This window comes from Micrasema longulum, unplaced genomic scaffold (assembly GCF_059751315.1).
Source record: "Micrasema longulum isolate JH-2025_06_02 unplaced genomic scaffold, ASM5975131v1 h1tg000838l, whole genome shotgun sequence".
NCBI lineage: Eukaryota > Metazoa > Arthropoda > Insecta > Trichoptera > Brachycentridae > Micrasema > Micrasema longulum.
The window spans coordinates 1-144,179 of record NW_028278030.1 but is presented as its reverse complement, the minus strand read 5'-3'; the positions used below and the strand labels follow the sequence as shown (position 1 = coordinate 144,179).

The 144,179-nt window shown below is 34.9% G+C and overlaps 4 protein-coding genes across 10 annotated transcripts; 3 read left to right on the top strand and 1 right to left on the bottom strand.

Annotated features, from left to right (window-relative positions):
• Nucleotides 1-17,976: 17,976 nt before the first annotated feature.
• LOC148278706 (ATP-dependent DNA helicase DDX31-like) lies at nucleotides 17,977-55,350 on the top strand. 2 transcript variants are annotated; one of them, XM_088230991.1, is made up of 13 exons: nucleotides 17,977-18,160; nucleotides 18,244-18,908; nucleotides 20,347-20,515; nucleotides 22,259-22,416; nucleotides 23,314-23,376; nucleotides 23,715-23,979; nucleotides 24,111-24,489; nucleotides 24,579-25,534; nucleotides 48,522-48,610; nucleotides 50,737-50,838; nucleotides 51,874-52,040; nucleotides 53,836-53,992; nucleotides 55,078-55,350. In XM_088230991.1, exons 1-13 carry the CDS (start codon nucleotides 18,110-18,112, stop codon nucleotides 55,232-55,234), a joined length of 3,378 nt encoding a protein of 1,125 aa, XP_088087117.1. In that variant the 5' UTR covers nucleotides 17,977-18,109; the 3' UTR covers nucleotides 55,235-55,350. The 2 variants fall into 2 exon arrangements, with proteins under 2 accessions (XP_088087117.1, XP_088087118.1); XM_088230992.1 differs by having other exon boundaries at nucleotides 18,011-18,160; nucleotides 18,247-18,908.
• Nucleotides 55,351-68,441: 13,091 nt separating this feature from the next.
• LOC148278705 (uncharacterized) lies at nucleotides 68,442-114,891 on the top strand. Of its 6 annotated transcripts, none has more exons than XM_088230988.1 (19): nucleotides 68,442-68,651; nucleotides 78,149-78,346; nucleotides 83,587-83,735; nucleotides 84,716-84,860; nucleotides 87,170-87,302; nucleotides 89,575-89,687; nucleotides 91,693-91,809; nucleotides 93,575-93,702; nucleotides 94,963-95,239; nucleotides 95,865-96,691; nucleotides 96,773-100,889; nucleotides 101,706-101,853; nucleotides 103,606-103,779; nucleotides 106,183-106,298; nucleotides 107,679-107,798; nucleotides 108,966-109,178; nucleotides 111,327-111,484; nucleotides 112,556-112,641; nucleotides 114,293-114,891. In XM_088230988.1, the coding sequence occupies exons 2-19, from the start codon at nucleotides 78,206-78,208 to the stop codon at nucleotides 114,469-114,471; spliced, it is 7,341 nt and encodes a 2,446-aa protein (XP_088087114.1). In that variant the 5' UTR covers nucleotides 68,442-68,651; nucleotides 78,149-78,205; the 3' UTR covers nucleotides 114,472-114,891. The 6 variants fall into 6 exon arrangements, with proteins under 6 accessions (XP_088087114.1, XP_088087115.1, XP_088087116.1 ...); XM_088230989.1 differs by having other exon boundaries at nucleotides 95,862-96,691; nucleotides 111,339-111,484; XM_088230990.1 differs by having other exon boundaries at nucleotides 95,862-96,691; nucleotides 114,311-114,891.
• A 9,467-nt stretch (nucleotides 114,892-124,358) lies between these two features.
• LOC148278704 (uncharacterized) lies at nucleotides 124,359-141,122 on the bottom strand. Its single transcript, XM_088230993.1, has 7 exons — nucleotides 140,985-141,122; nucleotides 132,958-133,107; nucleotides 131,009-131,103; nucleotides 128,430-128,495; nucleotides 128,175-128,302; nucleotides 127,991-128,092; nucleotides 124,359-125,288 (listed from the first exon to the last, which is right to left on the bottom strand). Exons 2-7 carry the CDS (start codon nucleotides 133,090-133,092, stop codon nucleotides 124,894-124,896), a joined length of 921 nt encoding a protein of 306 aa, XP_088087119.1. The 5' UTR covers nucleotides 133,093-133,107; nucleotides 140,985-141,122; the 3' UTR covers nucleotides 124,359-124,893.
• A 1,998-nt stretch (nucleotides 141,123-143,120) lies between these two features.
• Nucleotides 143,121-144,175, top strand: LOC148278703 (uncharacterized; the record flags this gene model as incomplete). Its single annotated transcript, XM_088230995.1, has 1 exon — nucleotides 143,121-144,175. A coding segment is annotated over exon 1 (918 nt), but the record flags the coding sequence as incomplete, so codon positions are not given.
• Nucleotides 144,176-144,179: the final 4 nt, after the last annotated feature.

The following is a 144,179-nucleotide window of genomic DNA, read 5'->3' as shown; positions in this document are numbered from 1 at the left end:
AGGGATTATTTACCACAGTCTTTTAGGAGTTAATTTGTAGATGTTTTTTTTACATGCGACCACACTTTGCTTCATACCTACAACAACAAAAAAAATTGTGTATCAAAACATTGGAGACTAGAAGAATCGGGTTGTGGTCCCGTGGCTAGTGCCCCAGACTCGCGGATCAAAGGTTCGTGGTTCAAATCACACTTTGCCCCAACTTGATAACCATTTTCTAATAGTGAGTTATTTACAATTCGTTGAAAACGGGCCTCAAAATAAAATATTTGGGTAAATAATAAAAACGTTAATATTTCTTTAAATAAAAAAAATTATAAATGTGTGGCGAAGGGTTGCGAATGATGAAATCAAGCGAGAGTGTAAATCTGAGTCGGGTTTAATCTATAAGGTTAATAAAGGTTCTCTGAGATGGTGTGGTCATGTAGAACGAATGGATGACGAAAGAATGATAAAACAGGTGTATACACGAAACTTCAGGGCCAGACCGCGAAACTTCAGAGGAACATTCCTCATGGTGAGCTTTAAAAAAGTCGTTTTTAAAAAAAAATTGTAATCTCAAAATGTACTAAATCCTTAATTTCTCTGACAAGCAGTCCCTCCACAAACTCCCAGAAATTAAAGATTTGCTCCATTTTGAGATCATATATTTTTATTTTTTTTAAAGGCAGAACCAAAAGGCATGTAGAACAAGATGTATGAATGTGGAAGAAGCTACGAATGTATGCCAGTAGCTCAATCACAAATAACTATCGACGTGCTAATTAGCGACGTGATAACCATTTCTCACCATGGTTGTTCGTCGTATTCGCGATCACAATGCATAATCTGTGAACACCTGATATTAAACGTCAAAATATTTACGTTTCGCGACGTATAATCCTGCTGCGTAATCACATATTTGAATTTCATTGGTGTAAATATGGAAAATATTTCAAAACTGCTAATTATATTTATTTATTTATTGTTTATCATGCTATGTATTGCATTTAACCGGCTGTTGGCAAGCCAAATGTCAAGGAAAGCAGTCGCCATAATAATTGTAATTTAATTTTCACTTTTTTGTATTAGATACTTCTTACTATTTTGCAAATGCAATATATTGTATAGTTTTACATAGTAAACGCTGATTTTTCGTCAATGGGCTGTATTTATTTACGAGGAAAACAAAAAACAAACCGACACGAGTGTTGACTTACAGATTACACACTCGTTGACTTATGACTGTGATAACTCTCCCATCCACCATCAAAGATGTTACTACATTATCTCTATTTAAATCACGTCTGAAGAAACATCTCCTTTCTCTTCCTTGATCTCTCCTCCTTTCCTCTTTCCTCTTTTTTCCTTTTTCCCATTGAGTAATAGTTTTGATTTAAGGTAATTTATTACGTTTATTTCTATTTTTATATATCTTTAGCTTTTTAATATTTATTTTCTATTGAATATGTTCTGTAACTTGAATTATAAAAATAAAACAATTATTTTATCGGTTGGTTGGAAGAAATTGCCATTTGGCAATAAGCCCGCCAATGTACAAATAACATTATGTACAAAAAGTTAAATAAAATAAATAACTTAAGCATGTTCATTATTGTTCATTGTGATCGTTCAAATGCCTAGCATGTTTTTAAGGACGTCGATAGTTATTTGTGATGGATCTACAGGATAGACGTGTGTGGCGGTCCATTCTCTCTGCATCAGTAGTAGTAGTAAAACCTCGATAAGGAAGCTTGTGCGGCTTCGAAACCGGTCGGTAGTATAAAAAGTGGTTAAATAAATTATTTTAATTTTAATTTGAACCTTTAGCTATTGTTTTAGAACCACTCCACTGTCACTGTAATAAAGTGTATGAGTATAGTGCATTACCGGGGTATAGTGGGGATTATTGGCCACTCAGGGGTGGGCGTAACATGTTATTGTGTAAGGAACGCAATAAAGTGCATTAACATTATGACGCCCCTTGTGATTGTTTAGCGATGTAAGCTTTAACTAATAGATGGGGACACGCGGTCGTATGTTATTCCTTTATTACATCATTTATTGATTATTAATCGGTTCGACTTAAAAAATTCAAAATACATTAACTTCATTAATATTTAAAACCTTAACTTGACCAGGGCCTCGATAATGACGGTAACATAAAGACGTCGTACCTTCACCTTGATGGTATAGTTGAAGATAAATTTTCTCTAGCGATGGGTAGGTACATCGATATGAAACAAGCGTACGTCACGGTACACATATCTACGCTCTAAAATAACATAGCTTCAGTTTGACGTCATAGTTGAAGATAAAAGTCTCCCGACCGACTACAAAGGTACACTACCGATACCCGCACCATCAAGTTTTGATGTAAGTACATCGGTTTATACCGACGGGTCTAGAACCCCTCGATACGTTTATATACGCATTGAAAGTGTAAAAAATTAGGTTCCACTGAGCAATTTTTCCTTTAATTATGATTTATTAAAAAATTTAATCTTCTCGAGGTGGGCACTTTTTTTCTTAAAAAGCTATTAAAAATATGAAAGCGAAAGAAATAAATTTTGAAGTATAATTAAATTCCGACATAACTGTCACTTTAATAAAAAAAGCCTAGATGTGAAAATAATGTCGCTAGATTCTGTCCTATTAACAAATAAGAGTATCTTGGCGTTAGAAAGTTACCACTCTAAAATAATAATTTAGTCATAATATCATCTTTCCGAGTGTGTGTATCGAGACGTTAAAGGAGCCGGCTTGGTAGTCGATCGGTAGATACATACAGACGATCGTTAAGTGTACAATGTACAGTCTAGGTGATTTCCAAAAGTCATACAAAATTCATGTTCAAGCGAGCATTTTTTGCTTGAATAGGGATTTATTGGAGTTTATAATCGCTTTGAAGTGAGCACTTTTTATTACAGAACTCATTTAAACTATAAATAAGAACTATTTTAAATATTAATGACGTAAGGAACGCGGACTAATTGTTTGCGGTCATTCCATTGGCTTGTTCCGATCATATGATGTCGATATGACAAGTAGGTAGAACATACCGAGGTAAGATACAGATAGTACAGAAGTTAAGTATACCGTCTAATATTACCATAATATTTCAAATATCTGCCTTCTAATAATATACAAAATTATAAATCAAACCGCTTATACACGCGTTTGTGTAATATTCATGTAAAGAAGTGAATTTGAACAGGAATGTTGCGTCTCATAAAACGAAATAATACGGACCAAAATGGACACCATGTCATTGGAACAAAAGGCATAATAGTACTACACACGTGCGTTTCCAGAAACTATCTACTAGCCAGCGGGCCACATGGCGACGATATCTACCTACTGTCTACAAAAGCTTCTCTTCGGACATCTATCTCCCTTTGTTAACCATGGAGTTGAAACTGTGTTTGATTTATTTAGTTTTTTATTGCTTACTTCTTGGTATGAACACTTGACCAATTTACTACTATACTCTATTTTTTATAAATTTATTGATATTGTTTTAACTTTGCTGGAATTCCTCTCATCCATGCGCTTTGTAGCTGCACGATGATTGGTTATCTAGCTTTAATATATCAACTTTAAAATACCTTAATTTTGTAAACGGGGTCTAGAATTCCAATCGTCTATGCGCTTAGTAGCAGCAAGGCGTGTTGTAATCTTACTCCTTTTCACTATTCATATTATTATTATTTTGTAATACACTAAATTTATTGGTCAATTTTTAAAGTGTGTAAATGGGGGCTAAATTTCTATCTGTCTGTGCGCTCTGTAGCTGCAAGACGTCCTGTAATCTAGCTCCTATCTATTATAATTTTTGATTGATCTTAATTGAAAACGAGGAACTAGAATCCCAACCGTCCATGCGCTCTGTAGCTGCAAGACGTACTGGGATATTTATTAATTGTACAGCGCCCTTGAGGTGATTTTCACAAAAATGGCGCTTTATAAATTATCCAACTATATATATATATAAACCGTCTCGATATATACAGATGAAGATAGGGTTCATAATCGAGGCACTTAGGTGCTATTCTAAATCACTCTCGCGGCACGAGAAAACAATTTTTCTGGTAAATAAATATTATACACTGTATAATATTTACCGGTCTAAAGATACCCAGTAGAGGGTAAAAGCGCTTATTGGTCGAACAAATAAGTGAAAGTGTACCAAGTTTTTTTTTAATTGGTAACTTATATCTTTATATATATAATTCCTCTGTGCGTGTGATGTCACCTTACTCCTCCTAAACGACTGAACCGATTTACGTGCGGTTTTCAGAGAAATATAAATCTTCGTGCTGTGCATGTTCGTAGATATTAAAATTTTCATTTTAATATGAAATAAAAAAGTTAGGAGCATAAATGTTTTATTCGTCGATCTACCAATTAATCTTGCCAAACACAAGAGCAAAACTCTTTTTTGGCAAGTTCAACCTTAAGTGTTCCACTATTTTTACTGGATGTATTGTTTATTTATGCTAATAAAGGTTTTTATTAAAAAACCAACACTGTTTTAGTGGCGAAGAGATCTACTAAAAGCCGGAAGACACAAAATATTGAAATACGTCATTCATTTTTAATTTATCAAAAGTATTTAGAAACATCGATGATCTGTCTTTAAATCTTATCTTAATTACGTAATTTTAAAATAAATCCAAATTAATATTTACATAGAATTTTCGTTACAAAAATACACTTTAAATATAACATCTTAAAATTAAGGTATACCGTCAGTTGGAAAAAATGCCCACAAAACTTTAGCGTCTGAGCGTGTGTCATATCCTTTTTAATAATTTATAAGTTTTTCTTTATACATATAATTCCTCTGTACGTGTGATGTAACTGAACTCCCTCTAAACGGCTTCATCGATTTACGTGCGGTTTTCAGAGAAACGTAGATCTTTGCGCTGCGCGTACTCGTAGATATTGAAATCTTCAATCTAATATGTAAAAAAGAAGTTAGGAGCATAAATGTTTTATTCGTCGATCTACCAAGGTCGCATTCGGGGAGAATGCACATACAAAAAAATCGAAGGATGTTGTTTTTTGTGTATAAAAAAGTTTGTTTTTGAATGTTTACAAACAACATTCGCTTTTTATGGATCCCAAATAGATTCTTTCTTTACATTCATTATAATTTCTTCCCATTTATTTATTTTTATCGGATTTTCGGTAACACTAAAATAATATTAAATTCCATACATTTTTAAAATCGTATTCCTATATAAGTACACCCCTTTGTTGGTGAGACGACCGGAGTTTGACGTTTGCAAAAAGAATGCCATATTTATATAAATATTTATTTTATGTTTTGGAATTCAAATATAAACAAGTACCTACTTAAATTCAATACTTTTTGAATATCAACAATTTTTAGTTTTGGTACCTAGATGACAAGTATTTTTCCAAGATAATAGCAGGCAAGCCAACGTTCGGGCAGAACAACGTCTGTCGGGTCCGCTAGTGTAAATATAAGTTATTACATCATCTACAAAAAACATCAAAACTATTAACATATTACAACAGAGATGGAGGACATTTTAGAAAAGAGTCTAGGCCAACTTAGACACTGTGTAACATTTACCATTCTGCTCATATATTTATTTTATGTACAATAATTTTCATTTATTTTTATTTTATTTTATTCATATTTTTTCTCTTACAAACTATAACAAATAATAAAAATAATGTGACCTTACTAGGGTTACCCGTGCCGAGGATACTTAACAATATACTTTTTTTATTTAATATTTTTACATTTGAGAATAAACAAAGAAGACTAATAAACAGAGATAATTAACAATTCAATTAATTCATTAATTAATTAAATGAACATCTTTATTCCTTCAATTCCATCTGTTGATGTTTGTAAAGTAAAAGAGCTGAAACCTTTATTAGTGTGGGTGAGATTCGTTTATAATTATACCCATTGGAATTGCGTGTAAGCAAGTACTCGTACGTACTGCTTTTAATAAAGAGGGTTGCTGAGCAGGGGGTGTTTCGTGTTCCTCAAGCGAGCAACCAATAAAAGATTCATCCCTGGCAAGCCGACTGTGATAATTATCACGCTATAGACGGCTAATAGCTTCATTCGATTTCAATTACATACTCTGACACCTAACTCCGGCCTAACAGATGTTATTCTGGGCCCCACTTCGGGGCTTTGGGGCCTCGGGCCCCCTCGGGGGCCTGTCCCTGGGGCAAAGTACAGATTGATCGCTGATACGTATGTAGTCAAAGAAACCCTTAAAAAGGGGAAATCATATCAAAGCGATGATAGCAATATATAGATGTGTATGTTTTTAAAGTTTATTTAAAATATCTATATATTTAATGTATTCTTAATATTCACATATTTCAGCAAAGTACAGAAGTTAATGTGAAAGACTAGGTATTTACCCGGCGTATGACCTAACATGTGTGTTGCAGGGGCGAATCGTCTAAATAAGCGATTATGCACAGCTTAGCAATATATTTGACTTTCGATAATAATGTTTTATAGGAACCATATTTATTTAAAATCAACATCACTGTTTATATCTTTCTACAAAAAAATATGCACAAAGTTCGCCCAGCGCCCAGCCCGTTCTCAGTGAACGATGAAACTAATTGATTACCTCAGCATATTTCTCCATATAAAAAAGTGCACTTTATTTTACGTCTTGAACCTAGTGGATTTGTTTTAGTACTAAAACAAGCTTGCAGATTAAAATATTATTTAAAGATTCTCTATTTGGAAACTAGTATTTCGATATTTTTGCCGAAGGACTATTTTTCTATGATAGGACACCGTTGACATATTATGTATCACATAAGACATGTGGCGTTTGCAGTGATCGTTTTTGGCATTATTCATTTTAAAAGGAATCGGTTAGTGCTCAGTGTTGACATTCAAATCATTATGGAAATATCTCCTGAATAACATGGTGGTATTTTTTAATAAAATTTTGAACATACTTGTATCAAATTAGTATAGAATAAAGCTACGTATATCACGTGGTCAACAATAATTGTTGTTTGAGTTGATTTTAACAGAACCACTGAAATAAATCGCCATTTATAATTTTATTATTTACATAATATGTACTTGAATTTAGGTACAAATGAATGAACATTTTGTGTAGGTTACCGAAAAAATACATTACGGCTGGCCACTGGTGTGTTGAAGTATTATCTTATGATGGAGAGGGTTTAAAAGGTACTTCTTTGGTTTCTCTAAATGAGGGAGTGCGGATATTATCCATGGCTTTACCCCACTGAGTTCCTCCGGGGTATGCTTGGTTGCAACAGTTTGAAAACTAGAAGGCATGTGTATTTAACTACGATTTTTTTATTGTTGCGCGGTATTATATGACAACCTGAAACTATGCGGAGCATTAGCTTTTAGACAGCGTCAACACAACCGTGTGAGTTGAAGTACTCTTTTATGGTGGAGAAGGTTCAGAAGAAATTTCTTCAGTTTCTCTGCATGAAGGAGTGCGGATATTATCCATGGCTTTATCCCACTGAAGTCCTCCAGGGTATGCTCGGTTACAACAGTTTGAAGACTAGAGGAATGTGTATTTAACATCGCACTTATTTCGATTGTTGCGCGGTATTATTGGCAACCCTGAAATTATGCGGAGCATTAGCTTTTATGTTAGACAGCGTCAGCATTGACTGTTTCACATTCCAATATACAGGACCAACCTGCCGATGGTTATGCCTGTTGGAAGGGCTATCTCTATGTTGAACAATATCACTTTGGACATTGACATTTTTCACGTCTCTGAGGGAGTTTTTCGTTTCAAGATTCTCTTACTTTTTTAACATATTATTCTCTGGATATTATGTATACTTAGTGTTATTTTATATATACCCAATTTTACCTAATTATTTTAATTATTTAAATATGTATGAATTAAGATATTCCATTTTGTAATGTGCATATATATGAGTAAATAAAATTAAAAATTAAAATTGAAATAAAATTGAACATGGACTGTTTCACATTCCAATATACAGGACCAACCTGCCAATGATTATGCGTGTTGGCAGGACTATCTCTATGTCGAACAATGGAGTTATTATTATTGTTGTGTTTCTTATCCCATATAATATTAGTGATGATATACTCATATGTCTGTGTTAACTAATTGCTCGTCCCAACTCAAAACAGGACTTTTAGTCCCAGACGGAGTTCGCACTTATGTCTCAAATAATGTGTAATAAGTTGCCTTTAAGTAAATAAATAAATAAATTAAAATAAGTATTAAATTAAATACACGTTGAAATAAAAGGCATGAATTTAATGAGTAAATTTGTTTATTTTTAGCGCTTTTCGGATTTTCTTACTGTTTCCTTCCAAACTCATTGCCTGATGCCACATTGGGTATTATTCTAAGAGTAATGATAATAATAATGTTTGGATAATTTATATAGCGCCATTTTTGTGAAAATCACCTCACCTAATAGAAGCGCCTATACGAAGAAAAACTATTCTACAATTATTGAACGCAAACTTAGCTACAGATAACAGCAATACAACAGGCCGTAGGTACTCGGAAAGAGAATTGCGAGCGCTTACCGAAACCCCCAGATATCTGACCAATTTCCTGCTCACTTTTCTAATCCGTGCGGCGCGGCCTTAACCCCTCTTCTCTGGCCACCTCCCCTTCCATCGGATTACGTCTCCCCCGATCCATTACCCGGCGTACCTACCCAATCTCTTATGGCGGCTTTTGTGACAAATTTGCTTTTATCGCTTTCGTCACCGTTCCCATTTCAATGCGCGTCCGGAAACGGATGTGGAGATCTACAAAAGGGACGCGTGCGGAAGATCCTTTCGCTCGTGGGAAATCGTCAAATCGCCCGATCTACGCTAATTTGTTTGAAGCTGATACGATACGACCAACCCGATCGTTTGAAGTTTCGTTAGCCCAAAAATTTAGACAAATAAGTCACGTAACCAATTCGTAAGGTAAATGCCTTTCGAGCTTTCGTGTGTGTCGTGTGTGATTAAAAACGATTCAGGACACCAATTAAACCAACATGCAAAACCCACTATACACCTTCACCATAGTTGTTGCACAAAAATACTAAACCAACACGACATGCATTTTGATAAGCACATGCAAAGATCAGAACAAACGTGCGCTGATTAGATTAGGAAAAAAAATTATGTTGTTTGAGAAATAGTTTTTTTAAAAAAGGTGATCGCGCCACTTGCCCATTAGCAGATGCACGCTCGAATAGCTGGTTCGCGGGATGCGTTATCCTTTATTTACTTTGCTACAGAACCCTAAATACAATGACTGCAATCATCTACCTTATTCTGGGTTCTGGAACCTTTATTGTCTGGAACTTTTGTGGCGTGGCAGTCAGGATCAGATCCGATCTTGTTGTCGGGAAGGAGGTGCACTTGTCGAATTACACAACACAGTGGATTGAATGGTTATTGATTGCAATATTTGCGATCGCGGTGAGAGTATAAAAATCACAGGTACACACGCCCAGTTCAGTTGTTATTATGACGCCGGAACAATATCTGTACCCACGGCAGGCAAATGCAACATCTTAACCAGGGCTTCGTAGCACAGTGATTCAGAATACGATATTACGAGCTACTTAGGGTAAAACACCCAATAACTTGGAAATGGAAAATTGTAAGTGTTTAGGGAAGCGTATTAGTCATCGAGCTCCCGCAGTAAATTTTAAGTCGATTCGTTGAAATTTTGACCGTTAATTACCTACCTAATCCCATGCGATAACAAAATCGGTTCATTTGCATCGTTTCGCCGCTAACCGCCACACTTCTTTACGCTGTTCCTTTGAGTGCATTTGTGTTATATTCGTCCTTATTTTTGGTTCATCATGGCTTCTTCTTCTACAGGTAATATATATTTTTTTTAATTTGACAAACGTTATTAATTTAACTGACAAAAAAAAATTAAGCATCAAAAAATCATCACACATCACACATAATGCAAATAAAAGTTATCAAGTTTCATAGAATACTATATTTTTGATGTATTAACCCCAGTGTGGGTTTTTTCTCCTATATTAAACTTGCAGATTACACAAATTATTTGAAGATTCTTGATTTGGAAAACAGAATTTCAAACATTGTTTTTTATGGACTATTTTTCTTTGAGATGGTACTTTTGACATAAGACTATAATTACTTTCATGCGTCATATTGCAGGACAAATAGCACTCCACGCGGCCGTTTTTAGCACCAGTAATTAATAGAACAATGCGTCCAGTTGACATTTCACTTGAATACCTAATATCGACAGAATTCACAGTGGTATTTTTTATTTATTTTTTATGATTTTTTTTTTTTTTTTTAAAAAGAAATATTTGCGTTCTTATAATTTACGTAAATATTTAATTTTGAGGGCCATTTTCAACGAGTTGTAAATAACTCACTATTAGAAAATGGGAATCAAGTTAGGGTAGAGTGGGATTCGAACCACAGACCTTTGATCCGTGAGTCCGAGACACTAGCCACGGGACCACAACCCGATTCAAATTAAAGTAATGGATAATATATCTATATAATATAATATATCACGAAGTTACATTGTTTGAGTTGATTTCATGGATGAGAGTTGTTGTATCAGACAGAACCACAGAAAAATATCAATGTATTGTATATATTACTTACATTATATTATGTACCTCCCATGTAGGTACAAATATAGATTATATTTTTTATAGCTTACCTCTAAATAAAATCACCATTCGCCACTGGTGTATATATATATATATATACATATATGTGTATGTGTGTGTGTATATGTATCAAAATGCGTATACGAGTAAGTTTATATTTTATTAGTCTGTGCTCTCTATTAATTTGTTAACTATTATCATATATTAGAATGTAATTGCCTAGCTTAGAACAGGGTATGTACCCTTGTTAGCTGGGCAAAGTGAAAGTAAAATTGTATTTTTGATAAAAGGTGTAAATAAATAAATAATTTGTGTCGTGTTGCTAAAAAAAATTACTTTGTATTTTACTGACATAGAACCGTGTGCACAACAATAAATATAAATAAGTTATTAAATTAACGTTTTTTTTGCCATGTATTATCCCGGTAAATGTGTTTGATCAGGTGACCACTAATGGCGTTTATATTTCCGATTTTGTATGCTTAGTATTAAAAGATTACTCTGTAATAAAAAAGAGTACCTAACTACTTAATTCTCCTATACCAATTCACCCCTCAGCAGTATTAAGTTTTAGATAAAAGCGCGTTCATAAATAATAAATATATCGCCATTGATTACTTTTTGATGCCAAATGTTTTAAATTATCTACACACATATAAAAATAATAATAATCATGGTTTATTAACAAAAAATTACAATTTTTTCATCAACTAATACCCACTTAGGTGATAGATTTCTCTGAATTATGTCTAGTCTGCCTAATTAGGAACAAACTTTTTAAAGGCAGACATTTTTATGAAAAATAAACAATAACATGACAACCTACTAGTTAATTTATTATAGGTACAGTTGTACAATATCAGTTTAAACCATTTATTATTTGAGAATATTTTTAAGTCAATTTTCCGATTTTTTTTTACTTAAACCCAGTAACCATTTTTTTACAAATTTATTTAATTGAAACCGGGTCATAATTTTGCAATGTTCGGGTAACATATTAAATATTTTGGGGCCCAAAAACCTGAAATTTCTTTGCCCGAATTCAGAATTTGTGGTAGACCCCATGACGTACGGAAGAATTACAGAAGAAGATCGAAACGAACCAATGATTGACCACAACAATTTAGTCCGCGTTCCTTACGTCATTAAAATTGAAAATAATTCTCATTTATATGTTTAAGAGGCTTCTGTGATAAAAAGTGCTCACTTCAAAGCTTATATAAACTCTAATGAGTCCCAATTCAAGCAACAAAATGCTTGCTTGAACATGATTTTTATATAACTTTTGACATTTACCAAGACGGTATGCTTAACGATAGTCTATCTTTATCTACCGAGCGATTACAAAACCGGCTCTTTCAACGTCTCAATACGTACACTCCGGAAGATAGTAAAACAGACGGAAAAACTATTTTTATTTTTATTTATAAATCATACAACACAAAGTATTTTACAAGTATAATACGTTGAATTACATTCCCAGGAGTTACAACAACTCTATTCGGTACATAAATAATATTAACGTTTAAAAAATAACACATATTCAGAACAACAAAGAAACAAAGCAAGTTTAGCACCTTTATAACTAAATATAGCACAATATATACGCCAAAAACCTTTTCTTGCACAAACAGAATAAATATATAAAAAAACGAGTTTAAGAAAAAAAGTACTGAATCTACTAAGGGAGATAAGGTCATTAACATCACATGCTATGCAGATGATGCAGCCATAGTGATGATGAGAACATATCCATCTCAGTAAGTAAACATCTGGGTGCCTAAGAAATGTCGTATAGTACAATGAACACATGATTATTGGAAACATAATTCGGATATACAAAACATGTGTCAGACCGATCATGGTGTATACAATAGAGGCGAGGATAGATAGAGAGAAAATAAAAAATAAGAAAAACGAAGTAGAAAAACTAAATAGAAAAACTAAATAGAAAAACCAAATAATTAATTATTTTTTTGTAGTGGCAACTTTCTTGCGCCTAGATACTCTTATGTGTTAATTGGGCAGAATCGAGCGACATTATTTTTGCATCTAACCACTGGTTTCGGAAACTGACAGTTACGTCAGAATTTAATTCGACTTCAAAAGAAAAAAAGTGCCAACCCCAAAATGATTAAAAAATTAAGTAAATCGTAATAAAAGGGAAAATTGCTTGGTGGAAAATTTTTTGTCACTTTTAACGCGTAGATAAACGTACCGAGGGGTTCTAGACCCGTCGATACAAACAAACAACAAACAAATGTACTTACATCAAAACTTGATGGTGGGAGGATCGGTAGCGTATCTTAGTAATCGGTCGGAAGAATTTTATCTTCAACTATGACGTCATACTGAAGCAATGACATTTTAGTGTGAAGATATGTGTACCGTGACGTACGCTTCCCCTAGTTTCATACCGATGAAAGTACCCAAATCTTGAAGGTGGAGGGTCGGTAGAGTATCTTTATAATCGCCAGAGAGAATTTATCCGTAACTATACCGTCAAGGTAAACGTATGACGTCTTTATCTTCCAATCATAATCGAGGCCCAGGGGTGCTATTCTGAATCAAATTATATGCTTTACTAAGGATATTGCGCGAAATACTATCATATAATATAAAAATATGAAAATATGTCTGAGGTAAGAGATAATGAGGAACTTCAGCCCTACGGGAAATGGGATACAAAAAATGTTTTCTTGCGCGGTAAAAATTAGAGCATTAAATTGTACGGTGAAAGTTGTAATAAATATTTTAATAAAAACGCACTACTTTGAATGACGTCGCTGGTTCATATGAACCATTTAATGATATAAGAGCATTGAAGGACATCCGGTTTGGTCACTGTTAACGAACCAATCGGAAGAACTGTCATAGAACAACCTCTGACGTCGCACGCGGAGTTATTTCAGAAAAACAAAACTTTAAAAATCATAGGCTTAGTCTAATATTCTATTAACAAATAAAAAAAAGACACTGAACTTCCTCATTGTACAGTGAACTTTGAAAAAAAAAAAGTTTCCCGTAAAATAATACTTAAAAGTACATATTTTGACCCTGACAGGTTTGGTTTAATAGATTTAATGGCCACCCTTAATTTATGGTGTTGATTGAATTATTTACGGTAGAATAAATTGAATAATTGGACATCTGACTGAATAAATAATTTGACCCGGGGCTACGCCATTCGATTTACGTATATTTTATTTCATTTTACATTGAATTAAGATTATCTGCTGACATTTCTCGGTGGAACTGTATTTTAATTATAAAAAGAGAAATACTTAATTAAGAGTTAAACTCAAAATATTGTTAATAAATCCACCTGGTCCATGAAGAAGTATAGAAATTTTTAAAAAAATAATTCAGGTGTTGCCTAGTATGTGGGTGAAATAATTCAATTACATGAATCTCACTCGCATAAATAAAGGTTTCAGTTCTTTAACTTCACAAACATCAACAGAGAAAAGAATTGAAGGAATCAAGATGTTCATTTAATTAATTAATTAATTGTATTGTTAATTATCTCTGTTTATTAGTCCTCTTTGTTTATTCTCAAATGTAAAAATATATTTTTTAAAGTATATTGTTAAGTGTCCTCGGCCATAATTTTTATTATTAGTTATAGTTTGTAAGAGAAAAAATATGAATAAAATAAAATAAAAATAAACAAAAATTATTGTACATAAAAAAATATATATATGAGCAGAATGGTCATCTTAGTCATCTTTGTTTATTCTCAAATATAAAAATATTAAAAAAAAAAAGTAAAGATAAAATTAAAAGTCAAAATTAAAAGTTAGAAGTTATTATAATCAATATAAAATGATGACTTTCTTAATCGGTTGTTGCTCTATATTTCAGTTGAAATCGTTGTACTTGTGTGTGTCATCAATCAATGGATTAAAACCCCCACAAATTCAAATTTCTTCCATCTGTTGATTTTAGTGAAATTATCTGATTAATATTGAATCAACTGCCCCACAAGTGTATAAGCTTATGTTATGTTTTTTGTTCTTTCATTGTGCGTTTTGTAAGATAAATAATATAGATGTACATAAATTAAATACGTAATGTTTAAAACTGTCTGAACATTTTGTTAATTATCTCTGTTTACTTAGTAAGTTTTCTTTGTTTATTCTCAAATGTATTTTTTTTTTAGCATATTGTTAAGTGTCCGCGGCACGGGTAACCTCAGTGAGATCACATTATTTTTATTATTAATTTTAGTTCATAATGGATTTTTTTTAATAAATAAATAATCTGACTGAATTATTGCACATACTGGCAACGCCTGCAAAAAACTATCCAAATTTTAACGTTTTCTTGGAGCAGATGGTTTTACTGTAATATTTTGAGTTTGTCCAAATGTTTGAAGACAAAACACTGCATTTTACGCCTTTTATTTGATTTTTATGACAGTTTCCTGTGTTTTCTATTTGTATATTAAACGCACCGATAAACTTTATTTAAAACTTTTGTTCATGAATTTCATAGAGTGTAAAAATAAATATAATGGCTATGGAAATTAACTGCTTTGATTAAATTAATTTTAGTATAATGTAATAATAATGAGGAAGTTCAGCCTTATGGAAAATTACGAATTACGGTTACAGCCTACGAACTTGATTCCGTTCCAGGCAGTCCAAATATTGCTATGAATAAATCGACTGAAGTCAATATCGTGCAAGTTGGTTTGGGTGACGCCGTCTACTTGTACTTTAGTTACATGGACGATAAAAGGAGCACGCTATTCCATTGTACATGCGGGATTGGACTTTGGCAGGTGTGGTGATAGGTAATGAGGTGTTTGTGACCTGCGAAGTACCTGGGGTTGCAAGAGCAGAAGGTCGGGGACTAGGTATTTGTGTGGGAGGGGACGGTTTGACTCAGAGCCTGATTTCCTCTCCAAATTTATGAGTTCCAGTTTTTTGGATTTTGGATTTTGGCTTTTTAGTTACGAATTCTGCAGGATCTGGAACAGTGTCCATTGTACCGCATGACGAGTCTGATTGAGATCCATCCGGTGAATCCAGAGGTTTATCACGCATTAAAAAAAAATTACATAAAAACCAAAAATATTTTGGCGACGCAAATAAAAAAAAATAATTGTTACCTGGTTTTTAGATTTCGGGACAGTCACCAAAAACAAACACAAACTACTATAAACACTTGATAATAAATAAACTAACATATTCACCACGGGTTTTCAAACCAAATTAGTCAGTTATCGTTAACGTTTAATGTAAAAACACAATATTTATTATTTAAGAAACAGAAAACGTCCGCCAACATTGTTTGTCATCGACAATTCTATAAATAAAGATAAAATACTACATGATTGTAAGTAGGTACAAAATCAAATGTATTCAAAATCGAAAAAAGTTTTAAGCAGAACAAATAAGTTTCCATTTACAAATGGCAAAAGGGACTATCTGTATTTTTTTTATTTTTTAACATTTTTAATAAATATTACAATATTACGCAATGAAAAAAAAACCTTCCTTATTGTTGAAAACCGGACAAAACAATAAAAAGTTTTAGTTTTTGGAATAAATCAAGGTCTTATTTCAGCTCTCCTTAAAATTTTTGGAAATACAAATGATCTTTTTTACAGGTAAATAAACAAACAAACAGTCATCTTGATCAAGGTTCGTAGGTTTTCACGGCCTTCAGAATACAGATAGTGTTTTTCTGGGTTATTATGCCGTGTTTGTGGGCTTTGTATTGCCGACGTTTCGGAGCACATTGCAGTGTCCATCTTCAGGGCAGGGAATGTGCCCCTGAATGACGCAATGGTACTTATAAGAGAGATTTTTAGTGAAGACATGTGCGCTTTATTTGAGTACTGCTTAACGAATGGATACTTTTCTTTTGAAAATGAAATTTTTAAACAGTTAGAAGGAGTGGCTATGGGCAATCCTTTATCGCCGGTTCTAGCAAACTTTTTCATGGAGACATTTGAAGAAACGGCCTTGGACACAGCTCCATATGCACCCAAAGTATGGCTTCGATACGTAGATGACGTATTTGTCATTTGGAATCATGGTGCAGAAAGATTAACAGTGTTTTTAGACCACCTAAATAATCTCCACCCGGCAATACAATTTACTATGGAAGTAGAGGAGGACAAAAGCCTATCTTTTCTAGACGTCAAATTAAGCAGAAAGGAAGATGGCAGACTGGGACATACGGTGTATAGAAAACCCACACATACAAACCGGTATCTCCATGCTACCTCACATCACCACCCATCTCAAAAATTAGGCATCATAAACACGCTGGCCAGAAGGGCAACACGTATTTGTGAAGAAAGTAACCTAGAAGAGGAATTGAATATACTGACAAAAGTATTAGAAAGTAATGGCTATAAAAAGAAGGATATAAAAAGAAGAATAATGTCGGTAACAAATCCAAAGAATATTTCCAAGATGGATGATGCTAATACGGATAAAAGAATAGCGTTCCTTCCCTATGTCAAAAATGTCACGGATAGAATTGCAAAAACGCTTAAGAAACGGGACATAAGGACAGTGTTCGGTACGACCTCAAAAGTAAGAAACTTACTAAAATCAGTAAAAGATCGGGACCCACTTGAAACAGATGGAGTATATAAATTAAATTGCAAAAGCTGTGAAACAGTCTACATAGGGCAGACTGCCAGAAACATAATGACAAGAATAAAAGAGCACAAGAGTGCATGCAAGTTGGGGTACCCGGATAAATCAGCTCTTGCAGAGCACTACATAGAAACAGGGCATAATTTCTCATTTGAGCCAAATGTCCTTGGAAAGCCCAAAAATCATCAAGCCCGTTTAATAAAGGAAGCCATAGAAATATACAAGCATCCTAATAACATAAACAGGGATGATGGGTTACGACTACGAACCTCATGGTACCCGGTGCTTCCAAAGCCCACGGTACAAACTCCACACACTTAACCACATACATTGCCCGACTGCGACACGGTACAAATTCCTCACAATTAAACACACTAAAAACTACACTCATACATTCAGCCCTGAAGATGGACACTGCAATGTGCTCCGAAACGTCGGCAATACAAAGCCCACAAACACGGCATAATAACCCAGAAAAACACTATCTGTAGTCATCTTGATTTTTACAGCATTCGAATAACGTAAGTTATTTTGATTTTATCGCCATATGAATTTTTAATCAAAAGACTGATAGTGGGAAGCGAAACACATGATTTTTTTCATACTCTTATTATTTTATATTTATTGTTTAGTTCATAGCGTAGTTATGTGTATTTTAGAATGCCCCACATTTAAAAGTGGGGTATTTTTCAAATATGGCAGGTATAAATGTCTTATGGTAACACTGAATACATTTTGACGCAGCAAACGAACGAATAAACATAACCTCTAAAGTAATATCAGCATGTGTCAGTGACATTTCTGAAATTAAAAACAAAAACACACATTTATCAATGGAATTGCAATTAAATATTTCAACCGCAACGAAAAAGACAAAGAATAAGGTTTGCTTAAAACATGTTTTTGTGTTGTTTAGTAGTATTTTGTGAATTAACTGTATTTTGATGCATTTCCACTTTGTTTACAGCAGCAGAATGTGAACAAAAACGATAATTTCTTAAAAAAACGGAAAGATGATGCGAATTCACAGTTTACATTTGTCAGTAAACCTTCTTTTGAGGGCAAGACGGTTGCCAGAAAACGGAAAATCGACCCGAACAAACCACAAAAAGTAAATTTCTCACTTCTGAACCGACAAAATGATTCAAAAACTTCCACTGCTGCGGCTAAAAAAGACTTCTCCCCCGTCAAAGAAAAAAAAAAAGATAAAACGAAGCATGTTGAGAAAACTGTCGATTTTACGGATGCATCCGATAGTTTTTCAATCAATATTGCGGGTGAAAAAAGTCACAATGATAAGAAAAAAGTTAAAGAAGATAAAGTGTTTCAAAAACGTGATAATTCGGAAAAGAAGCAGTGGAAAAATGATGCCGATAAACAGGAACCTAAAAAAAGAAGTGTTCATTCAAAAATTTCAGCCCTTTTTAAGAACAATCCGGAAATACCGAAAATCGGCCAAAGGCTCGTCAAGCCAATAAATGAGAAAGTGTTCTCCGGAAAGAGTTTTGAAAATTTGAATATTCACAGTTACAGTATTGCCAACTTGGAGAAGAATATGGGTCTAAAACAGCTGACCGTAGTGCAACAAAAAGCATCACCCGTTATCTTAGAGGGGCGGGATGTTTTAGTTAGGTGAGTACCTTTCATCCTTCGTTTTGCATTGAACATTCGTTCACATCACTTAGAGTCATAATACGCCACTGCCCAATAGAGTCGCTCGTGCGGACATAACCATTCTATGATCATCACACATTACACGTTTGTCATTAAACTAATAACCAAGCTAAAAATTTGGAACGCTTTTGTTCTATGCAATAGAGCTAAAGAGCTTCTCTTACGAGTTATTTCTCTAAGTTCGTCTTACACTAATATTTATAAATTTCAAACTATTTTTCTTCACTGTTCTGAGTAAAATAGAACCACAACCCTGGTGGCCGAGTGCTTTCGACTCGGTGGCTTTTCTCGGGTATAAATCCTGAATAAAGAAATCGAGTGGCGATAAGTTGCCTTCGTTATGTAGTGATTGGCGCGTATGCGTACCATGCTTGAAATTACAAGTTCGATTCATGTAGCTTAATGACAAATAACTGTTGACGTGCTAATAAGCGACGTAATAACAATTTCTAACCATCTTTGTTTATCGTATTCGCGATCACAATGGAATATCCGTTAACACCTAATACTAAATGTATAAATATTTACGTTTCGCGATATATAATCCTGCTGGCCAATCACATATTTGAATTTCACCGGTGTAAATATAGAAAATATTCCAAAACTGCTATTTTCATTTATTTATTTATTGTTTATCATGCTATTTATTGCATTTAGCCGGCGATTAGCAAGCCAAATGTCAAGAAAAGCAGTCGTCATAGTAATTGTAATTAAATTTTCACTTTTTTATATTTGATACTCCTTGCCATTTTGCGCATTCACATACGCACATAGGCACACATGAACACAAACATAGCACACACACAATTATGTAAACCCTCTTATTCTATATTATTATTATTAGAAATTATAATGGACTCAGTATGGATGTAGACATTTTTAACTGCACGTTGCATTTGTACAGAAAATTTCTTCATGGGGTCGATTATTTGGGATAGTTGCTGAATGTGCATCTTGAGTGGTTTATGCTATGTATATGTGCCGCATGTAATGTATATGTTTGTGTATGTTTTATATGTGCGTTCATGTGTGTGCGTGGATGACTCGTAGTGTACATTTGATATTTTTATTTATTTTAATTTATTACCTCCATGGAAAACGCAAATGTTAACAATTATTCTTTTCTCACTTGAAATTCTTATTTATTATTTTTTTGTGTCACATTTAATGTTTACATCTTTTACATAATTTATGAAAACTTAATTGGTTTTTTATGTTCTGTATGTTTTTTGAATAAAATAAAATAAAAAAATGTATTATTAAATTAACAATGGATTTTTTTAAATTGGCTCTAGTACTGTTAGCATATTTCTATTGATTGTTGTGTAATTGTCTAAAAATCCCTATTAATATAAATAGATAAATATCTGGAATCTGTGTTTTGTTTTATTAACAGATCGCAGACGGGTTCCGGAAAGACTCTGGCTTACGCATTACCCATTGTTGAAGCTCTGCAAGCACTTAGACCCAAACTAAAACGGCAAGATGGTGTTAAAGCCCTCGTGATTGTGCCGACTAGAGAACTTGCTCTTCAAACCTACGAGCTCTTCCTCAAACTTGTCAGGGTAAGATAAATTTAATTTATTGTGAAAAAAACATGTGGAAATCACCAGATGCCTCTAGAAAACCTGCCACCAGCTATCACTCTCATGTCGATCCTGCAATCTCTGAGTTTCTTCAAATACAGATGAAATTCGTTGAGTAACTAGGCATGTGCAATCGTACAATTGCAAAAATTATTACAAGATATATACCAGAAACTCATTACTGAAGTGGCTACATGCTCTAGGCAATAAACAATTACATTTTGGAGACGAATTTCAGTTCCCAATTTCAATCATAATATCTGTACCTCAGAGGCAGACAATGCAAATCCAGAATTTGATGAAATGACATTTAGATTTTTGCTCCAGTTTATGATCATGTCCATTGATTTTGAAGAAATGTAAGTCTTACAATGAAAGAATCAATGTATTAAGATACTGAAAATACAAATAAATGCTATAAATGATTATAATTCACCAAGAGAAAGTAGGTTCTTTAGGCTTTTGTTAAACATTTGACGTTTGGATTTGCATCCGTCTGCCTCTGAGGTACGGATATAAACAATTACTAATAAAATATCTCAGTAAGAACTTAATGCTTTACGTTAAAACTGTTAATTACAGAACACATTTTTTAATACTATAATACTAATATTTTTAAATATGATGATCTGTTAGCCTATGGCGACGTGTCATCATTATTCTGTTCACAAATCCAAAACCCTACTACAAAACAAAACAAAAAGCAAACCAAACTAACCATAGATAAAGCAAGTCAACTATAGAAATTTAAAGAACTAGTTTCAAATAGATTATTTTTGACATTCCACCTTACTGCCTCATCATCAGTGGTGCTACAGCCCGTTGTGGCCCCTGGCCTTCTCCAGAATTTGTCTCCATTCGTCCCAGCACCCCGCCTCTTCTCCAGTTCGTCAGGCCAATCGCTCTAATGTCACTTTCCACATTATCCAGCCCTCTTAATTTTGGCCTGCCTCTGCTTTGTCTGCCTTCCGAAGTGGTATAAAGAATCTCTTTTGGGGTGCGGTTATCATTCATTCTGTGCACATGGCCCAACCATTGTAATCTTCTTATTTTGATGAATTGTGCAATGTTAGGTTCGCCATACAGTGCCTCTAATTCATGATTAAACCGTCTCCTCCACATTCCGTTTTCGTTGACATCACCAATTATCTTCCTCAATATTTTTCTTTCAAATACTAACACCATATGCAATGACCGGTCTAAGGAGAGTTTTGTAAATAATGGTCTTAGTTTTTCTAGTGAGCAATTTGGATCCCAGATGTTTGAACAAACCATAATAATACCTTACTGCCTACTTATTTTTAAATCATGTTGCTCGTTGTTGATAAATATAAAAAAAAAATATTTTCCTTTTTTTATTTGAGGTGAAAAATAAGTATCATATTTTGATTCTCACCTCTCCGGCTATCCCTATGCAAAAAAATATGTCAATCGATAGCTCCGTTGAGAGGTGAAGGCAGCACAAACAAATAAACAAACACACTTTCTCGTATACATTAGTAGTATGGATTTACATGATACATTTAAGTTTATTTTATATTCTCTAAACAAAGTTTTCTTTTTTTCTTGTATACCTTTTTGATGTGTGAAATACCATATTATATTTTTAAAATGTAAAAGTTATTTGATCCGAGAACTTTGGAAAAATAAAAATAATTCATAATTATGAAACCTGTGGTTATTGATTTCTCTAAATCCATACAATGCTTAAATTATTTTCAGCCCTTCACGTGGATCGTGCCAGGATACCTGATCGGAGGAGAAAACAGGAAAGCGGAGAAGGCGAGAATCCGGAAAGGATTCAATATCCTTATTGGAACTCCAGGACGGATATGCGACCACATTAAACATACTGTTTCTTTAAAGTTGCATGAAACCAGGTTAGTCAAATATCTCAAGAGGTACATTTAAGCAAAACCTTTTCTAATGAATTATTATGGAATTCTTAGGAAATTTGTAGGATTACATGCTGAATAAAATACAGAATTTTATTATGAAGTGTAAGAGGTGATAACTGAATTGAACTGATCTAATCTACTTCATGTCTGAACTGAACTCTACTGAATTACTGAGAATAACACGTAAGAGTGCTACTGCTTTTATAGTAGTTGTACATTTTTACTTCTGAGTGGAGAATTGAGGTCATCATCCTCTATCCCCCTTACTGTCTAGGGTAGGTAATCAGTATTTTGGATGTTTAGATTATTTTGTCGTTTACGTACAAGAAATACATGATTCACCTTCTAAAGTTGAATATATATTCAAAGTATACATGATTTTACATTATTTATTTATACAATTTACATTGTTTGTATTCTTTTTTTATAAAGAATAATGTTCCCTCACTAGAGTGTCCCGTGCCGAGGGAAACATTTTACAAAATGTGAAACATGCCTTAAATTAGTTGTTTAACAAAGTTAACACAATAATAATTTTTAAAAAACGTAAGTAATCTAACTAACCTAATTGTCATAAACATAATAAACAATATAAACTAAAATAAATATAAAAAACATAACCAATTTATATTGACCAAATTTTATAAACAGTACACACATTTTACGTATTTAGCTTAATCAACTCATCGATCCGTGCGCAACCCACCTCCACTATCCATTTCTTAATAGCAATTTTATATTGTGAGTACTTACTAATTTTCCTATGTTTATCAAAAAAGCCTATTTTAATTGTCCTATGTTTATTAAAAAAGCCTATTTTTAGTGAAAAAAAATGTTTGTTATTTATTATCACTAAAATTAGATTTTTTTTCTTTAAAGGTGTTTAATCCTTGACGAGGCAGACCGACTTTTGGATATGGGATATGAAAAGGATGTTTCAAGGTATACTTCACTTTATTAATTACCATTAAATCCATCTTACCTGACCTAACCTAATTTATTCTTCTTGTAAAATTGTCTGCCAAATTCTGATCCTGTATTACGAAGTAAGGCAGAGAGAATTTTTCTCATATTATCCATTTTATAATAAAATTTATTGATTTCTCCTTATAATTTTTTAAATATCAGTTTTTTACTTATCGCAATGGTTACCGAGGAAGCTTACTCATAATTTTGTACTAATATAATATTTTTTTTAGTAAAAATTAGAGTTGTTTGTATTGGATAAATCTCTTGTTTCTTTCCAAACGATTTCCTGATTCAAAATTTATTTGTTTTAGCATTGTTCAGACACTGGAGAGCCACAAAAGAGCAGCTGGATATGATCCAATGGCCTTAGTCAGAGAGTCAGTTAAAAAATCGCACATCCACTTTGGAGAGGAAGAAAAAAGTCATAATCATGATGAAGAAACGGAAAAGAAACATGAAGCAGAAGACCAGGGGGAATCGAACAAACCAAACGAAGAACCATACAAACATGAGCTGTCTAATGTGATCCTATCGGATAAAAGACAAACTGTTCTTCTATCTGCAACTTTAACTAAAGTAAGTGGTTATAGAAATAATTAATTGGATATTAGTCTAATGCAGTCAACATGAACTACCTCATAAATAGTTATATATCCTGCTAATTTGAACTATAAGTTTTATTTTATTTGTAAAACTTCTTTTCTTAGGCTGTTGAGACATTGGCTGGACTAACAATGGAGAACCCAGTCTTCATAGACGCATCTGAGGGGCGAGCCACACTTATTGCAGATTCTTTAGCACAATCCAACCAACCGAAAGAAGAAACTGTTTCGCAAGAAGTTAGTGCTGAAGATGACTTTGAAATCGTTCCTCAAATAGATACTGATGATGACGTTAGTAAAAAGTCTGACACCGAAGTATCTGAAGCAGAAGAAGGTGATTCAAACAGTGACACGAGTGACGATGACGATAATGGAAGCTCTAGTAATAATGAAGATGACAGTAAAGAAAGTTCTGATGATTCAGATAATGATGATAGTGACGCTGGTAGTGAGGTTGATAAAAGTAAACTTCAAGTGCATAGAGGTATTTGAATTTATGTAAAAATTAATTTCATTTTTGTTTTTGATAATGAGAAAAGTAATAATATTAGTAATAAATATATTCTTTTTTAGGGCTTAAAGCTTTCACTGGATTCAACGCCAAAAAAGAAGACGCAAAATTAAATAAAAAGAAGAAAAAGAAAAAAGTTCAGAAAAATGATGAAAGCTCTGACGAAGAAACGGATACAAAACCAAAAGAAACAGCTAAAATATCTAAAAACAAACCAGCCAAGGATGAGAAAATAAAAAATACTGCAGCCGATGGTTCTGATTCAGATTCCGACTACGATTTTTTTGCAGTTGCTAAATGCCCTAAAAAGAAAATAATGGTCGAAGAAACAGAAACTGGAGAACCAGATTTGTCAATGGAAACTAATTTCATAACTGAAAGTGGAGACCACAGCAATCCTTTCCAAAACGCGATCCAAAGTGCCATAGCCCAAGACGAAATGATCATACCGTCTTCAGTTACCCAAATCTACATTGTAGCACCTATGAAACTGAGATTAGTAACACTAAGCGCCCTGATCATTGAAAGATGCGTTAAACCAGGCAGCGGGAAAATGTTAGTCTTCATGGGAACACAAGACTTGATAGACTATCATTGCGACATTCTCTCAAGGGTTCTTGCAGGAAAAATACCCAAGAAAATAACAATAGAATCAAAAAAATATAAAAAAAATGATAGAAGATCAAAAAATCATTCTGAAGATATCGATTTAGAAGCATCAAATAAAGATTCTGACGTCGAAGATGTGGAAATAGACGAAGAGAAAAAATCTAACACTAAAGTTAAAAAGCAAAAGAATGTTACATTAGAAGGAGATAAATTAGGAGGTGATGATGAAGAGTACTTTCAATATGAATACGATGGTATGGATTTAGAAGAATACGAAGCTAAGATGAGAGCTGAAAAGGCGTTTGTCAATGTGGAGTTCTTCCAACTACACGGTTCCATGGATCAAAAAGCGAGGACTGAGGTGTTCAAGACGTTCAGAGTGGCGACATCGGGGGTTCTTCTGTGTACGGTAAATATTTTTCATATTTTGATCTACTTCTAATTCTCCTTTACTCTAGTTTTCATAGTTGAAAAGGATATATATATATACTATTGATTTGTTTTATTCTGAATATGTGTTTTTAATTTAATGTTTTGCTTCAGTTTTTCTTATGATTCTTGTAACAGTTAAGGATTCTTACTTCTTCTTCTTCAGGCATTTTCTCTCTATTATAAATAGAGGCCTCTTCCAAACGTCTCCATTCCTTCCTATCACCCGCTTTCATCATCCATGTTTTACCGGCTATCGAGGCAATGTCACCGACCCAACTTTTCGGTGGCCTTCCAAAACTTCTTATGTTTGCCCATGGTCTCCACTTTATTATTCTGGGTGTCGAACTGCCATCGTTTTGCCTCGCCGAGTGGCCTGCCCACTGCCATTTTAATTTTGCTGCACGATCCATGATATCCACGACTTCGGTTCGGCGCCTTTTCTTTATTTCTTATTATGTCTCTCAGACATACATCGAGCATTTGTCTTTCCACGGATCGTTGCGTGCGGCTGGTTTGTTTATTTGGAAATTCTTGTAATAATTAACAGACTTGAGTAAAATACATATTCCTTCTGGTCTTCAAGCTGCAGTAACCAAGCACATCCCGGAGAAACTCAGGGGATAAAGCCATGGATAATACCCACACTCCCTCATGTAGAGAAACCGAAGAAATTTCTTCTGAACCCTCTCCACCATAAGAGAGTACTTTTTTTTTTTTTTAATTTATTTAAATTTTATTGATAAACCCTTACGGGTTACATACATTTAACAAAATGTTTTCACTTTTAAAATTCACATTCTACTGTTAATAATAATATTTTTAACATCTTTTGTAAAGGTTGCCTGAGTCTTTTGTTTAGTTTTGTCTGGTAGTTTATTGTATAATTTCAGTCCATGGTTTATAAGTCTCGATTGTCCTTTTCTCGTTTTAAAAGATTGTATATGATATTTTTCTGATATTCTCGTATTGTGTTCATGTTTACTACAATTTTTTTCAAGTTTTAATTCTTCATCTACAATTACATCAGTGGCTAATTTATGAATAAATTTTAAAGATTCTAGTTTAAAGAGTTCAGTTACGTTTAATTGTTTGGTTTGTTCAAAAAGTTCTTTAGTTGCTGTTAGATAGGGAAGGTCATACACTAACTTTAATATTTTATTTTGCTGTCTTTGTAGTCTGTTTATGTCATTTTGATATCCTGTTCCCCATAGTAGTTGCATATAACCTATTTTAGTTTTTACATATGCTTCATACATTAAATTTTTTTCCTTTATTGGAACAAAGTTTTTGATTTTAAAAAATAGACTCGATAAAGTTGCCACTTTGCTAATTAAATTGTTGATATGAATTGTCCATGTCAATTGTCTGTCTATTGTTAGTCCTAAGTATTTAACATGTTCAATTTCAGTTAGTCGTTCATTATTTGCATCTACTTTGTGACATTTTTTTTTTTATTCAAAATGGATAATATTGCATTTTTTTTCATTAAGTGTAAGTAAGTTTGTGTTTGTCCATTTAGTCAATATAGTAAGGTCTTCGTTTATGTCATTGTTTGTTAATACGTCTGTTTGATTTTTATAAAAAAGTCCAATGTCGTCGGCATACATAATAATTTTCCCTTTAAAATTATACAGTGATAAGTCATTAATATATAAAATATATAATAGTCGACCCAAAATAGATCCTTGTGGGACTCCAAAATTTACTGTTTGTATTTTACTTTTTTTTCATTTACAAAGGTATACTGCTTCCGATTATTTAAGTATGATTTTAATAGTTTGTATTCTTGAGATTTTACTCCTATATCATTTAATTTTTTTATCATGGTCTCAATGTGAACCGTATCAAAAGCTTTTTTAAAATCAAAACTTCAACTCACACGGTCCCCACATCGAGCCACGCTCAAGTCTACTTCGCACCATCGAGTTTTAAAGAATTCTCAGTACGCGTGTATTACCAAAAACCCTGACTATGGGCAAAAGATATGGAAATGACTAACATAATCCATATTTCACTAAAATTTTAACAAATTGTAATTAATTTCCATGAAAATAGGATCTTTTCAGTATCGCATTAAATAAAATCAAAAGTAAATCGTTGGTAATGAAATCGCCACGAAGTATACGAGGTGTGTTCAGAAAATAACTGGATTTTTTTTAGTTTCGCGGGTTTGGAGAGTCCGATTACCAATTATTTTTATTATGTTGGTATATATGCTCGTGAATATGCTAAATTTTTCAGCTGTATTAATTGTTTACTTTGTCTGTGGCAGCCGCTAAGGTTTGACGTGTTCGGCGTGCTCGGCGATCCAGAATGCCCCCACTGGGACGATCGAGCCTTAGTTTCGACGTCATATCCGTAAACTCGTGTTTCGTCACCTGTTGAACACGTTTCAGTAATTCTGCATCGTCGTTGACTTCATTTAGTGACGCCTGAGCAACTTCCATTCGCCGCTGTTTTTGTTCAAAATTCAAAAATTTTGCAACAAATTTTGCTGCCGCGCGTTTCATACCCAAAACCATAGAACTAAGAATAGTCCAGAAACCGCATACGCACATCAAACAGAAGGCGACTCAGCTGCTCATAAATGAGTAGGTTTACGTTTTGCCCCATTAGTTTCATTGTAGACGTCGCTCAGTACTCAACTCCTGATTTTAATTCAACTATGCCGTGTTGTGTCCTTTTAAAGTGTAGAAATACTGCTAGGATCTTAAAGAAACATGATGGCATCACATTTCATGCGTAATTAACCAACGAAAGTAGCAAATGAATTACTTAAAAATTGAATTATTTTTCCATCTGTCAGATTGTCGAAGAAACAAAATGGAAATTTCGTTAGTGTTGCCAGGGTAGATTTTTTTTTACCCTACTTTGCTCATTTAATAAAAAAACTAATGAAAATTAGACCTCGGATTAAACAACGCCGTGGGAGACATTTGAACGACATTATCTTTAAAACATCAAATATTATTTAGCATGATATAAAAATATCCGTTTTGTGTCAAATAATTTTTTTTTGACCCTTTATTTATCTAATCTGTTGTGTCAATCAATGTTTCCGCGTACACAATAAAATAAAATTTTAGAGAAATTAACAGATTGCCTTTTTTTACCTTACATTTGTGTTATGATTTTTTTTTTCCCATCAAGCAACATTACCCGGCGACAACGTACGCGCGCGTCGAAAGTGTGTCTACAGTCCGACGTATTCAAATATGATTCCACGCTCCTTCTGGACTATTCTTAATTCTATGCCCAAAACATTCGAAAAAATTTCATGGCATGAGCCAATCGATATGCCAACATCATCAGCGATCTTTCTGATTGTGATTCGGCGATCGTTCATAACCATTTCATTAATTTCTTCCGCGTTTTTATCGGTTGTTGATGTGCTGGGGCGTCCTGGCCGTTCATCATCTTAAACGTCTTCACGGCCATCTTGGAAACGCTTATACCACTCGTAAACTGTTGCTTTACTCATAGCAGACTCACCATAGGCATTTGTTAACATTTCACACACTTGATTTCATTTTTTACACAAATTTTTCAACAAACAAAAATCGCCGAGCTCATAAAAACACGTCTTACCTTAGCGGCTGCCACAGACAAAGTAAGCAATGAATAAAATATTTTGTACCAATAAATACATTAAGACTAATTTATCAATCATTGGTGGAGTCAATTATTAGGTACGGTATTACCAGTTGGGGCCTTTCTTGAAAACCAACATTCAAAAATTCAACCTTTACATAACTCGGCTCTTAAATTAATTGACAGATCAGCTAGATAGAAGGAAGAGGTACCCGAACTTATTAAAAAGCGAAGTGCCTGTCCGTAAATGCTATTCTATGGCTCAAAGTATGGCCAAAGAACACTTCATTATACAATTACTAAAATTTTAAATAATTTTTCTAAGCAGATCTTAAAAGAAAATGTTGACAAAACTTTTAAGAAAAAAATAATTAAATGGCTAATATGTAACAAATATATTTATATTGATTTTTAATTAATGTTAACAGTCATCTATTTATTTTTTTGCAAATAAATTTTGTGTAAAAAATACGTATGCTTTTGGTTCTTAATAATGTTTGTTACTTTTTAAATTTATATTTATTTTTTATTTATTTATTTTATTTATTTGGATAACCAACAGCTATAATTATATCATATTTATATAACAAAACAAATAACAAATAAGCCAATTACAGGTTTTCACAAGTAGCATCACAGTAAGTTAAAAAAGATTCTCGAACATAAAATGAATAGTAATTAAATGTAAATTTAAAAGAAAAGAAAAAAAATACTACGAGTTATTTTGAAAGCAAACGCCGCACGTTATTAAGATTATTTTCAAATAAATCTATGTTAAATGATTTATTTAGTACATTAAAATTATTAAAAGTTCGCCATAAATATGAATTTTGCCTATAATTAGATGAAACAAGAGGTATGTGAAGAAGAGGGCTATTTCTTAAAACTTTGGAAGGAACATTGATAGAAAGTTTGCATAGTGGTTCGGGACAGTCAATTGAACCAGAGGCAATTTTAAGTAAATAAATTATATCCGCTATTTCACGACGTTTTTGCAGAGGCAGTAGGTGATGTTTTTTACATATATGAATATACTGGTCAGATTTAAACTCAAGTTTCAACCGGAAACACATGAACTTTACGATTTTTTTTTGAATATTTTCAATGCGTGATATCTGCACATTGTACATAGGATTCCATATTTGTGATGCATATTCTAAATTGCTTCGCACTAATGTACAGTAAAGGATTTTAAGTGTCTTTGCCATAGTGAACGACGTAGAGCTACGCATAACAAAGCCAAGCGCACGCGATGACTTTTTTATGATGCTGTCAACATGGGCGTCAAAAAGTAATTTACTATCATGGAAGACACCTAGATCCTTTACACATAATGAGCGTTGGAGGTTTTGACCCTTAAGCACATAGTTAGTACGTAAAAATTTTACTTTGCGACTAAATGTAATAACTGAACACTTAGAAGGATTAAGGTCCAAGCAGTTGGAGTTGCAGTAATCCTCTAGACGGTCGAGGTCTGACTGCAGATCAAAGACGTCAGTTGGGGTCTTGATTGTTGCAAAAATTTTCATGTCGTCAGCAAAACAAAGCAAACGCGAAGAGGTAAAGCATTTATCAATGTCGTTAACAAAAATTATGAAGAGCAAAGGTCCCAGAAGAGACCCTTGAGGCACCCCGCTGGGGACCCGTACCCAACTAGAAATAAAATTATTAACCACTACCGCTTGCGACCTGTTGTCTATATAAGATGAAAACCATCTGAAGAGGTCACCTCTAATACCGATTTTAGTTAATTTTTTATATAATTTCTCTAACGTTTTTCTTTGTAAAGGAAAAATGAGAAACCTGCTGACAAGCCGGTTTCGCGTTTTAGTGGGTTTCATTATTTTTCCTTTTATATTATCTGTTCGTGTTTACCTTCTTAAATAAAAAAAAAAATATATATTCATTTCAACAGAAAGGGAATTCATTTTCGAGAAAGGAATATGGAAGTCTAGGCATTTACAGGGCTTATGACCTGTCATTGGCTGGTTTAAGTGGCCACTTTACACACTGTGTAATATTCACCATTCTGCCCATCTTTGAACATCCACATTTCCTCAACTCTTCCATCTGTTGACTTTTGTGAAGTAAAAGAGCTGAAACCCTTATCACGTGGGTGAGATTCATCCGGCTGAACCAAATCACTCAAAAATGTTTTCCCTCTCTGTTGAAATGAATTTAAATATGAATAACTCCCTAAGGAGGAAGTCCAGCCAGTCTGCGAGCATTTGGACATACTCAAACATTGTTGAAAAAAAATACAGCAGAAAATGTTGGCATATTTCAGGGGCATACTGTCATCGCTCTAATTTTCTTGCCTCCTCTTTCACAGTAGTAGCCGCTCGATTGTGGAATAATCTACCCACTAATGTTAGAGACGCCCCTTCTTTATTTACATTTAAGTCAAAATTGAAATGTCACTATCCAAATATTTAAATTGTTCCTTTATCCTTCTTCTTTCCTTCCCATCCCCTCTCCACTCTTCATAGTATAGTGTTATTTTTTTATATATATATTTATTTTTGTAATCTTTGCTTTTAATTTTTGGAGAAAATTGTAAGATTCAATATGTCTATGTATTTATAATTTTCTCAAACTGAACGGTTTGGGTAGGTAGGAAGAAATTGCCTTAAGGCAATATGCCCGCCCTTATATGTATATTTATTGCATATGTATATAAAGTGTCAAATAAATAAATGTTTACCGACGTAATAAAAAAATTGACAATCGGACTCTCCGAACCCGCGATTTTTTTAAATTATTGTTATTTTCTGAACACACCCCGTAAGCTGTTCTTTTTTCATTTGGATAATATACAGGCAAAACAAGGAGTTGATCGCGTGCCGGCCATAAACGCGGCTAAACTTAATAATCAATATAAATTAAACCTATAAATTAGTCAACTGCGTTTCGGCGCAGCGTGGCTCCATCTTCGGGGCATTTCTCCGCGGATTTATCGGGAATCGGGGCGGTGGCGTGCGGCCGATGGCGATGCTAAGTTCAGCCTTTGAACAAATTGCACCTACGAGGCAAATTATTCCATCAACGTCGGTTCTACAAATAAATGCAGGTGATCGGGTTGTGGTCCTGTGGCTAGTGTCTCGGACTCACGGACCAAAGGTCTGTTGTTCGAATCCCACTATACCCCAACTTGATTCCATTTTCTAATAGTGAGTTATTTACAACTCGTTGAAAATGGCCCTCAAAATTAAATATTTGGGTAAATCATAAGAACGCAAATATTTCTTTTTTTTAAAAAAAAAAAAAAAGAGTGGGCCGATGATGCATGAGGTTTTTTTTATTTTTTAAGACATCAAAGTGAAAGGGGTCTAAAAAGTTGTATTTTGGATCACATTGAACGTAAAAATTATTTGAAAAAATATTCCGTACTACTTTTGACCCTCAACCGAGGTTTGAAGTTTATCACTCTCTGAACATTTTGTTGTTTGTGGATTTTAATCTATAACTGAATACTCGTACATAATATTATATTTTTACTATTAAGGATCGCGGCGAAACGGACGAACGCAGAAGCGTCCTGCGTATATTGTATTACCATATCATTAGCAACTAATAAAGCAATAGTTGTCTATGTCACGCTCATAAGCGCGTCTGAGCGCGAGAGAGACAAAGATTCTTTTCATAATGCGTATGCCGTGCGATGTCATACCATGGGCTTATTTACGGATAATACACAATGCGTATGTGTTAGTATTTTTTTCTTTTTCAACTTAGTGGTCCATAAAACTCCCCCAAAGCATCGCATAATATCTTCGTGTGTATAAAACATACCTGCGTGATAAAAAACCATAAATGATTAGCGTTTTGTATTACATTAGCAATAATATCATATTTATTATATCTGTTCTAAGAACAACAATATAGAAATTATGTATTATACACGTCTTAACCCTTGCTTTCCTCGCATTAATTGATTTACTTGTGTTGCTATGTTCGTGAACCTAATGCAGGGCCTCTAGCACCCTGCAGGTTGCAAATGTTTGTTCGAAAAATATGCGTGCAGCCGAAGACGAACGACGAAACGAATTTAGATTGGGGCTATAGCACGTTGTCTGTGTTTAACAACAACAACAACCATCGTAGGCAGAGAGGATAGAACATACCACCCTATCTTTGCATACAGACCTCGCTTCCCGTACATTCATTTTATTTATTATTATATTACATACACAAAATTATAACAAAGTTGCTTTGGCTGCCTAACTAGGGTTATTTACCCCGTTCTAAGACAGTCGAAAAAATATAAAAACCGCAATCAATATATAGAGACAGTTATAAAGATAGAGGACAAAGTGAAAAACAAAGTAAAAAATGGAGTAAAACCATGGTAAAAAATGTAGTAAAAAAAACGAAGCAAAAGCATAGTAAAAACAAAATAATAAATGTAGTGAAAACATAGTAAAACATTAAAAATATATAAATATGCATATGAAAATATTTTAAAACTCAGTAAAATGCGAAATAAAAACAGAATACATAGTAAGAAACATATTTAAAGTCATAGTAAAAAATGAATGTGTGTATATAGCAAAAAGCATATTTAAAAAAACATTAAAAAATGTAAAAATTCATACATCTTCTCATGCACGCACGCCGATTATTCCTAATTTCGACATGTCCATCTTCAAGTATTTGATAGACTTGATCGTGCCATGTCTTTCTCGGTCTTCCTCGTTGTCTGCATCCGTCAACATTCGCATCGTGGATCCTTTTAGCCGTTCTTTCGCTGTCCATTCGCTCTACATGCCCAAACCAACGCAGCACCTCTTTCTTGATTCTGTTGATAACGCGTGTCTCAGCCTTACACAGTTCACGGATTTCGACATTTGTGCACCTATCATACATCGTTTTACCACACATTCGCCTGAGGGATCGCATTTCGATAGCATTTAACTTATTTTCATCATCATTTTTCCAATTCCATACTTCGCCCCCATACATTAGAGTTGGCACTAGAACTCCATTATGAACTGCTAGTTTAGCCTCCTGCGATAAACATTTGTTTCTCTAGGTAGATTTCAGTGCACCGTTCACCCTGTTCCTGGCACTCACCCTCCTTTGAATATCTTTCTCGGTCTTTCCATTCCTAGTAAACATACTTCCTAGATACACCACGTATTCTACTTGATTCAGAATATCTCCGTTCACACTGTCTGTGTTTAAAGCCCGTTTTATTTAAGTTGATTAAATTTACCTTTATAGACAGGTATATAAATAGTCATTGATTTTTACGATATGCAAAATATTTTCAAAAATAATGTAGTGAATGTTTTTTGTGTAAAGATTATTATATTAAATTGAACGTACCAGGGCCTCGATTATGATGAAAAGATAAAGACGTTATACCTTCACCCTGACGGTATAGTTAAATGTAAATTCCCTCTAGCGATTACAAAGATATACTACCGACCCCCCACCTTCAAGTTTTGGGTAGGTACATCGATATGAAACAAGGGGAAGCGTACGTCACGGTACACACATTATATCTACCCTCTTAAATGCCATAGCTTCAGTATGACGTCATAGTTGAAGATAAAAGTCTCCCGACCGACTACAAAGATATACTACCGATACCTCCACCATCAAGTTTTGATGTAAGATCGGTTTATACCGACGGTTCTAGAAATACGATTATCTACGCATTAAAAGTGTCAAAAATTTTGTTCCACCGAGAAAGTTTTCCTTTAATCATGATTCATGAAAGGTTTTAATTGTTTGAGGTTGGCAATTTTTTTTCTTAAAAGCCTATTGAAAATATGAGAGACAAATAAGTAAATTTTGAAGTCGAATTAAATTTCGACATAACTGTCAGTTTAATAAAACGAACACCTAGATGTGAAAATAATGTCGCAGGTTCTGTCCTATTAATATACAAGAGTATCTAGGCGTTAGAAAGTTACCACTGTAAGAAAACTATTTAGTTATTATATTTTTTCATCTGTTTTACTTTCTTTCTGAGAGAACGTATCGAGAGTTGGCCTTGTAATTTCTCAGTACTACCTCAGTAGATAAATGCAGACGATCGTTAAGCATATCGTTTTGGCAATGGTTAAAAGTCATAAAAATCATATTTAAGTGAGCTTTTTTGCTTGAATTGGGATTTATTGGAGCTTATAATTGCTTTGAAGTGGGCACTTTCTATCACAGAAGCCTATTTAAATAAAAATGAGAACTATTGTAAATGTTAATGACATAAGGAACGCGGACTCATTGTTTGCGGTCATTCATTGGCTTGTTTCGATCATATGATGTCGATATGACAAGTGGATAGAACAAACCGAGGTAAGATACAGATAGTACAGAAGTTAAGTATACCATCTCGATACGCTATCTTCATCTGTAGATAGCGTTCATAATCGAGGCACACGAGTGATATTCCAAACGCTCTCGCCGCCTTAGAAAATGCTTTTATTTATTATGCATAATACGCGAGATAAAAGTGTTTTTCTTTTTAGGCAAAACCTTTCTCGTTCGGCAGCGAGCAACTGTTCCGTGTATGTGGGCACCGCCAAGGATACTTATGTCCTCAGATGCGGTGTGCTGTATGTAGTGGGCAAGCTGTCCTTGTGTGAGCTACGCCCATCTCTTTACGCATCATTGGGAACATAAAAAACAGCAAAATATGCTTAAAAATATAAGTATTCACAGACAAATCTAGATGATGTTTAAAATTCTTAGGTTTTCACGTCCGTTCAGATGCACAAAAAGTTTTTCTGGATGCCGTATGTCGTTCGCTTATAACGGCCATGAAAACCTGGGAAGAATTTTCCAGAAAATCTAACAGCGGAATATGGAAATGGTGTCGTTAATAATTTATTTTATCCGTACTAAATACTTATCCAGCTACAAATATTTGTACTCCATCATAATAAATTATTACCTTAGGTGCGTTCTAAATTGTGAATTCATTTCACACTATGACGCGCCGTGTCCGAATAAAATGGCGCTCCCGCCACGATCTCGACGCATTCCGTTGTCAAATTGACCATAGATGATGCAATACCGCGTCTATGGGAAGAAATATTTAGGCTATTGTGTTAAAAATAATCCGGCCGGTGCATGAAGGATTCATTATTTAGGCACTTAAAAAATGTTATTCTGGATTACTTGTACAATGCAATTATTGAATTTTATTTCATTAAGAAATAAATACTTTTTCTAGTTCAGTGCCGAAATACGGCGTTTATTGGCAAAAAAATCATGTATATACTTGCAATACAAAATAAAACATGTTTGATATGTAAAATTTCAAAAAAATATTCCCTGTTGATTCACTAGATCTAAAAAGACCCGTTCTAAAGCTACTTTTATTATATATATACACTATAATTATTTATTATAATATTAACTTTTATACTCTTTATTTTTTTTCCTTAATCTCTCCTCCTTTCCTTTTTCCTCTTTCCTCTTTTTTCCTTTTTCCCATTGAGTAATAGTTTTGATTTAAGGTAATTTATAAACAAATACGTTTATTTCTATTTTTATATACTTTTAGCATTTTAATCTTTTTTTTCTATTGAATATGTTCTGTAACTTGAATTATAAAAATAAAACTTTTATTTTATTGGTTGGAAGAAATTGCCATTTGGCAATAAGCCCGCCAATGTACAAATAACATTATGTGCAAAAAGTTGAATAAATATACAATATCGTAAGAAAAATGAAGAAAATGCAAAAGTTAAATACTCAAAACATTTATGATGAAGTAAAAAAATTAAAAACAAGGATAAAAATAAAAAACTCATAAATAATATAAAATTAAAATCAGTAAATAATTAAAAAATAGGAAACTAACAATCTAAATCCCAAAAAATCTATGTAAAGAAAATTACAGAATATAAAAATAGAAATGTAAATATATTTTATTAATATATTTATTCATATTTTTTTCCATTATAAACTCTCATTTATCGCACCGAGAGTTTTCAATATTTTGGAAGAGCTCTCGAGGACAAAAATTATTTTCAAGAAAGGAGTTAAGGACTGGATTTTCCTTAGTGAGAGTGATTTGAGTAGGAAACTCCTTGATGATTTTCTCAATGCTTGAGTTTACTGTTTACCATTGATGTGCCATATATATGTTTTTTTTTAAATGTTTTTTATAATAATTTTTTATGTTTCTAATCCTATATTTGTGGTGATATACTCGTGTGTCTGTGTCATATAATTGCTCGTCCCATCTCAACACAGGACTTTTAGTCCCATGAAGTTGGACTTGCAGTCTCAAATAATGTGACCTCACTGGGGTTACCCGTGCCAACGACACTCAACAATATATTTTTTTAAATAATTTTACATTTGAGAATATAAAAAAAAAGACGAATAAGCAGAGATAATAAAAAAATGCCATTTTTAAACACTACGTATTTATGTTTATAATTGATTTATGTACATCTATATTATTTATTTTATTAAACTATTTAGTAAAACAGTTTAATTAGTCATTTTCTGTCCCATGGCTGCGACCGCAAATGCTCGTTCACCGAATTTAGTTCGTTGGTTGTGTATTAGCATGATAACTTTTCCTATCGCCGTAGATGTATCTGATCTTAACGCAAGACGTCTTGTCAACTAGTTATTCTGGTATTTTGAATTATGATACAATTTTTCTTGCTAGTTTCGAATCTGCTTTAAATTTACGTTATATATGAGGAGATATAGATAAAAGCTAACGTAGAAATCTCCACCAAAAACGGTAAATTAGTTATTGATGCCAAAATAAACTATACATAAAAACCTACCTACCTAAATAAAAGCGCAATTCAAAACAGTCTCTAAATCTTGCAAAAACTGATTTCAATTATACTACTTGACAACACTTTCATTGGTTTCATTTTATATTTTTTCGTTTGTCTCGTGGTAGTATTGTGGACTCACGGGCCAAAGGTCCGAGGTTCAAACCCACTCTACCACAACTCGATTTCCATTTTTCCAGCACAAGTTTTTTACGACTTTTAGGAAATGGTCTGAATTTTTTTAAAATTTGAGTAAAAAATAAGAACTCGAGTATTTCTCTTTTTAAAAAACAAAAATATTTGCTGTGTTACAGTTGATATTCCAACTAAATATAAAAAACATAGAATTAAAAATAGACCAGAAGGAGCGTAGAATCATGTTTGAATACATCGGACTGTGCCCGAATATCCCCCCACTATGCCCCACTTTTGCCGCGCGCATTCGTGATGTCGCCGCGTAATATTGCACGATGGGAAAAAATATAATCATAACACAAATGTTAAATTTTAAAAAAGCAATCTGTTAATTTATCTAAAATTTTATTGTGCACGCGGAAATATTGATTGACACAACAGAGTAGATAAGTAAAGAGTAATTGAATGAATGAACTTTAAACTTAAAATATAAAACAAATTTTATTTGACATAAAATAGATAATTTTATATCACGTTAAATAATATTTGATGTTTTAAAGATAATGTCGTTCAAATGTCCACCACGACGTTGTTTAATCCGAGGTCTAATTTTCATTAGTTCTTTCATTAGATGAGCAAAGTAGGATAAAAAAAATTACTACCCTGGCAACACTAACGGTATATCCATTTTGTTTTTTTCGACAATCTGACAGATGGAAAAATAATTCAATTTTTAAGTAATGCATTTGTTACTTACACGTGCATTTGCTAATTACGCGTGAAATGTGATTCCATCCTGTTTCTTTAAGATCCTAGCAGATTTTCTACACTTTAAAAGGACACAACACGGCATAGTTGAATTCAAATCGGGAGTTGCGTACTGAGCGACGTCTACAAAGAAACTAATGGGTCAAAACGTAAACCTACTCATTTATGAGTAGTTGAGTCGCCTTCTGTTTGATGCGCGTATGCGGTTTCTGGACTATTCATAATTCTATTAATTTTTTTTTTAATAAATAATATTAGGCCGCTGGATAATGGCACCTGGCGCCGCTTTCTTAGGAAACCAAAGCTTAACTTCCTTCTAGCTGTTTGACGCTTCTCTCGGTCTTCGGTCCATCGATCTGAAACCAGTGGTCCTCACGCGCTATAATCTGAGGACCGCTGTTGCACTCGCTGTCTGCGCAAACAATGAAACTATTCACAAAGCGGCGAGCCGACCTGGGCTGCACCACGTCAGAAGCTCAGAACCGTAGACTTATATGGGGTATATAACCTTATCCCAGATTCGTGGAAATGTGTTGGGATTGCCAGGCTGAAGAAGGTGTTGACTGCATTTTTAATCCATATTGGTCGTAGGGAGTCAGAGAAATTGTTGTCCGATGTAGAAGGACGTAAGCTGGTTTCTTGTTTTACTAGTAATGATTTAGGACTTAGGATATAGAGATTATGGTATTATTTATGTTTTCTCTGGATATTCATTTTTACTTTTAAGACTGAAGAAGCACACATTATGATAAAACTTTAATTACTTTTTAATATTATTATAAAATACATAATTTATTGCCTTAGAACGGGGAAGCTTTCCCTTACTAGGCAGTTTAGATGAACCAACAGCTAAAATAAAAATTATATATGTTTACTTTTACTACTTACTAAATTTGTTGTATAGATAATTACTTGTAAATTGCTGTAATAAATATGTAAAAAATAAATAAATAAATCAATCAATAAAATATCATGTACAGGCGGAGCGGAGCGTAGAATCACATTCGAATACATCGGACTGTGTCCAAAAACCGCATGCGTGAAGTCGCCGCATAATGTTGCCAGATCGCGAACAATATTATCATAAAACAAATTAAAGATTTAAATTTGTCGCAATAGAGAGGGAAAACATTTTTTTATAAAGGAATATGGAAGTCTAGGTATTTACAGGGCTTATGACCTGTCATTGGCTGGTTTGAGTGGCCACTTTACACACTGTGTAACATTCACCATTCTGCCTATGTTTGAACATCCACATTTCCTCAACTTTCCATCGGTTGACTTTTGTGAAGTAAATGAGCTGAAACCTTTATCATGTAGGTGAGATTCATAAAACTTCACAAAAGTCTCCTCCAGTCAAAATCCAGCCAGTCTCTAAGCATTTGGACATACTCAAAACATCATTGAGGTTTATTTGAGTTTTTTTTTGTTTTAAAGCTGATTTTATATAATTATGTTGATTTATATGTCAAGCATTGTATTGAAAAAATAAATTAATATACCAAATACGAATGATTTTTCGTGTGTCAATATAAATCAATCCTTAGACGTTACAACAAAGTTATGTTGCACTTTTGCTGACAACTGTCATTCTAATCAAGCTATATTTTAAAGACCATAGTAAGCTTGAAACAGTAGTTTTTCTTTTTTTAGTAAGATTTTCTTTAATTTGTGATCTTATCGCGTGAGGATGCCCCTTTGGTAGGCTCTGTGTGAATCTAGGCATTGTCGGCCCTGATCATGTGTACGTGTGTACGCTGAGCGTGTAAGAGGAGGCTATTTCGGGAGTCGAACCCGCGCCTTCGGCTCGCGCTGCGGGGGCGCTTTGTCGGCGCTGATCGCCATCGGAGGAATGCCAACACACAGGGACAAACTCGCGCACTAAAAATAATTATATTAAAGATTTTGATGTCCTCGTGGAACTCTCCCAACATCTCCCTTTTTTTATTAAAGAAGGTAAAAAACACGAACAGAAAATATAAAAGGAAAAATAATGAAACCCACTAAACCGCGAAACCGGCTTGTCAGCAGGTTTCTTATTTTTCCTTTACAAAGAAAAACGTTAGAGAAATTATATAAATTTAAAAAGTAATATAAACATTATTAAAAACTAAAAGCATACCCAATTTTCACACAAAATTTATTTAAAAAAATTAAATAGATGACATCAAATGATAATCAATATAAAGCTTTGTTACACATTAACTATTTAATTATTTTTTTCTTAAAAGCTTTGTCAACATTTTCTTTTAAAATCATCTTAGGAATCTTATTAAAAAAAATATTAATTGTTTAATAAAGTGTTCTTTGGCCATACTTGTTTACAAACCTCGGTACTGACAAGTTTTCACGTTGTGCTAGCCTTGTATTATGTCGATGTAAATGCCTTTTCTAGTAGTTACTGTCAAATCGGTATCTAGTAACAAATTTCATCCATAGAATAGCATTTACCTTCCTTTGTCCACTTCGAGACCTCTTGTTTCACCCCTTCGTCGTTTAGTATTTTTTTCCGCCCGTGTGAGTCTTCGGGAAGGTGAAAAGATGAAAATCTGAAGGCGCTAAGTTAGGGGAGTATGCAGGGTGGTTTAAAATGTCCCAACCAAACGAGTTCAAACGCGCCTTGGTGGCGTTGGCCTTAGCCGTGTGTGGGCGGGCGTTGTCGTGCAACAAACGCACCCCCTTTGTCAACATTCGCCTCCGTTAGTTTAGAATAAAAGCTCTTTTGGGCTTTTGCGGGGTCTCACAGTATCGTGCTGCCGTAATCATCTCCCCCTGAGGCAAAAAATCAATCCAAATTATCCCTTTTCGGTCCCAAAACACGGATGCCATATTTTTTTGGCTCAAATTGAAGGTCTTTCACTCCTTTGCTCCTCATAAATATTTGTTCTTCCTTCATTAAACCTACGACACCACTTAAATACGTTTGTTCGATTCATAGCACCTTCGCCATAAACAGTTTTGATCCGTGCAAAAATTTTAGTCGGAGTTTTTACTTCCGCGAAAAGGAACCTAATGACAGCGCAGCTCGCATTGGTGGGATTTCTTATTGACATCTTTCATAGAAACGAACACTACGAAGCAAATGTTGGTACTAACGAGGGTCGCCGGTGCTCGTTGTGTCCAGGAGACCCCCCACTACCAATAAGTGTTGCCAAATTTTTGAGAAAATTACTCACAGCACGAGAGTTAAACAGTACTCTTACATTCTGGATGTGCCTCGTATTTGCTAACTTTCCTCTTGCAGCTGACAAGAGTCCCCCGGGGCCCCGAATACAATGGGAAGTTAACAGAGTTATCTTCGACTGTCTATAAAGAAAACCCGATATTTGTATACGAAAATGAATAAATTTGCATGAACCTTTAAAGTATCTTCGTCGGTAACCTATAATTGCACATATTTAGAAGAAAAAATGGTATGCATATTCTGCTTTTCATACAGAAAACTTAATTTTACTTTGTAGATAAAATTGAAGAAAAGTGTTAACTTCCCATAGTAATCGGGGCCCAGAAAGATTTCAGCGGCCGAAAACTGGGTGCGATTTGGTTGTGGACGAACAAATAAGCTTAGACAAATTTTATTTTTAGCAAGTTATTTGTGCATTATTGATGAACAAAACAAGCTTCGAAATTTCCAAAAACATTAATAATTAGGGGGTATATTTATATCTTAAAGCTACCGCGCAACTCGCGAACTGCTTTCTTCTTACTGCGATTCTGGGTGAACGAGCCGGAGTTTTTTTATTTTCTTAGCGCCATTTTGTTGGTGAGAACTGCCTCTATATAATGATTCTAAATTGGCAATGACATGACAAGTGAATAATCATCGCGAATCAGGAGTGACAACACCGCTTGCTTCTTGAATGCTTGCCCTCGCTGAAGGAACACATCGACAGTACCGTTTAGTGAGATTTCGTTCACTGTTCTTGGGATCCTTGGCAGAGGGGAAAAGAATCCGATGTTAGTTTTATAATTTCCCACAGCAAAGACAGGATTGGTACGCAAGTTACGGCGAGGTACATTAAGGTTTATCTGAGCAAGGATACCATGGGCATCTATTGATATATAGATATCAATCTGTGCAAGAAAACCACCCAAAATCCTATTGAATTCTAAACTAAAGATATGAAAGTACTCTAGACGATCTAGATTTCTAGACTTCTTTAAGGTATTCTACATCCCTGTTGTAATTTGTAAATCTTAATAACTCCCGAAGGGGTGACATCCAGTCTTTTGTCTGCAAACATTTGGACAAACTCCAATATTGTAGCGATATATACTCGTATAATGCTATTCTAAATCGACTCCATGTTCTCGGCAATAACTATTCTGACGTTGCTGATATTTTTCACTTAAATTATAGCTTACATAAATTAACGCTATTTAATCATTTCAAAAATGATGAACGGTAATTTACATTTTTTAGATTATAGTGCTTTCTATGTTTACTTTTGTATGGGTACTATTATGTACCATATTTACGTATATACTTATTTTTTAAATTACTTTAATTGTCATTATTATTATTTATATTTTTTCATACAAAATAATTTTACTGTATTTAATATACTTATATTTTGTACCTTTAAAAGAAAAATATGCGTAAATTATTTTCCTATTAAAATTTTATTTGCGCACATTGTTAATTATTTATATATCTAAATATGTTTTTTTTATACAAAACTGCTGTGTTAAATATTTAGTATTTATGTAAAATAATACTTTTATATTTAATTTTTAAGTTTTTCACATTATATTGAAATGTTTATATTATTTTTAATATGTATCTTTTTAAGGTCAAAGGCACGGCGTGCCGTGTATGTTTATAAATAAATAAATATAAGTTATTATATCATTAAATAGGAGTCCTTAATTCGACTCTGCCGCTTCTCAATCGCCTCTTGGACCAGAAGCGAGGAATATAATACAATAATAGATACAACGTAGATTTGCTAAGGCCAGATTTGATGAACTATTTAACTGACTCTAAATGGAAGCATTTGAAATATTTAGAGACTAACATTCACAACATTTGTAAGGCTCTGCATTACGCACATAATGTGGGCATTGCATTTGTATCGCTTTCATCTATTTATTTATTTACATACCCTAGACCAAATGAGAGTTATCTCGCTAGAATGGCCATCTCGGAAACTAAAAGTAGGCGTAGGGTCTGCTGTGCAGATGATGAAACATCCATGTTTTTATTATTTTATTTTTTTTGTTTATTTATTTATTCATATTTTTCCCTTACAAACTATAATTAATAATAAAAATAATGTGACCTCACTGGGGTTTCCCGTGCCGAGGACACTTAACAATTTAGTTTTTTGAAATTACATTTGAGAATAAACAAAGAAGACTAACTTAAAAAACAAACATAATTAACAAATATTCAGACAGTTTTACAAAACACACAATGAAAATAACAAAAACCTAACATAACCTATACAGTTGTGGAGCAGTTGATTCAGTATTGGTATGGGCGAATGAGACAATCCATTTTACTTCTACCTAGCTCCACTATCCATTTTTTATAGCTTTTAAAACATTTTCTCATTACTAATTGCTTTAATAGATAGTGGAAGTAGGTTATAGATTTTAATTGAATAATACTCAAAATCCTTTTGTCCGAAAGTGGTATTAGTTTTTATTTGTTTAAGTTGTCTATGTGTTGAGGATCTAGTGATTATATTATTTGTATGTGATGTATTGTGGGGGTTATGTCCTTCATTTGAGTAAGAGTAGTTTTTTTTAATATTTAAGTGAGTATTATTTTAGCGTATAATTGTTTTGGTGTCATAAGTTGTGATTTATGGAATATTTCTTCCATAGATGTCTGTATCGGGACTCTGAGTATTTAAATAAACAAAAAAATAATAATTCAAAACATTCTTGTAAATATTGCGTTAAACACCGAAATTCTTCTTTTAAAGATTTTTAAATTACACGTATTTTTATATCTTTTTATATTTGTTATTTTGATTTATTTGACCCCAATAAATTAAGCATGGACTGTATATTTCAAATCACTTTGAAGTTTTGATCGCTAATCTATTTGTTCGTCGAAGCGTATCCTTTACTCGACATTCCTTATCGTTTTATTGGGTCTTTGATGAAGAAGTTTAGTGTTTTTTTTTAAATATACTATTAAAGGGGTAGTATTTAAATGATTGAATATATTTCAAACTAAGGGTGTCAAAAATACTGATTATGGCGTACTGAAATTCTATTGTCCTTAAAATATAGCTTGATTAAAATGACAGCTGTCAAACTAATTGTCACCAGTGATAGGAAATTACTGATCATGTACCGATCAAATCGATTTTATCAGTTTTTTCATGCAAACATAAGATTCTGTTTCCAAAAATTGATATGAAAACGCAAAAACAAGCCTATTATAGTGTGTTTAAGAATATTACCTAAAAAATTCTTAAGACATTATTTACTTTTTTTCATGAATAACAACAAATGAATTATTTTTTATTTGATCTATTTACGTTGATCAATTTGTCCCATCTCAAGAAATTTATTAGGAGCCTGGAATATCGTTTTGGCAACATTGAAAATGATTACGGCGCATCTTTGATCAATTTTAATATAGAATCGCTACAAAAAAGGCGCCTTACATGTGATTCAATTTTTCTTTTCAAAATTCTCAATAATATAGTTGATTCGCCGTATTTTTTTACAAAATATTGGTTTCCGTTGTCCTCTTCGCTATACTAGATGAATTCCATTTTTTATGTACCAACCTGTAAAAACAATTATACCTCGAATTCATTCATTAGACGTACTTGTAGAAATTATAACGGACTCAGTATTGATGTAGACATTTTTAACTGCACGTTGCATTTGTACAGAAAATTTCTTCATGGGGTCGATTATTTGGGATAGTTGCTGAATGTGCATCTTGAGTGGTTTATGCTATGTATATGTGCCGCATGCAATGTATATGTTTGTGTATGTTTTATATGTGCGTTCATGTGTGTGCGTGGATGGCTCGGAGTGTACATTCGGTATTTTTATTTATTACGTCCATGGAAAACGCAAATGTCAACAATTATTCTTTTCTCACTTAAAATTCATTTTTATATTTAATTTTTTTGTCACATTTAATGTTTATATCTTTTGCATAATTTATGAAAACTTAATTGGTCTTATTATGTATGACTGTATGTTTTCTGAATAAAATAAAATAAAAATAAAATCTAACGTTTTTGCAAAATGAAATAACCTTGTAAGAACATCGTTAATAATTAGGTTATTTTTTTTTTTTGTTTTATAGCTTATTTCATATATTTATGTTTATTTATATGTCAAGCATTGTATTAAAAAAAAATTGACATGCCAGATACGAATGATTTTTTTTGTGCCAATATAAATCACTCCTTAGACGTTATTACAAAGTTATGTCCTCACTTTTTTCTGACAACTGTCATTCTTATCGAGCTATGCAGGCGAAAGACTGAGGGCGAAAACAAATATTGAAAACGGCAACTTAAAAATACGAATATAATTTACAAGTTATTTAGAACGATTAGTATAATAATTTTTGAGCGAACACCTAACCTAACCTAAACAAATTTTTTTTCGCCCAATTTATTATTTAATTCAGACACTTGGAATTTTAGTTTTTTTTTATTTATTTACAATTTTAAAAAACCCGTTAGGGTTACATTAAAAATTTAATATTGTCATTTTATGTCTCGTCTAGTCTAGTTAGTTCAGTCATCATGTGCGTTTTCAGATTGATTTTAAATTTGTCTCCAGTAAAAGTTTTCAAATAGTAAGGTAGGTCGTTGTAGTGTTTAAGTCCATTATGTAGTATTTTTGACTGTCCTGTGTTTGTCTTTGCTTTTTCAATATGATAGTGTTTTTGTTGTCTGGTGTTATATTTATGTATGTCAGCATTTTTGACTAATATTATGTCGTCGTCTTGTATGTTTCCCAGTGTTATTTTGTGCACAATTTTTAAGGTCTCAATTTCTAGCTTAGAACTGTTTCCCACTATTAGTAACTCATATTACGAATTTTCTGTCATTCATAATTATCGCCAGTGAAGTTAATTTTTCGCAAACATAATTTAACGCCGCACGGTTTTAATTTTTTTATTAAATCATGCATTTTTTTTTGTACTCCCAGGAGTTACAACAAACTCATTTTGGGACAGAAAAATATTTTCATAAAGATATGGTAATAATAATAATATAGTTACAAGTAACAATATGTGCATAAAACCAAAATAAGATAGCAAGTTAAGTATATAATACAAAGAAATTAAAACAAAACATAATTAAAATTAATATTGTTTTATCAATATTCCTACAGAGATGAGGTAGAATTTTTTCAAATTCAGGATTATCGATATTCGAGCGTTTACAGGGCTTATGACCTGTCATTGGCTGGGTTGAGTGGCCACTTTACGTACAACATTCCCCATTCCGCTTATTAGCGAATATCGATACTTAACTTCAATATCAATACATAGATGGTGCTCCAACACGCTAGTGAATGCTTTTTCATTTAATAAGATATATACAAGAATCAAAAAATGATACCAGTATCGATATTCGCTAATAAGCGGAATGGGGAATGTTGTACGTAAAGTGGCCACTCAACCCAGCCAATGACAGGTCATAAGCCCTGTAAACGCTCGAATATCGATAATCCTGAATTTGAAAAAATTCTACCTCATCTCTGTAGGAATATTGATAAAACAATATATACCTACTTCCCCTCGGGAGAAATCCAGATTTGTGTATGTACAAAAATACACATACCAAAAAATAATGTTGTGTAATTAAAATTAATATTAAACATTTACATACAGTAAGAAAGAAATCTCTAAATATAAATATAAAGAAAAATATATAAATAATACGGGTATTAAAGTATCTCATTAACAGTCATCCATAAATGATTCATTCGCCCGGTCAATAAATCCCCCTATTAAATAATCAACAAACAAAAAAAAACATATTATCAGCCGTATGATTTTTGGAAGTTTCGTATTTCTGAAATTACTCCGCGTGCAACGTCTCAAGTTCCCTTCCGCTTCTTCTCGGTCAGTTCTGCCGATTGGTTCGTTGACGGAGAGTAAACCGGAAATCTTCCACGGCTCTTTTATCATTGTTTGAATTATATGAACTAGTGACGTCGTTCAAAGTAGTTCGTTTTACGAAACTGCAGACATTATTTATTTAACTTTAAAACATTTTTCGAATTAACTTTTTGACGTGCAATCCGCCCTGATCAACAGATGAAAAAAATTAAGGAATATAGATGTTCAAATATGGGTAGAATGGTAAATGTTACACAGTGTGTAAAGTAGGCACTGAAACCAGCCTTTGACAGGTCATAAGCCCTGTAGATGCCTATCTTGTCTCAAATTTTCTTCATCTCTATTGTAATATGTTAAATAAAATGATTTAAAAAAAACATTGAACTTCCTCATCAGGATTCGCGACGATGCTCTATTTAAATTTAAACGGTCAAAAACAAAGTTCTAAATTTAACCGAATCGTCGCGTATTTGGGGCGTGGCCAATGCAATGAACCGTTTTCGCTGGAATTAAAAATTTTATGCTCTAAAAATTTTTCATTGACCCTTATTAATTTTTAATTGTAAAAAAAAACCATCACAATTCCCTAGTAGTGCAAAACTGGCAGTGAAAAAATATAACATCCTTTTGATTCTAGTGATTGTTTTTTTCAGGATGTTGCAGCCCGAGGATTAGATCTCCCACACGTCGACTGTATCGTCCAGTACACGGGACCTATCAGCGCCACCGACTATGTGCATAGGTAAATAACTACTTATTTGAAAATACTGCATTATTAGTGTATCGGACAATGGGTAAGCTGCCTTTGTTGGTGTTCTTTCAAGACGAATATGCTATTTGTGTAAAAAAAACTCAGAAAAAAAGACAGTTTCACGCCTTTTTAAAAATCGGAACGGAGGCATTGATGGAAGACAAAGGTAGTGTAGCGTGTTTATGTATTGATTCCACGCTGTTTCTGCGTCTAATTCTCAAAATACTCAACAGTCACTATGGCTGCCCAAATTTGGATCCTGTGTTCAAACTAAAACAAGACGCTCGACGTTGAGACTACAGTCTCGGGCTGGAGAAAACCAGATAAAATCTGAACCCACCGAAGCATTTCCTGAGCAATGGAGTTGTTGATGCTTACACTAGTAAAAAATTGTAGTCAACATGGACATAATACGAGAATATCAGACAAATACCATATACAACTTTCTAAAACAAGACAAGGACAATCAAGACTAATGAACCAGGGACTGAAATTATATATTAAACTACCAGACAAAACTAAACAAAAGACTCAGACAAACTTTTCAAAAGACGCAAAAAATATTATCTTGAACAACAATGAAAAATGAATGAAAAATGTATATATTATTTTATGTAATATGAATGTAATAATCCGTAAGGGTTTATAAATAAATTTTCAAAAAAAAAAAAAAAAAAAAAAATATGCTGCCACAAGAGCTGGTCTCAAAAATGGCGAGATTAGTTTTGGAAAAGTTAAAAATCGCCAACAACTTCTTCTTGCGGTGCCTTATCAGGTCCTGCCGACGTTGGCGATCACTACAGCGAAAGCATCTCGGTCCTGCGCTACTCCGAGGCCAGGACAACTGCTTGTTGGATGTACTCGCCATAGTGATTCCTGGGAAAAGATGACCAGAGTGGTTTCCCGTTGCCTTCTCTGGTGGATTTTTCTGTCTGAGTTACCTTCCCTTAGCTGGTTGGTTCTGGTTTGGAGGCGCCAGAAACTCGCCTTTCATCCTCTCGTTATCTGCTGTGATCACATCGTTATGAGTGAGAACCATTGCCCGGGGTTCGCGACGTGGACGCTAGCGAGCTTACTTTCTTTAAAATACAGAATAAATATAGATTTATCGCCTAAAATTAAAAAAATAATAATATTGATAAAAATCACTTGTAAAAAAATAGTTGCGGTGGTCAAAGTTTATGGATCGAAGACACACATCATCATCATTCCCTTTCCGCACCTAATGGTGCATAGGGCACTGCGTCGGTACACCAATCGCAGCTTATCTTGATCATTTTTGTTACATGAAGGTAAGGTGATCAGTCTTACGCTTTAGGTACTAGTCCAGGTGCTATGAAATATTCTAGTGTAAAAACACCCTTTTAAATAATATTTCATATCAACCGTGTCGGAAATCGAACCCGAGACCTCTTGCATGGTAGGCAAATGCACTGACCATTACACAACGAGGCCGACCCGTGACACACGCACCTGCAATCATTTAACCTTAAATATGGAACGACGACTGATGAAGCAAATCATTATTTTTTATTGAATACAATATAAATGATATACAATAACTTCGTTCCTACTATGGAGACATGAATAACAAAGAAACGCGGCCTATAAAGAGACCACAGGGCGTGGTGACGTCAGTCAGCCCAGCGAGTCAGCTCAACCGAGTCAGCTCAACGCAGTCCCTCAGTTCTAGCGCGTAGGCCAAGTGCAGTCACTTGAAACCGTCATCGTCGGAACGCTCGTGTGTTCTGCCAATCTTCAACTGGAGTAAGAGCTTCAACCCACAACCCTCCACCTGCTAAATACTACATAGTAAAGTAAAATCGTTAAAATAGCGTGGCTGACAGAGGGTCCCCCTAGAACTCATATAACAGCTGCGGTCGGACGTGGGGTTTCTCCCTGTTCCTTTATTCTTGACACATTTGTCCGCGGTGTTATTTATCTATGCGGGCGTCCATTTTTCGCCATTGCTCTTGAAGATATTTCAATGTATTACAAAAGTCAATGAATGACTAGGTAAGAATCTTTGATGGGTTTTAAAAGTAGCGTCAGTGAAAGTCAAAAAGATACGTAGCATACAAATAATGTTTGAAAATACAGTACATTTTTTTATCCAGGGTAGGAAGAACTGCGCGAGCTGGTAATGTTGGAACAGCCATCATGATGCTTCTACCCAGCGAAGTTCTGTTCGTGAGACAACTCGAAGAAAGAAGAATCAGGTAAATAATGAATATGTGAACTTTTTCTCTAATTTAATTTTATAAATTTGTATTGATTTCTTCGTTTTTGTGAATCATATAAAATGCCCAACTTACTCGTGCTCGCTAGCCTACTTCTTCTCATTAATGGTTTACATGACGCTGAGCCTCACTGCTAACAGAAGGGCTTCACTTCAAAATTGATACATATTTCAAAAATATTTTCGATTAGATCCAGCTGATAATTACATCTTGACTCTAAAATGCTGCGCTTTTGCGTTAATGTATTGTTAGCTCTTTAATTTCTGATGCTTAGGGCCCAATGTCTTCTGGTGGTGCTTTACCTTTATCATACGCCTACGTTCTGATTCTCCTTTCTGCTTTTCCTCTTCTTCTTCTATAATCACCAATCTTCATATTCACTCCCGGGACTGTTTCGAAGACAAATAATCTTTACATCACTCATGCTTCAATTCTTGTCAAAAATTCTCACGTCTTTTCATTTTTGACTTCACAATACGGAGTGGGCGCTTCGTATATTTCTATCAAAAAATACCAAGGTTACAAATTTTACAATTGTTTATAGAACGTTATTTTTTTTCAAGTCAACCCAATCACCAAACCGCCACATCAGCATCGTCATAAGCTCGACCACCGTGGGTTGGCCTTGGCTGCATCCAGGAGTCTCTTGCCCTCCCTCACCAGTTTCCCACTTGCTACGTTTCCGTATCCGCGTTATCATGATACAGTCTATCCATCGCATTTTGGAACTTTCTGGCCTTCGTCATCCTTGTGGCACGGAAAGAGTTAGGCATTTTATTAGGTTTCTGTCGTCCGTTCTTAAATTATATGGCCAGCCTACCTCAAGCGCCCTACTTTGATGAAGCTGATCACATCGGGCTCTCCGTAGATGTTATAGCATACTGTGACGCTAACAGTTTTCTCTCACGGGGCAAAAAACAACTCTTAGAATCCTTCGATCTAACGCTGCAATGGCTTCCTCAATATTACTTATCGAAGTCGCTTCGGTCAATGCTATATTTGTTATTTTTTTAGGTTGCACCAAGAGGAAATGGAAGTGTGTCTCGCTGCTCTAGCTCCCCGGGAGAAGGGACTTCGCCCCGGGGGGCACCTGCCCGCACAGGCTGCCGCTGCCGACCTGCAGCAGACCTTCGAAGACCTCGTGGAGAAGGACAAGGAACTGTACATCAAAGGCTGCAAAGGTATAGAAATCCAAATTTTGCATACCTCATGATCTTATTTCATTTATCCTCTCGATTGTTTACATACATGCATAATACATATTTCAAATCCTTACTGTCTCGTCCAGATTTCCGGTTGTATTTCAGACTCAAATCAGTTTTCTTCATTCCGCCTAGCTCTGATACCAGCTCCTACCTTCGGGTACGTATCCTTGATACTTTCTCCTCCAATGCAGGATATCATGATCCTCCGTCTCATATGTGTAGACTGCATCACATACACTGCGAGAAACCTTAATATTATAGAAGAGACGCGTTTAGCATCTTCGGGAGGAAAGTTTTTCAATTATCGTTCCCCATGATCATTTTTTGTATCTACCTCTGCCATTTACTTTCGTTTTGTTCATATTTTTAAGTTTCTTTCTGAATATTTGTCTTTTATTAAATTTTTTGCACTTTTTAAAAATTCCTTATAAATTTTGTAACTCATATACTGTGGCCCGGTTATATTTTGTTTTTTTAAGCCAATCAACAGACTGTGAAAACCTTAATAGATAGGCATTAATGAAATATATAATATATTGAATTAACTTTACCTAAATAATCTTATAATATTTTTGAATGTACAACTGGTATAGTCATGGCATTGTCTAGGCAGACATGGCAAGTGTGTCATCTCAAGTCAATGGCTCAATCACAAATAACTATCGACGTGCTAATAAGCGACGTGATAACAATTTCTCACCGTGGTTGTTTATCGTATTTGCGATCACAATGCAACATCCGCGAACACCTAATATTAAATGTCGAAATGTTTACGTTCCGCGACGCATAATCCAGCTGCGCAATCACATATTTGAATTTCGCCGGTGTAAATATGGAAAATATTCCAAAACTGCTATTTTAAAAAATGATGTATTTGCTTTATTTGCATGCTATTTATTGCTTTATTTAATGATTTATTTGCATGCTATTAATTGCATTTAGCCGGCGGTTGGCAAGCCAAATGTCAAGAAAAGCAGTCGCCATAGTAATTGTAATTTAATTTTCACTTTTTTTCAGATTTTTAGTATCAGGCATAGAAGAAACATTCACATTCTATCATTCTTCACAATATTTTAAATAATCCAACGTTGCCTGTTTATCTGAGAGAGCTCATCCAACCTCTTTCTTGACACGGACTATCTCTTCGTTCTAGTAACGAGAGAACCCTTTTAATACCCTGTCATCGCTCTAATTTTCTTGCCTCCTCTTTCACAGTAGTAGCCGCTCGATTGTGGAATAATCTACCCACTAATGTTCTTTATTTACATTTAAGTCAAGATTAAAATGTCACTATCTAAATATTTAAATTGTTCCTTTATCCTTCTTCTTTCCTTCCCATCCCCTCTCCTCTCTTCATAGTAAGGTGTTCATTATTTTTTTAAATATTTTTATTTTGTTAATCTTTGTTTTTAATTTTTGTATAAAATTGTAAGATTCAATATGTCCATGTATTTATAATTTTCTCGAACTGAACGGTTTGAATAGGTAGGAATAAATTGCCTTAAGGCAATATGCCCGCCCTTATATGTATATATATTGTATATGTATATAAAGTGTCAAATAAATAAATTATTGTTTTTAGTTATATAATTTGTTGAAATTGGACATTGTCCGTAAATTTGTGAAAAAAAATAAAAAAATAAGTCGGCCTCGTAGTACAGTGGTTGTCGCATTCGCCTTCCATTCTTAAAGTCCCGGGCTCGATTCCTGGCAGGGTCGGCGTGAAGTATTGGTTTTCAATGGTGGTTTAACCCTGGAATAATTGTCGCAGCCTTCACGTCATGGCTGCGGTTCTACTCGACGTACCCTCGCGAGGCGCGGGCCGCCTTCGACCGGAACGCGCTCCACGTGGGGCACGCCGCGCGCGCGCTCGCCCTGCGCGACGCCCCCAAGAAAATCGCCAGAGCTGCGCCGAGGCCTACCAACAGGTGATTCCTCAAAAACCCTCCAAATTCTTTATCATAACAAAACAACGTTTTAGAACTCAAACCTCTTTTTTTTTGTTTCGTGTTTCAAGGAAGAATGTTTGCGTTCTTGCAATTTACCCAAATATAAATTTATTCAAAAATTCTTTGATTATTGAAAAATATTTACGAGTACATGAAAATAACATTTTCATATGTATAAACTTTTATGTATTTATTTGATATGTAATATATTTTCTTTACTAACTTTGTTTACTTTGTGGAAATCTGTTATCAGTTCTGAGTTTATACACTATATCTGTTTGTTTACTATAAATATGTATGTAGAACTGTTGATTTCCCAAAAAAAAAATAATTTCAGGTCCATTTTCAACAAGTTGTAAATACAACAATGTTTGATTGTACACAAATACATACCTAACATAATTGTAAGGTAAAAAAAAGCAATCTGTTAATTTCTCTAAAATTTTATTGAGCACGCGGAAACATTGATTGACACAACAGATTAGAAAAATAAAGGGTCATTTAATAAGAGTAATTGAATTTATGAACTTTGAACTTAAAATATATAACAAATTTTATTTGACACAAAACGGATATTTTTATATCATGCTAAATAATATTTGATGTTTTAAAGATTATGTCGTTCAAATGTCTCCCACGGCGTTGTTTAATCCGAGGTCTAATTTTCATTAGTTCTTTCATTAAATGAGCAAAGTAGGGTAAATAAAAAAATTACCCTGGCAACACTAACGAAATTTCCATTTTGTTTCTTCGACAATCTGACAGATGGAAAAATAATTCAATTTTAAAGTAATTCTTTTGCTACTTAAACATTAGTTTGTTAATTACACATGAAATGGGATGCCATCCTGTTTCTTTAAGATCCTTGCAGTATTTCTACACTTTAATAGGACACAACACGGCATAGTTGAATTACTACACGGCATACTGAGCGACGTCCACAAAGAAACTAATGGGGCAAAACGTAAACCAACTCATTTATGAGTAGTTGATTCGCCTTCTGTTTGATGTGCATATGCGGTTTCTGGACTATTGTTAATTCTATGATTTTACTATATTCCTAGGAAAGAGTCTGATCTGAAAAGAAGGGCTGAAAAGGCCCCAAAACTTCCCGGAAATAGAGCCCCTTCCAACAAGGCAGCCAATAGGGACAAGAGAATATTGATCGGAGAATTCCAAAGTGGGCTGGAACCTCCCAAGAAGAAATCCAAGAAATTATAAACATTCAAACCTATCCTAGTTTAAGAACTCCGAAATCTGGCATTTCCATCACATGTTTTGTTTTCATAATTGTAATTTGTGAATAATTTATGTAAATAAAATATTTTTTATTAAAATATATTGTATTTATTTCTATGACAACGTCCACGTTCGTGGTTGAAGTTCATTGTATTTTGTTATTTTTAAATAAAGACCCGCAAAATTTCAATCTACAAATTTGGAGTAATCTGTGACCAGCTTCCAGGGGCGAATGCTCCTTATAATCGATTACATGCAGCTTACCATATTTTTTTGACATCGTAAGTAATGTTTTATAAAACCGTAGTATTATTAGGAAAAAACACATCACCAAAAAAATATATTACTTTTCTTGGGTAAGTAAATTTATATATTCATTTATTCCACACAGCGACCGGTTGCGCCTCTATTGGCCAAAATGATTACTACTGGATTACACGAGATTACTCTGCTCACTTTAAAATCACCAATTCAAATACGTCTTTTACCTAAAAATTTAGAATCTCGTTCGAAAAATTACACTTGCGATTACAGTAAAATCTTGCAGCTTTCATTAATGCAATTAAGTCTTTCAATACTTTTTCATAATATTCTTTAAAATACATCAATTTGACTTACGACAGTCTAAGGGAGGTGACAATATACGCACTCGTTATGTGTGAGAAAGAGATAACGAATATATTTTGTATGTCGTAAGTAATTTAGCATACTTATGTTTCGGTGGTTTGAAAGTAAATTTGCTTTAAAATTATTAATATATTGATATTTTAATCGAAACGAATTGATATTTTAATCCATAATATAATATAAATCCTTTAGTGGGTTTTAAAAAAAACAAAGATTCGCTAATTGTTTTTTATTGTAATTCGTTTTTGTGCATACGATGACAGTTGAATATTGTAGGTTATTTTTAAGTATCCATTTAAACTTTTAAAATTTAGTTAGAGTTATGATAAAAACGTTACTAGTGTACAGTGTTAAGAATAAATAAATATGAAGAATTATAACTTATGTCGTTTTGTGAATAATAATGTGATATAAAAGTCGATGAAACAATGATTCTTAAAACGTAATTTATGTTTTGTTTGGTGAACTATCGTACTCGGTAAGGAATACTTTAAAATTATTTAATTATAATGATTTATTAAGAAATAGTGTTTTATTTCAAGACAAGTTACAATAGTCTGACTTAACCAAAGATGCACTGGTGCGCTAATGAATTGTTCAGTTTATTAATTACTTTTTCGAAGCTTAGCCGAAAACGCGAAATAGCTGCGCGGTGGGTCGTTGCTTGCTAACGGTGATGGCGGGGGTTCGAGTCCACAGGGGTTTCAATTTTTTTTTGCAATTATGTTTTTTTTAAATTGTATTTTTTAAATCAAATGTTTGTGCTACATTAGAAAATATTTTTACTGAAACTATTAGCCGCTGGAGCCATTTGTTAGGAATTATTTATTAAATATAAAATAGACTTGTTTTTTATATGCCATACTACCGCTATGGACATTTTATCAGAATTTTCATAGCTTACCAATTTAAAAACTCACTGCTCGCCACTGCCAGCTTCATCCTTTTTGTGAATCAAATGAAAATTACAAAAGTAGATTGTATAAAAGGCTAGTGTGACGGACTCACGGATCGGAGGTCCGAGGTTCGAACCCCACTCTACCCCAACTTGATTCCCGTTTTCTAACGGAGAGTTATTTACAACTCGTTAGAAATGCCCCCAAAATTGAAATATTTGGGTTAATAGTAAGAACGCACATTTTACTTTTAAAAAATATATGGAAAATGGTGTTAGAGAAAATATAAAAACATCATAAAATAAAATATAAAAACGTCGTAAATTAAAATATAAAGGCATCGTAAAATAATATATACAAAAAACATACTAAAATTACATTTAAAATCATCGTAAAAGAAAATATAATAACCTCATGAAAGAAAATTTGTTTTCCAAGTCCAGTCACCAAATTAAATCAAATTAGTAAGTTTTTTCCTACGATTGGTGCATTTGTAAAGAAAATGCGTGTTTTATAATACATACGTATGTCTACAGGTGGAGTTATTGGTAGATAATAAATAAACGATATTCTAAATACAGCGGCTCAGCTTTTTCGGCGGTTTTTGTCAGATTTCAAAACCTTGAAAAGTCGAACAAATAGAGATTTGAGCGTATACGAGTATACTCGCAGTAAAATAATCATTGACTAAATTTGGCGTATGCTTACTGGATTCTATCGCATTTAAATAAATATGTAATGGTGGCCTTTTTGATTTTTACGTAGTATTTGTATGTGCGCGCAGAATTTTAGTGAACAATTGTATCAAAATCAGGACGTGTTCTGAAATTCAGCATTCGTAAATTTTTCTGCTGTTCTTACGGGCCTTGATTCTACTGTTCTAGTCACATGCTCATTCCAGGCCTCGATTATGATGGGAAGATAAAGAGTCATTCCTTCATCTTGACGGTACAGTTGAAGATAAATTCTCTCTAGCGATTACTAAGATACACTACCGACCCCCCACTATCAAGTTTTGGGTAGGTGCGTCGATATGAAACAAGGGAAAGCGTACGTCACGGTACACATATCTACGCACTAAAATAACATAGCTTCAGTATGATGTCATAGTTGAAGATAAAATTCTCCCGACCGACTACAAAGATATTTTACCGATCCCCCACTATCAAGTTTTGATACAAGTACATCGGTTTATACCGACGGATCTAGAACCCCTCGATACGTTTATCTACGCATTTAAAGTGCCAAAATTTTTGCGCCACCGGGAAATTTTATTTAATTACGATTTATTAAAAAATTTAACTGTTCTGAGGTTGGCACTTTTTTTCTTAAAAGCCTATTAAAAACATGAGAGAGAAATAAGTAAATTTTGAAGTCGAATTAAATTCCGACATAACTGTCAGATTAAAAAATGAGCGCCTAAATGCAAAAAAATGTCACTAGATTCTGCCCTATTGACATATAAGAGTATCTAGGTGTTCGAAAGTTGCCACTGAAAAAAATAAATTTAGTTTTTATATTTTTTCCATTTGTTTTACTATCTTTCTGAGAGAACGCATCGAGAGTTGTTGTAATAGCTCAGTACTTCCTCGGTAGATAAATGTACACGATCGTTAAGCATATCGTTTTGGCAATGGTTAAAACTCATATTTAAGCGAGCTATTTTTGCTTGAATTGGGATTTATTTGAGTTTATAATTGCTCTGAAGTGGGCTCTTTCTATCACTGAAGCCTATTTAAAATATAAATGAGAACTATTTTAAATGTTAATGACGTAAGGAACGCGAACTATTTTTTGTGGTCTTTCATTGGTTTGTTTGTTGTCGATATGACAAGTAGGTAGAACATACCGAGGTAGATACAGATAGTACAGAAGTTAAGTATACCGTCTCGATATATACAGATGAAGATAGCGTTCATAATCGAAGCACAGAACCTTTTCTCTGCCGTCCCCACCTTATATCCTCGACTTCGCATATCCGCCGGATCTTTGTTTTTCGTATTTTGTCAGCAATGTTTCTGAGTGTCTTCGTTTCGCTGGTTCGAAGAAGGCTTTTGGTTCTGAAGTGTCGGCTCTGGATTTCTTCCGTGCCGTAAGTCATAATAAAACTTGCTTTGCTTTGATTCTCAAATACTTGCTCTTTCAGAAGATGTTTTTTGAACATCCGGATACTGCGTCTTAAATACAAAATAATACAATGAATATCAATTCGCCCTTATTTTACCGCGCCGTGAGGATTCTGACGACACGTGTAAAATGGGCCTATTAGTAAAAGCCAGTTCAACCCTTGGTGACGTATGCTCACGTTTATACATATATATTACAAAATCTAGTTAGGAGGTGTTACGTCATGGGTAGGGACCTGCCTGGAGTGGGGGTGGCTGAACCACCCCTTCCCTCTCAATCCCCCGACATTAGTATTAATGCATTCACGAAAAGACAGAAAAGCCAACGCCTCGGCAGCGTTTTAAACATTTTAAATGTGTACACCCAACCTAAACTAAACTATATTTTGTTAAAACTATTATTTAATTCATTTACTTGTATGATAATAATCATAGTCTACTGTAGAATCCTGTAGTAATCCTGTCCTGATCAGCCCCTTTATAATAATGGACAGAGGATTGAGAAAGTTGATAGCTTTAAATACTTGGGAGTTCACATAACTGAGGATGAAAGCATGCGCAAAGAGCTCGCAACCCGCCTAGGAATTGCTGGAGCAACTTTTAACATGATGCGTGCTGTCTGTAACTCTAGTCTATACTTGGTCAAAATGAATTGCCGATTATTCAACTCTTGTAAAATGCCAGTACTCCTATATGGGTGCGAATCTTGGCACCTTACCAAAGCTCAAAACACCAAACTTCTGAGTTTTGCGAGTAAGTGCTTGAGAAGAATATAGGTACAAGGTGGTTCGATTTTATAACTGACATTGAAGTCCGAGAACGGACGCAGAAGCTTCCTATAACGAGCGTCTTGAGGATATGGCGATGTACCTGGCTTGGACACGTGCTGCGCATGCCTCAGAAGAACCTTAACCCAAGTTGCCTCTTCTTTAAACCTGCGGGCTCACGCCGTCCTGGAAGGCCGTCGATGACGATCTTTCGACTTTATTCGGCGGAACTAAGGGATGCCGGATTGACGCGGGAGGAGGCGAGAGTGTTGACTGGCGATAGGGTCTCCTGGAAGCAACTGGTGATGTCCACATGCTCCACTTAGGAGCGGATGTGGAAAAGAAGAAGAAGAGACTGTATTATTTACAACACTGGTACTGCGGGCCAACTGTTTGTGACACCTGATTTTTATAATCCGAATCATTTCTATTAAACTTATATGTTATTCTTATTTATATATTATGTAGGTGCATATAATATGCATTTGTGTGTTCGTTTTGAATCAACGTTCGCGTATTGTCAATCCTTATTTTATTGTTGTCATTATTTCGTATTTACTGCATTTTGTGATTACCTACTGTATTGTATAGGACTCGTCCCACATTATTCATTCGATGTGTATCAGTTAAATTTAAAAAATAAAATGCTTTTTTTTTCTTCAGAATACGGTTTTGAAATTTAACATACTTAAAAAAAAAAAAAAAACAATTTATATCATTTCGTCATTTGAATTTTAACAAAAAGGTTTCTAACTTTTTACTAAGCTCTTTATTGTACCATTTTTAATACAATTTACAAGTTTTAAGCAAAAATATTATTTTCATACTTACGCACCCATACAAACGCACCCTCTCCCTCTTTCATTCCCACACGCACATGTATCCTCTCCCTCATTCATTCACGCATACACACATTCACATACACATGAATACAAACGTCACACAAATACAATTACTAAACTTCTTTTCTTATATATTATGTGTCATTATATTTACAGTGGATTTTTTTAATTGGCTTTAGTATTATTAAGATTTTTCTAATTATTTTGTTTATGTAATAGCTGTAAAAATCCCAAATAAAATGAAATAAAATAAAATAAAATAAAACACGATACACTGGAAACTGGAACCTTTTTTTTCGCGGGAAACACGTTCCACGCAGTACCGTGTCAAAAAAACGTGTGTAAAAAAATAAGGGAGGTCGGGGCTGGAATTTGAATTGGCGGCCTCCGTGGTGTAGTAGTCAAGACGCTTGACTCACGCATGGAAGGTTCCGGGTTCGATTCCCGGTGAAAACACAAAAAAATAAATTAAAATGTGATTTTTCTCAAGCCTGGGTGTTCCATGATATAATTCACCACTGTAATTGGGCCTCCTGGCCTGTTGCAGTTCAAACAAAAAAAAATTTACCGATTAAAAAATACATAATTATCATATCAAAATAAAGTGTAGTCACATGCAAACAATCTAAATACCCTTCTCTTCTCTACCCCTGCGAGAAGATTCAGAATTGCACCCTTAGTTGTGTCACTGTAAGCTGTGTCTCTGTACTCAATAAATGCATTATTGTTTAAAAAAATATTGATATTTCATTAAAATGCAGTTTACCCGAGAAATGTCAGCGAAGAAACTCAACCGGCATTTTTAAAAAACAAGTTTTTTTTATAAATTTCTCTTTGGTCGACGCGACGCTTCAGAGAGTTCGCGAATTAGTTGTGACGTCATAATGGCGACAGAGAGAAGCGAGAGGCGTCGGAGCAGGAGTAATGTTGACTTAATAATCCAGAGGCAGCCCTAAAAGATCTGTAAAGGACCTATTTGCATTCATAAATGAGACGCTTAATATTGTATGGATCCCACTTGTACATATTTCCTATGGTAGTAGCAAAAAAATTGCTTTCAGTATTTTGAGTTTGTCCAAATGGTTGTAGATAAAGGAATAGATTTCACCCCCGAGGCAGATTGAGATTAACACTTTGAGTACCGGCCGAATACACAATTTACCCTGTGCCCGGCCTATTTTTGTGAAATTTCATGCTTTGTGAAGGGTTTCTTAAACGTGTCATAATTATGAAAATACTTAATCAAATCAATTCTTACTTCTCATATTTATTTGAAACAATTTAATAAGTAATTTTTGTATGATAATTTCGCCAACATTGGCCTTTATGGAGAGCCACATTGCAATGTTCGCACATATACAGGGTCTCACTCATTTATTTGTGCTTTGTATCCCGGAGCCGTGTAAACACGTGATTATAATAACCACGCGTTGTGTCCCGGTGTGATAAGAGTGCTGTCTGACATTATAACGGCGGTAGACTCTGGTAATCTAGTGTTGTTGGCTCTTTTGGACATGAGTGCTGCATTTGATACTGTAGACCATAACATTTTGCTTGAACGTCTAGAAAAAACTTATGGTATCCGTGATCAGGCACATATGTGTCCAGTTCACATCTTAATGAAAAAGAATATGCAGTTGTGTTCCAGGGTAATAGCTCACCCAACTTTAAAGTGCCTACTGGAGTACCCCAAGGATCAGTACTGGGACCACTCCTCTATCTCCTGTACACCAAAGATATAGAGAATATTATCAAAGAATGTGGATTGTGGTCTCACTGCCATGCAGATGATACGCAGATTTATTTTTATTTTAAACCGAGCGAGAGAAATGTGCTTGTTGATTTGATTAATGGATGCATTGAGAAAATAGAAAACTGGATGGCTGAAAATAGACTAACACTCAATCCATCTAAAACGGAACAACTACGGATTGCTTCAGCCAGACGACAGAATTTGATCCAGGATACGGCACTACCCGATGTAAGGAGTACCGCTTTACCCACCGTTAAACTACTGGGAGTCATTCTTAATTCTGACCTTTCTCTTGACGCTCAAATTAGTAGAACGATAAGTTCATGCTTTTACCAGCTGAGACAGATTAAATGCAAACGCAAAAATTTGCCAGTTGATGCCGTGTTTTCACGTAGTTTACCAGCAGCGAAAAATTACTTATAAAAGTCACCAGATGTCAACAAAATTCGCTTTTTTGAACAGCTGGTAAACCACGTGAAAACACAGGACCGGGATACAACGCGTGGTTATATAATCACGTGCTTACACGGCTCCGGGATACAAAGTGTTAACAGATAACATTAGTTGGAGACCCCTGAAACATTATATATACAAGCAGTCATACTTGCTACCTAAATCGGTTCATGCTCATTCGGTTGTACATAGGAAGTAAGTACCACTGACTTTGCAACAATAACCGATGAACCGGAGATTTAGTCTGTTTGTATAATATATTCATATAAATGTATATTCATTTTTATTTTGTGTGCCCAACAATGTGTGCCTATGTAAGATTTACAAACCTAAAATGCATATCTTTTTTACTACTTTTCTTCTATACTTTACTCTTTTACTATAAATATTTTATTCTTTTTTACTATACATTACTTTTACTGAGTTTAACCATAACAATCAACTATTTTTTCTATATATAATATATCTTTGTCGGCCTCGTGGTGTAATGGTCAGCGCATTTGCCTACCATGCAAGAGGTCTCGGGGTTCGATTCCTGACATGGTTGATATGAAATATTATTTAAAAGGGTGTTTTTACACTAGAATATTTCATAGTTCCTGAAGCGTAAGACTGATTACCTTACCTTCATGTTACAAAAAATATCAAGATACGCTGCGATTGGTGTACCAATGCAGTGCCCTTTGCAACATTAGGAAGGGAAACGAAAAGAGAATGATGATGATATATTTTTGAATTTAACTTTATTTTTGTACAAATTGACTACGGCCGTTAGTTTTAGTAATAATAATAACAACAGAGACGGAGATCATTTCAGAGAAATATATTTGTGTACGAAAATGAGTATATTTGCATGAACATTTAAAGTACCTATATTCGTCAGTAATCTATAATTAAACATGTTTAGAAGAAAAAAATGTATGCATATTCTGCTGTTCATACAGAAAACCTTATTTTACTTTGTAGATAAAATTGAAGATAAATTTTAACTTCCCGTTGTAATCGAGGCCCAGGGACTATAAAATATGTAAGCATAAAAACGCTTTTTTAAAACAATATTATTCAATAACAACTCTGTCGGGAAACGAACTCGAGACCTCATGCTGGGTAGAAACTACTAATTTAAAAAAAAAAACATAATCCATCTCACGCAAAATGGCGTTCCTTACTCCGACTCTGCGTACCTAAATAAAAAAATATCAGCTCTTTTTGTTGAAATAAAACCTAAAGAAAATAAAAACATTCCAAGAGACATCAAAGCAATGCATTAAAAAGTACAGCTTTTAGGGGCGAAATGTATTCAAATTATATAATTAAAAGGAAAACAGGCTACAAAAGGTTTTCACTCGCCCGCCACTTTTCGCCGAAAAAAGCGTTTTTTTAAAACAGCCAATTAACACCCGAAAGTGTTGCCGTGTGAATAAAATAATAAAAAGAGCTCGGAAAAAACATCGCAGACAAATTTTTGGCGCGCAAGCCAATTACGCTGAAATTATTAAGCGAGCGCTGACAAAGGGGACGCGAAAATTGAGTGCATTCCAAAGAGACTCGTAGAAATTTTCCCCAGTTATGCTAATTCGCTAACGCCATTTTAAATAGACATTATTTCCATAATGGCCGAAATGCGACAAAGTGAGTGCACGAAACTCTGGATCGAAATTACTTTGGGTAGGTACTAGGTACCCAACCGCAAATACTAATTTTTACAATTTTTTTATTTATGATAAAATGTAGAAACGTATCATATTAAAAAAAAAAAAATTGAAATTTTGCTCGGCTTTCAGGGATCAATACGCTATTTCCAAGATAGGCTATTATTTACGAGTTGATCAATTTATTTATTTTAACGAAAGAACAGACAAATAAAACAAAAGCTTGCTACAAAACTTATATCTACATAAAGGATACACAATTTTACACACTATAGGTGAAACTTCTTACTTATTAATTGTTTTTTTCGAAATATTTTATTTTCACCGTTCTAAGTGTAAAAATAATTACGCCCATAATTAATTTATTAGATGTACCTGTTATTACAATAATTATCGTCAAGAAATAGACATCTTTAGTAGTGGCATTATTATTATTATGGATAACTTATACAGCGCCATTTTCGAAATATAATACCTCAAGGGCGCTTAACATAGTGATTCTAAAGTTAATCAATTTAATTGAAGCTTTTAAATTTGTAATTGCATTAAAACAACTTATTTTGTTATCACTTAAGCATAGCTCTCGTATTTAAAACAATGTAATTCAAGAATACAACTTTTGTATTAGTAGGTATGTAACTAATTTGCGATAGCTTAATTGTTAATATGTGCTAACTGTTTTTTGTTGAACATTTATGTTATCTAAAGAACAAATAAATACATTTTAAAAATCCATTGAGATCAACAAATCACAACAAAAATGGAAATAACCTTGAAGAAGGGAATGTTGAAATTTAAGCATTTACAGAGCTTATGACCTGTTTTAACGGCTGGTTTAAGTGGCCACTTTACACACTACACATTGTAATAAAACCAACTGTTCCAAGTTCCAAAAATTGGTTAATTGTTTTTGAGGCGTTGCTTTGTATGTGAAATAATTCAGTTTGATGAATCTCTTCACAAAAATAAAGGTTTCAACTCTTTAACTTCACCAAAACCAACAAATGAAAGTACTGAAGAAATATGGATGTTCAAACATGGGCAAAATGGTTAATGTTACACAGTGTGTAAAGTGGCCACTTAAATCAGACAATGACGGGTCATACGCTCTGTAAATGCCTAGACTTCCATATTCCCTTCTTTAAGGTATTCTCCATCCCTGTTGTAATTTGTTAATCTTAATGACTCCCGAGGGGGTGAAATCCAGTCTTTTGACTACAAACATTTGGACAAACTCATATATATTGTAGTAAATCCAGTGAGAATTTCCAATCCACGGCAATACGGCATGCATCAATCTCTCTGACTTCGGTATTATATTTATTTTTAATTTATTGAAATATATGTGCCTTCGAAGATCATTGACGTAAAATAAATAGACACGGTATTCCTATATATATCTACCTAATCCATCCATTTATACCTTAAAGCATAGGTCTTCAACCCGCGGCCCGCAGTGGCTTTCTTGGCGGCCCGGCAATAACCTAGCAAAAATAAATTTATTGATCTAAGTATAATATACATATGTTAAGAAATTAAAAAATAATAGTTGAGTCCTTATACTAACGCGCGTAATTCATGTTAATGTTGCTATCAAAATATTTTATTTGATATTTACATTACAAAGGTACACTGTACCTACATGTAAGCTACATTATTTCAGAGAAAATTGTACCTAAGTCAAAACCTTTTTTTGACGGTGAATTCTTAAAATAATGTATGGAGGCTGCAGCGGGAGTATTATGCCCATCGCAAAAGCAACTTTTTCAAAAGTATGTATGTCTGGCGTTACGGTTCCAAAAATGGTGGAATAACTGGCAGGCGATATCGAAGGAACATTGATGAAACGCGTGTCGCAATGTGTTCGGCGGTTTGCTCGAGTTTTATTCAAAGTAAATCTCCATTTCCAATTTTCCAAAAATCAGACATATTGCACTAAATATAACATCATTTTTGGAATCACATATTATCTATGCAAGCAATTGTTTTCTCGAATCAAAAACGTCAAGTCCAAGACAAGGACCGGAATTACCGATGGTCACCTGGAGAACGGTTTGAAAATTATTTCGACGACCACAGATATTGACAAATTAGTCAAAAGTAAACGATGTCAAACATCTCAATTATTGAATTTTATTGATGTCCTTTCCTGTTTCTGGCCTGGTAAAATTTAAAAATAAACGAGCTTGCTTAAATCCGGCATTGCCCGGTATCTTATTTTTTTTCTTAAATTTACACCCCCTCCCTACTGCACTCCCTCTCCTATATGTCCCAGTGGGGTGGGGTGGTATAAAAACTTACAAGTTTGATGATAATGGCAAAATAGGTCTTCAAAAAGGTTGAAGACCCCTGCCTTAAAGGACACCACGGGAGACACATTGAAATAATTTTTCAGGAAGCGAGATTTTGTGATTGTGCGATTTCTTAAACATCATAACTTTTTAAACAAATGAGAGAATTTCAACCCATAAAGTACTTTCAATGTAAAATAATAATAGTAAATATTAGAATAGCGTATCTGAGACTACTAATGTTTTCTGCACTAAAACAAGGTGGACATCAGATTTTTATTTCAACCATAAAAAGCAGTTTTACGCCAAAAGTGTAATAATTTCTGCGTTTTTAACTTCAAAACGGTAAAAAGTTGACTCCCTTGTTTTATCATCTAAGGTTGGTCCATAATTTTTTTAATGCGAAAGTGTGTTTATCCGTTTTTTGTTTCCTTCACGTCGCAACGGAGCGACATGTCGATTTTTTTTAATAAGAATAGCTGGAGAGCTAAGAAGTGAAATATGGTAATTTTTATCCCAGAAAAAAATATCTCCCCCTCGGGAAAATAATCGATCTAATTATAAAAACAGAATAACGATACTACGTCACCATGTACTAACGGGATAGTCGTATTTTTTATGTTTGGATGGACGGCAATCGATACAGGCTACTTTATATCACTAGAAAATATGTCATTCTACAGGGAAAATTTTCATTGTTAAACAACAAAACAAGTTAATTAACTAATTTATAATGCATTCTCCTTCATTATTTTACAAGAAATTAGACAATAATTCATAATATATTAAATATTTACCGTACCGAGGTGGCTAGAATGCTGACTTTCGTCTACTTGACATTCCATTTTGAAGGCTTGTAATCAAATAAAATAATACATGTAACGTAAAAGCAAACACAATATCTTGTAAAGCAAAAAAAATCTCTCGAATGACGAACCTTTACCATTGTGTTGCGCTTTTGGTCCTCATTTTTAAATTTAGAAAAAAATTAACAAAAATTTTGTTAACACCCAATATTTAAAGTTGTACCACGTTTTGAAAAACTACCTAAATATCACACCTCTTTTGCAAAAAGACAATTATTTATTGTACTGAAAACGCAATGAAGGGTGTATTATTATATTTCATATTTATTCATTGACCTACATTGTTTTATATTTACTTATCAATAATGACTTTAAAAAGCAAAAAAACTTTAATTGTCTCTTCTGTTGCTACGTGTTATTCAGTAACTTTTTCCTTTCCAGCAACGATACGTTTTAGTTTTTTTTTAACTAACTGAATGTTAATTAATTATTGTTTAAAAATATTTTTTTGGATTTCTGTTCAATTCTATTATAATTTTACTACATTTAATTACGTGAACCCTTAAAACATAATATAATGATATTTCGGCTTGAAGTAAAATGTTATTTTTATTTTATGAACGTTGATAAATAAATAAATAATTGTTACTTAGTATATATTTCAGTACCTACCTATTCAATCATCGTGCTATTCAAAATAACAATGTTATTGATTTATTTATTCACGGTGTAATTTTTTTATTTACATAAAAATTTTAAGACGTAAATTTACTTTATTAAAATGTCATAAAAACGTATTCGTAGATCACCTAAAGCAAATGTATTATAATATTATTACAAATAGCTAGCAAGACTGAAAAGCAAGAAGCAAGTTATTATACTTTCACAATAGATGTCGATTTGCTCGACATTTTTAGTTCTAAAACTCAACGCTAGATGCGAACAGTAGCATTTCAAAAGTGTTGGGAATTTTAACACTCCGCGCCACGTGAACGCGTCTTTGTGACGTCACAATATTGATCCTATGAACGATCGTCTGTCGTCTTTTAAAGACGCCATCTTGGCAAACTGTGAAAAAGTGGCCGAGGTGATAGTTAACATTAAAATCCGCGATCATCCTAGCTTGGATCGACTCAATTGGATTTATTCCTGTTTATTTATTGTACACCCTTTGGAACGGACCAAGGTAATTGATAATTTTTCGCGGACTTACCGTATTATAACCATAATTTTATCATTGTTATTACTGTGAATAACTGCCGATTATATTTCATAGTACCGTTATTTTGTCTAGAAATAGTTAATTTATCTCTGCTGGTGCTTACGATATAGTTTAATACATCGCGTAAATGATTACTGCGTTTTTATTCGCGATAAATGGTGGTGTGAATTGCATTTCTAGACAATATAAGAGTGTCAATTGAAGGGTTGGGCTAGTAGTCTCTTGGGGTCAGCATCCTCTGAATATAAGATATCTTTACTGCGCTTTTGACGATCTGTGGGTTCGGAATTGCATCGCTTAAGTTTTAAATTTCAAATAAACGCTGATTTGTGCTTCGCTTTTCCAAGAATTTGACGTGAGTGAACCTTTCATTTTCCTTCTTTGTTTATAGGACATCGGAATTTTTATTTTATCTTCTGTTTTTACAAGTTTCAGCCGCCTGCCGCATTTATATTGTTTTTAAAAAGTGATTCAGTGATTTCTAGCAGTTAAAAAACAATTTTTAAATGTGTGAATGTTCATTTTATCGAAAGGAAGTAGAGTTTTTTCGATCACCATTCCAAAATGGTATCGTTCTTTTTTTCTTCTCATGTCTCGCTTTTATCCATTATTTAGTCTGTTGGTAACAGTAAAACATAGAACATGTTTCAACAATGAACATTGTAAAATAAAATAAATAGCTTTAGAATGCAATATGTCTGCCTAATTATTCACGAAGCATTCTACGACCATTTTCTCGGACGATCGTGTATCTATTTTACCGATTAATGTTTTGTTCGTTGCTTACATAAGTTTAGTCTGCGGAAAACGATTCTTTCAACCTTAAAACATTCTAAAAGTGCTATAAAATTGCGAGTGTTTGCTCGATAGGCCGATTTTTTCACTTAACCTTCAATTTTTCGCGATAGGCCTAAATGTGTCATATTTTCTTCTTCTGTTCCTACAAAAAGTTATCAGTGCGTGTTTAAAATCGACATATAATCGTTTAAAGTGATAATCAGTGTGTGAAAATTAGAAAACAAATTCCTTTGGATTATTTCAATTGTGAATTTTTCACCAAGTGAAAGTATAAAAGTGGAAAAAAATGTAGAATGTCTCCAGTACAGTAGCAAGCTTAAATTCCATACAAAGGTTAGACTAAAAGAATCATGGATAACAAAACAAAACATGCGAAAGTATTTATTTAAATGTATTAACAATCAATGATTCATATTTGTAAACTAAAATGCTGCTTAACTACAGTTGTTCATGCTATTTTTTTTTGTTATCAAATAAAGCCATTTTATAAAATATATTACACAGATTCCCTCATAAGATAAATAATTGGTGAATTTCACTGTTTTTCTATTCTCCAAATTGTAATCAGTGTTGCCACACTCAAAATACTGAACCTTTTCTTGATAGGAACTGCTGACTGACGTAAATGAAGATTTTTTTTTGAGTGTGGTATAATTTATGAAGTGGCTTTTTTCGATTCACAAAATAGCCCACAGTATTTTGAAATTCACTCGGGAGGTCAATGAACTGTGTCTGTTTGCCTGTCTGTATCAATATTTGTAATTGGACGAAGGTCAGAGGCAGATAAGGAGAAATAATTTGTAGATCGAAAATGCTAGGATTTTTTCGCAAAGCAAAATATCTACAAAAGTAAAATTTTCAGGAGAAGTGTTTTTATATGATAAAAAATATCTACTAGGATTTTGAAAATAAAAATGTAAAAAGGGGCTAGAATTCTTATTGTCCATGCGCTCTGTAGCTGCAAGACGTTCTGTTATCTAGCTCATATATATATCATAATTGTAATATGCACTGGCTGCGTTTTCCACAGAGGGTCGAATACAAACTCTGTTGGCTTATGTATAAATCACTGCACAGCTCTGCTCCGGAATATCTAAGGGAACTATGCATTCCAAATGAACTAGCTGACAGGCATCTCACGTTTAGATCAGCTACGTCTACAGCGAGAGGAAAAGTTATTATAAAAGCAGGCCCTGTGGCATGGAATGCCCTCCCAGCAGAGGTGCGAGGCTGTGAAAGTAGTGTGATGTTTCGGAAAAAACTTAAAACCCACTTGTTCTCTAAATCATTCGAATGAATCCGTAGCATGTGACAACAAAATAAATTGTTTTAATTAAATTACAAATTTAAAAGCTTCAATTAAATTTAACAATAGAATCACTATGTAAAGCGCCCTTGAGGTATTATATTACGAAAATGGTGCTATATAAGTTATCCATAATAATTATCAAATCCAATTCGACTCACTGTAACTTCGCACACATCGTTTTACTAAAATTTTATTCCATACACATCTTTAACCACCGGTCCACCGAGAAAGCGGCTTCTTTTGCTATATAAAGCATCACATTTACATAGAATGCGTATAGGTGTTATCATTTGCACTGCAGAACCTACATCTAGAAATTTCTGAAAAGTTCATTCTAGCAATGTGTTTATTCAATCCGCAGTGCCCGGTAGGGGCTCTAGTAATAACCCTCGCTCGGTTTCGGCTAATTTTCACCAAGTCCAAAGCAAACTTTTAAAAGTACACCTTTATTAGTTCATTTGCATGATATACCGGGTATTTTTTGCCAGAGCATCATGTTCCGCTTCCAGACCCATCATTTAAGCTCATATTCATTGAAACTAATGCATATTATTAAATCAGGATCATCAAAAAACGTATATTCTATAGTCCTTAAAATATAACTTGATTAAAATGACAGCTGCCAAAATAATGTGACTTCTTCTTGCGGTGCCATGTCAGGTCCCCCCAACCTTGGCCATCACCACAGCGAAAGCATCTCGGTCCTGCGCTACTCTGTGACTAGTGATGGAAATTTACTGATCACTGACCACGTACCGTTTAAATCGATTTTATTAGTTTTTTTATGCAAACATGAAACTCTGTTTCCGAAAATTGATATAAAAATGCAAAAACAAGCCTACTATAGTGTTTTTAAGACAATTATTCACCAAAAAATAAGGCATTTATACTTTTTTTTTATGAACAACATTAAATGAATTAGTAAGAACGTCGTTAATAATTAGGTTTATTTTTAGTTTTAAAGCTGATTTTATATAATTAGGTTGATTTATATGTCAAGCATTGTATTAAAAAAATAAATTAACATGCCAGATAGTAATGATTTTTCTTGCGTCAATAATATACGGACGTTACTACAAAGTTATGTCGTCACTTTTGCTGACAACTGTCAATCTAATCGAGCTATATTTTAAGGACCATAGCTGAGAAATGATTTTCACGAATAATGTTATTCCTATGCAATTCTGCAGTCTTTGAACAATGGATCTGCAAATGGTGTCGCCATATGTTACGAGCATCCAGCTGAGACAACATTCTAGTTTTGTGCATAGTAAATAATCATATCTTTCAATTTTTGTTCTAAGTATACTTTTCAATTGTTTTGTTCAAATTACAAGTGCTAACTGCGTACTGCATTTGCAGACATTTCACCTTCATTTGTACTGTACCGCTTTATATTTCCTCGTGTTAGTGCGGGCAATGTCGAATGTGAATCCTTTTATTTATTCTCAGTTCACAAACGGTAAATGATATCACAATATAAATACAATTTATAACACTAAACATCTTTCACCAATTATATGTGAACACCAATAGTCACAAAAGAAAAATTAAAAATTATGTATAGACCAAAATTTTGTTTTCATCATATGTTATTAAAGCATTTATTAGAATTGCTGCAATTTATACAATCGAATATAATTTCACTAGATTATTAATAAAGTCTCGTAGTAGTAATAAGTTTTTTTTAAATATATATCAATAAATTATAGTAATAATAATCACAATAAAACAACATAAATAAAAAATAATGCGTACTCATAAGAGTTAAATAATTAGTGTATCCGTTTTATTATTGTTGTACGTGTTAGTTAGGGTGAGTATATATATTTAGGGTGTGTGAGGGTTTTAACCGGCTAAAGACTGAGATTTCCATATTCATTTCGCAAGGAAGTTCTCCTCCAAATCATTTTTTTTATGTTTCTCATTACATAAAGTCAAAAAACAATTCTTGCCTGCACTAATGGGGAGATATTTTCTTTAACAAACATTCCTAAAATTACCTCACAAAATATTACAGATGGGCCGATTAGCCGACTGGCCGACTAGTCAGTTGCAAAAAGGCCGACTAGTCGGCCAAGCCGATCATTGCTTTCGGTAGAGTTCGTGTGGCATCGGCAATTTTCGCGGCATATTTATTAGTTCGTATTAACGATGATAAGTCAAGTGCAGCTCGTGAACTGCACTCCTACTGTGCGTTACCGTTGATAAATCGCAACGATGACCCGTTTGAGTGGTGGAGCCGTAGCAGTTCTAGATACCCCGAAATGTCGCACCTCGCTTAAGTGTACCTTTGTTGTCTAGCCAGCTCCGTTTACAGTGAGAGACTGTTCTTCGAAGCTGGAAATATATATGAAACAAACAGAAATCGAATTCTGCCAGAAAGGGCAGAAACTCTAGTTTTTTTACATCAGAATTTGCCTTTAATTAAAAAAATATAAATAATTTAACTAGAGTAACATGCTCTTAACACATTTTGTTTGCCATTTTTTGTTAAATGATACTCACTGTGACATAACTGTGTGTAACATACTTTTATTTTTAGGTTAGAAACTAATAATTGACTCATTTGAATTGAATAAATATTTAATTTTAAATGATTTATGTTACAAAACCAAAACTGTGATTCTAACACAAACAATAAATAGGTTTCGTACGTTCTTGATTCAGAGTTGTAAATGCTCTCGTATAGAATTGATTTTTTTGTTAAAATTACACTAGTATTACATATATTCAATTATTGAATACCAAAGGAAGAGTTCCTATTCCTAGATTATATTAAAAAACTGTAAAGCTGAATCTATAATAAAAACTATTAATATAGGTTACGATTACATTTCAATCACCCTATTTTAAGCACAGAAATACAAATAAAGTAAACAGCCGACTAATGCCGACTACAAATATGGCCAGATAGTCGGCTTTCCCGACTAGTCGGTACATCTCTACAAAATATACATACTTCAAATATTAATGTTGCATTAATAAATCGAATGCATTGTTCGACTGGCCAAGATAATCATATTGATAGATGTGGTCAAATGTAATCCAATATCATGGCAGTTGCCTCCATGTCATTAAATTAATACGTGATGTTATCTTTGTACTGAAAACATTACCATATATTTAAACAACATTAACAAATAAATTTAAAAAATCTCCTTTTTTGGGTGATCTCGCTAAGGTTGGTTTCATTTCGGCTGCCGTCTCAGGAGCCAGAAATCTGTTGCAAATACACCACAGGCACCCAAATAACTTAATGAAAACGACGGGCTCAAATTAAACTTAATGTGGTTTCCGACAATATATACGTCAAAAATGTCTCTGAATGTATCTACTGCCGACTACAAGGTACAAATTACAAACGTATATTTTTTTCTACATAACACACAGTTTACCCTGAAGATGACTCCTGCAACGCCAGCCGAAACGTGGGAATGAACTCAGACCCAAAAAAGACTGCACATGTTTTAATTATCGTGGTCATTGTTAAACATTTTTTTTGCCAAATAACTGAAACGTACGCAGTAAAATAAAAGTGCATCTTTAAAATAAAAACATGTACATTGATTTTCCTGAATTTTGATTTTGATTGAAACAATTTTGGTATTAAATGTTTTATCTTTTAAGTCTATTGCTTGGTGCGCTCTATATTTTCACGTGTATTGAAGTACGCTGATACAGATTTGAAGGGTTTATTATATAACAAGTGTTTTGAGTTATGAATCAATGTAGCAGGCGACATTATGTACAGGTGCGCGCAGACCTGTCGTGTTGGAAAGATATGGAAAAGGTGAATGACACAATAGCATTGGTAATCAATTAATGAAGCACTTAAATATTAAATGCGTTTTTACACCTTTTAAAGTTTAGAAGTTCTCATTGCTTAGTCAACAAATCAAACTAATATATAATTGTCAAACAAGTCAAACTAATATATAATTGTCTCACACACTCTTTACGTCTCACTCTCGAGAATACGGGTATATTTGGGAGCGAAAGAGATAATTTTTATACGTCACACAGCAAAGTTTCTTGTACTTCTCCCTGACGCCCGTTAGCTGCGTTAGTAGCTTCCCGGCTTTCGTTAGGGGCGGTTCTTTTGCGCGCACTGAATTAATATTTTTTTCATGATTTTAGCAATTGGATTAAAAATATCATCACTTTTGACTTCAACTATAAATAATTGAAGCAATTGCCGATGAATATTACACTTTTACCATTTAAAATCTCTCTTTTTTTTGCATGTGTAGTGACTACACACCACCGTAACACGCGGAAGTTTTTAGTAAGGGAAAGTTTAAACATGTCCAGCAAAGTTAATAGCGCAGTTTAATAAAAAACATCTCTTATTTTTTTTAATTTGTTTATTTTTCCATACACATATTATTTACATAGAAATACAATTACAAAAATACACTTGAGAAAAATACATCTTAAAATGAAGCTATAACATGGATTGGAAAAAATGCCCACAAAGACTACAGCGTCTGAGTGTGGGCCATTCCTTTTTAAATTATTAAAAAGTGTATAGCACATATATATGGTATGACATGACCATGAAAAGAAAAATAAAAGAAAAACCAAATTAACATATGCTGAAATTACGAAAATATTATTTATTTGCAGTATGCATTTAATTTTAATTAATTTTATTTTTTATTTTTAAAGAAGGTGTATCTGCTCCTTCCATGCTATTCCAAGACCTCGAAAACCAACTTTAAACTGTACCATTTCCTTGGTCAAAAGATCGAAGGATCTTTGACCAATATGTAAGGAGTGCCTCTATGCGAACTTAGTTCTGCATCCTGGAACTGACAGTACACTATCAGATCTATTACTAATAGGATTTAAATTATTACTAAACAATTCCCTATTCAAGTAAACATATTTCATATGTTTTTTGTAAATTATTTTAATTATATTTTTCTGTGCAATTCCCTGATAACGATTTGGATATTTGGCAATGCGGATGACTGGAGTTCTACTGTATCTTAAAACTATCCAAAGTGCAGATTCATTTGGCATATTGACAAGTACTCCATCTATTTGATATGTGTTATGTAATATGATCACTCCTCCGTACGAATACTAGAATAATGCTGGAAATTGGTTCCCAATACAGCCGCTCAAGGCAACTATTAGTGATTCTGCCGAGCCACACCGGCACACTGTAGGACTGACCTTCGCATATAAATAATCTGTCCTATTGTTTGTCATGTACCAACTTGTGTCATCATTTTGTTTTGTTAATATTGTCGATATTATTATTTACTATTAATTTTACTGACTTCCTGTATGCATATCCACCAGACAATAATACGATCCATTTATAAACATGGCTAATTTCTGGTTTCGTGTTTTACAAACAATAAAGTTGCAATTATTAATTATTTACAGTTAAGTTTAATGCAACGTACGTCTAAATATGTCGTGTTTCGTTCATTGCACTTCTGATGACTACCCTCGGGCCATTAGTCGAGCTAACGATGTACCGGTTAGTGCATTTGCCTGCCACAGCTGAGGACAAAATTGATTCGAAATGTTTATTTTATTGTTCAATGCAAAATTTTGATCGTTAATCAACTGCGCATGTGTTTTATTTCAAGCGTAAAAGCGAGCAGTTACTTTTAGTGAACGCGTTATAATTATTGTAGTAATAATAACTATTTATCATCATAACAATTCCTTTAATGTACTACATTTTTGTGGTAAAATATTTTTTATTTATTTATATATATTTTACATTGAAAATTATTATAAAGGAAAGTAGAAAGACACAATGGTATACAGTAGACTTGGTGGGAGTGGAAGCGGGAGAGGTGTTTATAATTGAATTTGATTTAGTGATCGTTTGAAAGACGACAACTTGTTATCAAAGAAATCAAGACAGGTATGTTTGTTGGCAGACCTAAGAATTCTGGGCATAGGGGAAAAAACAATATTGTTGATAGATTGATAGATATTGTTGATAAATTACCTGGTCTATGAAGAAATATAGAAATTGAAAAAATAACATTTTCAGGCGTTGCCTAGTATGCAGGTGAAATAATTCAATTAGATGAATCTCACCTGCATAAATAAAGGTTTCAGCTCTTTAACTTCACAAACATCAACAGATGAAAGAATTGAAGGAATATAGATGTTCAAATATAGGCAGAATGGTGAATGTTGCACAGTGTGTAAAGTGGCCACTTAAACCAGACATTGACAGGTCATAAGCCCTGTAGATGCCTAGACTTCTATATTACCTTTTCTTAAATGTTCTTCATCTCTGTTGTAATATGTTAATATAAACAGCTCCCCAGGGAGTTGAATCCAGTCCTTGTCTACAAAAATTTGGACAAACTCAAAATATTGTTGTTAAAAACAGAGTTGTTTTATTTATTTTATTATAATGAATACGCACAAAGCTGGTGCTTAAAATATAAAATTTATTTTCATTTAACATTTATCAAGACACGATTCCCAACTCCGTGGAACCAAAGTCCTGTGTTTACTCGGGACGAATATATGCATAACACTTAAACAAATCAATATCACCATATAGAAGAGTACAGATTACCTAAAATGACAGTTTTAGTGACATCGACATATTACATTGTAAATACCATATACTTATCAGATCTGTTAGACATTTTAAATTTATCTCCTGCTTAACTTTTAATTTTATATTTTAATTCTGAATTTAATTTAAACATTTAAATTTCACTTTTAATTTCAACTCTTAAATTATACTTATTCATATGTACATCTACTACCTGCATCTAATTAATTATTGTCGGTTGTGAATTCTGACTAAGAAATATAAATGTTCATGGAAGCAGAGAGAGAGGGAGGAAAGTAGGGTTGGAGCTATACAATGTCTTCTCCCTTTTATTTTGTATTTTTACTTTATTATAATTTAATTATTTATACCCCTCTCCTCCTGCATTCATAATAAATTAGTGTGAAATCTGTATTGGTCTTTCTTAATTTGATTGTTCTCTTGTACCTTGTATTTATATAAAGACTATGATTTCCTTAATAAATAAATATTTATATTATACAGAACAAAAACACCGTTAAAAAATACATGGCATATTAATATACAAAAGAACAAGCAATAAAAAAACATTCCTATGGACAATACTTGCTTTTTATAAATAATAATAATTATATTCAACTTGTGGATTTATTTGAATCGTTGGTATTAACCTTAAACTTTAAAAGTCCAATATCTCGCAACTAGTAAAATGATACCCAACTTGCGCCAAAAACTGGTAATTAAATAAATATGTAATTAAGTTTCCGCCGTCAATACTGGTTGGTATATTGTATGGCGAGACTGACTGTCGTGTTTGTCTGTTGGCAGAAAGGGGTCTCGTTCTCTGGGTGTGTATTGGATCTCTAATGGTGTCAAGGTGGCAGCATGTCTGCACTGTCGGCGCCGGGCGGCGGAGGGACCACGTCAGCACCTGCGGCAGCGCCCGCGCAGCCCCCCAAGCCCGCCCCCTCTGGCAAGAGCAAGTTCCAGAAGTTGGACATCAATAATCTCTACTGTCACAGCAGGGTATGTGCCGCTTCTCTGTCTATTTAGGTGCTATCTTCTCACGAAATCAATCAATTCAAATACTTTGGTTTTTTACATCTTGTTATTTATTGGAGCATTGAATTGTATGGCGAAGTTTCTAGGAAATGTATGAATTTTTCTTTTAATGTTGTGGGAACCCGCATCAGACATTTAGCATGTTTTGATTTTTAATGAACAAATAATTAAACGATGTTTTGAGTATGTCCAAATGCTTGCAGACTGGCTGGATTTTCTCCCTAAAGAGTTGTTCATATTTAAATTTGTTGCGACAGAGAAGGTACCTGGTAAAAGAAGAAGTATAAAAAAAATGGAAAATTTTATTCAGGCGTTGCCTAGTAGGTGAATATGTTCAACCGGGTGAATCTCATCCACATGATAAAGGTTTCAGCTCTTTTACTTCACAAAAGTCAACAGACGGAAGAGTTGAGGAAATGTGGATGTTCAAATATAGGCGGAATGGTGAATGTTACACAGTGTGTAAAGTGGCCACTTAAACCAGCCAATGACAGGTCATAAGCCCTTTAAATGCCTAGACTCTCTGTTGCAACAAATTTGAACAAATATTTTTTTTTTTTTTACAATTTTAAAGTAATAATGGTAAAGTAATTTCCCGTTGCATTGAACTTCCTCATTGTAATAAGCTAAAATAGCCCCTTAAAAATAGTGTCCTCCGAATGATGATCCATATTCTTTGATAGGAATTGCCGACTGAAACATAACTGAAGATCGGAATCGTTTCTGACGGAGGGCAATCTATTTAAATATATTTTTTAAAATACTTGCGTTCTTATCATTTTATTATTATTATTATGGATAACTTATAAAGCGCCATTTTCGTAATATAATACCTCAAGGTCGCTTTACATAGTGATTCTAAATATAAATTAATTTAATTTAAGCTTTTAAATTTGTATTTTTTTTTTATTTTAATATTTTGTTATCACATGCTACGGATTCATTCAAATGATTTAGAGAACAAGTGGGTTTTAAGTTTTTTCCGAAATATCACTTCATTCTCACAGCCTCGCACCTCTGCTGGGGGAGCATTCCATGCCATAGAGCCTGCGACCGCAAATGTGCTTTCACTGAATTTAGTACGCTGTTTGCGTAGAGGTATAATTACTTTTTCTCTCACTGTAGACGTAGCTGATCTAAGCGTAAGACGCCTATCAGCCAGTTCACCTGGAATTCATAGTTCCCTCAGATATTCGGAAGCAGAGTTGTGCGGTGATTTATACATAAGCCAACGGAGTTTGTATTCCACCCTCTGCGGAAAACGTCGCCAGCGTAATTCCCGAAGTAGTGGAGTGATAGGATTCCGAAAATTAACCCAAATATTTCAATTTTGGGGGCTATTTTCACTAGACAAAAGGATAAAATAAGACTACCATTATTGAAAAGAGCTGAGTCGCAAAATTGTTTGATGTATAAGGGTTTAAAAATGTATGATGAGATGCCTGAATGTATGAAGAATGAAAAGTGTCTGAAAGAATTGAAAAATAAATGTTTAAGTTACTGTAAGGAAATGTAAATATATATAGATGATGTAAATGTACATAATAGTTTATATTAGTTTTAATACAAGCTAACTTAAGAAATAAATAAAAAAAATTAGAAACTCAGTATTATAACAACCATAATTATATATAACTCACTATTAGAATCGGGGAATCGAGTGGGGTTCAAACCTCAGATCTGAAGTCCTTGACACAAGTCACGGGACCACAACCCGGTTCAATATTAGAACACAAATGAATGATCTTAGATTTTATAACACAAATCAACAATATTAGATTTTATAAGAACTGTTCCTCTTAAATCAGCTATTTTACTTTCAGTAAATTTGACTGCGGTTGGGACATGGACGGAAGGGGAGAGACGAAGATGATAATTTTTCCTTTTTTTTCCATTTTCGTATCAAATTGAGTTAAGGCGCTGTGCTGTATCCGTACATCGGTTGAATTTATTCTTATTATTATTCATGCCCGGTCAAATTTTAACCTAATCGTAATGGTAAGGTTAAAAGTTCTCATAAAAATGACAATTTTATTTTTATTTATTGTAAACAACAGATATATTATATAAACTCAGAACCAATTACAGATTTCCACAAACTATTGTACAAAATTAGTAAAGTAAATAAAATACGTATATAGGAAAAGTTAGGATAATGTTAGGATAAGATCATTGTTCTTGTTTTATAATGTTTTGGCATTGGCTCTGTTGACCGGTCTCGCGTTTCATGCAGTATACAGGCACAAATACAAATTCGCAACAATACAGCAATACTCCACCATGGCGTGCCTTTTATAAAGTGATATTTTAAATATTTAGCTATTATATTGTACTAAATTATATACTCTGTGTTCAGGCTGATGAAGAATACAGTTCTGTGTGTGCAGAATCCTGAAAAGGGTACTTTTGAACTAATAAAACTCAGCGTCATCGAGTGAGGGTTATCACTAGAGCCCGCCCAGGGCACTGAAGATTGAACAAACACCTCGCTAGAATGAACCTTTCCGAAACTTCTAGATTTAGGTTCTGCAGTGCAGATGAGGAAACACCTATACACATTCTATGCGAACGTGGTGCTCTACATCAGGGGTGTTCAAACTTGAACTGCTGGCGATATTGTTAGACTACGATCGATCGACTCTGAGAGGCTGTCGTCTAGGCAGAGTGTATCGTGGCATAGAAATTAGTTTTCCGCACAATATGCACGGATATTTTTTCTCCAGACCGACTTAAAAAGCACCCCTGCTCTACATCATAAAAGGAGCCTCATCCTCGGGCACCACTGGTTAATCCTGAGGATGTTAAAGAGCTCGTCCCCTACCTAATAGCTCGATACTTTACGGACCTGGGTTCGGAGGTGGAGATTTGCCAAAATGTAAACTCTCGCCTTCCACACGGCAGCCAGGCTCGTTATAGACCCGGGCTTGGAGGGCGAGAACTATTCACGGGGACCCGTCCACAATAGATCTTCACAGGTCGCAGTGACGTCAGGAGCTCGCATAGCACTGACCCCCCGCCTCTAAGAATAAGAATGTATACGATATTTGTGTGGGTTTGTGCATTACGTTGCGTGTATGCTGTGTACGATTCGACGGTCGATATGTTTGGAAACACGCTTCATAATCAATGTTCCTTATAATATCATGAAAGTACGCCTTGCACTTATTTAACAATAAATAATTAAAAATATACTTATGCTTAAATATGTACTTACGGCAAATTATTTATTTATGACGGTGATCACCCTCCACCCAGATCACGGTCATTTATTCTCATTTCGCACTGCGTCACAACTCACCTCGTTTAAGGGTTGTACATTTCAATACCTCCGTTCAATATTTGAGTTCGTCATACGAACTCACCAGCACCGATGGAATGATGAACGTACGCTGAATTCAGGATTCATTTCATTAAAATGAATGCTTATTCATAAAACAAATTACACATTGACCCACTCTTTATTGGTGATAAAATTATCAGCCTATTATATTATCAGCACGCTGATTATATGCACAGAGTGTCGCTCTTATCAGATACAGTGGGTTGTACCATACAAAATTACTCCCAAATACAGTCAAATTTGGTCAACCGAGTGTCGCACCAGTGTTACATGCAATCCAGCAATAAAAACTAATTTCGCCATAACTTATTGTGAATGTAGATTATATTCAGTTTCCCATGTTCATTTTTGTTCAAATTGTTACCAATAAAAAGTTTAGTGTTGCAATTATTAGGTTGTGTTGGCAATTGAAATGAATGTGAAAAAAAATCATTCACAGTGGCCTGCGTTTAGTCTTCATACCGAGGTAATGATATATTTTACTAAACCTCGCATCTTTCCACGGGGGTATGCTGTATCACCCTATTATTGCGTAAAATCCTTACGCATACCAACATTCCAGATTCATGCAAAATCACCAAAATGAATTAATCGGGTTGTGGTCCCGTGGCTAGTGTTGCGGACTCACGGACCAGAGGCCCGAGGTTCAAACCCCACTCTACCCCAACTTGATATCTATTTTCTAATAGCGAGTTATTTACAATTCGTTGAAAATGGCCACCAAAATTGAAATATTTGTGTAAATTATAAGACGCCAATATTTCTTTTTTTCTTAAAAATAAAAAAATTGTAGGTTTTTTAAAACACGCAAATTATTTTATGTTTTTTTTGCACCGCAACAGGTCAGGAGACCCGATTACAGTGGTGAATTACAGCACAGAACACCCAAGGCTTAAAAAAAAAAAACATTTATTTTTTGTGTTCTACCGGGAATTGAATCCGGAGCCTTCTGTGCCTGAGTCAAGAGCCTTAACCACTTCAACCACGGGCAGCCAGTTTTAACTATGTCGGATGTTTTTACAGTTTTTTTTTTACACAGTACAAAAATTAAATAAAAATTACATTATTTTTTCAATGCCCAAAAGTAATACTATTCGGTGATAGCAAATAACCTTTGTTACGATCTTTTAAAGTTTTTCTTTGTCATGCTTTATCTATATATATAAAAGGCAATTTTCGAATGGTTGTCCTCGATGGACTGAATAACTACTGGACTGATTTACAGATAAATGTACTTCTTTATACTCTCTCTCTCTCTCTCATCTCTAAGATTTAAGTTAAATTTCAACTTCATCATTCCATTTCCGCACCTAATTGTGCATAGGGCTCTGCATTGCCACACCAATCGCAGCGTATCTTGATCATTTTCATTACATGTTCAGTCTTACGCTTCAGGTACCAGTCCAGGGATTATGAAATATTCTAGTATGAAAGCACCCTTTTAAATAAATATTTCGTATCAACCATGCCGACAATAGAACCCGAGACCCCTTGCATGGTAGGCAAACGCGCCTCTGGCGTAATCGTCGATTATTATTGACCTAATATTATGTAATGAAATTGTGTTTTACAGTTATGGAAACACATGTATTACTTATCTCTTCCGTGTGTGTACAATAAACATGGAGTGTGTCATAAGATTACCTTTTCACTTATGTTATCATTGCTAGTTACAAAGGTCATCATAATGCATAATTATTTACGTAATTGTGCCTTTATTTTTATCGTTTTATAGAATGAAACGGGCTATTTTTATATTATATTTTAAATATTTTTTTAATACATTTTGCTGTTGGTAGATTTTACTAAAAAAAATTTTTAATTGAAAGTAAAATAGAATTGAGTGTGTAATATTTTGTTCCAGGGTGAAAATTTGGAACCTTCGTCAGTAAAATCCCAATTATCTCGTAAACATGGCATGCAAAGCTTGGGAAAGGTCCCCTCCGCCCGTCGCCCACCAGCCAATCTGCCTTCCCTGAAGACCGAGTCAGGACAGGAAACCACCGCACCGAGGTCTGTACCACACGCTCGTTTGTCCGTTTATTTTCTCGCTCGATCCAATCCCCACATAACCTAGTATCGCACGCAACTACACTGGCTCACTAGCAGGCATAGAAGAAACATTCACATTCTATCACTTCTTCGCAATATCCCACTTAGCCTGTTTATTTGAGAGAGCTCTTCCGACCTCTTTCACAACACGGACTATCTCTTCGTTCTTGTAACGAGAGAACCCTTTTAATACCCTGTCATTGCTCTAATTTTCTTGCCTCCTTTTTCACAGCAGTAGCTGTTAAGTAAATAACAGCATTTATCGATACTATTCCTGGCCGATTACCTTTCATTCCCATCCTTCCTTTGACCCATCCTTATGGTACCTACCTAACATCAAGATAGAAGATATTCAAAATTAGAAGATTCAGATTTAGAACAAAAACCAAACAACATTTTTAGCTTCACATAAATTCGGATAAAAAGCGGTTGGATTCGTCGCGCGTTGTGGAAAACATTGTTACTTTTTTAGTTCATTTTGTCATCCAGTGCCAGAAATTGAAGGTAGGTATCCTTTCCATGTTCCTATCCTATGTTCCTATCCTTTCTCAAATATTTCCCAATCACAAAACTGAATGAAATTCGTTTTTTATTTACAGTCCTCCTTTTCATTAACAGTAGCCGCTCGATTGTGGAATTATCTACCCACTAATGTTAGAGATGCCCCCCTATTTACATTTAAGTCAAGATTAAAATGTCACTATCTAAATATTTAAATTGTTCCTTTATCCTTCTTTTTTCCTTCCCATCCCCTCTCATCTCTTCATAGTATAGTGTTAATTTTTTTATTTATTTTTATTTTGTTAATCTTTGTTTTTAATTTTTGTATAAAATTGTAAACGGGTATTACCGGCGCAACGATGATATACAAAATCAGTATCAGCGCATATTTGCCATCAATTATTGGAACCTGCTGAACATGTGTTTTTTTGCATCGGCAGTAGCAGCAGCCCAGCACAGGCGTCGGCAGCGCCCGCCAGCGCAGCGCCCCCAAGCGCCCCTGCCCCTCTACCGGGGCCCGCCCCCCCACCCGCGCCCGCTCCGCCCGCTCAGACATGCCCCCAGCCACCACAGAACAACTCAACGGTAAACATAATTCCTAGTTGGGTCTCGAGGTCTTGTACTATTTCCTATTTTTATAGTAGCCCAACATGAGCTGATTGTGATGATGATGATTTTGGGATATTGATTAAATAATTAACTGATGATTTTATGAACATACTTAATAAGCATATATGAATCAACCAATGAGCCCTTATAAATCATAACAGCATTCTTTCAGAAAGCCCCATACGGCCCCCTTGGCCGATATGTTAAATAAGAATGCCAGAGCAACGGTGGAATCCAAAACACTAGAACTTTCCGTGTTCTAAGTGCCATTTCAGTCCATCTACATTTATATTCACTACATAGTCAGCGATCATCATCATCGATGATGCATAGGGCACTGCATCGGTAAATCGCGGCGTATCTTGATAATTTTTGTTACATGAAGGTAAAATGATCAGTCTAACGTTTCGGGTACTGTGAAAATATTCTAGTGTAAAAACACCTTTTTTTAAATAAATATTTCACGTCAACCATCTCGGGAATCGAACCCGTGACCTCTTGCATGGTAGGCAAATGCACTGACCATATGTCGGCCTCGTGGTATAATCGGAGATAGACAATAAATGTCTTACTGTTGCTTTTTAAAAATTTCCTGTGATACCTAATAAATTGTACAGTTTAAAACCTTTGTAAAATGCCTTTTCAAACTGTATTTTTTTATATTTTAGTTGGTAATCTTATGTTTTCTATCTGCGACGCGCGTCACCACACTCGTTTGTTTATTTGAAGCCTTTCGTCATATTTCGTACGGTCCCAAACTCTTAAATTTTATTCATTTGTATAAAACTGCGCGGGACTAGGCAATCCATAGCATAAATTATTATGAAAATAAATCTTTGTTATCGGCGTTACACAATTTTATTATTTTATAAGAACAGTACCACAGTTTCGGGAGAGCACTCCTCCCATCGAAGAGTGGTATAAAACCAGTGAATGCCGATTTAATAAATAAACTATTGCCTGTTTATTCGTAAGGTTCAAACTACTCCAAATACTCATCTTTTCCATGGGTCCTCATATTAGCAAACAAACATGGCAACAATCTAGATCTTTTAAAGTCATCCTTATTCAAATTAAAATCTATGCTTTTTAAGCAATTTTTTTTCCGAACTGTAATTGTTCACTATCTGTAGTACTGTCTCCGGCGCTGTTTACCTTCATATAAAGGTATACATTTTGATACATTGCCTCTTGTCACTCCAAAATTTTTATTTTTTTGTCTTCTATTATTGTCATGTGTAGGGTTTTGGTTGTTTGGGGGTTTTTAGAGCTCCTACCTCAGTTAGAAATTGACAGAAGACACGAGGTCGCTGTTTAATGCGTATTTATTACATGGCGAATAAGATACAGCCTTTAGTTATGTAGCGCGAGCCTAGCGGCGATGATGGGTTGAAGAGACTGCACTTTGAACTACATGCAGGAACTGTATGACTGACTGTAGTTTACTGGACTGAACTGGGCGTTGACTGCGCCCTGTGGTCGCTTTATAGGCCACGTTCCTTTGTTCTTCATGTCTCCATGGTAGGGACGATGTTAAAGTACTGCGGGACTTTAATATCGTGTTTCACAGAATGTAATGAATTGGAATTCAATAGAAAACGCCGACTTGCTTCTCTTAGATATGACTAATTCAGGTGAAATTATTGAGCTCGTGTGTGTCATCGATCATGGACCGCACATGTATGCCACTGGAATCTTTGTTTCGTGTTTATTTACACAAGTGGTTTGTATTTTAATATGTATTGTCTTTTTTGGGTGATCTCATCCATGCAAGTCAAAACAAATCCGACCTGATCCGAACGATTCGCACCCCCTTTATATTTTATTATTATTATATATTGGATTTGGTAATGCCATGTCTTTTTCGGTCTCCTCTGTTTCTGCATCCACCATCATTCGCATCGTAAATCTTTTTGGCTGTCCATTCGCTCCACATGCCCAAACCAGCGCTGAGCCCTTTTTTTATTTTGTCGATAAAACTTATCACAGCCTTACGCGATGTACAGATCTCGACATCTATCGTGCATAGTTTTTTCGACAGCATTCGGCCTACTTTCATGGACATGTCCAAAGTCAAAATAATCATGAGAAGATGTATAAACGGAGAGAAAGCGAGATCTGTATGTGAAGACAGAATGATATGGCGTTCTATCCTCTCCCCTACCCTTTTTTTATACTTTGTTAAACGCATAAGCCGTTGAAATAATAAATGAATAGGTGTAATATTAGCAGAAAATATACCACCGGTAGCGTAATACAGTACTGATTGTCTGTGTCCCTTCCAGTCCCATCAGCATGCAGCTGGCTACCCGGGGGGCTGGGCCTCCCTCCCCCCGCACCGCACTGCCCAGTTCCAGCAGGAGTTCCCCTCGCTGGACGGAGCGCCGCCCGCGCACCAGCCCTCGCTGCGCCCGCAGAGTAAGTAACCAGCCGGAACTGCACCATATATAGGTTGCTGCAGTTTGCGTTCTCTATGTATTCATGTTTCAGTAAACCTTCTACAAAATTATTTTCTTCTTCCACTTGGCCTCGCTGTTCTTACACATTCCGTCACATTTCCGATGATGCGAGTCCTACTACTTCTAATCCGCCATGATGAGCCATCCTCTAGAGTTCTTTAGGAATCGTGTGTTAGAAATACTACATTGTAAATCGAGTCTAGCACAGAGACATGCATATTTTATAGGCCTGAAAATTTTTAATTCTTCTTTTACTGATAATATTTCATTGATCCCAAATTCTCAAAATTTTCCTTCTTTTAAAAAACACGCACTATCCTGGATTCAAACTAAAGATATTGACTCTTTTTTTCTATGAAGTTTTATTTCCTTTTTTAATTACTATAAAATAAAAAAGTACCTCATAATCTTTTCTTTTCTCTTTCTTTTTTACACAAAAATATTTTACCTGTTTATTTATTATAGGAGCAAAAATTCATAGACATTTCTTGTATACCCACGAACAGGCCATGCCTTTGTGGGATTTTTTTGTTTACTATTTTTACTGCCAATATGTATTTCACTGCTATGTAATTATCCTTTATTTTTTTAATACTCTGTTTTACTTCTTATGTATATTGTAAAAATAAAAATAAAAATTTAGTGATTAGATTTGGACTTTTTCCAGTAGCTTGATGTCTTTGGTAAAGTAGATCATGATTTTAAAAAGTTATAAAAAAATATGCTTTGTTTATTATTATGGACATATTATATAGCGCCATCCTTGTAATATAATACCTCAAGGGTGCTTTACAAAGTGACTATAAATCAATTATTTTTTTTTTTGTAAAAATAAATATTTGCGTTCTTATCATTGACCCAAATATTTAATTTTGAGGGCCATTTCAACGAGTTGTAAATAGCTCACTATAAGAAAATGGGAATCAAGTTAGGGTAGAGTGGGATTCGAACCACGGACCTTTGATCCGCAAGTCCGAGACACTAGCCACGGGACCACAACCCGACCCAATTTGTAATTTAAGAAAAACAATTTACTTTGTTATCACAAGCTACAGATTTTATCGAACGATTTAGAAAACAAATGGGGTTTAAGATTTTTCCCAAACATTACTTCACTCTCACAGCCTCGCACCTCTGTTGGGAGAGCGTTCCCCGAATTTAGTGCGCTGTTTACATAGAGGTATAATAACTTTTCCTCTCGACATAGATATAGCTGATCTAAGAGAATTGTACCAGCAGAGATTTACGAACAAAGAATTGATAATGTTCTCCTGTACTAAACACTTAAAACTCCGCCTGTTCGAGGATTACTGTGGCTTTGCATCATTTTGGAACAATTTAATAGTAATACATTCAAAATTCCTCTCAAACATAACCATAATACACGCTTCACATATAATGATGTTTTGGTAGTACCAAAAGTATGTAATAAGTATGGAAATAGAACTCTCAAATATTTAGTACCTAGCATTTTTAATTTAGTGCCGAAATAACTTAAATTTAACTCACATTGTAGCAAGAGCAAAATAAGAGAGTGGCTATTCGATCAAAAGTTTATATATGAATATTAGCTAATGTAAAAAAAAATAAGAAAAAAAAAACATTATTATTGCTAAATACATGTATATTCTGATCTTTCCGACTATTAATTATATCTGTTATTCATTGTCTTTATAAAGTAGATAATATTATATAAGATAATGTTAAATAAATATAATCTCCACCAACAAGCTACAGAAAGTGGCTTGGTGGGATTTTAGTTTTAGTAAAAATATGATAATTGAAATCTGTAAAAACATATAATTATATATATTTTTTTTTTTTAAAAGCGTAAGACGTCTGTCTGCTATTTCCTCTGGAATGCAGAGTTCCCTTAGATATTCCGGATCAGAGTTTTGCAGTGACTTATACAAAAGCCAACAGAGTTTGTATTCCACGCCCTGTGGAAAACGTAGCCAGTGTGATTCCCGAAGTAGCGGAGTGATACGACTGATCTTAGGGATTCCAAAAATAAGTCTCGCTGCAGCATTGAATACAGATTGTAGGTTAGCCATTTTTGTATAACGTACAACTGCAATTAGTGAGCATGATGATCCTAATTCTTTGATAGGAATTGCCGACTGATACACATCTGAAGCTATACTCGATCTGACCACCGTACCCGCCCACCCGCAGTGCCGCGTCGGCCCTCGACACTCGACTAATGTTCTCTCTCTCTCTCTCTCCTCTAGCGGAGGGCAGCTGGCTGGCGGGAGGGGGAGCGCGCCAGGGAGCCCCCGAAGGCCCCGCGCCCGCCACAGACCCCCGCGCCCCCTACAACAGAGCCCTACCCCTGCCTCCGTTTGTGAGTAGAGACCCAATTTTGAAATTTTGACAAGAACTGTTTTATTAATCTTTTATTGCATTATTATTTATATATTATACAGTCGAACTTGGTTATAACGTGGAAGATGGGACCGACTGAATTTGCTTGTTATAAGCATAACTCGTCATACCGGAGAAAGGTTTTTTTCTTAATCCAATCGCCATTGCATATTGTCATCAAGTAAACAAATACAAGCGTATAGTTTTTACAAATAATTAAATTAATAAAAGTATTAGAGAAAATTATAATACATGCTTGCAAACTACTACTTTCTAAATTTAAACTGTAGATAAATAAATATTCTTATTTTTCCACAGTATTTACACTGTGGATAAGTAGATTTTTCACCTATATATCTGTATCCAAACAACAAATGTTCAAAACAAGCCCAAAGAATTTACTTTCTCTAACTAATTTCTAATAATTTATAGCATTAATTTGTATTTTCAGTATCTTAATACATTGGTTCATTCATTATAAGGCTTACATTTCTTCAAAATCAATGGACATGATCATAAACTGGATACGAAAATCGAAATGTCGTTTCACCAAATTCTGGATTTGCATCCATCTGCCTCTGAGGTGCAGATATTATACACTGCTTCACAAATAATTACCACCTTTTCATGAATCGAGAGACACTTCCTCTTATTAGTTGACATGTCCATAATTCAAGGGTTAGTTTTTAACCGATCTGACTGCACCCGCTGGTATCTATGGTAAAACTGAAAAGTGTTGTAAAAATCCTAAAAAATAGGATGTCGTTCATAAATTTCAAAAGAAGTTGTAAATTTTAATGTGGAGCCGAGCCGAGCCAGACTTACTGAGTTTCTCACAAACCTTGGATTTTTTACACGCAATTTCAACCATGTGTGATATTTTTTAAATGTTGTCGGCGAAAATACCAATCAGGTACCCTCATAGTGTCATCTGATCCCGGTGCCCAGCGGCGTCGGTCCTAAGTCAGCCGCCCGTTTAGATTTTATTACTGGGGTTCTTATTTTAAAAATTAGGTTTCTAAAGGATTGAAGAGTTTTCGCTCAACTGTTGATAATATTTTTGTTCGGTATGTCCGAGAAGTGGCTCGTTTTAAAAGTGAGTAAATGTTTGGAAAAAACCATTAACTAAAAGTCGAGATCTCGCTATTTCCGTGATCGTTATAACCAAGTTGAACTGTATTAGACCAGCATTCATTCAGAAAGCCCCATACGGCCCCCTTGGCCGATATGTTAAATAAGAATGCCAGAGCAACGATGGAATCCAAAACACTAGAACTTTCCATGTTCCAAGTGCTATTTCAGTCCATCTACAATTTCTACATTTATGTTCATTGTATGAACATCAGAAATACTCGATACAACATCCCTAACCCACATTTTTACTTTTTACAAATGTATTTATTTATTTTATATAATATAATATTAATAACACATCATATAAAATCAAAAACATTAGCCGATAACTTTACCGTTTTCAAATCGATGATATGAAATGTCAGTAGAAAAACTCAATCTATTATCTCAGAGTAATAATTGGGAAATGTAACTTTTTTTAACTTCATTTTTTAAGCAATAAGGATTTTTGAAATACTGTCGAGAAATAAAAAGCAAGCAGCTTAAAGATGATGCGCTTAAATTTTAACCAAAGTTAGTTATTGTAGCACTTTAACTTTTCCTAAACAAATCTAGTCCATTATTGAGTCACTTATTGAGACTGCACGTTAAGACCAGCCTTATGCTGACCATGACACGAGGAGGCCGACTGTCTCTGATGTCTATCAGGTTATCCCTTTTCTGCCGTTCCTGCAGCGTTTTGAGAACAGTATATATATTTAAATTTGTATAATAAATTTGGCATTCCCGAGTGATTTGGCTTTCTATTCTCTTCACCTACCCCCACGGGGAAACGTCCCATTTTTTTCACTACACATATTTGATAGCACAAAGTATCGGTCGCGTGTTGTAACAGACTTTTCCTGTTTCAGATGTGCAAAGGTAGTACAGGTGCGGGCGGGCCCGGGGGGTACCCGCCCGTGTTTGGGGCCCCGGCGGGGGCGCCTCCCCCGTCCCGCCACCACCCCCCACCCAACAGGGGGCCACAGGTAACACTTTTATCTATTTTGTACATTTTACGGCCTGACTCAAAATCAGTCAGTGGGCGTTCGCAATAAATAATGCATGCAATCTTATTAAATTTCTGTTTGAAGCACTTACTTTGTGGTTATCATTTTATTATAATTCAAATAAAAACAGTTTGTCTTTAACCACTTCGAGCTTCAATGGTTTCGAAGCTACACCAGCTTCCTTATCAGGGTATAATTTACTAAATTTTTCCGCTTGTAATAGCTTCGAAACCAGTCAGTAATAAAATAAAACTCGAGTATTCTTAATATTTGCAGCACTAACTTCGTGAAAAAATAAATTGCCGGGCGATTTGTCTACCCCGTGGTGTAGTGGTTGTCGCGTGCGCCCCACAATGTTCGAGGTCCCGGGTTTTATTTCTGGCAAGGATGGCAAAAAATATTAGTTTATTACCGTAATATCTTCCTGTCTTAATATTATATCCAATATGATGATCCTTATTCTTTGATAGGAATTGCCGACTGATACACATCTGAAGCTATATTCGATCTGATTGGATAAATTAAACATTTGCAATGTGTATGAAGCTTTTATGAGGTAGTCCAGTGGTTTTTAAAAATGTTTGACGACGTGATGCCATCTGCGAGCTGTTTTGTATGTGATGTAAAATTATGAATAAAAACTTATCGTATAATTATATCACTAGAATTGTAAAAATCCACTCTAAATATAAATGATGTTTTTAACGTTATTCCCAATTTGTGAAAATACCCTATTATAGTCATTAAAATATAGCTTGATTAAAATAACAGCTGCCAAACTAATGCGACTAGTGATGGGGAAGTTCTGATCACTGACCATGAACCGATCAAATCGATTTTATCAGTTTTTTCATGCAAACATGAAAATGTTTACGACAATTGATATAAAAACGCAAAAACAAGCCTATTATAGTGTGTTTGAGACAATTATTCACCAAAAATAAGACATTTTATAATTTTTTTCATGAACAACAACAAATGAATTATTTTTTTATTCGATCGATTTACTTTGATCAATTTGTCCCATCTCTAACATATTTGCAAAATTTTATTTTATTTTATTAATTTTTCACGCCCTTAAGGCTTTTACATACATGAAAGTTGTATAAAATATGAGTAAATAAACAACATTAAATTTAAAAAATACAATATTAAGCAACAAAAGAGAACAGTGTTTAGAAGTAAAGTTGGTATAAACTGTGTTTAGAGGTTAAGTTGGTTTTAAAAAAATTATATTTTTAAATTTATTATTTTTAAATAAGCTAAAGAAATGCAGTTAAAGGTTTAAGCAGCTAGGTACATAATGTTATAAAATACAATATAAACAGAATATTCAGTTCTATTTGATATGGAACATATACATGCAACCTTGTAAGAACGTAGGTTTATTTTAGTTTTATTTAGTTTTAAAGCTGATTTTATATAATTATGTTCATTTACATGTCGAGCATTGTATTAAAAATATTATTTAACACGCTAGATACGAATGATTTTTCTTGTGTCAATATAAATCACTCCTTAGATGTAATTACTAATTTATTTTGTCACTTTTGCTGACAACTGTCATTCTAATCGAGCTATATTTTAAGGACTATAAAATTAATTTAAGAGAAAACATTTTTGTACCCAATATCTCGCAGCACTGAACTTCCTCATTATTTTGAATATATCTGATATTATGTATGCATAGGAATTAAACAGAATATTAAACAAAAAAAACATTTAAATAATATGTTTGTTGCAGCGTGTACGCGAAGTGCCCACCATAGACAAGCTCGTACAGCGCCCCATCATCAGGGAGGAGGAGCTCACGAGCATGGATGACATAGCCAAGGACGCCGGGTGGGCGACCCACGATGACATAGACTACAAGTACGAATCTGCCCATTACCTACTGTAGCATTCCTTCAGAAAGCCCCATACGGCCCCCTTGGCCGATATGTTAAATAAGAATGCCAGAGCAACGATGGAATCCAAAACACTAGAACTTTCCATGTTCCAAGTGCTATTTCAGTCCATCTACATTTCATTTCGTGTCCGAGGTCCCGAATTTGATATCTGTGATACTGCAATTAATTTGGAATAAGGAATATATAGGGCCTATGAGCTGTTAGTTTTTAATTATTGCTTTTTTTACTCTAAATAATGGTAAAGTAAAACCTCGTTTTTACATTCCTCAATTTTACATTTTCCCGTTTTTTACACCGAAATGTTGTGTCAAAAAAGTCAAAATTACGTCGTAATAATGGTGCCGCGCGCCACCGCGTGCGCCACGCAAATGAAGAATAAAAACAACTTATATAGGATAAATTATTGTCTTAACCTAAATTCAAAGCAGGTGCGGTGTAATTGACCTTTTTGTTTAAGTGTCTTCCTTTAGGATTAGTTTCAGTTTTCATTTGAACAAAAACGTCATATTGACTTGTACAAATCATGATACGCGGTTAACAAATGTTCAGGGACAATAACATTTAATATCAATAAATTGCGATGTTTAAAACATAACAATTGAAATATTTAATGTTATAAAAAAGATTGTTTAAAAAGTTGTCATCAAAGTGTGAAACAATTTTGCAGCGATCTATATGACACTTGTTTTTAGTGATGCCATAGAAAAAAAAGTTATACCATATAAATAAAATTTCCCAACATTTAAAGGAAAAAATATTGTACGTTATTTTATGCAGATTCATAGTAATTTTATTTTTGTTATTTTTTATTTACACATAAAAAAATTTTAACAGGCTGTTTTTAAATCAAATAAAAAAATAGATTTCATAATAATGTTTGAAAAAATACAAAATATATTTTTTTTTTGTGAAATTGAAAATAGGCGAAAAAATAATTACAATCCCCAATTATCACCGCTTTTACAACTTTTCTGGAAGTGTATGTACACTATAGTGAAGCAAATTAATTTTATTTTTATGTAATTCCTATTTTTTCCATACATTTTTCTTTTCCTCATTTTTCTTTTCCTCTTTTTAAGCGTTTTCCTCAGTTTTAAACTTTTTTTATTGCTCCCTTGAAAAACATAAAACGGGGATTCTACTGTATTTTTTTATGCTTAGTTAAAGGCGTAAGCTGGTGAAATAATAAAAGCTTAGAGTAACATTTGAACGTTGTCTCCAGCCAAAAGCTGGCCTTCTCCGACGAGGAGAAGCCCAAGGAGGGCGCGGCGCCACCGCCGGCCGCCGCCCCGGCAGCGGCCGCGCCCGCGCCCGCGCCCCCCCCTCCGGCGTCCCGCGGGCTGGAAGAGGAGGAGGTCTGGGCCCTGCGCCAGCGCCAGCACTCGAGCGAGGTGGCGGCGGCCGTGGAGCGCGCCCGCCAGCGCAAGCTGCAGGAGGAGCGGCGCTACCAGCAGCAGCTGCAGGAGGCGGCGCTGGCGGAGGAAAGCCAAGCCCCGCAGGTGTGTTCAAATAATGGTTTTGTTAACATTTGAAGATCTAACTCTGGAAAAGTATTCATCAAATTAAAATAAAATTAGTTTTGCCAACATATTGTCTTCTTCGAGGTTATGTAAGAGGAAACACAGTCTCGCTTTTCTGCATACAAATGTATTCCCATATTTTCTCCCATTTTTTTTTCGCCAAAAGCAATTTTGATGAATAGGTATTAGAACATTGTTATTCTGACACACTCTCGAAATGCGATTAAATGTAATGGTTAAATTGTGATTAATTATTATCATTATTAATGTATCCAATATGATGATCCTCATTCTTTGATAGGAATTGCCGTCTGATACACATCTGAAGCTATACTCGATCTGATTGGATAAATTAAACATTTACAATGCGTATTAGTGTCCTGAGAAGTGAAATCAAGCGTAGATTAATCTTCCCGCAGTTGATTAGAGCTTATGCCTACAATGCTCTAGGTCCCAGGTTCGATCCCCGGTAGACATTTTAAAGAGCAGGTTTTATCGATATTTAAATCTCTGGACTGGAATAGTAGCGTAAGACTGATCATCTTGCCATCATGTATCGAATGATCAAGATAGAGAGTTGAATATTTTGTTTAATTATCAGCAGGTTCCCCAAAATGCTGCCCCGACTGTCGAGTGGGAGCGCGGCAAGGAGCCCGAGAAACGAGAAGCGGAGAAGAGGGAGGCCGAGAGACCCCCCTCCCACGGGCCTCCGCTAGACCGGTCCGCCTCCCGGGACAGCGTGAGGAACGGGCCCGAGGCGGCGCCGCCCGCCGACTTCCGCAACTTCCGCGACCAGAAGGAGCGCGACCGCAGGGACCGCGACTACCCGCGCGACCGCGAGTTCTACCGCGAGGAGCGGGACCGCGACTGGGAGGGCGGGCGCGCCGAGCGGGACGGCCCCGGCTTCAACAAGTACTTCAATTCCAATCTCCCACCCAGATTTGCCAAGCAGCAGGGCAGGGGGGGTGGACAACAACAGCAACAACAGCAGCAACAGCAGCAACAGCAACAACAGCAGCATAGAGAGCAGGACAGAATGAACTTCAACAACTCTGAAAGAGCGGATTTCAATCGCTCCAACAGCAGCGGCTCCTTCAACCAGGAATCCAAACACAGGAATGATCAGGATAACAATAAGAGCGCCGTCCCATTCTCCCAGCAGTACGATCCTCGCTGGGCGTTTCCCAACATGAAGCCCATCCAAGGAGGGCCTCAGCGAGAAGGGAACAACTCCGACGGGCGCAAGAGGGGCGACGGGGAAGGGAAGGGGCTTCGGCGGATACGCACCGACTCCGAGATCGCCGCCAAGGACGTGGAGAAGGGGGACGACAGGAGGAGGGAGAGGCACACGCCCGACGAGGGGACTCAGGGGGGAAGACATCCGACCAGGAAGCTGTCCGCATCCAGCGGCGGAAGGCATCAGTCTAATAGGTAATTGTTTTTGAAATTTCCTTTTATTTTTGTCTCGTCGATTTGTCCCTTTCACATTTTAAATTGTATTTCTTCCTCCAGGGACTACGATGACAGAGGAGAAGATTACCGTTGGGAAAAGGACCACGAGAGACGAGGAAACAGTAGCTTCGACGAGAAGAAGCACGCTGAATACAATGACCACGGGCAGCAGAGGGACGGTAATCGGGAGGGCTCCTACGACTGGAGAGCTCCCGACAAGGACTACGGCGATAAGCAGTCCAGGAACTATAACCGAGACATCGACAGGCAGAGTTCCCGGGAATCTCAAAAGGAGTTTAGCGACGGAGCTAGAAAGAGCGACTACGATCGCAAGTCTTCGGACAGTTACGACCCTAAAAATGTCGGCGATAAGCAGTCTGACGGATTCGATCGAAAAAGTAACACGCAAGAGTTCAACGATCGGAAATCTGATTCCTACGAGAGGAAATCAGTCGAGAAGTACGATCGGCGAGACGAGCGACAAGACTCCAACAAGCAGCCCGAGAGGCCCGACTCGCGGAACTCCCGGCACTCGCGAGAATCAGCGCGGGACGCCTTCAAGCCCGAAGTGTTCTCGGAGAAGGAGTACACCGGCTCGTGGGCAGACGCCCCCTACGAGAGCTACGACAAGGATTCTTATGCCAAGAATAGTAAGTCGGGCTTCCCGGAGAAATCTCATTTTACGGAAAAGACTGAACCCGCTAAGAACGATTCTAATTATGGCGGTGGTTACAGAGACCACCGCTCCCCGAAAGATTATAAGTCTGACTCGGATGAAAGTAAACGGGGCAACTACGGCAAGCAGCAACACATTAAGAAGTCGCCCTCTAATCTACAGAAGTCCGACATGCAGTCCTCGCAGGAGAAAGGGGAGAGCGAGCAGACCGCTCCCAAGGCAGCTGATAGTAACCCCAGTCAGGCCCCAGCCAGGACCGAGAGCAGTCCGAAGGCTTGGGCGGACTCCGTTAGTCCTAGTACTATTGCCAATGAAAGTATTAAAAATCAAATAAATGATTCCAATAAGTCTGACGATAAGGATGTGGATAGGAGCAATGATTCTAAGTATCAAGAATCCGGGAAAGAAAGGGCGGAACGAAAGCTGAGCAGTTCGGGATCTGAAAAGAAGTCTTCCATGGGAAGCAGAAACCGGCTGGACTCGGGCGGAAGCCGGAGAGGCTTGGTGGTGTACAGGGGAGGAAACAACTGGCAAAGCCACCGAGGGGACTCCCGCAGGCGGGGCCCGGGTCGTGGCAGGTCGAACAGGGACTCCATGTACAGCGAGTCCGAGGTCAGCGGTGACGAGGCTCACCATCATCCCGAACAGAAAAGAGACAAGGAGAGGAGCGCCAGGAGCCCCAAGGGACAGATGAAGAAGTCCGAAAAGGATGAAAGGAACAGGAGCGTAGGGAACCAAAACTCCAATCAGAACGAAGGTCGACCATTTCCTAATGAGTCTTCCGGTGGTGGCCAGAGGAAAAGACACGATAGCAGAGGAGAGGGACGGGAAGCCTTCGCTCCGAGAGGTGAACCGTCTCGTCGGGGACGAGGGAGCTTCAGGGGACGGGGTTCCGTCCACATGGGCTACGGTCCCGGGCCCCCTAGCTCCAAAAGCCCCTTCGGTCATCCTCAGTCTGCGGACGCGTCAGATAATGATCCTTCCAAGGCTGACAACCTCAGCTCGGACGAGAAAAATAAGCTCAAGCAGCAAGCTCTCAGCGCCGGCATCATCGGCAGAGAGAGACGAGGTGTCCCTCCGCGGATGCAAGACAAGAATGGGAAAAGCAGGAACCGAACTGGCGGCAGTGGAGAGGAAGAGGCTTGGGAGACTACCTCGGAGCACTCGGAAGGCGGAACCAAGCAATCCAAACCAGGAAACAAGCAACAGAACAATAAGCAGGGAGATCAGCAAGCGAATGCCAAGTCCGTTAATGTTGACAAGAAACCCAATATGCAACCCCAGAATCGCAATGCCAACACTTCCACCAACCGGCAGAATTCCGCTGGAAGTATCACTAGAAACAATCAATCCAACAAGAAAGACATCGTGCCGTTCGGTTCATCCACCACCGGGGTCAATAGAGTGGAGGACGTCAAGTATAACGACACAAACGCTGTAGCGAATGCCATGAACGATCTGAAAATTTCAACCTCCAAGTCCAACAAGGACATTAAGAAATCCGATAAGGACGCACCCGAAGAACACGAGACCCTCGACGATGGATTCCAGGAAGTTAGAAGTAAGAAAAACGTTAAAGACTCGAGAGGACAGCCTCCGAAAGAGGACACCCTTCAACAGAACAGATCTCAGAAGCCCCAACAGGGCAAACCTTCGGAGGGTCAAAGAAATAATTCCTCGACTAGAAGCTCTAGCGAGAAGTCCGGCGGCAGCGGCAGCGGAAGAGTCAGCTCCGGTCCCCCGAATACTGCGAAGGTCAACGGTCCGCAGCACACTTCCGCCGAGCGCCAGATGGGACCACCGCAGAATTCCAACAAGCCCTCTCAGTTTGATCGCCAGCGGCAAATTGTCCTGCCGCCTCGTCTGGCGAAGCAAAGGGAACACAATCGTATTCAGAAGCAGATAGGCCAAGGATTCAATCCTCCCGGCCCTAACTCCGAACTGAATCCTATCCCGCCGTCTACCATCAGCGCCTGGGATAAACCCATCAACCAGGCGCTCCGAGGGAACGTAGATAATGAACAAATCGTAATGAACGCCGCTATCGGTAATATGGAATCCAACGACATCGGCATAACTGAGAACCACTCCGCCCAGTCTAGCCAGCGTAGCACCCCCAACAACTCCATCGCCATCGAACAGAAGGCGCCCGGCAGTCTGGTCAACATCGACAAGTCCAGTATACTGGACGGAACCACGACGCCCGTTCAGACCATCATCTTCGAGAACACTAATTACAAGTCCGCACCCGAAGCCCTGAAGCAGAAATTTGTGTCTTCTCCCGTCGGACAGCAGCAATCTCCCACTACTAACGGCGCCCCGACTAAACTTCAACAGTGCGTTACGCCCAAGACTATGGTGCCGTTGAACAACCAAGGATCTGATCTCGAAAGTCAAATACTCGCCTTTAGTACCGACACGCCGCAAGCTGTTCCGTTCATATCTGATTTAATCTCGGGGGACAACTCCCGACCCGTGCAGGACGCCTCTCTTCAACTACCCATTTCGTTTGTATCGAAAAATTCGGAAGATTCCTCCGATATGAAGCTCGATTTTGCTTTCGATTCTGAATTGAGCCAACTAACGGAGGATAAGGCGGCAAAAAGCCTAGTGCTGCCGCGATCCATCCACGCGATGAGCTCCCCCTCCCAGAACACCATATCCACAGCGACCGATCAAGAGCTCAATATGAAAATCGCCAGCGTGAAAAAAGTTTGGGATACCTCCATGCCGACTGTAATCGAGCACACGAACCAAGACGAATCCAACATGAACCAGCACAATCTCGCAACCCAGCACATGTCCGTGTCTTCCCCGCACAGTCTGTCTTCCCCGCACAGTCTGTCCTCCCAGCACAGCATGTCGGCTCACCACATGAACTCGCAGCACACTCTCGCCAACCAGCACAACCTATCGCAGCAGCTGGGCTCCCCGCACGCGATGTCGCAGCACGCGCACATGAGCGCCGGCTCCGGCGGTCAGTTCGCCGCGAGCTTCGAAGACCACCAGACCTCCGTCGACGTACAGTCGCAGGGTTTCTCCCCCGGCGGAAACAACGTCAACAGCCAGACGACCAACGTGTGCAAGGTGAAACCGACGCAGCAGGCTCTGCATTCCGTAAGCCAGGGCATGACGCAGAGTGCCCTGCAGAACATGCAGGCGACGCTCATCGGGCAGAACATGTCCCAGGCCATGGGCGGGGTCATGGGTCTGTCGCCGCCGCCCATGCAGCACGCGTACAACCACCTGAACTACCAGCCCAGCCAGTACGGGAGCATCTCCGCCATCCCGTCGCCGCCCACCGTGGTGTTCAACTCCTCGCAGCAGCTGCTCAACTCGTCGCAGCAGATGCCGTCGCAGGGGGGGCTGTACAACGCCTTCCAGATCGACCAGAGCCGCAGCCAATACGGGGGCTTCCCGGGCGGGCCCTACGGGGCGGGCTCGGCCCCCTACAACTACCAGCAGGACATGTTTCAGGGGCTGCAGGGCCAGTATAGAATGGTGAGTAATAATCATTTCTTTAAATATTTTAACTAGCAAATTAATTATTTTTATTACTATTGGTTATAGGTCCGCCTATATCTCGTGTACCGCTGTTTGTCCGAGTTCTTCCTTCAAAAAAGCATCCAAACGGTTTTTGCACTGGTTGACTAAAATGGAATTAACAATTAGGCTTGGAAATTTATTCCAGTCTGACACTACCCCGCTGGAAAGGAAGTTTATCTTGGGATTGAGGTGGAATTGGGGAAGATAGAGCTTCCAGTTATGACTCCGTAAATTGGTGTTGGGATATAATTGATACATCTCATGCGGGGGGCAGTCATAGTAATTATAAAATTTAAGAAATATTTTTTACAAACAAATAATCATGCTGTTTCTCTGTAGGCATAGACAAGAGAGGATAGAATGCCACATCACTCTGATTTTGCATACAGTCCTTGCATGACGATTATTCCGACTTTTGACATGTCCTTCTTCAACTGTTCAACTGTCTTCCTCAGTTTTAGCATCTATCGATAATCACTTCGTAAATCCTTTTAGCCATTCTTTTGCTGTCCATTCGCTCTACACGTCCAAACCGACGCTTGTCTCGGCCTCACACGATACGCAGACCCCGAAATTTGTGCACCAATCATACCACTCATTTGCCTGAGAGATCGCATTTCCATCACTGTGAACTGCTAATTTCGCCTCCTGCGATTCAATATTGATATCAGTGCACCGTTCACCCATCGCTCGCCCTCCTTTCAATATCTTTCTAGTTCATCTTGCTAATGTAACGAATCGATAGTAATTTGTGTTGTTGTTATTTTGCAGCAAGATCTGTTCCAAGCGGCCGGCAGCGCCGCCTTCGGGCAGTCGGGCCAACTCGGAACCAATCCCAGCACGGTGCTCATCTCCAGCTCCACCAACTCCCTCATGTCCGCCAGCGTGAAGCCCTCCACGCAGCAGATCGGGGCCATAGGTATAATCTTTATTTATTCTTCCCTAACTCTATGAGGCCAAGAGCCCAGTGTTGAGTTGGGATACAGCATAATGGAAAGTGCATATTATTAGCTCTTTCACTGCTAAGCATAGATAGAGTACGTTTGCTGGCACCCGTACGCGGCGGCATATTTTCAAGCGCTCACATTCACAGATGAGACTTGAATCAGTTAGTTATCTTACCAAATACTCGAATAATCTACGTCGAAAGTCATAGAAAATCTTCGCACGAAAATGTTTACGATTTAGTTTTATTTTTTAACAAAATTAATTTTTCAAGTACCTGTAAACATCACAAATATCTAAATTTATTTCAACAGAGAGGGAAAAATTTTTGAGAAGGGAATATGGAAGTCTAGGCATTTACAGGGCTTATGACCTGTCATTGGCTGGTTTAAGTGGCCACTTTACACACTGTGTAACATTCACCATTCTGCCTATGTTTGAACATCCACATTTCCTCAACTCTTCCATCTGTTGACTTTTGTGAAGTAAAAGAGCTGAAACCTTTATCACGTGGGTGAGATTCATCCGGCTGAACCAAATCACCTACTAGGCAACGCCTGAAAACAATTTTTAATTTTTATACTTCTTCTTTTACCAGGTAGTAATTATAATCAAACATTGTTGAATTGGAAATCCAGCCAGTCTGCAAGCATTTGGACATAATCAAACATTGTTGAATCACAAATATCACTCGTATGACAAAACGTTCTAACTATGTTTACCATTAAAAATGGCAAACTTTACGATGACAATGTCAGATTTGACACATTCACACCATATTGCCATATCTCAAAACTTAAGTATTGACCACGAACTTATCTACAGATTACAGGAATACGGTGGGCCATAGGGTACCCGGGTTGAGAATTGCGAGCGTTAACCGAAACCGTCCATTACACATTTGTTAAACTAAAAACCAAGCCAAATATTTTGAACACTAGGAAATTATTACTCTGAACATTTAATATTACACATACTGACTACCTATTCCTCGTTGCCAATGATTATTCATGGTTAAATTATCCAATGGATCCTTCCTAGTGTAAATTGATCTGAGGAAAACCATATTATGAGGCAAGAAAATCATGTTTTCAAGGCTCCACTTAAATGCCACAATCTCAAACTAGACGAAACCCGATTGCCAAAAATATTTTTATGTATCTTAAGTTTTTACGTGACATCACGACTTGTCATCGGTAGGTTATGGTGACAGGTGCCATTTAAAAGTATATCCTGTAGCCGTCAAAATACACTAAACGTGGAAATCTATCACAACACGTAACAACGTGCTATAATGAGGAGTTCAATTTTCAAAAAAGTTCAATTAAAAATTAACTACGTCACAAGTTCACTTGGATAAACCGATAATAGTGTTGTTATAGATTTCCGGTTTCCGGGAAGCCGACTCACCAATAAGCGGAACTCTCCAACGAGAACTTGTGATATCACGTGTGGAATAATTTCAAAATTACAAAAAGTGTTTTTTTAAAACATAGTTTGATGGTTTATAGACAAATAAAAAAAAAAACAAAAATCCACTGAACTTCTCATTTTCCCCCGGACTGGCTCCTGAAGTAAAGGACTGATCTAACAGATGATCGAAATACGCCGCATTCGGTTCACCAACGGAATGCCCTATGCACCACCGGGTTCAGATAGGGAAATGGATACAAAATGTAACATGCACATATTTATATTTATGACTAACTAATAGCGAATGCACCAGGAACAAAGGGCAGCACGTACCAGACGCAGCAGTACCTGGGGTACGGCAGTCCGCACGACGCGGCCGCGCCGCCGCCGTACGCCGCCGCCCTGCCCCCGCCCTCGCTGGTGCGCGCCGCGCCGCAGGCGCCCGCCGCGCCGCCGCCCCCCACCAACTACTACTCGCAGAACACGGGTGAGTGCGTCGGGAGAGAGTTCATCGATTATTGTAACACATGGGTGTGCTAGCCCTGCTTACGCATGTAGATGCTCATAGGATTACCTACATGGTATGGATTGCTAGCCGGGCAAAGATCACAGGGGAAAACGGTGTATAGAAGCGATTATACGCAGCTTACCATTATATTTGACTAACCATAATAATGTTTTACTGTAACTTTATTTACAGATAAATAAATTAATCCTTTTTTTTCATTTTAAATTATTTCCACCGTTGGTAATTTTATCCCAATATTAATATTAATATTAATAAAGCGTGCCCAGCGCCTGCGGTGAGCCAAGAAACTAGCTGATTATTCCAGCTTATTTTTTCATACAAATAAGTATACTATATTTTGATGTCTTAACCCCTGTGCGGGTTTTTTCTCCTAGATTAAACTTGCGGATTACACAAATTATTTGAAGATTCTTGATTTAGAAAACAGTATTTCAAACATTGTTTTCATGCGTCATATTGCAGGACATATGGCGCTCGACGCGGCCATTTTTAGCACTTTTAATTTCTAGAACAATTTGACCAGTTGACATTTCAATTGAATACCTAATATCGACTGAATTCATAGTGCTATTTTTAATTTTTGTGCTAATGTATTAAAGTAATGGATAATATAATATATCACGAAGTTACGTCGTTTGAGTTGATTTCATGGATGAGAGTTGTTGTATCACACAGAACCACAGAGAAAGTTATGTATTAAAGTAATGGATAATATAATATATCACGAAGTTACGTCGTTTGAGTTGATTTCATGGATGAGAGTTGTTGTATCACACAGAACCACAGAGAAATTTACAGATATATTACTTGCATTTTATTATGTATCTTCTATGTAGGTACAAATATATGATATTTTTTTTATAGGTTACCTGTAAATGATATCACCATTCACCACTGAATAATCAACTATATGAAAAAAATCTTTCCTTTCCAACCACTATCCATAAATAGTAAACTAGTCCCAGACAATAGAAAGGTTGTCTTATCTCCTGTCTCTTGTCCCGATATAAAAACATAGAGCTATAATATCTGTACCTTAAAACTGAAATGCTGGAAGTCAAATTTGTTGCAAAACTGTTTCAAATGTATCTCTTCAAGTAAAACACAATTTATTGGACTTTAAAATATGGACCAACAAAATACTGTGGGACTTCAATGTTTTTTTTGTTCTAACCGCCCAGCCCGCTCCCTAATTCCTCCCCGGACTTTAGTATAAAAAGTAATGTCGAATATTGAATGAAAAACAATGTATCTATAATACTTTATTTAGGCAAATACATTAAATTATGTGCCATTCATTGAAACATTGATTATTTATGAAAATAACAGGTAAATCAAAATTTGATGACATGATATTAATAGTGATAAAACAGTAATTGAAAGTACACAGTTTGTGAAAAAAAGCAATGTAAAATACAGTAGAACCCCCTTTTTACGATTTTCAAGGGAGCAAGAAAAAAAGTGTAAAACTGAGGAAAACGCTAAAGTGAGGAAATGAAAAATGTATGGAAAAAATAGGAATTGCATAAAAATAAAATTGATTTGCTAAAAACTTTGCATATACTTCCAGAAAAATTGCAAAAACGGTGATAAGTGGAAATTGACAATTTTTTTTTTTACCTATTTTCAATGATTTCACTAAAAATATTTTTATATTTTTTCAAACAATATTATGTAATCTGTTTTTTTATTTGATCTAAAAACAGCATGCCAAAATTATTTTTAAAAAACCAAGATAGAATTTGCATAAAATAACAAATTATTTTTTCCCCTAAATGTTGGGAAATTTTATTTATACCATACAACTTTTTTCTATAGCATCATTGTTTACCCGTTTTTATTCTTCATTCGCGTGGCACACGAATCTTATTACGAAATAATTTTAGCTTTTCTGACACAACAAATGAATTCCGAAAATTTTTAAGCGTAAAACCGGGGTCATGAAAAATGTAAAAAACGTTAATTTGTGGAAATATTTGTATGAAGAAAAATGGGTCCTGAACATTTCGGTGTAAAAAGCGGGAAAACCTAAAATCGAGGAACGTAAAAACGATGTTTTACTGTAATTAAATTAACGGCAAAAGAAATGACATAATATAATTTATGTTGTTAGAATTACTCTAGTCCATGCGCTTCGCAGCTGCAAAACTTTTAGTGTTGTTAATCTTTATATTTTATCTAAATTAAACTGTAAATGGGGTCTAGATTTTTACTCTCATACGCTCTGTAGCTGCAGGACATGTAAATTCTATTTGTAAACAATTTAAAAAAAAATTAAAAACACTTCTTGAAAAAGCTTGTTTATAAAATATTCAAAATGATTCGAGTTAAAAATAAATTAACTGTTGATTTTTTTTCCAGGCGGCCAGACGGGATTCTACCAGCAGCCCGGGAATGTGTCGGCCAGCTACGGCATCCAGTTTGGGCAGCCGAACCAGAGCCACAATAGTGCCAGCATACAGAGCTTCGGTTCCCAGGTAAAGCCGCTCCCGCCGCTTCTCCTATGCCGTGCACGCTCCTTAGATCCGTTTCTGATTCACTTAGGAAACGCTTGAGTCATAAGTGTGCTACAGTACGGTACCTCCACGCTCGGACCTCGCGCTCTGCCCCTTTCTCTGGGGGCTGAGCCTCTCCGGGAGTGGGGAACAAACTGAGATAGATAGAAATAAAAAAATTATGTGTTTTAATACGCGATTTAATAAGTCAGGTTGTGAAAGTGACAGGAAATATAGATCAGAGATCCAACGTTGGAATTCTGCTCTACCCCAAGGTTATTCCTATTTTCCAAAATTGTTCATTACAAATATAGTAGAACTCCAACTATCGGAACTCTGGCTATCCAAATCACTTTCAGAATTTAAAAAAAAAAAAAAAAGATGGAAACATACTGCAATTTGCAAAATAATGATTCTGTCTATGCGCGCTATTGTCCTTCCCTCTGCGCCTAACATATAAAAGTGTTGCGTTTTTATTTAATTAATTAAAGAATAGCTCTTTTTGTTTATTATCTTTTGTCAGCCTCGTGGTGTAATGGTCAGCGCATCTGCCTACCGTGCGAGAGCTCTCGGGTTCGATTCCCAACATAGTTGATATATTTTTTTTTTATTATTAATAAATTTCATAAAAAGTACATGTTAGAGTAAAATTGCTTTTTAAATAAAGCCAAACAAACTACATCTTGAAATTCCTGTTACAAAGAGCACATGCAGCGTGTGGTAAACTTCGTCACATCCGAAACTACGATGATCAGTATGAGCAAGAGACATATAGGCATATTTAAAAGAATAATTTAGAAGTGTTTCAAAATTTAAAAAAAAAAAAAAAAAAACTTCGCTTATTTCTGCAGTGGAGAAAGCAGGAGTGCAGAGCGCTGCGTTCTGCAGAACTAAGCAACCATTTTTTAAAATTTCATATGTCATCTTGATCATACCGATAGTTGTGATTTCAGATGTGACCCCCTGTCACACTGAAACCATATACACGTATATCCATACAATATATATATATTTTTTTATTTTTAGTATCATTACCAATCTAACTAGAGACAGAACCCATAAAACATTAAAAAAAAATTATAAATTCCACTAACACAATTAAAGTTCATATTTTGTATCTTCAAATTCAAAGAAAATTTTCTCGTAACGCATAAAATTATGAGAGCTTAAACAGAAAGAGAATCTTTTGTCCCCTATTTTAAGTATCTTTCATTATGAAATGTCATTAATGCCAACATTACTTTACGTGTTGGCAGTTATGACCTTAAGCGGCCATTCAATATATATTGATAAATGTTAGATGAAGAAAGCGGCTTATAACTTCACCGTAGAATTGAAGTAATGTTTGTGTCCTCGTCTCAGGTGCTGTCGTCGCCCTTCCAGATGGCAGCCGCCATACAGCAGCAGTATGGGCGTGCGCCACAGTATGCGGGCAAGCAGGAGCACCCCTCGCGGCCCCAGCAGCTCAAGAGCCCCCTCCAGGTAACGGACAAGCGCAGCCTTAGCAATTCTAATCCGAATTATAACACGCTAGTTTGCTAGTGAAAACTCTTGTTGGAAGCTCATTGCAATTTATTTTAGTAATTAAAGACGACCGCTCTCACAAATTTGGAATAACCAGTGATCGGTTTCATCGCTTTTGCGACATCTTTTAAGACTTGGTATATTTATTATAAAATTCAATATCAAAAAAAGTTAGGATAGTGAATTCAAAATTATGTAATGATATAAGAGTTTTTTAATTCATTTTCGAATAATCGTTATATAATATAATAAAGACATAAAAGATGAGTATTCAAACTCGGAAACTTACCTTCTTAATGAGAAAATGCTATGGGAAATTGGATATGAAAAATGTTTTCTTACATGCGGTAAAAATTAGACTAGAGGGGATATAGAAGTCTAGGCATTTACATGGCTTATGATCCATCATTGGCCAGTTTTTACACGCTGTGTAACATTCACCATTCCATCTATATAGATATAGGAATATTCCTATGTTAAAAAGCGGAAACCTTTATTGATGAGGGTGACATTCTGACCGAATTATTTCACCTACATTAGTAAAGCCTAGTGGCAAAATGGAAGAATCGAAGGAATGTACGAAACGGTGAATGTTACACAATGTGTAAAGTGGCCACTTAAACCAGCCAATGACAGGTCATAAGCTCTGGGATGCCTAAATTTCCATATTCTGTTATGTATTCGTTCTGTTTTAATATATTGATAACTCCCAAGGGGGTTGAATCCAGTTCTTATCTACAAAAATTTGGATAGACTCGAAATATTGTTGAAAAATGAAGTACTTTAAATGACGTCACAAGTTCTTCTAAATCAACCAATGATTGGGTGTTGTGATAGATTCCCGGTTTCTGGGAAGCCAACTCACCAATCGAGACAAATCACCAAACAGAACTAGTGTAAAAATTACACATGCGATGGTAATACGATACAAATATATTCTTTGGTTTAGTTTGATAGTGCATTAACAATTTATTTATTTTTTAATCCTCCGAACATCCATTATAATGGCTGTGCCCATAATGAGGCTCATTATGGGCACAGCCTAAAAACTCGTAATAAGTTCATAATTACAATTATTATGTAAAATGTAACTTAATTTGATGTGAATAAATTAATTGTCTCTAGGAGCACCAGAACAACGGAATGTTCTGCCAGCTGGGCGGGGCGGGGTTCGCGCAGCAGGCGTCAGGAGGGCACGGGGGGGCCCCGTCCCCCAAGGGGGCGCCGCCGCCGCCCGCGCCGCAGCCCCCCAAGGGGCCGACGCAGCCCTTCGCCAAGCCGCAGCAGCAGCACAGCCCCCCGCACCACAAGTACCAGCAATACCAGCACATACAGCAAGTACGGATTACAGACGTCGCGCTGTATACTAAATTACACTAAATTCTACTAATTACACAAGTTCTGCACTCCATACATGCTGATTCTTAAGTCCCTCGGTTGTAGTAATTACCCCACGATATTATCTGCGGTTGCAAAAATGTTCCTGGATCGCTTATAATGTTTATCACACTTACGTTCACTTACAGAAACTACATTTTTATTTGCAAGTTGAATATTACATTGAAAAAATAAAAAAATCCAACGAAATAGCACTTGACATACTACAACAGAGATGGAGAGCATTTTAGAAAAGGAAATATAGAAGTCTAGGCATTTACATACACTGTACACACTGTGTAACATTCACCGTTTTGCTTGTGTTTGAAATTCATATTTCTGGGCTATGTATAGCGTGTGAGCTCGCCAATATATGACAGTAAATTTTTTATTGTCTTTGAATTTCCTAGAGTTTTAACCATCGAAAAAAAAGAAGATTGCAAATAAAATCAACAGACAATGGAAATTTGATGTGTATTATTTTAATAGATTGTTTATAACAGAAAAATACATAGAGAAATATGCATTTTTATTTTTTGTAATAAAAACAGTCTAGTAAATTCGAATAAATAAAAATACGCTTTATATTAACAATATTAATTAAAATGCAAAAATAACATTGAATACTTGAAAAATAAATATTACTGAGTGTTACAAACATAATTTAAAAAACGGATAGCTATTAAAAGTAAAAACTATCTTTAGTTTAATTCTTATAGCGATAAATACATAAACATTATAAAACAGGAGTTTTACAAATACAAAAATAATATTGTAACTAGGCGGCTACCAACACGGTTAAATTTCGAAACACCACGCAATTTCTTATTTTGGCTACGTTATGTAAAATGAAAAAAATATTTAAATTAATAATTTCATCACGTCATGAAGTCGCCCCTGGGTAGCGCCTGCTAACGTCAATCAACAAAAACATCCTCGTTTTAATTACAATATTTCGGCTTTGCCATAAATCTCTTTTTTTAAATAATTTCTCACGTCACAAAGTCGCCCCTGGGTAGCGCCTGCTAACGTCAATCAACAAAAACATCCTCGTTTTTATAACAGTATTTCGGCTACGCCATGAATTTCTTATAAAAAATGTCAAAACGTCACAAAGCCACTCTCTGAGTGTCGCTACTGACATCATTTACAAAAACATAATTATTTGTGCTTTTTTCAGGTACGCAACATTTTTTTTAAATACACCTACCTAACCGATAAAATACTATTAGTAATTAAACCAAGGTGTGCTTTAAAGTTCCGTATGGCCAAATAATATTATTTATTATTAGAATATTATTGACATGTAGTTCAAGCATTGCTGCATTCACGTTGCTTTACTTCTGAGAGCTCAACTGCTATGTTTTTCTATGGTTATGTTAATGTCATCTGTCATGTATTGGCGAGCTCACAGGCTATACTTACGCCATATTTCTTTAATTCCTCTGTCTGTTGTGAAATAAAAGAGCTGAACTTTTATAATGTTTGTTAAACTTATAATAGAACATTTTTGTAATTTGTGGTAAATACAAATAATGTGTGTTTATTTTCCATTTCAAACTTAGGGAAAAATAAGTTCGCTATGAGGTAGTTCTGTGTTTTTTTAAATTAATATTCTATTAAACTAAGCCAAAACATTTTAAAGATATATTTGTCGCAAGATCTCTTCGATGAGTTCTGCCGATTGGTGAATTTACTTCCTGTAAACCAGAAATCTATCCACCCTAAATCTAACACCCATTCATCGGTTGATTCGGAAGAACTAGTGACGTCGTTCAATGTAGTTCGTTTTAATTAAAATCATTTTTGTTTTTTTTTTCATACATTTTTAAGAAACTTCGCTGTACAATTCAATGCTCTATTTTTACCAGGTATAAGAAAACATTTTTATAGGTAAAACCTTGTAAAATTATTGTTTTCAAATAATAATTAATTAAAGTTAGATGGTTTACCTATTTGAAAACATATCTTTCATAATCTACTTCAAGTAATTTAGTTCGGCCACACCCTTTGTAAACCTAAAAGTCCTATTACCTCAGAATGTCTTCTTCGGAGATATCAAAACAGTTGCTTCGGGCTAGCGATGTATGAAAATGTAATGGAATAAAGCACCTCTCGCAGGTGATCCAGCCCAACGGGCGCCAGGCGTCCCTCAACATGGCAATCAGCCGGGGAGGGCTCCAGCAGCAGCAGCGCTACCCGCCCCCCATCCAGCGCCCGCCCCCCCTGCCGCACCACCAGCCCCCGCCTGCCTACAACACCAGCAGGTAACCGCAGTTTCAACACACCATTTATTTTCCAAATATTGTTACGTAGGCCAAATGGGAAATTTGCTTAAAATATTTTAATGAGGAACTTTTCAGCCCCACGGGAAATCGAATACAATTAATGTTTTCTTGCGCATGGAAAAATTGAATAATTAAATTGTACGGCAAAGTTTCCTGAAAATGTGCAAAAAATATTTTAATAAATACGAACTACTTTAAACGACGTCACTAGTTCTTATGAATCAACCGATGATAAGAGAGTTATGGAAGATTTCTGGTTTGCTTGCCGTCGATAGACCAATGGGAAGAACTGATCGAGAATTAGCGGAAGAGAACCTCTGACGTCACACGCGGAGTTATCTCAGAAATACAAAACATTAAAAATCATAGTGCTGATAATATGATACAGTAAAACCTAATTTTTACATCCCTCAATTTTACGCTATCCCGCTTTTTACACCGAAATGTTCAGGACCCATCTTTCTTCATACATTCTTATACAAATATTCCCCCCAATTGACATTTTTTTACATTTTTCATCAACCCGGTTTTACGTTTAAAATTTTTCGGAATTCATTTGATGCGTCAAAAAAGCCTAAATTACGCCGTAATAATGGTACCGCGGTCCGCGCGCCACCGTGTGTGCCACGCGAATGAAGATAAATTATTGTCTTCAAAGCAGGTGCAGTGTAATTGACAATGTTGTTTAAGTGTCTTCCTTAAGCGTCAGTTTTAGTTTTCATTTGAACAAAAATGTTTTATTGACTTGTACAAATCATGGTACGCAGTTGACAAATGTTTAGGAACAATAAAGTTTTATTATCAATAAATTTCGATTTTTAAAATGTAACAATAAAAATATTTAAATTTATAAAAAAGATGGTTTAAAAAGTTGACATAAAACTGGTAAACAATTTTGCAGCAATCTATAAGGCAGTTGTTTTTAGTGATGCCATAGAAAACATTCCTCATTATGTTTTAATAAATTTTTAAAATATAACAAAACCATAATTTATTTATTGTAATCAAAATACGGTTCCACCAAAAAATTACAATATTTCAATTTTTCAGGGGCGGTGGTAATCGACACCCGGGAGGGGGCCCCCCGCACACGCGCCACGCGGGCGGTGGCTACTACCAGCAGAACCCTCCCAGAAGTAAGTACCATTACGCGCAAGTGTGCGACACTATTTCAATCGTAATTTTTTGACATTATTTTTGTTTAAAGCATTAACGTTAACTTTAACGATTGTTTATGTCCACCGGTTTCGAGACATGCCCGTCTCTTCTTCAGGACACTCACTATACAAGCGTGCAAATACTAAAATAGACTTTCACCGTATTATATTTACGGATTTAGTCCATTAAAAAAATGGAAAACACAAATCTTTATAATATATAAAGGTACAATTATTGAAATAAAATGCAAATACATAAATTACACCAAGAGTCAAAGGGGATGCAAACATGCTCTAAAATTGGGTTAATAATATCTAGTAGTATGTTGGAGAGTGGGTGGGGGTGAGGGTTTGGAATGGCGAGGGGCTAGGAGGTTAAAAGTCGCATGATTGGTTAATATTAAATGAAAAGGTAGACTACATTGCATGCCAATGATCTATTTTTTATTACCATGTATAAAGGTGAAAGTGTATGTAAATGAAGAGGCGGTTATGTCTCGATACCTGTAGACACAAGAAGTCGGTAAGTGGCTATTTACTGACATTAGTTAATATTTTTTGGGTTTTCTTCAATCTTCTCCCTGTTATGAATTTTATGAAACGAGTTACTTAGAAAATTACCTAAATGTTTATTTGTAAATGCCATTAACCCTCCATTGCCCAATTTTTCTGATTCTAACTAAAAATGTGTGCTTGTGTATGTTATCTACTGGGGAAAAAATGTGTCATTTTCATATTTTGGTATGTGGACAACATGCTACACGGGACATTAAAAGGTTTACAAACACAAGAATATAAGGAAAATTAAAAAGGACGTTTTTATGAACACCTTTTTATCTAATAATGAAATTTTCCCAAGCAATCATAACTTCAAATCATTCAAAAATCACTATTTGACCCTTTGCTAAATTACACTTTGGACTAAACACGCGTAACTAACTTACTTTTTGTTTAAATTGTTTAAACAATTTTACCCTGGTGGTGTTTTATATTAATAAATTATTAAGGCTAATGTTTTGAATCCATCAACAAGCCATCGAATTTTATAAAAATATTTAACCCTATTATAGCGTGGCATGCTCTCCCAGCAGAAGAGCGAAACTGTGAGAGTGAAGTGATGTTCATTTGAATGAATCCATAGGATGTGATAATAATGTCAATTGTTTTTACTTCAATTACAAATTTAAAAAGTTCCAATTAAATTTATTTATTTATTTAATCACTTTGTAAAGCACCCTTGAGGTATTGTATTACAAAAATGCCGCTGTATAAGTTATCCTTAATAATAATTATAATATTAACAGAATTTTATATTTAAATCCATGATGCATTTGTATTTTTTGATATCTGTCTGCGAGTCAAACAATCATTATAATAATACAGATTTTTTTTTTCTATTAAAGCACAATTCAGGATACTTACTCCCTCCGAATGATGATCCGTATTCTTTGATAGGAATTGCCGACTGAAACATAACTGAAGATCGGAAACGTTTCTGACTGAGGACTGTCCACTGATTATCTCGTCGAATATTAAAAAATACTTGCGCACGAAACTCGTACTAACCCGTAGCATGCGTATATTTTGCGCACTAACCCACTAACACTGTCCCTCAATAATCTGTTTATAGTAGTCCCTCTCCCGTCAGGCAACCAGCAGGCGGCCAGCACGGCCCCCAGCGAGCCCAAGGCGGCCACGCCCGGCCCGGGCAGCCCGGCGCCCGTCGCCGCGCCGCCCGCGCCCGACGCGGCGCCCCCGCCCGCGCCCGCCGCCGCGCCCCAGGACCCCGCCCCGGAGAAGAAGGAATGAGGCGAGCGCGACCCCGGGGATGCGACACGGCGCCGGGAGCGGTCTCCCGTGCGGGAAGGCGCGAGTGTGTAGTGCGTGTGACTTTGTGTAGTTGCGGATACGACTAGCGCGAGTGAGGACGCTTGAAACTGAAGCCCGGCTCGGTAGTATGATTTGCCTCACTTTGCTAGCGTCGTCACTCCCCCGAGGCGGGAACGGAGCGTAGTTCGGTGCAAGGCCGCGATGGTACGCATTCCACAACGTGTAATATTAGTGAGTGGACACTTGGACCCGCGCAGAGAAATCCGATTTGTAATTAACCTTTTTATTGCAAATTTTATCGATACGAGTCGTCTTTGAAACTTCTATAACAATTGTATTTATTTCCTGCCAAATAAAAATTACTCTGTATTATTATTCGTGTAAAAAAAAAAAAAACAACCGAGTATGTAATGGTTTATGTTCTCCTTATTACTATATATGTAATGGTTTATGTTCTCCTTATTACTATATATGTAATATTATGTAAGGAATTTGTGACGTGTTCAGATATATAGCGACATCATTCTTTTTCCATTGGTGCTTAATTTTCTTTTGAAGGCAATACTTTCTGATTAGTTTTAATGTTTAGATTTGTTTAGTTTTGTGTCTTTATATAATGTTGCCACAATCTGTTCATCAGCAGTAGCTATCAGAATACTATTTAAATTATTGCGAGCGTAAACACCGCAATTGTGAACACCGATGACTTGTATTTCGTGTTTATAATATATTTATTTATTCACTTTTGTGTTTATGCTCAAAAATCCATTTAACTTGTAAGTGCCCGATGTTAAAAAAAAAAGGTTGGTTCCTATTTCTGCGTTTGTTATCAAAATATTATTTGTAAATTTATATATTTGTTTTTTTTTTAAATGTACGAGAACAGAAACAGCCAAAAGGAAAGGAATAAAAATTACATAATTGTATTGAATATTATTTATGTATACTTTTGCTTGCGAATTTTCGGATTCTCTCTGCATGATTATTTTTACTGTGATCCTGATTTTTGTCGAAACAAAATGATTTTTTATACGTCAGTTTGTGGCTGAAGGAACTTATTCCTCGTTCTCTATATTTGTTCCACCCTAGCATCGGTCGACAGACTCATAGACTGTTGAAATTAGTTCTAAATGTAAGTCTACTTTGACCCGAGGTATGTAGCTATCCAAAAAGAAACATTAAAAAAGGGCTTTTGATAGGTATTAAATAAACATCGCTTTCAGTTACAATTAAATCTATTGTGATACTAAAAATAATTTATAATAAATACAACTTCATCTACGCTCAAAATTCTCGGTACGCAACGTATCACTTGACCGCGAATTGTCAGAGTGTAACATATTTTAAAAAATGCATTATTTAAAGTAATCATTAGATGAATTATCAATCATCACATATTTTATTTTATAATCGTTAACACTGAACGCAATAGTGAACATCCATTTTTTTTTCTCGTCTTTTAAGGCTGCTGAATTTTCGATGATTTTACTATTGCGGTCGGTTGTAGAAAACAAACGCCTGGCAACTCGTCAATACCGACAAAGTACTACAATTTCTCCGTTCAAATTATGCCTAAGTTAGATGTTATACGAAAAAATATGCGCAGTAAATTTTTACTAATTCTTGCAAGTCGACAATTTTGTATGTTTATATAAATTACTCTTCATTTTTTACATGCGTTTGTGTGTAATTTATGACAAAATATCACGTCAAACTCGTGTGCATGTGTAAAAATAAATAAATGATCTATTAATTAAAAAATAAAACAGGTGATCCTCGACTTTTTTTTACTTAATTTTTTCCTTCAATGTTTTCAAAGGTGGTCAAAATCTGCATTATATCCATCTAATGTGTCGCCACTCCCTCATCCGCACCCGGTGGCGCATAGGGCACTGCATTGGAACACCAAATGCATCGTATCTCGATTATCGCCTGCACGGAGGTAAGATGATCGATCTTACGCTTTGGAGCCAGTCAGGAACAGACAAATATTGCAGTGTAAAACTGTATTTAAAATGAGTATCTCACGCCGGGGGTCGATGCCTAAATATTGAATGCCCCGCCATATGAGAAATGTCGGCGAGGAAGTTCCAATGTTTTTTTAAAATTTTATTTGTCAATAGATAATTTTTTTTTTTTTTTTTCTGTTTTCATGTATTATATTATTACTGTTTTTCACACTAGAATATTTCATAGTCCCTGGACTGGCACCTGGAGCGTAGTAAGACTGATCATCTTACCTTCATGTAACAAAAATGATCAAGATATGCTGCGATTGCTGTACCAATGCAGTTCCCTATGCACCGTTAGGTGCGGAAAGGGAATGATGATGTTATTGCTGTGTAAGTTTTGTAATTATGAAATTACACCGCCCGTGACGTCTAGAGTCTGTGTTTTTTTGACAATTAACAGGAGAACACTGTACCGGGCAAAACACTAAATGCTGATAAACACGGCTACCCGGAAACCGAAAATCTACATACAATGCTACAATTGATTGGTTATTGTTCTATTTTTATACATTTTTGAGAAACTTCTGCATACTAATAAAAGCTCTAATTTTTACCGCGTATATGAAAACACTTTTTATATCCTATTTCCCATAGCACTAGCTTCCTCGCCATCTCTTAATATATATAATCTTGTGTTAAACAGTGTTATTATTGCAAACGATCTTCGATGACTATTAGTACTGAATTTAAAACACAAGCCGTGATCTGCTTGTAAAGCAGTTCTCGTGTAGTCAAATTGGATGAGAAATAACACATTGCGTTTAAGTAATGTTTTATTCAGAAATATAAGGTCAATAAGATGAGTGAAGATGTACGGTGACTGGTCTTCGCAAATTAGCCCTCGCCCTCCAAACGAGCCCGGGTATTTAAAGAACCCCGCTACTGTGTGGAGGCTGAGAGTTCTCATTTTGCCGAATCTCCCTTTCCGAGTTCAGTTGCATTAAGTATCGAGCTATTACAGAAAGGTACTCAAATATTTCTTACGTTAGATCTTAGGTGACTATTCAAATAATTCTGTTCCCCGATTGCTCTCTCACTGCTCGATTAGAGTAGTCGACAGGGGTCGGACAAATGTTCCACGCCAGGAAGATATAGAAATGTTGGAGCATTGATGGATGAAAGTAAGGTACCCATTTTTTCTCGTCTGCTTCGAAATCGGTCAGGGGTCCACCCCTCCAGTGCATTAATCAACTCTAGTATATGTATTGTGTTATTTTAAGTACGAGATGTAAAGAATTACACAAAAATGAGAATATGGCTTTTCTTTTTAAGTGCAATAATATGAGACTGCATCGATCCATTTATTTTTAAAGGAATAATTCTTGAAAGGGGCGCGCTGATGTTAGAGCATTTCTCTAGCGTACTCTGAATATGAAGGAAATATCACTTTTTTTACAATTATAAATAATATGGGTCTATGATATACTGTCAAGTAAAATATAACTAGTTACGTAAACCTTGAGGAAGAAGCTTGTTTGCTTTGAAACTGGTCGGTGGAAAAAAATAAAAAAATAATGGTTAAAAACAAAGTTGTTTTATTTATTTTATTATAATGAATAACCGCAAAGTTAGCGCTTCAAATTTAAAATATGTTTTGTTTATACTTATTAGTAACATTAGTTAAATTTATAATTAAAATTCCTGCAAAAACAGTTCATTGCGTTGGCCACGCCCTTAATACGATTTGGTTAAATTTTTACTTTTGTGAGCGTTTAAATTTGAATACAAATTTCTCACGAATCTTGATGTCATATTTGTCGAAGCCAAACGTGTGTTTTTGTGGAGACATTTTCAACCTATTTTATTTTTAAAATCATGAATGAAAACATTTTTATGAATCCATTTCACATATTTTTATCGGTATTTGTAGTATACAATATTTCTCTTTTATAAATCAAAATGCTTGTTATGAGACTGAATTAATTTGAAGTAGATAGAACGGTTTGTTCTGTGTCCAAACATTACAAGCGTTACGAATACAGTTCTGGGTGTTTTTCACTCTAGTGACGAGTCCGCCTCGTGTAGTGGTTGGCGCGTTCGCCTGCCATATTTGAGGTCATAGGCTCGAATCCGACAAGGTCGACTTGTGGATTTTTACGGCAATATTTCATAGTTGGAGCGTGTGTCCGCAGAGAGCCTCCGGGCATCTGTCAGCTTCTACGCATCCTGCCAAGTCAGGTTCGCATTCCTTAGTTCTGACGACGAGACCGAGGCTCCCGGGAGGCATCCGCAGTTTATGTCCCAGCCAACCGGATACGGAGGCGATAGGCTACACTTGATAACAGTTGTCGCCGGAGTTCTGCTTCCGTTCTCTTACTTCTACATTCTTCACAAAGACAAACCACCGCACACCCGAAATTCTTGTGAGACACCTATTCTCAAAACTCAGTATTTTGCTGTTTTAGGCTAGAGCCTAGAGTGAGGTGCCACGATTCGCATCCATGGAGGATATCGGGTATTATGCAGTGAAAAACCGCCTGCATCCTATTCTGCTATATTTTACTCAGGGCCACAAGGATGTGTCTATTTGATCAAATAGGCCCTTTTATTACGATAATCCTTATTTCTATCTTATTAATCAATTGGGCGGTATAAATGAGAATCAGGTTTGCAATCGCAGGCCAGGGCCATGGGTGGCGTGGAATACTCTCCCAGCAGAAGTCTTAAGAGAAGTTTCTGAACAAACTTCTCTTAAATCATTTGAATGAATCAGTAGCATGTGATGTCAAAATAAGCTGTTAAATTAAATTCAATATTGCTCACTTTTGTAAAGTGCTCTTGAGGTGTTGTATTACAAAAATGGCGCTTTATTAAAGTATGCATAATGGAGTATTTTGTCGGTGTCGGTAGGGTTGCCGTGCGTTAGTGACTCGTATTATTCTGGTAGCGGGGTAAGTGTGAGTGTGTGTGAAGACTGTCGTATCGCAGGCACCAATGATATTTCAAAATGTAGTGTTATAAGAGTGTTGTCCCCGACATACAGAAACGAGGGATAGGTCGGAAAGCAAAAAAAAAACTGTTTAGTATATTATTGCCTAATAAAATTTTACAAAGAATCATTCGACGTACCGTGTTTTATTTTTTTTAAATATATCATTTAACTGGAGGGGTTGAAGTTGGAGACCGCACTGCACTGTCCATGCTCATTGTTTTTAAGGAAATAAAAAATACCCGTTGCGAAAAGACTGTTTCTTTTTATGCTCGATGTGTACAGTAGAACTCTGTTTATCCGAACTCCAGTCAACCGGATCGTTCAGAAAATAAAAAGTAATGGACAAGTTATAACATACTTATAACTACAAATAAAAAAGGGCGCTGGCCGCCGGTGCGCTTCTTCATCAGAGCAATTAACTTTGCTAGACATGTTTAAGTAAGTTTTTAACATTAAAAATCACATGATTCCAATTCGATGTATTATTTCAAAAGCAATAAAAATAGTGACCTTTGATTCAATTATCCGGATAACATTAGCGCTAGAGCGCTCATTCATTCGGATAGTTGGGAGTTTTACTATAGTCTTTTTGCCTCTGGTTCTCCCAAAAACAGCGATCATGGACAGTGGCATTTTTGCTATTTACCCCTCCTATACGATATGGTGAAAACATTGTAAGTATGAAACAAATAACAGTTTTATTATTTACAATTATATTATTTTATTTACAGTTTATTTAATTTTTTTTTTTTTTTAGCTAACTAGTTTCGGATATGCAGTTATTATCCCATCATCGGCTGAAAATAGAAACTGGTTTATCTCCTGCATTTATTTTTTTACAGTAAAAGATTTACAAACACTACGATTCACATACAAAAGCAAAATAAAACTGGATCAGTTATTTTTTTATAACTGTCCGCAGCATGGAGTTAAGATAATCATAAAAAAAGAGAAAAATGAAGCAGCAAATTTATCAAAACTGAATACAGGTGGTCTGACAGGTAATCTGGCAGATAGCGGGCTCCTGCCGTCCTGGAAGACCGTCGATGGTCAACCTTTCGACATTATTCGGTGGAACTAAGGGATGCGGCGGAATTGATACGGGAGGAGGCGAGAGTGCTGGCTGGCGATGGGTCTCCTGGAGACGTCTGATGTCCGCATGTTCCACTTAGGAGCGGATGGGAAATAAGAAGTAGAAAACTGTTTTGAAATTATAACATTTTTTACTAAAAATTTACATATAAACAACAATTTTTTAGTCTCTGGTAACATTTCAATATATTTACTTAATTAATTATACCTAATATTATGTTCCTATTTTACACTGTATTTGCCAATGGGCTTTCAATTTGAATAGGTTAACACAGTTGTCCTTCAACAGACGACATCGTCTGGTTTCTGGCACAAGTTGGTATCTTCATTTTACTAGTTACGAGATATTGCACTTTTAATGTTAAAAGCTCATCCCAAATAAACTATTCAAATAAAACTGAAAGTTGAATATTACGAAATATTATTTTTTGTCAACAAATTCCAACAGGAATGGAGAACATTTTAGAGATGGGAATATGGGAAGTCTAGGCATTTATAGGGTTTGTGACCTGTCATCAGAAAAGTGGTATATATTTCGCCGCAAAATCAGCACTCAATTGGACAGCTAGGCTGTTTATTTAATTACGGCATTCAATTAAAGGCTAGCGGACGCTGAGCCAAAATGTTGAAAGCAATGATTAACGAAAGGCCTGAATGTCGCTTGGCCTCTTTAATTTTAATACAACAATAATAGTTTTATTTTTTAATTTATTTTGTTACAAGTTAAGTTAGATTAGGATAGGTTGGGTTAAGTTAAATAATTTAAAAATAAATTTTTTACTTAACTTAATCTAGATTATTCTATCTTATCAAGTTCTATTGATATATCTATTTTAAGTTAAGATAAAAAAAACTATTATTTTTATTTTTTAACTTAACCCACCTATCCTAACCTAACTTCACATAAAAATCCTAACTTAGGTTAGGATATGGAATAGCTAAACCAAAAGGCCGGCGGCGGCCAAAGGGCTAGCTTTCAACGAATGACCTAAGCCCATTCGATTGAATGCCGGTGTTTAGTTCATTAAACTGGCCGTCTAATTGAGTGGCTTGATTTGACAATTTGCAAGCTGTGAAACTTCAGAGGAACATTCCTCATGGCAAACTTTTTAAAATCCTACTAAATATCTTTCAAAAACTCTTTATGATAAGTATTGAATTAATATGGTTTGAAAATGGAGACGATCCTTAATGTCTCGACTAGCATCCCCTTCCACAAGCCCCCTAACCCTCCTCCTACCCAGCTGCTTCACTAGTTCACATCCGGTGCGTATCGCTTTGTTGGTCAAATAGTATACGTTTTTAATTCCATTTTTTTTTTATTAATTACAAAATGCTTTAAAATAATTACACCAGTCACTTGGCCTTTTATCGTTGATATACAATTAAGAGTAATAACTCTTAACTCTGTCAATCAATAAAATGGAGACAGAAAAGAAAATCAGTCATGTGTTAAAATGGATAAATAAATGAGGGCATTGGAAGCAAAGATAGCAAAGTCCAATTCGAGAAAATAACAAAAACTGCTACACTAATGCCAAAGAGAGTCCTTCATGTTAGAAATGTTATTTTCACTGAACTTAAACTTTAAGATACTAATAAATTAGCTTTAATAGCAACACGAATTCAAAAACTTTCTTAATATTTGTATGGCACAGCCAATTTTAAAATTTAAATCTCAAGCCTGTCATTGGTCGAATAAAAATGGCTGATAGATATGTCTGTTAGCTTCCAAACACTATTTTCAAACCATCTTTTAAGCTACATTTGCAACTCAACTCATGATTTGGTTTGGTTATGATGTCATTCTGAAGTTGATAAACTACAGAATGACATCATAACCAAAAAAAAAATATTTTTTCAAAGGTTGCTATCTTTGCTTCCAATGCCCCCAAATGATTTCCACATATTATAATATAACCAATAAAAAAATTGAACAGACTATACAAAATTTGTAGGGCGAGAACCCAAGTTTTGCCGACTCGCAACTTTGGAAGTCCATAAAAAAATAATTACCAACAAAATTAATTATTCTGTGTAACAACACACCCCTATAATAAGATGAGTGTATGACCTCTGTGGAGTTTTTTTTTTTTTTTTAAGTGGCCAAAAACAAGTCTAGTCCAGTTATGACTATCCCGCAAATTATAATATCTGAGTCACATGCACTACATCTTTACACCCATTTCCAGAACCAAATATTTATGTAGAGACATACATTTCAAAATTCAATCGCAGTACATATGTATAGTTATTTTAATTTTATTTTCAGGGTCGCCATTTAAAAAAATTAATAATAATTATGGCACTAGAGAGCTATTTTTGATATGATTCGTAACTCTTAAAAATGTATACCGAATAACAATTTCAACAAATGCGTTAGTTTAGCCCTAAAAAATACAACAATAATATTATTATGAAATAGGAGACTAATCTTAGTAAATTATTATTATTATAGAATTCTCAATTTCATCAAAGTTTTGAATAAATGAGAGAAATTCATAGCGCGTTGGAATAATAAAGCCCCTCAAAATTTCACAGAAATTATCACTTAGTCTTATATCGTTTGAGGACTGTTTTCACAAAGTGAAATATACAAAAGTGAAATTTACAAAAAGAAATATTTCAGTATCCTACTCGTCTTACTCGACACAGGTTTAAAAGTCCCACATCGTAATAATAAATAAATCAAATTAAATATATGATTAATTATAGAGAAATACAAGACGAGAGTTAGTAAATTCGCAAATTTGAAATAGCCAGTGGCTGGTTCATTTTATTTACATTAGTTTAATTTCTTAAATTTATTCAAAATTTTGAGAAAAACTGAGATTTTCATTTTAGCTAAGATGGGTCTCATTAATATTAAACGCTAAAGGAATGTCCCTTTGATTATTATTATTTAAAATACCAGATTAAATTTATACAACACACTCAAAATATGGTCTCCTATACATATTTACATACAAAATACATTAGACTAACTTAAAACAACTTTGATCGTTATGATTTAAAAATCATTTGAGAAATCCCTGTTTTTGAGCCGCAAATAACTGGATATGTCCAGTTATGACTATCCCGCAAATTATAATATCTGAGTTAGTCACATGCACTACATCTTTACACCCATTTCCAGAACCAAATATTTATATTGCTGTATTTTGCGGATGATACGGCGCATTGGACCATAAGATGCAACCCAAAATTTAGATAATAGATATTAATTTTTAGAAAAAAATGTCATGGACAATAAGACGCATCAGACCGTAATTTTTGTTTGAATTTTTAGAGTAAAAAAGTACAAAAATTGTACACATCATATAATTAAAGCCTGTTATAGGAAAACACAACCTTATTCTTTTAAAAAATAAGATATATATTTCAAGTCTTGCGTTCTATGTAGACATACGTGATATCATAGCCAATTGTTTTTCCAAAATTTGATCGCGTTAGCAGAAGGAACAGAAATGGCATCCGGAATGCTGAAGTGTTGATAAAAAGCCCTTTGTGTTAATTTAGTGAATCTTAATTTTTATTTTAATTTCAATTATATAATGAATTACTTAATTTAATCTTTGATACATTAGTTAGTTTGGACGTGTGCTTTTTGCTATTTGGTGGGTTTTTTACGGCCATAACCGCAAAAAAAAAACTTATTTTGCTCTTTATTACATGCATTCTCACTTCCAACTTCCCCGCTGTACCGCCTCAAAAACACGTAGCGAGAATTTAGATCAGTGCTGTTCAACTTGTCATGATGAGAGCAGCGCACTGCCATAGAGCAACCTCTCACAACAAAATATATAATTAATTTTGCAGAAAACTCTAAATATTATGACACAGTTTTATTATGGCAATAGTCGCATTTATTGCATTTTAGCTGGGGTATTCCTGGTATCCTCCTCGGAAACTCGGAAAGGTTAACCACAACAAAGTTAGAGCTTCAAATATGAATTTAATTAATCCGTGGGGTTATTTGGGTAAAATCATATTGAGCTGTTATTCATACAACTACATAAATGAATACTCAATATTTGAACAATGATCTTTTAAAATTAACTAACAATCTGTAATTGGCTTTATTTTTTCCATGCGTTGATTTATGTAAAGTAACAGAACTTATAATTATTACTTTCAATTATTTAATTTGAACTAATCTTCACAGAGAGCAGAATTGAACAAAATTAACATAACATAAGAATCGCAATAGACAAAATTCATTATAAAATTTGAGCAAAAACCTTGTAAAACAATATATTTTTGGGTATCTTTGATAATTTCTATAAATCATCAAACAGAATCCCTATTTTTCAAACAACTAGCCCCGTATTTCCAAAAAAATATATTTATCACATTGATTTGACATTAGACATCTTGATTCTTGGCACTGTTCATCGCGCACACACCGGCGGCGGGAACATCAACCATTTCCTCGTCATCACAACACTTACTTGTTCTTTCAACGTCGACAACCACTGTTTCTACATTACCTACATCAGAATCAGCGCTGCTGGGATAAGCGCCGTCTTCATTCTCCGTGGGTCTTTTTTGGCAGCATTTTTCCCCGGTTTTTTTTATTTTGGAAGGGTCGGTTGATTTCTTGGCGCCGGGTTTGCAGCAACTTTCGTCCTGCGTCTGGCTGCAGGTCCCCTCCTCCTGACTGGACTGCAGGAGTCTCTGCGTCTGCGCACGCGCCTCGCAGTTGTACAGATTATTGACTGAAGCCCCCATCCCCTGCAGCAGCGGGGGCGTGGAGCCCTCTAAAGAAGGAAAGAAAAATTACCAATGGAGAATAGTGACGATGCATTTTTCAGGTGCATGTCCAGGAATAAAAGGAATTTGCAGCTCTTGATAACAGACGGGGATATTTCTGTGACTTGGATCTCTAGAAGGGATTTCGTATTCTTCTTGCCACCATTTTGTAGAGGGTCGATGTCAATAAAAAAACATTGTATATTGAACTATTTTATACTCACAGACAAGTGTTGCGATGTTTTTGATTAATATTTGTTGTCAAAGACATCCAACAGTTCATTATAATGCCACGAAATGACTAAATAATTACTCTCCTGATTTATTAGGATTTATAGCATTGGCCCTTATAGATCCAAGCCACAAATTTACTGAAGGCAGCGGTGGTAACAGTTTACCCATCAGTTTCTCATAATTATCCAAAATCTAAGCACGAAATCTCTGATGTAATGGAAAACATTTGTCGGCATTTTAGTTTATGGTTTTTCTCCATACATTTATTCACTTTTATACATGCTACTTCTCGTACATACCGAACAAAAATACTATCAAAAGTTGAGCAAAAACTCTTAAATCGTTTGGAAACATAATTTTAAAAATAAGAACCTGCGTAATAAAAACTAAACGGGCCGCTAACTTAGGGCCGATGCCGCTGGGCATCGGGATCAGATGACGTTATGACATTGTGTAAGTGTCACAAGTAACACCTAACTGGTGTTTTCGCAGACAACATTGAACAATATCACACATGGTTAAAATTGTGTGTAAAAAACCAAGATTTGTGAACCCATTGGCTCAGCACCACATTACAATTTACAACTACTTTTGTAGTTTATGAATGACATCCTTATTTCGGGGGTATTTACAATGCTTTTCAGTTTTTTTTAATGTTTTATGGTCAATGCATAATACACATTACGAGGGGATGAAGTCAGATCAGTTAAAAACTAACACTAGAATTACAAACATGTCTACTAACAAGAGAAAGTGTCTCAATTCGTGAAAAAATGGCAATTATTTCTGAAATAGATGTGGCGTGAAAAATCTTGAGGTGTGTAAAAAATTTTCTTCCACTCACAAAAAATCTATGTAAATATTGTCGGCCTCGTGGTGTAATGGTCAGCGCGTTTGCCTACCATGCAAGAGGTCTCGGGTTCGATTCCCGACATGGTTGATAAGAAATATTTATTTAAAAGAGTGTTTTCACACTAGACTATTTCATGGCCCCTGGACTGGCACCTGAAGTGTAAGAGTGACCATCTTACCTTCATGCAACAAAAATGATCAAGATACGCTGTGATTGGTTACCAATGCAGTGCCCTATGCACCATTCGGTATGGAAAGGGCAAAATGATGATGAATTATTGTGTAAAATTAAAATATTTATTTATCTGCATTTTAAATTTAGAAAGTAGTATGTTTGTAAGCATTTATTATATTTTTTCTTGGTAGTTTTATTTATTTCATTATTTGTATGAACTATACGTATATCATGGTTATTACAAGTAAAAGTGATCATTTGCAAAAATGACGAAATTGAGATTATTGACTTTTTGGCATCGTATTAGCATAATGCTTGACTGGTAAAAATGCCAAGTCGATCCGACACTCTAAAAAGAATTTAATTTGTAAAATATGTGACTATTTGATAGAAGCTTACAGATTTTTGACAAGTAAAACTGACCAACACAAATAGTCACTTTTATTAGTAAATTTAAGATCCAAAGCATTGACCAAGTAACAGTTAGTCAATTTTACTTGTAGGTGATGTCACCAGTGAAGAGTTAGTTAGAGTTAGAAGGCAGTAATTGGTAAGTTAGTGTACGTTTTGAATTTGACAGATACGGTTTTTTTAATAAAAAGTTTAATAATAAAATTTATTCTTTAGATTATTACATAACACTTCTTAATTATTTGTTTATTTTAATTTATTCTGTATTTCTGTGTTTATTTAACCTTAATAAATATAAAAAAATTGATTATTGAAATAAAAAATCCCAAAAACTCAATTTATAGTTATAAAATAAAATAAAAGAAAATACTACTTCCCTCAATGAACGAAACAAAAATGATCATCTCAAATTTCATGACAAATTTTACAGATAAAATTGACCAAATTTTTCCATTTATTTTTTATATAAAAGTGATAATATTTTTTTAATATGTTTATACATTAAAGTTGGAAGTACCGTACATATAATGTAAAATTACCAACCGCCTACTTGAAAAATCTCATCTTTGAGAAGCAATTGAACTCTAGAAAAACACTAAAATGGCTCCCTTGAACATTATTGATTTTGTCACTTGGTCAATTTCTCTTGTATGCCCACGATATATGTATTTGTTTCTTGGTGACAATATGCAATGGCGATTGGATTTGAAAAATCTTTCGCCGGAATAACGAGCAAATTCAATCGGTCCCATCTCCCTTGTACCACCAAGTTTGACTGTATATAAATAAATTAGTGCAAACATGATGAAATTTGAAATGCCATCTGAGAGGACATTTGATGAAATTAGAGAAGCCAAAGTTCAAATTCAACTCGGCTAAACATTTTTTCGATGGCCGCAGATTTGAGGATGCGTGGAATCGTCTGCCTGAAGAAACAAGTACGGCGCCGTCTGCTAATACATGGCTACTGCTAGCTAAGCTTACCAGAAAGACGAGATACCTGCTCCAAATTTAACAAGTTTTAATTAAATGAAATACCTGGCTCTTCACATTCCGGTACGCACACAGTGACAACCTTGGCCTTCTCTCGTACACTTTCCAATTTATACTTTGTAGATATGTGTCCAAATAGATAGTACCCTGCAAACACAACGTTTCAAATAAAACTTAAAAGATAGCGTATAAAAGAAACGTATCTTATAAAAATACAATGTCTGTTTACCTATGGTGATTCCGAGTAAAATGGCCAGGAACAAGTAGCCGTTGAACAGCATAACGACCAACATAATCAGGTAGTTAAAACTGGTGTTTGTCGTGTACAAGAGAACTTGACGCGCGATTATTCCACACCTGGAAAAATAATCCGAATTAGTCACAGGGAAAAAGCACATCATTATTAGTTGTAACAAAGGAGTTTGAATAGCACTGACCCCCCCCCTTAAGAATAAGAATAAGTAGATAAATTAAATAACAATACCTGGTTCTTAGAATGCTGGGTTCAGCGGGGACACTTCTATTATCGTTACTGGTCCCTGGTCTCGATCTAAACATACAAAATATTTTTTAAATCAGTGGCAGTTATGGTATTACATTTTAGTGAGGCTGTAATATATTTTATTGATTACCTATTGGTAAGTACTGAATTTGCATTTTTTATACTGGCAACTCTTATAAGACTAAATATCCCGTTCATACCTACATCCTTCTTAATTCAAATTGTTAAGTGTCTCTCTGATAAATCCTTATCGTATCTTGCATCTGCATACTTCGGACAAAGTGCAATTAGTGTTTCAGAAACAGAATAAAATAAACATCTCACCATCTACACGATCCATGCAAATAGCAAAAGTGCTACATAAAGAAACAATTGGAAGAACTTGAAAGTGAGTAAACAATTTCAATACATATTACAACAGAGATGAAGAACATTTTAGAGAAGGTCGAGACGTCTGTATTTACATTTGGAGGCTCGTTCACTTTCCGCAGAACCGATATTGATGTACACCAAATTCAACCCAATGTACATTAAGGTAAAGGTGTTTTTCGCTTGCAGTACGTGCTGTCTGAAGGAGTGAAAATGTCGTGTGCATTGCTGTGCAAAAAAATGTACTGTGGACAAGGGAATAGGATTGTTTATATGTTGATTTATTAAAATGGATGTGTTGTATAAAATATATAAAAATGTGTGTTTGGGATTAATTTATGGAGTTTAGGGTTGTCTATTTTTTAAAAAAAAACACAGAGGCTAAAGATCTGAACCTCATTTTGAATATAAATTATGTTACTTGTGTGATGATACACAATATTTTTGAGAAAATTCTGATTTTAATTTCCTCGGTTGATTTATTTTTCCTGCTTTAAATTTTACTGTTTAAATTTATTTGTGTATGTCCTTTACTATCAATTTTCATTGTTTCATCATCATTTTCTTTCCGCATCCGAAGATCATTTTTGTTACATGAAGTTAAGATGATCAGTCTTACGGTTCAGGTGCCAGTCCAGGGACTATGAGATATTCTAGTGTAAAAACACTTTTTTCATTAAATATTTCATGTCAAACCCAAGACCTTTCGCACGGCAGGTAAACGCGCTGACCATTACAACACAAGCCCTTTTTATTATTTACCTAGCATATTCACCTGATATATTTATATATATTTATATGTGTTTGGATAATTTATAAAGCGCCATTTTTGTGAAAATCACCTAAATGGCGCTGTACAATAAATAAATATCCCAGCACGTATTGCAGCTACAGAGCGCATAGACAGTTGGGATTCTAGTTCCTTGTCTCTAATTATGATATGCAAAAATAATTATGATATGAAGGAACTAGATTACAGCACGTCTTGCAGCTAGCCCCTATTTACATTTTTATTTTTAATTTTATTTGGCAATGAAGTATAGAGTTTAAGTGATTTTTAAAAATCGATATAAAAAAAAACCAATTTAAAAAATAGAAGTTAGATTACAACAATACTTGCACCTACTGAGCGCATGGACGGTTGAAATTCTAGACCCCATTTACTAAATTTAGATATTTGATAGTTGATAACATTTACATAATATGATTTATATAATATGATAGCTAACATCACAAAAAGTCTTGCAGCTACAAAGCACATTGACGAGTGGAATTTCAGCAACATAAGAATGATTTTAAAAACATTACAATAAATAAAAAAATATAAAAAAACGGTGTAATAATATTTTATAACAATAGAGAAATATCTCATTGTTTTATTTACATTTTTAAAGTAATAAGGGTCTATGAAATACTGTCGAGTAAAAAAATTTTTTTTTTTAATTCTTATTAGTAGAATTTAGCAAATTCAAACACATAAAAAATATGTTTAAATTTGCAATTTTGAATTCCCGCAAAAACGGTCATTGCATTGGCCGCGCCCTTAATATGTCACTATTCATGTTCATTTTCAACTTTGTTCCAAACCGTTAAATTTTTTTTAGAACATCGTCACGAATCTCGAGGTCACAATTATCATTGCAAAACTTGTCGCGTTTTTCTAGTGACATGTTTTTTTATTAAAAAAAAAAAAGTTATTTATGAAAACATTTCTCCACAATATCCATATTGATTTTGAAAATACAATTAATTATTCTAAGTCCATTTCATATATTTTTATCGGAATTCGAAGTATGTGATATCTCCCGTTTTGTATATCTACAACATGAATGACAGTTATACAGAATACGCCCACATTTCACTGGGAATATTTTGATTAGGCAAATCGATAGAGCCATACTCTCGGGCAAGATATTTTTTATTATCTTTTATAATGACTAAAACATAATTTTCATGTGTGAAATAGAACGAAAATGTTGGCAGAGTTTAGCACTCAATGGCAACTCTAAAGAAAAATCCAGAAAAGGGAAATGAGAGAAAGATTAGTCCGCCTCGATGTGTACCGGTTAGTGGGTTTGCCTACTATGCCTAAGGTCACGGGTTCAATTCCCGACAAGGTCAATATAAAAAATAAAATAAAAAATCTAGTGTAGTGAGTGTGGGAATTTTAGAATGACATAAAATGTACTAGCCTTCTCAGTAGATTACTTCTGTCTGTAGAGCACACTCCCTGCATGGCTCTCCGTAGCCTGGAGTTATGATCCCTGCGTACTTTTGACTCCAGAACCTTAAACGAGATATTAGATTGTATAAGTTTAAACCGTGTATACTGGTGCTTAGTGAAACATATGTAACTGAAGAAATAACAAGTAATGAAGTGTAAAGTGTGAATGTAAAGTGGCCACTTAAACCAGCCATTGACAGGTCATAAGCCCTGTAGATGCCTAGACTTCTATATTACCTTCTCTTAAATGTTATTCATCTCTATTGAATTATGATAATGAAGTAATGTTTTCGGGATACACAACTGTCAGATGTGATTCGTTCATACAGCTACAGAAGGCGAAATGATCATAATCCAAACTAAAATTTCTTTCGAGATAATTTCAAATGTGGTTTATTTATTTATTTATATATACGCCCAGTGGGCATTTTTAATAGCATATTTATACATGCATAGAAAATGATTATAAAGGAAAGTAGAAAGACAATGGTATATAGTAGACTTGGTGGGAGTGGAAGCGGGAGAGAGGCGTTTATAATTGAATTTATAAACACCTCTCTCCTGCCTTTTTTGCTGCTTATAATTATTTTTGGAAACAGAGTTTCATGTTTGCATGAAAAAACTGATAAAATCGATTTGATCAGTGATCATTAATTTCCCACCACTAGTAACATTAGCTGTCATTTTAATCAAGCTATATTTTAAGGACTATAAGTATGGTGATATAATTCGGATGGGATTCCCATCCGAATTATACCACTATACTTAAGTGTGACTTTATGCCAAGTTTATGAGTAAGGCCCTATAATATGTTATTGTTATTATTTTTTCTAATTTACTGTTTTTTCCATGTTAATGAGGAAGTTCAGAGGATTTTTTATATTTTTTAATTTTTTAATAGACTATTAAGCTTAGCCAAAATTATTATATATTGTATTATAGCGCTATGATTTTATTAAGTTTTTGATTTCTGAATTTCCGAGGTTCTCTTCCGCTTATTCTCTGTCAGTTCTGCCGATTGGTCCGTTTACGGTAAGCAAACCGGATATCTTTCACACCTGTCTTATCATTGGTTGATTCATATAAACCAGTGACGTCGTTCAAAGTAGTTCATTTTTATTAAAATACACATTTATAAATTTTCGTACAATTTCAAGAAGCTTTGCTGTACAATTTAACGCTCTGATTTTTACTGCACGCAAGAAAACATTTTTTTGTTCTGTAAAAATTTGAACGGTTAGCAACAAAGTTGAAAATTAACATGAATCGTGACGTGTTAGGGGCGTGGCCAATGCAATGACCATTTTTGCGGGAATTCAAAATTACAAATTTAAAATTATTTTTTTTACTGGACAGTATTTCATAGACCCTTATTACTTTAAAAATGTTTTTTTTTTAAAGTGATATTTGGCTATCATCATGAAAATACTGGCAAAGTCCTCTTTAAGTACTGAATTTACATTTTCTATACTGGCAACTCATATAAGACTGTAAATATTCCTTTCCTTCCCAAATCCTTCCTATTTCAAACTCTTGTGCTTCTACCGTCCTGTGAGCAAGTCACATATGAAAAGTTGTCTCTCTGATACATCTTTATCATATCCTGCGTCAGCATATTTCGTACAAAGTGAAGTTAGTGTTGTATAAACAGGCTAAATTATACAGTTCATCATCATCTACACGATACCGGTATCCGTGCTGCAGCAATAGTGAAGTGCTCCATATAGGAAACAATCGGAAAAACTTTAAAAGTGAGTAACAATTTCCATACAGTCCACTAAACTAAAATCCCGCTGTTATCAGCGCTCAATGCCTGAGAGGTATTGAACTGACCAAACAGTCCTAACACAGATCCGAACATGATCCTATTACATATTGAATATAAAATGGGGGGAAATATATAAAAAGGCTAATTACCTTGAGTCCCTCGAAGCATACGGTGAGGCACGTGAAGACGAGGCACGTAACAACCATGGCCGTCGCATTCTGCACGGAGAGTCCCGCAAACAGCAGGTCCCCCAAGTTCACATCCCACCAGAAGGCGTCGTGCATCTTGCTTCAGCCCTCCTGCAAAACAACTTCATTATTTATTTAACACATAAAATGGTCGGACTCATCGTGCGGGCATCGAAACCATTTAAACATGCAGAGACATAAAAAACTTTTATAAAACATTTGTTCGTCCCCAGCATACTGTACTCCTGTTTGGTCACCTTACGATAATATTAGTATTCATAGACTAGAAAGGGTCCAACAAAAATTCTTTAACAAGTCGACAATATAACAATAGATTTACCGGGGCTGATATTTTTTATGACAATGTATGTAAATTTAAGTAAAAAATCATAGAAATATTAAGAGAAGTGGATATTTAATTAATTTTATTATTATACATTAAATAATGTATGTTTTTTATGACTTAGAGGCTAAGCAGGTTATTCCTTTTAAAAAAATAATCAAAAAATACACATACTTTTTCATTTCTTATCTATTACATTTAAGGTAATTTAAATTATTGTCTTTAGTGTAAACAATTGTCCAGTGTATGCATAAGTGTTCTACACTTAATATTAAGTATATACAAAGAAATTGTGAATATGTTTTTATACATACTGTTTGTTTACCTAATAAAATAAATTCATTAATTACAATGTCCCCGACAAATATATTAAGTTCTTTAAAACGAAGGCCATTTTCAGAAGTGTACAAGTTTGGATTTTGTCTAAGGAAAGAGACCATTGCAGAAGACTGCTGCGAGACATTGCATGGATTTATATACTATTAAGCGTGTTGTCCAGATGTTTTAAAAAAAATATATATTTATGTAATAATTTTTAATTTTAGTATTCTTTAATAATATGTATGCTTCCACTTTCCATTATGTTTTATTTATTTACAAACGCCCAGAGGGCTCTTACAATATTTAGGTTAGAAGTACATAAAGTATTATAGATAATTGACAGAAAGTAGAATCATAATTATTTCATGTTAATTACAAAATAATAAGAAAAAGAAAATGAGTAAATATGAACAGAAATTTAAAAAAAGAGAATTAAGGCGATAGACATTCGATGGATAGGATAGCTGATTTGACTGCAGCAGGAGTGGTGTGGAGCCAGCCAGAAGTCCGACAGCTCAGCATAATTATTAGCTGTTCTGTGGATGCTCACTAAGGGAGGGGAGAACGGTGGGTGAAGTTTGTCCTATTGTACTCACACTGGAACATGTGTCGGAGTCTGATGGTACTTGTGGGTACAGGAAAGTTTATCAGGGGCAGTAATTTTGGGCAATCTATTATGGTGCATATCACTTTGTGCATTAGAGTGAGGTCAGCAATTGTCCTTTTGGTGGAGAGCAATGGTAAAATGGAACTTGGATATCAAATTTTGGTAGCAAATTCTGTTGTATCTTGGCCTCGTAGTTAGGTACAAGTTATATTTTTTTTGTAATGTGTATTAATAAAAACTTTCTATATTAGCAACACTTAAGCTAATTTAATAGTTAATCTATTCTTAGGTGGACTCTCATGACTGAGGATCGTGACCAATATGCCGTATTCTCAAGACTGCGGTCCTCAACTTGTCTCGGCACCCCGCATTTCTGAGAGCCGCCTGTAACAGTTTTTATACGGTCCGACCAGCGCCGGGAGACCTCCCTCTATGCTGCCGGCCACGACAAGCGTCTCCAAACAAACTTCTTCTCTGCTTGCGGAGCGACCGAAATATCATCAGGTTCACCAGGGTGGGATTACTGTTTTAGTATAAATACATTTAATTTTATAATAAAGATGCCAGTCTCGAAGATGCCACCGGTTATTCCGAATTTGTGAAGTATCACTCGTCTTTTATTTTCATAATAATTTTTTTAATGTTTTGTGTTATTTTGAAATAATCTCCAACAGTGAGAGCATGAAAAGACGCATGCAAAACGGTTTAACGATATAACTAAAAAATACGTGTATAATTTATTGCTTTAACAATGATTTATTATGGACTTTAGAAACACAAAAAACGTATATAACCCTTTCAGCCCAGACATACATTTAAATCACGAATTTTAAGATTTATTTTAGAGATAGAAGAATCATTATTTTCCGGTATCGTCCATCCATTCGTGGGTGGCCACGAATTTCGCAAGATCTAAAACTGCCCCTTACCCCCATAATTATAAGGGGTTAAAAAAAATATTGTGGCTACTCTCTCAAGGATCATTCATTCATTTATTTATTCATTCCATTACTAATTCATTAAAATAAATTACTGCACTCAGAATTTAATTTGAATTAATTTAAAAAGTCATTTATTTACTTCGTACCTACCAAAATCAAAAAAGTAGCGAGTTTATTTTTTAATTACTGGTAACCCAAAACCAGCATTTTTTATGCTTTAGTTAGTATTTGCCAATACACAGAAACTTCGTTTTTGTGATAGCTGGCTTCTGGCTGGGTTGTTTGTTTTTGTGTGAATTCCTGTCCTAATAAATGATACATAAGGCATGTTTTAAATACATTAAAAACTAACTCAATCTAATAAGATAATATTGCGTGTGTCCAGGAGGAGTCTCAAAACTGATTACAAGGGTTTGAAGCTGTACAATGAGTCACCTGAAGAAATATAATACATAAATTATTTATAAACATAAATACGTAATGTTTAAAACTGTCTGAATATTTTGATAATTATCTCTGTTTACTAAGTCTTCTTTTTTTAAAAGTATATTGTTAAGTGTCCTCGGCACGGGTAACCCAGTGAGATCACATTATTTTTATTATTAATTACAGTTTATAATGGATAGAAAGCATTGAAATATTTGAAACTAATTTGAAAAATACGATCTTGAGAAATTTTTATAAAAATTGTAATGTTATTAAAAATTTATATTAGTTCTTAAGATGTTATGAACTAACTTAATAAATCATAAAAAAAAATTAAAAAGGACCTTTTAATATTTGGCCCCAGAAGCATAATTTATCTAACTTAGATATATTATATAGGAATTCATTCAGGTCAGAAAGGGATAATTTATATTACTTGACAAAAAATATATGTAATAAATTATAAATCAATATGAGTCATTTTACATTTAAAATTGTCAGCATGACAAGAAAATTTGACAAGTAATGAATGATAACAGTAAGAAATTAAGAATTTTACTGTAAAATCTGAATCTATTGAAAAAGCGCAGTATGCATAGCAATAATATAACTTTTTTGTATTGGAGTCACAGTATTATTGACCTTGCATATAATTCTCTTTCTGAGCATTGAAAATCGATGTGATGTCACACAGAAAGCTCGGAATAGGGGAAAGGGGATGATATTGAGATGTGGCAGATATACAAAGATTCATCTTATGTTGACGGTACTGAACATGCTTTTTACCGAAAGAGGAATTAAAGATACATTAGTATAAATAGAGTTCGAACTGTCAGTAAGTTCGCAGAGAGTCACATCTTGCTGGAGGGTGTGATTCTATCAAATACGCTAACGCCCAGTTGCATTCCACGGGCAACACTACAGACTGGTCCGACTCGTCAGCGCCCACGTGGCGAACCCCGGGCAATGGGATCACACTCGTAACAGAGTGATCGCAGCAGATAACGAGAGAATAAAAGGCGAATTTCTGGTGTCTCAAAATCAAAACTAACCAGCTTAGAGAAGGTCTAGTCTCATTCTAGTCATCTTTTCCCAGGAACTACTATGGTGAGTACATTCAATAAGCAGTTGTCATGGCTGCGGAATATAAGAGTGACGCAGGACCGAGATGCTTTTGCTGTAGTGATCGCCAACGTCAGGGGGGACCTGACAAGGCACCGCAAGAAACAGAAGTATAAATATTTGAATAAAAAAATACATTGTTGTCCGAATACATGTTCAGTGTAATAACAAAATCCACCGCTATCCTACGAGGGGAGACTCTACAAAACAAGATCCAGGCAACTTGGAATAATTTACTTTTGCGTGAAATCATTTTTAAATGATTTTTTTATTTTTTTAATATGCTTATTTATTTAAATGTACAATACAGCACTACTGCCAATTACAATGTACATAAATTATGAAAAAAACAAAGACTAATAAGGCACGAATACACATTATGGTACATTGTTAGAGAGGAAGAGTCAAAAACTTTATGACTCAATTGAAGTGGTGAAAGAAAATTTGCAGAGGGAGCTAAAGGCCATTCTGAAATCGGCTTACGAGAAGTGCTTTGAAGATTGGAAAAAATATTGGTATATGTGTATTGCTTCTAACGGTGATTATTTAGAAGCGGATAAAATAAATATTGACGAATAATTGAGCTAAAGTTGTTTTTTTACAAATTTTGGGTTATATTTGAACATATTAATTTTCTAATCCACTTGTTTTATATAGATATGGTATTAAATATGTATGCTTATTTATGCAATAAATTTATAAAATAAATAAATGGTATATTATGCACTTGTACAGTCATCGCTTTCCTATGGAATAATTGGATGGGGGGGAACTTACAACAACCATATTAAACCATTAGAAACTGTTAAAAAAATTATATTAAAAATAATGCTTCACAAAAATCGCACTTTTCCCTCTTTCCAATTGTTCCAAGAAGCTAAACTTTTAAACCTAAGACAAATATACTGTTTTCAACGTTTAAAATATATATTTAAGAACCAAAATTGATTTACAAGTAATTTAAATAGATCAAAGTCAAAGAAGGAATCGTGTGTTAGAAATACTACATTGTAAAACGAGGCTCGCACAGAGACATGCATATTTTATAGGCCCAAAAATTTTTCATTCTTTTTTTACTGATATTTCATTGATTCCAAACTTTCAAAATTTTCCTTCTTTTAAAAAACACGCACTATCCTGGATTCAAACTAAAGATATTAACTCTTTTTTCCATGATACATTTTGTTACCCTTGAATAATAAGGAATATTTTTATGTTTTTTTAAAAATATTTTTTTATTTTCCTTTTTTAATTACTATAAAAAAACCGTATAATCTTTTACAAAATATTTTATTTTCTCTTTCTTATGTTACACAAAAATATTACAACTGTCCATTATTTATTATAGGAGCAAAAATTCATGAACATTTTCTTGTATACCCACGAACAGGCCATGCCTTTGTGGGATTTTTTTGTTTACTATTCTTACTATTAATATGTATTGCATGTAATTATGCTTTATTTTCTGAATACTCTGTTTTACCTCTTATGTATGTTGTAAAAAAAAAAAAAAATAACAAAAAAAAATATTTAAAAAAAATAATAATAAGGTATGTCCAGCTGTCTGTTTTGTTCCTTAATAAAATAAATTTAAAAAAAATATGTTACAATCAGAAGAACAAGAATCCTGTTTAGATATAATAATTTCTATTGTAAGAGGTGAACATTCCACTTCTGATTCCCCTGAGAGTGTTTTAAAAACAGTTTGTTGTAATTAATAGAAGAGTCTATTCGATTACTTATAGCTTATAGCTATATAATAATATTATGTTCCTTTAACAATGGTTGCTGTTGGCTTATGTTGAATAATATTCACTAACCGTTTTATAACTGAATTAATTACTAGGGATATAAAAAATATTTTTACAATGTCAGAGCGCTTCTTTATTTACATTTAAATGAAGATTGAAATGTCACTATCTAAATATTTTAGTTTTTCTTTTCTCCTCCTTTCCTTTCTATCCCCCTCCTCTCTTCGTAGTATACTGTGTAGATTTTTAGTTTATTTTTGTTTCAAATTTTGTATAAAATTTATAAGTTGAGTTCAGTAGTTCAGGCGCATCAAAGAATGAGTTGAGAGTTTTAAATAGGACTAGAAGGTCGGATTTATTTCGACGGTCTTGAAGAGAAGATATATTTAAGCTAATTTCTAACTCATTATATGTATATTGGTCTCTGGATAAGCCCAATCTCCAGCCTATCTTTCTTAAAAATCGATGTTGAACTGATTCATGTGAACATCTCATATGGAGACCAGATAACAGAGAAATACTCTAGGTGCGGGCGAACTAGGGAACAGAAGAGTTTTAAGTTTTAATGTTCATATAAATCAAATTTGAACACATTATTTATAGACAATGAATATAAAAACTCTCGATTAAGCAGTTAATTTCTGACGTTTCTGACGTAATTTACACGTATTATTAAATCTAAGGTCAGTAAGAATTAAATAAAAAATATAAGTTAATAATGATCAAGACAGTATAAATCTTCAAGAAGACCTTAATAGATTAAACACATGTTGCATTAAAAACAGATTGTCTATTAACATTAAAAAGTGTCAGCAAATTTCTTTTTACCGCATGCGTTTTAAATTAAATTAAAATATCAATAATTTATATAAAATCAACGAGTTAACTATAAATTCTTCTACAGAAGTCCGTGACCTTGGTGTTGTACTTGATAGTAAACTTACATTTAACAAACATATAGAAAATACTGTAGAAAAAGCTTGCAAAATGCTAGGGTTTGTCATACGATCAACCAAACCTTTCACGAGAACTGACGCATTGGGAAAACTTTTTTTTCATATGAACGTAGTGTCCTAGAGTTTGATTCTCCCATTTGGAATCCTCAATATAATACTTACAAAAATCGTATTGAACATATTCAAAACTGTTTTCTCAGACAATTAGATTTCAAAAATAATGTTTCATTTTCAAGTAGGACTGAGCCCACTAATTTTCATAAGGTTCAAAATCTCGCAACTGGGCGTACCATGTTGGACATGAGCTTTCTCTATAAAATTGTAAATAACTTAATTGATAGCCAAGAAATTGTTAGAAGCATTTCATATCGAGTCCCTGTCTGTAGAACTCGTCAATCTGTACTCTTCGACATTCCTAACTCAATGACTAATTATATGAAAAATAGCACTCTGCGAAGAATACAGATTACCTATAAGGACAGCTTTAGTGACATCGACATATTACACTGTAAATACTATGTTTTTATCAGATCTGTTAAAGACATTTTAAATTTATCTCCTGCCTAAATTTAAACTTTTAATTTTGACTTTTAACTTTATCTTTTAGTTTTAACTTTTTGAATTTTAATTTTAACTTTTAAATTTAATTTAAACTTTTAATTTTAACTTTTAATTTCAACTCTTAATTTTTACTTATGCATATGTACATCTACTACCTGCATCTAATTAATTATTGTTGGTTGTGAATTTTTACTAAGAAATATAAATGTTCATGGAAGCAGAGAGAGAGGGGAGGAAAGTAGAGTTGGAGCTATGCAATGTCTTCTCCCTTTTATGTACTTTTTATTTAATATTTATATATATATATATATATATATATATATTTAGAATGTAAGTACTTTTTCCACTCTCTTCCTGCATTCATAATAAATTAATGTGAAATCTATATTTGGTCTTACTTTTTTAATTGTTCTTTTGTATCTTGTATTTATATAAAGACTGTATGAATTCCTTAATAAATAAATAAATATTTACTTGGTAAATTTAACCAATGGAAACTTTCTATAAATAACAATTCTTATCATTCATTCAAAGGCCGATCTTGTGACATTAAAATATTTTATATAAAAAAATATATACCGATCTGTTCTGTTGATTTCTTGGACGTACCATTTAATATTACATTTTGTAAAGAGAGGCGTGTGATATTATGAACTCTAGCACTGAATTGATTGCACAAGAATGTTAAAAACATTTCATATTTATAAAACAAACCAAAGAACAACTTTAAAAATAAATATGGGATGATTTTTGTAAATATAATTATCAAACACATCCAGAATTAATAAGGAATTATTTTCGCAGAGAAAATAGTTTCATTAGGAACTATTAAAAAATAAAATTGATTCATAAGTTTATCAGTTGTGGTTACATGAATAGACGAATGTTAACAGTTGGATTTTACGTCAAATGATGTAATTATTAACAATTAAAAGGCGGGGATGAATTAAAAAAACAAACCTTCGTCCTGCTGATGAATTCACTGATAGAACCGTAGTATAAACACTGAACTTTTGTTACAGAAAATAAAATAATCATTATTATCGGTCAATTCGGAGTTCACCATCTTCTCACCATACGGATATGTCAACAGAAAATGGCAAGGGAAATTGGAAGGAACAGATAAGAGAATTCCATAGAAAAATAAATATGCGTAAGTACTTACCGATAGATTTACAGTGATAACAAAAAGATCGACGCGACACACACCATTGGTTTGTTATAGATATTTTGGATGAAAATTATATGAGCCGCTCGACAGAATACATATTATTAAAGATTATCTTAACTTTAAGATATATTTATTTTAATATTTTCTTCATACTAATGAAGAAAATATTAAAATAAATCGAAGACTTATCTTACTATATATGCTTACAAAGTCCCTAGTTCGATAAATGAATGACGATTTTTTTAAAATATAATAATTATTCATTGGCTGACTGACATCTGAATTCAAAGACTTCATACGGGAACGAATTATTTATATTCGCTCTGTTATTGGCTTAGAATAATAGTACACCGCTGGCTTATAAAGTCGCCCATGCGGACAAAAACCATTATATGATTATCAATTACGAAGTTAACTTCAGTTTACAGCAATAATATGACCAAACGTACTCAGGTCGAGAATAGCAAGCGCAAACAGAAACCAAACTGAAAATTTGGAACGCTTTTATTATGTGCAATAGAGCTAAAGAATTATAATAATAATCATTTATTGTGGATGAGAGAATGGTCAAAATCTTATCTTGTTCCAGAGTTATAAAAGATATAGCAGCTATGAAAAAATCAAATTTATGTACCAAGGTGAAAATTTTGATAGAAAGATCTAAGGGGCTTAGAGCGAAATCCAAAAATAAAATTTATTATCTCTTATTTCCAGATTCCATAATTTCCTCCATTTTGTTTGTAGGTAAGTTGTAACAAATACAAGGAAATGGGTTGAAAGTTTAAAAAGTTTCAAGCCAGCGCGAAACCTTTCTTATAATAATTCCCCTAAACACAATCTTATTACAAATAAAAATAACCGTAAGTATGGTCCGCGAAAAATGTATATGGCTGAATGATTTTTTTTTCCATTTGTCAAAAAATAATATTAAAGGACAATGGAAAAAATGAGGTGACTGCCATTCACATATAGATTTTCAATGATCAATCCAAGACATTTTGGACAATTTCCGTCCACACTTATATTTCATTGATCACAAAAAATACGTTTATTTTTAAACAATAAAAAAATTAAATAAATAACGTCGGGTTGTGGTCCTGTGGCTAGTGTCTCGGACTCACGGACCAATGGTCCGTGGTTCGAATCCCACTCTACTCCAACTAAGTTTCCATTTTCTAATAGTGAGTTATTTACAACTCGTTGAAAATGGCCCTAAAAATGTAATATTTGGGTAAATCATAAAAACACAAATATTTCTTAAAAACAAAAAAAAAGTAATAACAATACTTAATGAGTGTTCAATTTTAAAAAACACTATAACGACATTATAATGAGGAAGTTCAGTATATTTTTTAAATTTGGTAATAGACAATAAAACTAAGCAAAGTTTTTTTGTTTATTATTTATATATCGTATTATCCTATGATTATTTAGAGTTTTGTATTTCTGAAATAACTCCGCGTGTGACGTCAGAAGTTGTTCTTTCTGTTAGTTCTTCCGATTGGATCGTTAAGGTAAGCCAACCGAATTTCCTTCACAGCTCTTATTTCATTGGTTGGTTAATATGTACCAATGAGGCCAATCAAAGTAGCGGGTTTTTATTAAAATATTTTTTATTATTTTTTTCGTACATTCAAATTCGTGTTTTCAAAAAACTTTGCCATACAACTGAATGCTCTAATTTTTACCACGCGCAAGAAAACATTTTTTGTATCCAATTTCACGTAGGGCTGGAGTTCCTCATTGAACCTAGAATGTCTACCCGATGTGTTAGCTAAAGATAAATTAATAAATGGTAAAATGTTAAAGTCCCCCCATTTTCCCCGAATAATACCAATCCCCAATCGAGTTGAAATCCCCCGCAGTTTGAGGAATTCTCCTTAAATTGGCAGCCCTGCTCGTTGGTAAAGCAAACAACATTTGACAGCTGACAGCTGTTTGAGCGTGCAAACGCTGCAAGCGTCAAAAGTCTCTTCTTAAGTTGACTGTAGAATAGTTATTGTAACGAGCCATTAGTTGATTTCTAAGAGTTTTCGAAACAAATTGTTTTATAAATTTCAAAATGAATACTTCTAAAAAAAACAAACTACCTCCTAAGGTAGAGGATATGACAAAAGAAGAAATAGTATATTTTCTCAAGAAAAAGCGCGATTGCGAAGCAACCGCTCAGTCCGTGGTTATTTCACTCCTCGAAAATGAAGTTTCAGAATCGTTTTTCCTAAGATGTCTTCCGCGTATTAGTCAAAGTCATTATGAAGATGTAAATGAAGAAAGGGCGATTTCTAAACTTTGCGGATATCCGCTGTGCACTAAAAATCTGCCAGACAAGCTACCATCACAAAAATATATTATATCGTGTAAGACAAATAAGGTGTACGATATAACAGCCAGGAAAAATTTTTGCAGTAATATTTGCTATGAAGCCTCTGTTTTTATCAAAGATCAAATCTCAATCAGCCCTCTATGGTACCGTGAAAACGAAGGTATTCCGAATTTCAAATTGTTATCACACAAGACAAAAGGAATTATTGGGGATGAAATTGATTTGTCTCTGGTCAAAAAAGTCAACTTAGAAGAAACAAAAGAAAACTCTTTTAATTCTTTTCTTGATTTTACCGAAGCATCTCTCACTGAAATATCTAAAGATCCCGAAGGAAAAGATGTCGTCATTGAGTCGGTCGAGATTGATGTAGCTAATGATGAAAAAGAAAACGAGCTAGCAAAAGAAACAGGTAATGATACGAAGCCTGAAATAGAAATAAAAGACGAACTAAAGAGACATACGGAAAATGAATTAAAAAAAACAGTCAAATTTCAGGATAATGTTGGTGAACCTAAAAGTAAGCTAAAGTTGAAGTCAAATTTAAAAGGAAAAATTTTGGGAGAAATTTTTGAAAGGAAACATGAAAATAAAACAGATCCAATATTAGGCGCAGGCCAGATATTACAAGATAGTGTAAATGAAGCTCGATCTAAACAAGATA

Excerpts from the sequence above, each read along its gene's own strand:
- LOC148278706 (XM_088230991.1), top strand. The coding sequence starts at position 18,110 with ATGGAATTGCAATTAAATATTTCAACCGCAACGAAAAAGACAAAGAAT. Across the intron at positions 18,909-20,346 it reads GGGCGGGATGTTTTAGTTAG|ATCGCAGACGGGTTCCGGAA; the intron begins GTGAGTACCTTT and ends TTTTATTAACAG. Across the intron at positions 50,839-51,873 it reads CTCGAAGAAAGAAGAATCAG|GTTGCACCAAGAGGAAATGG; the intron begins GTAAATAATGAA and ends TTATTTTTTTAG.
- LOC148278705 (XM_088230985.1), top strand. The coding sequence starts at position 78,206 with ATGTCTGCACTGTCGGCGCCGGGCGGCGGAGGGACCACGTCAGCACCT. Across the intron at positions 106,299-107,678 it reads TACAGAGCTTCGGTTCCCAG|GTGCTGTCGTCGCCCTTCCA; the intron begins GTAAAGCCGCTC and ends TCCTCGTCTCAG. Across the intron at positions 111,485-112,555 it reads CCTGCCTACAACACCAGCAG|GGGCGGTGGTAATCGACACC; the intron begins GTAACCGCAGTT and ends TCAATTTTTCAG.
- LOC148278704 (XM_088230993.1), bottom strand. The coding sequence starts at position 133,092 with ATGCACGACGCCTTCTGGTGGGATGTGAACTTGGGGGACCTGCTGTTT. Across the intron at positions 131,104-132,957 it reads TATGCTTCGAGGGACTCAAG|GTTCTGGAGTCAAAAGTACG; the intron begins GTAATTAGCCTT and ends ATCTCGTTTAAG. Across the intron at positions 128,496-131,008 it reads AGAAGTAATCTACTGAGAAG|ATCGAGACCAGGGACCAGTA; the intron begins GCTAGTACATTT and ends TTGTATGTTTAG.